Raw genomic sequence first — 127,223 nt, forward strand, 5'->3', positions numbered from 1 at the left:
GTCTTGTTTAGCGCAAATGCTCAAATCTAGCCACAGTAACTTGCGATCGCCTGGGCTTATGCTAACAGTGTCCGGCCGTAGTCGTTCCCTGGCATTGTTCTATCCCGTCTCGGACACGCCTGCCGCCGTCTCCGGCACGACTCTCTCCCTTACCTCCCGCTCTCCCGCCTCCCCCCGGCCACCCCGGTGTTCCTGTGGTCCCACAGAACAGGGGTGGGCTCCCAGGAGCACATTACGCCTGCCGATCACCGGCGAACCCGACACCACACCGGCACACCTGTGGGTCTGGTTCCCGGGCCGCCAACGACGACGGTACGGCCGGTACGACTACGGCGGTCCAACAACGGCATGGGGGAGGGTGGGGGCGGCCAACGACGGCAGGGACGTAGCCAAGGGGGTGGGGGGCGACGGGGGCCATCACCACGTTCAACAACGTTTTGTGACGATCACCAACGTTCAACAACCGCACTGCGTACAGTGGACAACCTGCGGCGGGGGGGGGGGGGGGGGGGAGGTAGTGCCGACTGCCGATGGACCTCTGCCGACGTCTGCTTCGATCGTGTTGCATTATGATTTATGCTTATAGGTAATTAAAATAATCAAAGCAGAGCAAAAAGTCGCTAAAAGGTGATAGGGTCTGATTCGGTTTGCTGTATTGTAGCGAGTCGGAACAGCAGGCTCGTAACTCGTAAGTCGTATGACGGAAAACGCAAAGCTTAGTTTCAATCCCAGCCAAGAGATGACAGGCATGCATGTACCGGTTACGCGGTAATCTAGATCACCAGCCGATAACGCAACGGGTGGCTCTGGTGAGGGATCAGGAGCCAGGGCCAATCCAAACAGGACCTGATTGGGTGACCGGCAGGCGGACGTCAGACAGCTAAAAAACAAGCGACCAGCTGGAAACCTTGCTTGCAGACCACTGGAATCTTGCACCTCGCTCAACTCTGCATACGACTATAATGGCTGTGCTCAGCCCTGCCACCAGCTCGGGAGAGCTCAAAACCGATCACTTCGATATCAGGCTAACCTAGCCAGTTAGCTCAACTCAGCTGCCCTGTCGGCTGTCCAGCTCCAATCCTCACTGAAGCTCTTATCGCAGTCAGGTCCCACCAAAACGTTTCTCAATTCGTTCAGACAGCTTGCCTATCCTATACCTACAGGAAGGCTATAGCTCTGCAAGAATATATAACGCAGTCATGCTCGGGGTAAATAATCAATTAAGCCGTTTATAAGAGTTAAGATATGCCTGAAGTCTAGTTGTAGAAAGAAAAATACCTGACTCTGAAGTTCATCAAACCTCGACCCGTTGGGTCAGAGGCTTTACAGCTTTGTTTTAAGGACGAGTTATTTAACCCTCGCCCTGGCAGGGCATTTTTCATAACACGGCCTGGCAGGGGGGGGGGGGGGTTCGATGCGACCCGCCTCCCTCGCGATTGGCTCCTATGGCACCTAGAAACACAAAATTTGGTAGGTAGGTGGGTCCCCTGGAGTTCTCGCCCCTGTGCAAATTTGGTTGCTCTAGGTCAATATTTAGGGGGGTTTTGGGGGCATAAATGTAAACATTTCGCTAAAAACAGGTCAAAGGTTTTTCGCTTATAACTTTTGATCTAGGTAATTAAGATAGAGCAAAAAGAAAAGCACCAGTGAGCTCAGCACGTCAAGGCGCGTCAAATGTATACTTTTTAGCTTGCTTAAGTGTACTTAAAGTTTTTCTTAAATTGTAAGTAAACTTAAATTAATAAATTAAGTTCAAGTTAACCAAATTGCATCATATCGCATTCGATTCGACTGATCACCAGGAGCACAATGATACCATTTTTAAGCTCTAGCGTCATTATGTGCCAAGTTATTGGCAAAAACGTCATTTGACCTCAGTTGACCTCATTTGACCTGACCCATGGATAAGTACACCAAACAAAGAAGCACCAAAGACCTGCTGTTAAGTACTGTGGTTTCAAAGCACAAAAGTGATAGAACGAAGCGGATATCTCCAGTATTTTCTGAATTTAGTATTTTCCCGTAGGCTTAACATTACGACGTAATGACCTCTAACTGACCTCAGGTCAGTGACCTCAAAAAACCCGAAATATATGTTATACAACTCGGTGAACTTAGCACATCCTGAAAGTTTGAAGGAAATCAGTCCAAAACTGTGAGTTGGGCAGGTGCAAAAAGAAAATTGAAATTTGACCATGACCTTGTACCGGTTTTTCTGACCTGGTGACCTGACCCAAGGTCACCCGGACCTGAAATTTTCAGGTCATATGTAAAAAGGTTGCCCCATAGGCTGTGCCAAATTTAGCGGCGCTGCGCGCCGCCGTTTTTACGCTATCTTCGAAAAACCTTAGGGGGGGGGGTCGCATCGACCCCCCTGCCAGGGCGAGGGTTAATACCTATGATAATAATATGAAAATACCTACGAGTTATTTTAATACCTACCTATGCCTGTAAAAATACTTTCCTACACCGAATATAAGTTATAACGTCAGCAATTGAGTGATGTGCGATGCGTGAACATTAGCAAGTGAAGTTACCTTAAGCGAATGTGTTTAACAGATACCAGGCTTTTACTTTAACGATTTGTGTTGTGAAGCGTCTAGAAACCATTTGATTTATCCATACCGATAGGTAGGTAGGCAGGCATTCGACATCAGTCCCGAAAAATGGCTCAGGCTTCAGGTATACGATCTAAAGGAATAGGATTCACAAATCATTAGGTATTCGTCTTCTTTTATGGTTAACTTGCATGTAAAAGTCGTGTGAGCTTTATATTGACATCGAAGCTCGTAATAGGTATTTACACTGAATACTGATTGCAAATAATGCAAAAGGATGATTTAACCGAAAAAAGTCAATTACATTCACAGCACCGAACACGGGACACACATGTCATGTCCACAGGCACGTAGCTAGGATTTGGCCAAGGGAGGGGCGGAGGAACCCCGGGGGCCTCCTTTCTACAGAGGGCCTCCTCCCTAAAGGGGCCTCCTTTCTACAGAGGGTCTCATGCCTACATAATTACATATACAACATAATGCAGACTTTTGTTCAGCTTTCATATGGCCAGCGCCGGCCATTCTTATAAAGAAAAGAACGGAGGGACGCTCCGTCATTTCTGAGATTAGACGGAATTTGGTTATCATAAAAGGACGAAGACGAAAGACGGAACCCGTTAAAAGAACGAAGCCAGATTGACGCTACCCCACCCAAAAGGACGCGTTTCCGTATCAAAAAGAGACAGAGTAACACTTGGTGTATTATCATATATCGTTCAAGCGCTTAGCCGTATTCCGGGCCGGCTCTGAAAGACTGAATCGGGCGGGGGCCTTTTTGGCCCCCGTCAGAACTCAAAAAGTCTGAATTGTTGTGAGCACTGTTTTGAGAGACATAGACATACTTAAAAATATTATCAAAAAAAGTAACCGTACTCTCATAACGGTTACTTTTTTTGTACGGTTACTTTTTTTGATTATATTTTTAAGACCTCAAAAAGCACGAATCGTAGCGACAAACGGCAACGGCGTTTGATAGTTGGTTGAACGACTAACAACTTTTGTAAACAACTTTTTTGGGTCAGGTCAATATTGAGGTCGCCAGAGGTCATAACAAATAACATGGCTTATAACGACCTACATAGATAGGTCAACTTCAAAATCTGACCTAGGAAGGTCACGCTGGGTACCAATCGGCGCGTCATGACGGATGACCAGGCGAACGGTTTGGTACACTAACAACTATTTAGCCCCATCATGTCGTGATTTATTGGCTAAAAACTGTTGATGACCTCACCTCACCTCAGATGATCCTTCTCGGTGCCCCTGTCAGTAAATGCCACCTGGGTGCTTACAGATCAGATAATCTGACGTAATTCAGAAAGAATTGGGTGGTTTTGACTCGTTTTCTGGAAGCAGGACACAGTTCATTATATTTTCCAATAAGCTTGTCACGATTCTGACCTGACTGACGTCTGCAAGATTGAACCTATACGGTTATCAATTTTTTATGTGTGAATGATGCCACGTTTACTTGCTGTAAGTAAAACATGGTTTCGTTAGTAAATTTTCCTAGGTCCAGGTGGTTTGCTTCATTTACGCCGTAGATGAAACAAACAATCGATGGATAGGTATATATTAATTTCCCGGTCAAATAAATTATTATGAGTTGTGCGAAGCATGGCTATGGGAATATCACCACGGTCTGATAAATGGTTTGGGTAATTGCATCCATCGTAAAAATACCAACACAGCCACAGAGGGCTTCCTCTCTACAGATTGCCTCTTATCTACAGAGGGCATCCTCTACAGAGGGCATCCTCTCTACAGAGGGCATCCTCTCTACAGAGGGCCTCCTCTCTAGTCTCTACAGGGACCTCCTCTCTACAGAGGGCTTCCTATCTATGTAGGGCCTCCTCTCTTCAGAGTCTCGTCTCTACACAGGACCTCCTCTATACCGAGGACCTCATCTCTGCAAAGGGCCTCCTCTCTTCAGAGGGTCTTCACTCTACTGAGGGCCTCCTACCTACAGAGGACCTCCTTTCTACTGAGGGAGTCCTCTACAGAGGGCCTCCTCTCTTCAGACGATCTCCTCTCTACAGAGGGCCTCCTCTCTACAGAGGGCCTCCTTTTTACAGAGTGCCTCTTTTTTACAGAGGGCCTCTTTTTACAGAGGGCCTCCTTTTTGCAGAGGGCCTCCTCTCTACAGGGGGTCTCCTCTCTAAGGGGCCTCCTCTCTACACAGGGCCTCCTACCCACAGAGGGCCTCCTCTCTACTGAGGAGTCAGAGGGGCCTTAGCGGTCACACACAGACACTAGTGGTTATTCACAGGAGATGAGAAGGGCCCTAGCTGTCACTTGTCAGGCTGGTCAGAGGGCCCTGATTGTTCTGACGTCATTTTTTAGATTCCCGGGTGAAATTCGTTCGCCTCCGACGTGATTTTGGCCAACGTGGGCCTTCGGCCCACGTTGGATTCAGGCCGAAAGGATTCAGGCCAACGTGGGCCTTCGGCCCACGTTGGCCTGAATCCTTTCGGGGGGCCTCCTGAAACCCCAAGGGAGGGGCGGGCGCCCCCTCCGCCCCCCCTTGGCTACGTCCTTGCATGTCCACGGGGTATGTCCGCTACATGCTAAGGAAACGGCGGTGACACGGTAAATGTGCTAACTTACCTATGTATAAGCTACTGTCTATCTATGTTATGCATGACAGTGACATGACCTATCTATGCAATGCATAACATGGCCTACCTAGGCACTGTAGCCTGAGGCAGTGCCTAAGTAGGTGTGACTTTTTATGCATGACATACAATGCCTTTATAAGACGTTCAACAAGCAAAGCTCTTCAAAAGAAGCTCGAAACAAAAGCGCCAGATATTCCAAGAAAAAGAGGAGCGGCCAGCGAATGCCTCCACTTTATCATCCAAAGCACCCATTGCAAAAGTCCCGGCGGCCAGGCCGTGTCTTCCGTTCACAGTGGGCCGAGCCGGCTTCAAGACGCCGCCGGGCGCCGGCCAATGGATGCGCTCGGCTGTCTCTGACCGACCAATCAGCGGTCGGCGATGATAGTAGGATGGTCTGAGACAGACAGCGCCGACGAGGCTCCTCCCTCGCGGCGGCGGCGGCTGACGGCGGCGGCTGGTGGTGGTGGCGGTCGATGTGCATTCATTCCATGCCCCAGCTCATCACTGGGTGTACTCTCGTAGGCTCTCGATTTTCGAATAGCTGAAACTGATATTGAATACTGCACAAACTTATTTCTAAGTAAAACATCGAACGATTAAAACTTATTTTAATCATTAACTATGCCAGATTTCAGATTATTTCGATCTATACGAGGTGGGAAGGTATTAAAAGTTACGATGGAGCAGAGTTGCCGGTAGTCTCATTAGTTTTCTTTCATTTAAATCCTTTTTCTCTTTTGTATATGCATGAAAGACTTGACATGCTGAAATTTGCACTAACCCGTTGGTTTCTACTTTCTGGCACCTTTATGAAACACCTGGCAGTGGCACCTTTAGGAGCTGGACTGAGGTTAGTAGGAACTGACCGCTCCTGGACCTGAGCTCTTGAATTTGCACCACTGCACTGATAGGAAGGTATGCATGCCGCTGCAACACAATTCACAGCTAGTCCCGCAATCCAGGTCATGATGGACGACCTGGAAATTGTACAGGAACGCAATGTCGCATCGGAAAGTGCAAATGAGAACAAATGGGAGGCCGGAAATGGTTGTTATTTGAATGCGCCATACTGCTGTTTGGGCTTACATAAACCAACACGATGAACGGTAAATACAAGACGATCAATATAAAGGGAGCAACTGGTTTGTAATCATACGTGGGACCGTGTTCTATCATATGTATATTATTACAAATCCCTCGACCATTCCTTACCCGTCGTCTTTCGGGGTTCTGAGACGTTAGACGTTTCCTCTTGGTGCACCTGCACCCCTCCCAGCCCCCCGCTGTGTTTCTGGGGGAGGGGGGGGGGAGGCGGCAGTTACCTGTCCCCGGGGTGGCCGCGCCGCGCCGCACCGCCGGATGGCGCCGCATTAGCCGCCTCCCTGCGCCGTAACTCGCGCAGACGCGCCGCTAATCGCCGCCGCCGCCGCTCGACGCCCGTCGTTACCGACGTTGCGCCAATTACCGCGGCGTAATGGCAGGTGCCCCCGGGTCGCCGACGCCGACGGAAGCGCCGCTGTCCGAGCAAAGTACGCCGCGGGCACGTGCCGCCGAGCTGACGAATCGCGCCCGTCACCGATGGACGGCGCTCCCGCCGGGCGGTGGACGGGTACAGATGAACCGTGTGGAACCGATATGTCCATTGTCCATTGACCCTTTACCCCCACCCCCCCACGTACACACCGCACAGCAGGCGTGCTACTTGAGGTCACTGAAAAGTTGGCTGTCACAGGAGCATATGTCGTGATGGAGTTGGTCCCTTTGCGGAAACGTAAAAAGGCGAGCGGTGCCGGCGACCCCGCAAGACCCAGTGACGTACCCAAGGGGGGGGGCCACGGGGGCCAAGGCCCCCCCTGAGCGCCGAAGGCGCTCAGGGGGCCCCTCAGGCCCCAGGATATTTTTTAAACACTGGACAAAACGTCTTTTACTCGGAAGAAAAATTGATATTAAAGTTTCATTTATGTGCCCTGGGTACCCGAGGGGCCCCTGCAGTCATCCAAAGGCCCCCAGTTTCCCGGGCCCCTGGTCGCCTAGGGGGCCTCTGGTAGCCGGGGGCCTGGTCTCATGGGGGCCCCTGATAGCCTGTGGCCCCTAGTCGCCTAGGGGCCCCTGGTCGCATGGGGGGCCTCTGGTCGCATGAGGCCCCTGATCGACTGGGGCCCCTAGTTGCCTAGGGGCCCTGATAGCCCGGGGCCTGGTCGTATGGGCCCCTGATAGTTTGTGGCCCCTAGTCGCCTAGGGGGCCCCAGTCGCATGGGGGGCCTCTGGTTGCATGATATTGAGGCCCCTGATCGCCTGGGGGTACCTAGTCGCCCAGGGGGCCCCTGGTAGCCGGAGAGCCTGGTCGCATGGGGGCCCCTGGTTGCCTGGGGCTCCCGGTCGCCCCTAGTCGCCTGGGGGACCCTGGTCGCCTTGGGCCCCTGGTAGCCTGGGATCCCCTGGTCGCCTGGGGGCCCCTGGTAGCCGGGGGCCTGGTCGCATGGGGCCCCCTGGTCGCCTGGGGGCCCCTGATCGCTTTGGGGACCTGATCGCATTGGCCCTTGGTCGCCTGGAGGGCCCTGGTCGCCTGGGGCAGTGGGGCCCCTAGTCATCTGGAGGACCTGGTCGCCTGGGAACCCCTGGTCGACTGGGGGCCCCTGGTCGTCTGAAAGTACGCTTATCACCTGATTGATCCCAAATCATCTGAGTGGCTACTGGCTACTGGATATACGAGTAAGTAGTGACTGGAGTAGGCACTCATCTGAAGGAGCCAATATCTTTCACGGTGCCGGAGATATCACAGAAAAACAAAAAGGCTAAACTGAATACCCCCAACCTTGGCCCCAAAGGCGTCATTGGCTAACACAGGGATGTGGGTCGACTTGCAATCGCATTTCCTCCTAAGTCCTATTCCTCCAATTAATACAGAGTGTCCCAGAATTACACAAACATGTATTTTCTGGCTAAAAGTACAATTGCGCTCGATTCCTAGTGAAACATATAATAGCCGCGTTTACATAGGGCTAGTTGCCAGATAGTGGAATTCCGATAACGAGACATTCATTCCCCATTATATACCTACATATCCGGAATTGGAGGATGTTCACTGTTCAGTAATTGAGGCGCTCGCTCATAAAATGCTGTGCGTTTCATGCACACTCCTCAAGCAAAAATATTTGTACTTTCCAATTATCCACATTTTCTCAAGGCTTAGACCGTTACAGAGACCGTTTTAATTGACTTTGATGAAGTTGAACGCGAGAAATCACAACCAAATGCTACATATGTCCGTGAAGTTAGCGTCAGCAACAGCAACGAATACAGCGTCGGATTCAGAATCGCTTCAAAAACTGCCATCAGGTCAATTGGGGGACGGGGAACACGAATATGACATTTATTTTGCCCTAGCTCCCTTCCTTCATCCCTTAATCGTCCCTTAAAGAACGGGGCGCGTCAAAAGTGCCCCAAGGCTTCGTCTGATCGCCAAAATAAGGGTCGCAATCGATTCCTCGGGTCAATATATAACCTCAGTCGAAGGTTCCAGACCTGTGGCTCCTATCCCTCATCCCTTAATCGTCCCTTAAAGGACGGGGCGCGTCAAAAGTGCCCCAAGGCTTCGTCTGATCGCCAAAATAAGGGTCGCAATCGATTCCTCGGGTCAATATATAACCTCAGTCGAAGGTTCCAGACCTGTGGCTCCTATCCCTCATCCCTTAATCGTCCCTTAAAGGACGGGGCGCGTCAAAAGTGCCCCAAGGCTTCGTCTGATCGCCAAAATAAGGGTCGCAATCGATTCCTCGGGTCAATATCTAACCTCAGTCGAAGGTTCCAGACCTGTGGCTCCTATCCCTCATCCCTTAATCGTCCCTTAAAGGACGGGGCGCGTCAAAAGTGCCTCAAGGCTTCGTCTGATCGCCAAAATAATGGTCGCAATCGATTCGTCGGGTCAATATCTAACCTCAGTCGAAGGTTCCAGACCTGTGGCTCCTATCCCTCATCCCTTAATCGTCCCTTAAAGGACGGGGCGCGTCAAAAGTGCCCCAAGGCTTCGTCTGATCGCCAAAATAATGGTCGCAATCGATTCCTCGGGTCAATATCTAACCTCAGTCGAAGGTTCCAGACCTGTGGCTCCTATCCCTCATCCCTTAATTGTCCCTTAAAGGACGGGGCGCGTCAAAAGTGCCCCAAGGCTTCGTCTGATCGCCAAAATGATGGTCGCAATCGATTCCTCGGGTCAATATCTAACCTCAGTCGAATGTTCCAGACCTGTGGCTCCTATCCCTCATCCCTTAATCGTCCCTTAAAGGACGGGGCGCGTCAAAAGTGCCCCAAGGCTTCGTCTGATCGCCAAAATAATGGTCGCAATCGATTCCTCGGGTCAATATCTAACCTCAGTCGAAGGTTCCAGAGCTGTGGCTCCTATCCCTCATCCCTTAATCGTCCCTTAAAGGACGGGGCGCGTCAAAAGTGCCCCAAGGCTTCGTCTGATCGCCAAAATAAGGGTCGCAATCGATTCCTCGGGTCAATATCTAACCTCAGTCGAAGGTACCAGACCTGTGGCTCCTATCCCTCATCCCTTAATCGTCCCTTAAAGGACGGGGCGCGTCAAAAGTGCCCCAAGGCTTCGTCTGATCGCCAAAATAATGGTCGCAATCGATTCCTCGGGTCAATATCTAACCTCAGTCGAATGTTCCAGACCTGTGGCTCGTATCCCTCATCCCTTAATCGTCCCTTAAAGGACGGGGCGCGTCAAAAGTGCCCCAAGGCTTCGTCTGATCGCCAAAATAAGGGTCGCAATCGATTCCTCGGGTCAATATCTAACCTCAGTCGAAGGTTCCAGAGCTGTGGCTCCTATCCCTCATCCCTTAATCGTCCCTTAAATGACGGGGCGCGTCAAAAGTGCCCCAAGGCTTCGTCTGATCGCCAAAATAAGGGTCGCAATCGATTCCTCGGGTCAATATCTAACCTCAGTCGAAGGTTCCAGACCTGTGGCTCCTATCCCTCATCCCTTAATCGTCCCTTTAAGGACGGGGCGCGTCATAAGTGCCCCAAGGCTTCGTCTGATCGCCAAAATAAGGGTCGCAATCGATTCCTCTGGTCAATATCTAACCTCAGTCGAAGGTTCCAGACCTGTGGCTCCTATCCCTCATCCCTTAATCGTCCCTTAAAGGACGGGGCGCGTCAAAAGTGCCCCAAGGCTTCGTCTGATCGCCAAAATAAGGGTCGCAATCGATTCCTCGGGTCAATATCTAACCTCAGTCGAAGGTTCCAGACCTGTGGTTCCTATCCCTCATCCCTTAATCGTCCCTTAAAGGACGGGGCGCGTCAAAAATGCCTCAAGGCTTCGTCTGATCGCCAAAATAATGGTCGCAATCGATTCCTCGGGTCAATATCTAACCTCAGTCGAAGGTTCCAGACCTGTGGCTCCTATCCCTCATCCCTTAATCGTCCCTTAAAGGACGGGGCGCGTAAAAAGTGCCCCAAGGCTTCGTCTGATCGCCAAAATAAGGGTCGCAATCGATTCCTCGGGTCAATATCTAACCTCAGTCGAAGGTTCCAGACCTGTGGCTCCTATCCCTCATCCCTTAATCGTCCCTTAAAGGACGGGGCGCGTCAAAAGTGCCCCAAGGCTTCGTCTGATCGCCAAAATAAGGATCGCAATCGATTCCTCGGGTCAATATCTAACCTCAGTCGAAGGTTCCAGACCTGTGGCTCCTATCCCTCATCCCTTAATCGTCCCTTAAAGGACGGGGCGCGTCAAAAGTGCCCCAAGGCTTCGTCTGATCGCCAAAATAAGGGTCGCAATCGATTCCTCGGGTCAATATCTAACCTCAGTCGAAGGTTCCAGAGCTGTGGCTCCTATCCCTCATCCCTTAATCGTCCCTTAAAGGACGGGGCGCGTCAAAAGTGCCCCAAGGCTTCGTCTGATCGCCAAAATAAGGGTCGCAATCGATTCCTCGGGTCAATATCTAACCTCAGTCGAATGTTCCAGACCTGTGGCTCCTATCCCTCATCCTTTAATCGTCCCTTAAAGGACGGGGCGCGTCAAAAGTGCCCCAAGGCTTCGTCTGATCGCCAAAATAAGGGTCGCAATCGATTCCTCGGGTCAATATCTAACCTCAGTCGAATGTTCCAGACCTGTGGTTCCTATCCCTCATCCCTTAATCGTCCCTTAAAGGACGGGGCGCGTCAAAAGTGCCTCAAGGCTTCGTCTGATCGCCAAAATAAGGGTCGCAATCGATTCCTCGGGTCAATATCTAACCTCAGTCGAAGGTTCCAGACCTGTGGCTCCTATCCCTCATCCCTTAATCGTCCCTTAAAGGACGGGGCGCGTCAAAAGTGCCCCAAGGCTTCGTCTGATCGCCAAAATAAGGGTCGCAATCGATTCCTCGGGTCAATATCTAACCTCAGTCGAAGGTTCCAGACCTGTGGCTCCTATCCCTCATCCCTTAATCGTCCCTTAAAGGACGGGGCGCGTCAAAAGTGCCCCAAGGCTTCGTCTGATCGCCAAAATAAGGGTCGCAATCGATTCCTCGGGTCAATATCTAACCTCAGTCGAAGGTTCCAGACCTGTGGCTCCTATCCCTCATCCTTTAATCGTCCCTTAAAGGACGGGGCGCGTCAAAAGTGCCCCAAGGCTTCGTCTGATCGCCAAAATAAGGGTCGCAATCGATTCCTCGGGTCAATATCTAACCTCAGTCGAAGGTTCCAGACCTGTGGTTCCTATCCCTCATCCCTTAATCGTCCCTTAAAGGACGGGGCGCGTCAAAAGTGCCTCAAGGCTTCGTCTGATCGCCAAAATAAGGGTCGCAATCGATTCCTCGGGTCAATATCTAACCTCAGTCGAAGGTTCCAGACCTGTGGTTCCTATCCCTCATCCCTTAATCGTCCCTTAAAGGACGGGGCGCGTCAAAAGTGCCTCAAGGCTTCGTCTGATCGCCAAAATAAGGGTCGCAATCGATTCCTCGGGTCAATATCTAACCTCAGTCGAAGGTTCCAGACCTGTGGCTCCTATCCCTCATCCCTTAATCGTCCCTTAAAGGACGGGGCGCGTCAAAAGTGCCCCAAGGCTTCGTCTGATCGCCAAAATAAGGGTCGCAATCGATTCCTCGGGTCAATATCTAACCTCAGTCGAAGGTTCCAGACCTGTGGCTCCTATCCCTCATCCTTTAATCGTCCCTTAAAGGACGGGGCGCGTCAAAAGTGCCCCAAGGCTTCGTCTGATCGCCAAAATAAGGGTCGCAATCGATTCCTCGGGTCAATATCTAACCTCAGTCGAAGGTTCCAGACCTGTGGTTCCTATCCCTCATCCCTTAATCGTCCCTTAAAGGACGGGGCGCGTCAAAAGTGCCTCAAGGCTTCGTCTGATCGCCAAAATAAGGGTCGCAATCAATTCCTCGGGTCAATATCTAACCTCAGTCGAAGGTTCCAGACCTGTGGCTCCTATCCCTCATCCCTTAATCCCTCATGGTCGCAATTCCCTCATCCCTTAAATAATGGTCGCAACCGATTGCGACCATTATTTCGGCGATCAGACGAAGCCTTGGGGCACTTTTGACGCGCCCCGTCCTTTAGGGGACGATTAAGGGATGAAGGATAGGAGCCACAGGTCTGGAACCTTCGACTGAGGTTAGATATTGACCCGAGGAATCGATTGCGACCCTTATTTTGGCGATAAGACGAAGCCTTGGGGCACTTTTGACGCGCCCCGTCCTTTAAGGGACGATTAAGGGATGAGGGATAGGAGCCACAGGTCTGGAACCTTCGACTGAGGTTAGTTATTGACCCGAGGAATCGATTGCGACCCTTATTTTGGCGATCAGACGAAGCCTTGGGGCACTTTTGACGCGCCCCGTCCTTTAGGGGACGATTCAGGGATGAGGGATAGGAGCCACAGGTCTGGAACCTTCGACTGAGGTTAGATATTGACCCGAGGAATCGATTGCGACCCTTATTTTGGCGATCAGACGAAGCCTTGGGGCACTTTTGACGCGCCCCATCCTTTAGGGGACGATTAAGGGATGAGGGATAGGAGCCACAGGTCTGGAACATTCGACTGAGGTTAGATATTGACCCGAGGAATCGATTGCGACCCTTATTTTGGCGATCAGACGAAGCCTTGGGGCACTTTTGACGCGCCCCGTCCTTTAAGGGACGATTAAGGGATGAGGGATAGGAGCCACAGGTCTGGAACCTTCGACTGAGGTTAGATATTGACCCGAGGAATCGATTGCGACCCTTATTTTGGCGATCAGACGAAGCCTTGGGGCACTTTTGACGCGCCCCGTCCTTTAAGGGACGATTAAGGGATGAGGGATAGGAGCCACAGGTCTGGAACCTTCGACTGAGGTTAGATATTGACCCGAGGAATCGATTGCGACCCTTATTTTGGCGATCAGACGAAGCCTTGGGGCACTTTTGACGCGCCCCGTCCTTTAAGGGACGATTAAGGGATGAGGGATAGGAGCCACAGGTCTGGAACCTTCGACTGAGGTTAGATATTGACCCGAGGAATCGATTGCGACCCTTATTTTGGCGATCAGACGAAGCCTTGGGGCACTTTTGACGCGCCCCGTCCTTTGAGGGACGATTAAGGGATGAGGGATAGGAGCCACAGGTCTGGAACCTTCGACTGAGGTTAGATATTGACCCGAGGAATCGATTGCGACCCTTATTTTGGCGATCAGACGAAGCCTTGGGGCACTTTTGACGCGCCCCGTCCTTTAGGGGACGATTAAGGGATGAGGGATAGGAGCCACAGGTCTGGAACCTTCGACTGAGGTTAGATATTGACCCGGGGAATCGATTGCGACCCTTATTTTGGCGATCAGACGAAGCCTTGGGGCACTTTTGACGCGCCCCGTCCTTTAAGGGACGATTAAGAGATGAGGGATAGGAGCCACAGGTCTGGAACCTTCGACTGAGGTTAGATATTGACCCGAGGAATCGATTGCGACCCTTATTTTGGCGATCAGACGAAGCCTTGGGGCACTTTTGACGCGCCCCGTCCTTTAGGGGACGATTAAGGGATGAGGGATAGGAGCCACAGGTCTGGAACCTTCGACTGAGGTCAGATATTGACCCGAGGAATCGATTGCGACCCTTATTTTGGCGATCAGACGAAGCCTTGGGGCACTTTTGACGCGCCCCGTCCTTTAAGGGACGATTAAGGGATGAGGGATAGGAGCCACAGGTCTGGAACCTTCGACTGAGGTTAGATATTGACCCGAGGAATCGATTGCGACCCTTATTTTGGCGATCAGACGAAGCCTTGGGGCACTTTTGACGCGCCCCGTCCTTTAAGGGACGATTAAGGGATGAAGGAAGGGAGCTAGGGCAAAATAAATGTCATATTCGTGTTCTCCGTCCCCCAATTGATCTGATGGCAGTTTTAGAAGCGATTCTGAATCCGACGCTGTATTCGTTGCTGTTGCTGACGCTAACTTCACGGACATATGCTACATTAGGTTGTAAAGAACTGAATTGCGTTTTCCCACACACGTGACGTTTTCTCACCTACGTCTGCAGGAGAGACCGGACCCACTATGCCCCCCCCCCCCCACCATCGAAAGGTTCTTCATGACTCTCGGGGGCCCCCGGGGAACCTGGGGGCCCTATACACTGTGGGGGGCCCCTTCGAAAGCAGGTGGCCCCCTCCTGGGCGAAATCCTGGGTACGTGCCTGGGCCAAGACCTGCCATTACCACCGAGGTATATTCAGTATTCACTGAAGATTGGGCAAAAGAAAGAATAATGAAATGTCTGAAATACGAAAAATGCTTAGACTTCTGACTTTGCATGTTACGACTTAACGGCGGCCTGGGGTAGGATTTTCTGATGATGTTTATTGACCGTGTCTGACGATGGCTGGCTGAGATTGGCTGGCGGTGACTATCTGGAGACTATCGGTGACACTCGGTGACCAGCAGTGCCTGGCGGCATGTGGCGACTGCCTGGCGGTGAGTAGCTCTGTCTGGCAGTGAGGTGACTAACTATTCCCGTGACCGGCGCTGCGGTAACCGATCTACCTGTTCTCCCGACCATCAGTGCGCAGTCACGCCCCCGGGCCGGCCGGCGGACACGGCTTGGCGCCTCCGATTACCCCGCCTGTCACCCGCACCTGACACCGCCACCTGACACCGACTGACACCGCCACCTGACACCGACTGACACCGGCGGGTGACGGCTGTGACGGACGCGTCACACCGCCCAGAGTGACGGCGCGTCACGGCCGACCTGCACCAACAGCCGGAGAGAAATCGTTAGACCTACTTACATACACCAACAGTGTAAAACACTACAGGCATACACCAACGCGGACAAGATATACAAGTGTCCAACAATGTAAAACGCCGCAAAACGACCTACACCAACAGGGAGTGTAACGCTGCAGCACGCTTCAGAGTAATGCTTTGAATCATATCAGTTCTGACTTCTGAATGCGAATAAGACGCCACGGACAACATAAAAAGAAAAAGAAAAACAGTACCTATAGGATGCCACAGACATACATCAACGGACTTATTCACTAGTCCAGGAATATAGGGAGGCTGCTAAGGGAAGTTTTAAACTTCAGAGTTCAGTTATTATTTCACACAAACAACATAAAAGTAGTGATGATTTAAATCATGCACATTGCACAAGAGCAGTAGTTAAATACCTAATGGTACAGACAATCTACCAAAACACAATCGTATCCTCCTGCAATACCAGATACCAGTCATGGACCTGCTTGAGACGTAGGCTATTAGTAAGTGTAGGTATAGGTATATAATATAATAATGTATAAGTGTATGCATGTTTGACTAAGTTTAGAATTACCAGTACATTGTTTTGGCTAATGGTCAGTATCCCGAATTACTTGCTCCGCTTTACACAGTAGGTATTGCTTCCAGAACGGCACATTTAGGGCGCTTCACAAAATAAAATGGTGAGCATGGTGGTAGCTATTCAGCCGCTGTTCTGCACGCAACCATATCCATAAGCTGCCCAGTGCCCATAGCCATAGCCATAAGCAAAGGTCAGACCTAAAAAGAATATATAATGGTCTAATAAAGTAATATGGGTAAAATAAAACAATAATATTGGTAGTTATAATACCTATTGGTATATAAACAAAAGTAAAAAACAGCCTAAAAACAGCATAGGATCGCATCAATCAGCCAATGGATAGGTACTAAATTGAAAGGAAATATAAATAGGTACATTACTGTAAAACCTTAGAAGGTAGTTAGAGAAGCCAGGCGAGAGCCAGCTCACTATGGTTGGAAACGGCCTCACGGATGGCCGGGGGTCAACGCGAAAAAATGTTTTGCCCATAACTTGTTAATGCGTAGACCGACTGCGATGAAACTTTGCATAGGTATACCAGTGTCTTTCGTGCATCATACAGTAACTCAGAAATGACGAGGTCACGTCACGTCACGCGTGTGTGACGTCATCATTGCAAGTATGCTATAAGTCGCCTATGTCTTTCGTTATGTTATCGATATCGCTAGGCATTTTGAACATGTTTTGAATACTGCTATTACTGAATGGATATTGTTGTTATGCTTTAAGGCGAGAAATATCAACGTAGTGACGCACAGTGTCTTACTATTGGTCATAAAGGGTCAAAAATTTGGAGAAAGAGTATTTATGATTTTTTTTAGCTTGGGCAAAAAAGTAAGAAATAAAATGACGATCAAATGACAAAACATGCGTCAGATTAACCCGGCAGTTGCTAGGGTATTTCCCCATCCGCCGTTTGCCGGGGGGGGGGCGTTCAACGCCCCCAGCCGATAACTCGCGAACAAATAGGCGCAGCGAAACGCACGAGGCGCGGCAAACGAAAGAAGAACGCGACGAGACGATTCACATGAATACTTTAAAGTTGAATTTCGAGGTCACAGGTCGGGTCAAGGTCAGGTCAAACACTTGAAATCGGGCTTTCAGTAGCATGGACTTTAGAACCTCGCAATCGGTGCCTCGCGTTTCGCGTTTCGATTATATCGTCATCAGTTGGTCCTAAATAAATTCAGTCATCAGTTGGTCCTAAACAATCTGTCACAACTGTCACAACTGTCACAACCCTTCATATAAGTGCTAAAAGAGTGTCAGATCAATGTAGGGGTCGGTCAAACATAGGCCACTGGCCAGGGTCAAAGTCAGGTCAATCAGGTAAGCACATAACCCCGAAAATTAAAACTGGTACCTATTCGCAGCCCATGCATGACACATGTTTTATGGGTACTTTTGGGCGTAGAACACGATGGTGACATTCATTTTATCATAAGAGTACGTGGCTGGTTGAAAAAGATCAATTTCAGAAATGCATGCATCATGGTCGTGAAGTAGTCACGAGAAATTGCACTCAAAACTTTTTTACTACCTCCTGGAGGGTTCATTTTCATCAAACCAGCAAGATAAGAGTATATTGAAAGGGTAACTCTTTGCTACCATTATGTGCATAGTAACGGTACGTGGTTGATATGAACTTATTCGCCAGCGAAGAGTATTATTACCATGCAAATATCAATATTACTCTCGCGATCCAGAACATCCCGAAAACTCTTTCCTTCTGGGTATCGTGACTCGTGTACAGATAGTCGTTTCATGCGTGGATCTTGTTTACCCTCGTGAAGATGATATTTGAAATGGAATCACTCAGCCAATCAGAAACGAGATCGGCCGTTTGCGGTTTGAAGGCCGCGCGCATCTGTCAGTTTTCGGCCGTTGGTCTCCGAGAGCGGATGTGAGCAGTGTCGGTGCCGCGCGGCGTGGCCGTTGGTGATTGTGCTTGTGTGCTGTTCATCGCCTATAGAGCCTCTGTGGACATTTTATTGTAAGTACCGATGTGCTAGAGCATTGCATGCCGTTGAGTGGTGCTAATTTGACCTGGTTAACAGGACCCCGTGCACGGCCACGTGGCCTAGGTTGTGAGTACGTACATTAATTTTGTTGTGATGCTACAAGTTTATGCATTTTGTTGGTGACTTTGAAAAAGCCTTGCACTGTAGTGATCCAGTCTCATTACCTCACGCAGACGGGCGACCACCCAGGAACGCCGTCGCTCTCTTCAAATATTGTGCGCTGTGCCTTATCCAATATAAGGGCGCTGAATGTCTTGTATTCACATTCAAAGTGCATTCAAGTTGTATCGTGGTGTTTATTTACCGCTTGTGCATTGCTGAACGCTTCGTATAAATTCGTATGCATAAGTGAAGAGTCTCACAATGTTCATGGCTGGTGTGCCCCTCGTATTGTTTGTACGGAAGCCAAATATACATTGTTGCTCTTGAAGCATGTTTTTTAGTTGGTGAGCTCCGGTTAACAGAAGCTTCGCGAAGCTTCTGAAGCAAGCGTCTGTGAGTCTGTTACCATCCTCTGGGGGGTTTACACTAAAGGAAAGAGTAAACATTACCATGTGACAAAGGGTAGGCCAGAAGAACATGCTCTCTGTATGAGGGTAAAGCACAGAGTAGATGATGCGTTACTCCCTAGAAAAGGGTTCCGTTTAAGATTTACCCTTTCAAAGAGTGTAACCCAAAAAATGTTACACTCTAGACAAGAGTAAATCAAAAGAGTTTACCATTCAGAAGATGGTAAAAAACGTCTGTGTGTCATGTTACCCCTCCCTGGCGAGTTTACTCTTCATGAAAGAGTAAAATTTACCACCTGGAAGGTGGTAAAAAGCGTCTGTGTGTCAAGCTACCATGCTATGGCGGGTTTACCCTTCAGGAAATGGTAAAAAAGTTTTCAGTGTGCCAACATTCAGTTCAAGATTTTGGAAAATGTAGAACGATGATCAAAAACCATAGATAGCCATTTGATTTGCCATGGTATTGGCAGTGTAATGGCGTTTACAGCATGTCTGTATGTCTGCTCTGTCGGTGGATATCCATATCCATACTCCAGGATATCCATACACGTTTGCACGATATCCATACTCCAGGTGCAGGGGCGAGCAGTTACTTCTTACGAGGGGTGCGGAGTCGAAGTCAGAGTCGGAGTCAGAGTCGGAGTCGGAGTCAGAGTCGCCCAGAGTCGTGGCAACGAGCCAGGAGTCGGAGTCGGAGTCGGGATCGGTCAGGAGCCCGCAGTGGAAGTCGGAGTCGGTCCGAATCGGAACAGCTCCATCACGACTCCGAAACACTGGCAGGGGTCCGGAGTCGGAGACAGAGTCGGCCGGAGTCATGGCAACGAGTCAGGAGTCGGAGTCGTAGTCGGAGTCGGATTTGGCGCCACCACGACTCCGCAAACCTGCTTCTTACCATCATTTATAAGGATAAGCGATTGCAAGACTGACGAAGCGACGGGTAGGTACGCCTCGGGAGATGAAGCTTCACGGACGATTTTGCGCACAAGTGCGCAGTCTGCTTTTACGTTCCCCTTACGCAGAATTGAACAGAGATTTATTCTGCCAAAAAGCTCAATGGAGGTCGATGGAGAACTTTTTGTATGTCCAATGAAACATAAACGTAATTTTGCAAATATTGCTGTGGTGACACTGCAAACAGAATGCAATGCCGTTCCTGATTTTGAACACGCATGGGAAAAAGAGTCACTCCACTCGATAGCCAACATAACAAGGATTATTTTGATATATAATAATCCAGTTTTACAACGTCATGGAGGTACTCCACATGCTATCACCAGCGCGGTTGTTTAAACCTTTGACGGCGCACCAAAAAAGCCACTATCAGAAACTCCCGATTCCACGTACAATAATGGAGACTAAATGCGCAACTAAATAATTTTTTTCTGCCCAATTCAAAACATTTCATCAATTTCCAACAGAATGACACCCCAAATATACATAACTTCCGAAATTGCCCACGGCCATCCGTGAGGCCGTTTCCAACCATAGTGCAGCTGTGCGACCTCAAGCACCTACTTGCTGCAATTATAGGTATGGATGTTGGCCATGTTGGGACTCTCTATGCCTCCGCTATATTTTTGTTGCAGGTGACACCCCCGCCCACCCGTGCGTCACCCATCCTCTACCTGCACTCCATGACTTATATATTGGGGCCTTTGCGTCGATGGCAATGCCGCCCCCGGATATCCTCCCCTGTGAGGTCCCATCAGGGCGTCGTGTGGGTCCGTCAGCGGACCTCCGTCACCGTCCAGCCCTGATTCGTTTGTTGCATGCCGGCCGCGGACAGAGCCGCTAATCCTTGCGCCGACATGCGGCAAATCCAGCGCTCGTCTATCAATTGTCCGCCGGCCGTATTGCCGCCGTGCCGTGCCGCGGCTCATTACACGCCTGTAGTTACAGTCGTTCCAAAGATAATAAATACAGCCGGCGGCGGCCGGCGGCCCGTCGGCCGTCGATTTGGGGTCGGTGGGTCGGCCTGGCGCGCCGCGCGGCAGGGATTGCAGCCGCCCGCGCCCACGCGCGGAAGATGGTGGCTGTCAGGAAATGAGGCTTGCGCAGGCGATCGAGCCACTCATTTTGTTAGCGTCGAGCGGGGGCTACGGTGGACACACACGATGGTAATCCAGTGCGCCATCCACGGCGCAGTGTCCGGGCATTAACCGCCCTCCTCAGGGTGGCGTGCAGGCCAGTGTGCGGCGTAATGACACGGGGAAACCGTTAAACTGCCGCCGAACAACGCCTTGGGCGCAGATACGGCACTTCCTCGGCAATTTGGCATCAGCCGACCTGATAGTACCGGTAAATGACAAATGCAACATATGTAATGCATAACTCGCTCTCAACGATAAATGCGACGCCAAAGATAAATCTTGTAAAAAAGCATAAATCGTGTAAAGAGAAAGTCGTAATATTTTACAATCTCAATGTGTTTTGTTAGTGCAAACAATGTACACGATTGAAGGGTTTCAAGCACACTGGCTCACTTAATGACCCCACGTTTAGTGGGACTGAAGGGTAGTGCGGTGATCAAAAGGTCGGGATAATCAAAAAGACAGGGTGGTAGGAGGCCGATATAACAAGGCCAGAAAAAGATACGATGCCTTGTAGCTTGAGAAGATCAGTAACAGCTCAGACAGCGATCATGTTGGCCGGATTCCCGCGGCTGTTTGAATCCGAAATAACCGTTTTCAGATCCGGGTAGCTATCCTCAATGCTCGTAGCTAAGTAGTATTCGGCAGCTCAGCTCCGCTGATCACTCGGCAGCTCCGCTCTCCGAAAGCTAAGCGATGAGTGTCTTTCGGCAGCTGAGTTCTCAGTGAGTGTCTCTCAGCTCTCAGTGTCTATTGGCAGCTCAGTTTTTGGTGAGTGTATCACGGCAGCTCAGCTCTCAATGAGTGTATCTCATTCTCGGCAGCTCAGCTCTCAATGTCTCTTGGCCCTCAGTGTCTCTCCGCAGCCAGGCTCTCAGCCTCTCAGTGAGTGTCTCTCTTCAGCTCGGCTCAGTGTTTCGGCAGCTTAGCTCTCAGTCAGTGTCTCTCAGCAACTCTGTATCTTGACAGCTCGGCTCTCAGCTCTGTGTCTCTTGGCAGCCCGGCCCGACTCTCGGTGTCTCTCGGCAGCTCAGCTCTCTGCCTCAGCAGCTCAGCGGTCCCTGATACAACCAGCCGCGCTCGGCGGTGGCTCGCCGCTCCGAAGCCTGTCGACCGATCAATACGGAGCGCCGGCCGACACGCGCTGAGGGCACCGCCACGGCGGTCGGCGCGCACAAACAAACCGGACACCGCTCGCGGCAGCAGATTAGCGCCACAGCGCTGACAACACTCGACTGGGGTGATGTCGAGCGTCGACTGACCTGCGATACAGTTGCTGGACACGGGATCGTGTGTAATATAGCGGTTTGAAAATTGTGAAGGCATCCAATAAGTGGCTTACGTGATGCTTGCTGATATAATTTACTCCCATGGATCATGTTTCACTGCACGATGCACAATGCACACATGCATATCCCCTGAATCACTCAAGTATCTGAAAATACCCAGAGACACTCACAAGTCACAACCATGCAATGATTTTGGACTTTGTTTTCTCAGGTATATACCTGCCTCCACTCTCCGTGTCTGTCGGCTCGGTTCGGTCCTTGACAAGGGGTTAGCGCTGTCAACGGAACATTTATTGCAAATTTATTGTCCTGCAGTGTCCCAGGCTCCAGCCTGTCCGTCCCGTCCTGTCCCGGTCCCGTCCTGTCCCAGTCCCGTCCTGTCCCAGTCCCGTCCTGTCCCGGTCCCGTCCTGTCCCAGTCCCGTCCTGTCCCAGTCCCGTCCTGTCCCAGTCCCGTCCTGTCCCAGTCCCGTCCTGTTACAGTCCCGTCCGGTCCCAGTCCCGTCCTGCTCTAGTCCCGTCCTGCCCTTAATGATGTCCTGTCCCAACTCTGTCCTGTTATGTTGCTGCCCCTTTTAACCGAGCAGTTCGCAAAAACATTCTATCGATACTATTCAGACGCTCAATTTAGCTACCAAAAATAAACATCAAAATAACCCGAGTTGGAAATGAAATGCATTTTTAATTAATTTGTTATTCTTAGAGCTTCACACAATCGAATGTGTGTTTTTTTTTTGCTTTTTTACCTCTGTTATTCCAGCGCACTGGCTGCAAGGTTTTCGGGCGTTCCCGTTGCCGTGCAGTGCAGGAAATGTTCCCGGCCAGCCGCCAGCCGGGTCTCCTGTGGGGTCACCTCCCCGTGTTGGGCCGAGAGGGGGGGGGGAGAGGTCACGGCGGCGTCTCAACGTCAGCCAAAACGTGCCGCGGCGGCGCCAGTGCTGGTTAGAAACGCCTCCGACACCGCAGCGGTGCGTGGCACTCGGGTCATCGGCTCGGGACGACCGCTGGAAAAAGGGACACAGACACCAGCTCTGGTAGAATGGGGGACACAGTCTCACCTGTGCAGTCCTAGTGGAATGGACGGAAGCGGCACGGTCTTCAGTACTGGTGGAATAGGGGCCTGCTCTGCTCTGCTACGAAGTCCCGTCCCGCTGGAGTGGATACACGGTCACGATTGGTTAGCATTCACCACTCAAACATCAGTACCTACACATAGTCTGATCACTGACGTCCCAGAAGGAACACTGGTAACGTGAGAAAAATTTGGCCCGAACAATCGGAGACAAGGTCACTCACTAGTTCTGATAGAATGGGCCCGACATATTTCAAATTAACAGTCTCTCAACACGCCCGTCCTGCCCCGCCCCCACCTCTTCATGCTATCCACACATTGCATCGGTAGGCATGGTGCGACCAGTGACGTCGGCAGAAAAACACACTGGTGACGTCATACGCCCGAGTGATGTCACTCTGGCGCCGACAGCGGACGTGGCCGGCTAAGAAGACATGATGAAAAGCCATCAGGAATAGGTACACAATTAATATCGTTTTTAGCGCAACAAATAGTGGCGTGAAATAAAGAACAAAGTTTACCATTTTCTGCTTTGTACTATTGTAAGCTTTTATTACGATTTCAATAAGTAGGTAGTATGAAAAAATAAAAAATATATTATATTTATATTCATTACGAGGTAAGAGTGGTGGCGATGTTCATTTGGCATGCCGCTGACCAATACCAGAATAGACACGATATTTCAGATCGTTCAACATCCCTAAAAATATCGTCCGAAGTATCGCTTACTATGTATGAGTCGTTTTCACGACGACACATTTGGTGCAGAGTATGTGCATATTTGGTGCAGATTTGGTCAAATTAGTCTCATTGTGCTTTTTAGAAGACAGAAGTTATCGGTTTGGGATGCACCGTTGCTTATACACCCGATTTTTCAAACTATCATACATTATTTTTTTTTATTAAAACACTGAAATGAATTCATGATATCAAAACAATTGCTGTAAAAGAGATTTTGTGCAGATATGGTCAAACTTGATGCATTCGTTAGATAACCTGTCGTGAAAAAGGCTATTATTTAGGTACATAGCAGTAGCGGCGGAACACCTTCAGTTAAGAAGGGGGGGGGGGCACTGCCGACGTTTGGTCCCATTCTTTCCATGCAACGCCCATATAGGGCTAATGTTAAAATGCCAAAATCAAAGGGGGGCACGGTGCCCCGGTGCCCTCCCCGTTCCGCCGCCTATGTTACATAGCATTACTAATAGCCGTTTTCACGACGGGCTTTCTGATGAATGCAACCATAGACCACTATATATAGGTATATAGTGGTCTATGATGCACCTTTTTGAGCAACTCTGCACTAAATCTCTTTAACAGCAAAAACTTCATATACCTAATTAATTTAGGCATTTCAGTGTTTTAATGAAAAATACCTATCTGAAAATTAAACAAAAAGAGGTCTAAAAACACTTGTGCAACCCAAACTGACAACTTACGCAAACGTAAGTTAAACCTAATTTGAAACGCAATAAACCTAATTTGACCAAATCTGATCTAATCTGCACCCAATCTCTCTGCATCAAATGTGTAGGTACCAGATGACCGTCGTGAAAACGGCTAGTACTTTGCTTTGTTATGTGATAAATAAATACATTACATTTAACCCTCGCCGGCACAGGCCATTTTGAGTCATTCGACGGCACAAGGGGGTTGGTAAGACCCCCCTCGCGTTTGGCCCCTGATGGAGCTAGAGCTTCGCGGAAAAACGAGCGTGTTGCCCGTCACGAGAGGAAGCCAGTGATACCCAATTTTAAGGTCCTAGGTCATCGGTTGACCTTCCAGGTCAGGTCAATGACCCCAAAAATCGGGAATATCGGGACCTGTTAGAAAGTCGTAAAGCGTGGCTGCTTAGGGGGTTTCCGGGGTGCTGATCACGATTATTGTGTTAGTTTTGATCACAGGTGATGTCGTTAAGCGTTTAGACCAGGTCGGGTCAGGTCAGGTCAGGTCAGGTCAGGTCAACCGGTAGGGGTCGTGACGGGTATTCGTAATACGTGTCAACCGCCTCTGACAGCTTCGTAACATGTTACGAAGGCACCAAAACTACTTCTTAAATGTTCAAATGGTTGCTCAATTCGAATTCAGCTCCAAAAACTAGCCTAGAAACATGTAAAACTCGAAAAAGTGAACCGAGGTCACCAAAGGTCAATGACCTGACCTGACCTTCAGGTGACCTTGACACCCACCCTAATGCATGGGAGCAGCATCAAATCACATGTTTGAACGTTTGAAACCACGAAAAGCTTGCAAACGCGCGGCTAATGCGAGCCGACATACGCCGAATCGCGATTTCGGCCAAACATGGTCACGGAAAAGAGGTCACAGGTCAAAGGTCATTTAGGTCAGGGTCATGAAATTTTCAGAGTAGGTGTAAAATTGATCAATGCGAGGGTGCTGAAAGTTTCGTCGCGATCGGCCGCTTTTTACGCGAGTTATTCGTGAAAAACCTTAAGGGGTTGCATCAACCCCCCGTGCCGGCGAGGGTTAAGAAGAGCATCAGTTCCATAATCAATGGCCGATGGTTATACGTCATCCCCAGTACATATACCGTCCCGAACGAGGAAGGAGGGGGCGAAATGGTGCAGGAAGAGGGAGAGGAAGAGGGAGAGTCAGCGTCGAGCTTCGATCTTTCTACCACGCTGGCTCTCCAGATGGCTTCCAGTTTCGAAAGGGCTTCTGTGACCGCCCCCTTCAGGTGCATGCGTCATCTGTTGATTGTCGCGGTGTTCCATCCCTGATTAGGTAGAACCAATTTCTATCAATGCCTCGGGAGCCCCTTGCAGTGCGTCTGCTACCTACGACATGCAAAAAAAAGGGGTACTGCTTGTTTCTAAATTGCTATCTATGTATAGTCATTTAAAGTGCCTTCATCTGAGATCCATGGTCTCGTAGGCTGCAACAGGATAGGTATAATAATGTGATAGCCGTGCTTGTGTCATCGATCCTGGCGCAACGGAGGCCTGTCGTTTCAGCTGAAGTGTAATTAGTGGTCCACTGACGCAAAAATGGACCGTCGGCCGGCTGCGGTACTGATTCTTCTGATGCTGAGCTGAGAGCGTATAAGGAGGCGTCAGCGGAGCTGGACAAGTCGAGTGATGTCGAGCTGCATCTAATTTCAGCTCGATATCTCATCAGCCGAAGAAGCTGCACCGAAAATCTGCCTTCATGACAGACCTAGGTTGAGACCTCTGCTGAAGATAGCTGAGGATCGTTTACTAAATTGCTGATTAACTTCTTTGCTTATGCTGAATATTAGCTGCGGTGAGCTGAGCTGTACTGAGGTTCGCTCACTTCGCTGCTGAGCTGAGCCTCCGAGCTGAGTTGCGCTGCGCTAAGCTGAACTGCTGCGCTGAGCTGTGCGGCGGCTGAGCTGAACTGCTGAGCTGAGCGGTGCAGTCCGGTGCCAGCTGGCCGCCGCTGGCGGACGGCGGCCTGTTTTTGGAATACATTCTCCCTTCATCAGGCTGTCATAACAAGACCGGGCGATGATACATGATCTTTTATCAGTTCTGGACGAGCGGAGAGATTTTCCGTCTCGATGGCCGCCGCCCTCATATCGGACGCCGAATTAGATTCCATAAATCACTCTTTGCGGTCGACTCGTCATCGCAGCCCGCCCGACGCCAATCTGGCAACACAGCCCTCCCATCTGGCAGCGCGGCAGAGATGGCGGTCCGATGTCGGGTCTCCCCCGCCGGCGTCTGGGCCATCAGTGCAGACCGCTGGTGGCTGTTTAAGGAGGCCGCCTCTCGCCGTTTGGACAGCGGTTTGGGAGGCCGGGCGCGTGGCGACGACCGCCGGCTGCACTGCCGGAGGCGGGCCGAGCGGCTCTCTCTGTTGTTGCAGTTGTGAAGCTGGTTTAGATTTCATTAGGACGGTTGGCACACAGCAAACACAGCCTCAAAGACGGCTTAGAGGTAATATATGAAAGGAATACAAGACCTCCGGGTAGGATGCTTGACTCTATTCAACTTATCTGGCATTAACCCGCGCCCCGCTGGGGGGGGGGGCAGAATCTGCCCCCCTCCCGTTTTTCGCCAATAACTTCTAAACGCGTTACGCCAGCGACGTCAAACTTTCAGTACCTTATCATACATCAATTTGACACGTTCCCTGAAATTTTGAGCGAAATCCGTCGGAAAATTTTTGAGAAATTGACGTTTTAGTGACGTCATGTTCGCCATTTTCGCCTCAAAAACGGCAAAATTTCAAACGCCGCTAACTTCTTCATTTTTAAAGGAATCAAGACGTAACAAAAAAGGTTATACGTGATTCTACTTTGTCTATCAAATGGCTATCTCGGTTTTTTGAAAATTTTGGATTTTGGCCAAAATTTTTCCAAAAAACTGACTTTTTTGGGAAAATATTTATAAAATCCAAAATTTTGAGTTTATCGAAAAAACCGGAATATATGTCAAAGAACTGGTCTATGTGCACCTACATACTAATTTTGAGAAGAATCGGTTCAAAAATGTGGGAGTTATTCAAAATTTTATGACGTCACGACACACAAATTTTTTGAAAAATGATTTTTTTGGAAGTTCTAGACCTCGTACGGAAACAAAAATAGCACCATTCGATTCGTCGTGAAAAACTGCATCGGATAGATACCTTTTTAGGCCTTAACAACCAACTTCAAAATTTGACCTCACTTGACCTGACCTTGACCTGACCTCGACCTGAAATTCATCCAGAGGTGGTCCATATCACTTATTGAGTGTGCTTATTGAATTCCATGAGTAAAATGACCCATAAGACATGTGTCGCACATGCCCTTTTCTATATTTTGTTTTTGGTGACCTGACCTGACCTGACCTGACCTGACCTTGACCTTGACCTTTGAATGACATTGTGTGCAACGAATATTGTCTTGGTAGTCTAAGAACACGTTTTGGGCAATCAGTCTCAGTCCATTCTTCGGCAACTACGGTGCAAGGCCGATACTGTAGAAACTTGCATTTTGTACCCTTGACCTGACCTTGACCTGACCTCTGACCTACTTAAGCAAAAAAATTTGGGCTCTTAAGATCCGCCTTGTTGAGAGCTTTCGATTGCCGTTTTCCCCGTCTTTCTACGACCATCGGTTCGGAAGTTAGACAGGGGGGGCAGAATCTGCCCCCCCCAGCAGGGCGCGTATGGCTGAATAGCCCAGCGGGGCGCGGGTTAATTCACTTCACCTGCCTTTACGTTTACAAATGTGCTTCTGTCTTATAGGATTTGTTGGGAACAATGCAATTATGCACAATACGAGTACCTATATGGCTTATGGAAGCACTTTGATAGTAAGAAACATACCTACCTGCCCAAAATAAAGATTGCGGCAAATGCCTGATGGCCCTGACGCTTGAGTGCAGATTTCGGGAAAGTTGCTTTGAATGGAATTAGGCAATGAATGGTGGCCGAGCTCACAATGTGACTGTATTTGCACTTAATCAAGTGGTTATTTTTGAATCTCAGTCTAAGCAAACGTGGGAGATAAATTATAAGACAGCATTGAAGGGCAAGTGGAACTTAATAATTTTATATGCATAAAAAATTATGGCAGAATTAATTCAATTTGTTTATCAAAACCAAAAAAGCTGGAAAGGGAATATGTATTTGTCGTTACTAGATTCCGCCATTGTTTCCGTTACACAATCGGCTTAGCTTTAAATGATATTTTGTTATGTGTGTTACGTGCTTAGGTATAGTTGCAAGTTGATTTAGATATTGTTGTACTTTTCGAAATAATTTTGCTTCCCCAGAGCTGCAGAGGACGGCATCTGTTACGGACATCCGTCTCCTTCCCCGGTGCCCACCCCGCGGCAGTAAGTGGCATATGTGACCAGTGTGAGTACCCCACTCTTCCTCCATCAGTCCCTCCATCAACACACCCCACCCCCAGCGTTAGTAAACACACACACAGGAGCTGCACCGACCACCACTCAATAAGCCAGCTGATCGCGACAGCGGCCAACCCGGCGCGTTGGCGGCGCTAATGACGCGGCGGTAACGCGCGCCGATCGCGGCGCGATGCGGCAGCGGTGCGCCACTGTCGCTACCGTGCGCCGTGTTTGCCTACAGGCGGCAGATGCGGCGGCCCACCGGCGATGGTGGCGCAGGAAAACAAGCTGTAAACACCGCCAGCGGACGGGCGACCGTCGCATTCTGCCATTACGGGCCGGCTTTGTATGCAAGACAGAGCGAGCCGTCAGCGGCCGGCGGCCGAATAATTAGCGAATTTATTTACCGCCGGTGTCGGCTGCCGCTGAAGAGGGACGGCGGGGAGGAGCGGGAGGGCGGGAGAGAGAGGGTTGTCAGCGGCCGGGAAACACCAGAGCGGCTCGTTTGGGCCGCACACTCTCCCAGTGAAGCGCGGTTTAAAACGCTGCGGCCAGCTGCTCTATTTCACGGCTGGATGGCAGACGGCGCGGCGACGAGCGGATCGTCTTTCCGAGTCTCTCCCAGGGAGGCGGAGGGAGGGGACTGAGTGTGGAGGTGTGGCTGGGTCACGAAGGGTCACCGGTCACCGTTCAGGGCGGGTCAGTCCACCTGTCCGCCCTATCGCCCGCCCGGTCCCTCGGGCGCCAGGGGACGCCGTCACCCCTCATTGGGCGTCAAACAGGCCCGTCAGTTGGCAGGGGCGGCGGGGGCGACGGGGGCGACGGGGGCGGCGGCGCGGCGGTTTTTGCACGGCTGTCACGGGCGGACGCCCCCACCGCCTTGAAAGAGGAGCCGTGCTCGGCTGCGGCGCGATACCGGCCAATTAGGGTGAGTCTGGTGCGGCACCGACCCCCCGCGGCGCACGCTGACCTCTGACCCCGGCCAGGTCAGAGGGCGGTCAGCCTCACACGCCGTGTGATTGTAAAACGCCGACGGTTACTGTCGAACAAATCGGTCATCGTTACTCAAAGCGCCGACGCTTTGGCGGCAAAATACTGTCGGGCGCTCTCGTTAAAGCGGTGTCCCGTTTCACAAATATTCCACAGACTTTCCCTCAGGTTTCAGTTTGCTCGTCGCCCTCTAAACGAGCGGGGAGGCGCCAGGCTGTCTGCCCCGTCTGCGCCTCCCCGCCCCTCCCTCGTCCCGTCCCCGCGGCGCACGACGCTCTGCAGACGCCCCCCGCTGGGCATCCCAGATTACATCCGCAGGGGTCACCGAGAATCACACTTCCCTTTTATCTGGCTTTTATCTTTCGTGTCGCACATCATTAGCGCCACGAGGGTCATTTCTACGCCCATTTACGCGCTATTTTCGCCCCTATGAGCGCAGCGCGGGGATGGTAAACCACGAGCGGAGCGCTCGGATGCCGGGCATATTTTCGGCGGCGCTCGCTGATCCGTCCCCAGGGAAGGTCCGTCTGTGTTCTGCGCTGCTCGGCTGTCACTGACGGGCGGCGCGCTGCTGACAAACAGCGCTGGCCGATCGGGCCCGATCTGGCCCGCTGTGTCTGCCACAGACTCAGCCAGTCTCCAGCAGGGCGAGTTCACGGTTCGGCTCACTCGCGGCTCGGAGCATCACCCGGCCATCGGGAAACATCCCAAACAGACTACGGCTGGAGGATCAGGGAGGGAGGGGAGGGATGGAGTGAGAGATCGGGAGCTGTCCGGTGCCTCGGTGTAAGAAACTGATCAAAGTATGAGGTAGTTAACCAATCAGGTGAGGAGCGACGGTCTTGGAAAGTGGTCTAATTCTGTGCAGCTACTTTTAAATTCGTGTCGTAATTTTCGATTGTCAATTAGTGATTAAAAACAAATAGTTCAGAGACAAGAACTGAACGAAGTGGGTACCTATAGTTGTTTTTCTTTTATTCTTTTCGAAGAAGCTGGCTTGGATATTATCGCAGCGGAGACATTTATGCGGCGCCACCGGCAGTAACCCTTCTCAGTGAGACCCGGCCCCCAGAGTCTCAATTTCACCGAGCGCTCCGTCCATGCATAACCATATTTAGATAGTATGACAGTTATAGGCGTCTTTCACTGACGTTTATTGTCTCTTCAGGATGAAAAATTCCGGTAATCTAATCTCTAGCAATCCCTGAGCCCAGCCGAAATCCAATTTCTGGCCGCATGTCATTTCAGGCATCATTTTTCACAGAAAAGCCGGCCGACTCTGCCCGTCGGGACCGGGGCCCGGCAGCGTCGCTGGCGGCGGCTTCTGTCGAAATCCCCCGCCGCGACCCCCGAGCCGCCGACGACGTCCCCTCCGCAACGACGTCACATGACCTGGCGTGTCGGAAAGGATGCCGGCTGTCTCCCGTGGCCAGCCCGGCTCACTTTGAACTGTTGAGTGCAATGATCAACCAAACCATGCTTGTCATCTTGCAGTCCGTTGAATAGCATTCACGGACCCTCAAAATAGCATTCTTACACGAGCAGCGAATGTTCAGCCGATATAAAATTGAAATAAACAGACCTATAAATAACGCTATTCGAGCCACATCCCACGTTACCCAATATCGCTGAACCCACGCCACGATCTCAGTCCTATCCCGGAGGTCGGGGTCGGCAAACACAGGCCGCGCCACTCGCCTCAGCGGCGCCACAATCGTCACCTCATCGACAACGACGCGACGGTGAAAGGGCACGTCGGCTTCGACAAAAGAAAAAGAATGACAGCGGGCTTATCTGGCTGCGAGGGTGCGGGTTTATCTGCGCGGCGCCGGCCGACTCAAAGACGGCTCTCCGAACGGTGACACAAGACGAATCGCAAGTGTCGCCTTAGAATGGTAATGATGTCAGGGCGGGCCGTCCGTCCGACGGCGGCGACACTCGATTACGGCGCGACAGAGTCGAATCTGGCGCAGTCAGTCGAACTCGAATCCAGCGCAGATGAGACGCAAACCGTAGTGAAAATGACACGAATGTTACGGTGCTGGGAGCGAACCTTGATGGCTTCGAATTTGACCTTCGAGTTACTTGGGACTTTGAATGACTCGGAAAAGAATTAACACCATGTAACTTGATGTATCGTGCGTGTCGATAATGTAAGGACTGTAAAGACAAAATGAATGATAAACATGCACGAACGACAGAAGATTTGTACGTATGTATGTATATGCAGTATGCATGCATCGGAAGACGTTTTCATTCTGTTGTCATGTTTTTTATGATGAATGGCAAATGCACATGGGTCAACGATATGCACATTGAGTGTCGCAAAATGTTTTAATATTGGTTTCAACTTTCAAAAATTGGATTTATAGAAACAGTAGCTGTCAACGTAATAAAAAATGAGGCAATTGAACATTGCGCTGGTTTTACATGATCCCTATTTTTAGATGTCAGGCGCAAAATGTTTCAAAATGATGAAAAAGAGCCTTCACTGAATCGGCGTGCCCATGGTTATCGTTGAATGGACGGGAAACGTTATACCGAAATATTATTGCATTTTTTATTCGATGCTCTATTCGTTACCACTCATACTTTGGTTTTTACTCACTTGGCTATTTATGTAACGTTTCCGGCTTCATCATGCAATTGCAAGTTACACTTCACAGAATCCCGGAAGCTCAGTCACAGACTAGCACTATTCACCGTCCGAGGCCCACGGACCTTAATGATCCAAACCGACCTGGACCGGAAGGCCGGGTCATGTTGCTGCCTTCAGTAACGGGCGTAACTTAGACCGGCGCGTGGCACGGCGCCAGCCTTCCTGCTCGGGGAGTCATTAACCCGGCCGACAGTCGCTTCAGGACCGTCCAAATGTCCGCCTCGTGAGAAATCACACTAGGCCAGCGAATTATTAAACTCTGCAATTTACCGTGTGCATGCGGACGAGCCTTCCTTACTGGGTATTGCTATACGCGGTGGCGGTGCGGTGTAGGTGGTCAGGCATCAGGTCAGTGTTGCAGTGCTCAGGAGACTTTTGGTTGCATAAGAATATGACATAATGTTAAATGCATACCTAATATAATGTAAAACGATTTTTTAACCATTCCTTTGTAAATTGTCATCGATTAAGGTTTGAACGAGTAACAGCCACAAGAAAATGGTATCCTCTGATTTCTTAAATCAATAATCTCTAATCAAGACTTGATTAGAGATTATTGATTTATCATAGGCGGCGGAACGATTTGAGACAAGGGGGGGGCACCATGGCTCAAGGAGCCAAACCTAGGGTACCCCCAAATCCTGTTTTCTCATCGGATTTAGGCCACTTATTTTTCGTCACAGCCCTGACACGATGATTTTTTTTTAATTTTATTTTTTACTAAACGAAAATGGCAGTTCACCCCCGTATGCAGGGGTGTAATTTTATATCTCTTTGTGGGGGCATATGCACCCACAATCCTGAATTATGTATGCCCACACAATGATGAAAATGCACCCACAAGTCTTTTACAAGGCTGCAAGCGTCCTTTCGAGAGTACGGTGCCCTTCGCATGCTCTAACGGCGTCCTCCTGATCGTCTCGCGTTCATGGATAATATAGCGTTTTTAATCACTCGGCGCCCTTCTGGGAGAATGGCGCACTTTTGACAGCACCGCGCCATTCTCATGGTCTAACGGCGCCCTCCTGACCGTCTCGCGTCCTTAGGTCTCTGTTCACCGTGCATCCCTCGACTGTTCGGCGCCCTTCTGGCCTCTCAGCGCCCCTGAACCACATATAGCGTTTTCAATCACTCGGCACCCTTTTACGAGAATGGCACCCTTTTCATGATCTCAATGCGCCCTCGTAACCATCTGGCGCCCCCACGTCCCCACCAACGTAGCACTACTGACTGTGCGGCGCCCTTCTGGCCTCTTAGCGCCCCTGGACCACATAGCGTTTTCAATCACTCGGCGCCCTCCCAAGAGAATGGCGCCCTTTTCATCGTCTCACGGCGCCCTCGTAAGTCGTAACCGTCTGGTGCATCCACATTTGGTGCCCCTCCTACTGGATGGCGCCCTCTACAGCTTTTTACGTCCTTCCGGTCAGTTTCCACTTTTAAGCGTGTATTTGCTTAGTCAGACACGTCACTTGAAGCGCCATTCGGCTAGCAATGTTATCAAATTCGGTGTTAATTTAGGCTCCCACATAAAGAATATCTATCGCGCCCCAAAACGGCCTGGCGCCGGGCGCCCCTACAGCTGGGCACCCACAATCATTTTAGGAAAATTACACCCCTGCCCGTATGTGTGGTTAACTTTAAGCTGATCCCCAAGTACCTATGTGTTTGTCTCTTCCTTATTCTCGTTTGATAAATTCCATTAATCCTACATGTAACAAATTACCAAGAAGCCATCGCATGGTACTAATCAGTGGCGAATCCCAGGGTGGAGGTCACATGGGTCATGACTTAGGGCCTGGGGTCACCACATGCCTGCCAGGAGCACCACAGGCCTGACAGCCGACAGGGGCACCACAGGCCCGCCAGGGGTACCATAGGCCTAGCAGGGGCACCACGGGCCTGTCAGTGGCACCACAGGCCTGTCAGTGGCACCACAGGCCTGTCAGGAGCACCATCGGCCTAGCAAAAGCACTACAGGTCTTCCAGGGGCACCACAGACCTGCCAGGGGCACCAGAGGCCTGCCAGGGGCACTATCGGATTCGCAGGGGAACCACCGGCCTCGCAAGGGCACCATGGGCCTGTCAAGGGCACCACAAGCCTGTCGTTGGCAATTTAGGATTGTCAGAGGCACCACAAACCTGTCAAGGGCACCTGCGTTCTAACAGGGGCACCACAAACCTGCCAAGGCCCAGGGACACCACAGGCTTAGCAAGGACACCACAGGCCTGTCAGGGCCCATGGGCACCTAAGTCATGTCAGGGCCCACCGTAGGCTTGTCAGGGGGCAGGGTAGGTAGGTACCACAGTCTTTCCAGGGGCATCAGCGGCCTAGCAGGTGCAGGGGCACCAGTCATCACATAACTAACCAAAAATAAAGAAAATAAAAAAAAACACTGAAAATAGGGCACCACCAAAATTAAGTGGCCGAAATCCGTTGAGGTTTTAATTTTGGGCATAGGTAGGGGCACCACTTCGATTCATGGCCCTCCCCTTGGAGTTTTCCCCGAATCTGCCCCTAGTACTAATAGGTACATCAAATTTAAGGGGGGGGGGCACCTTGCTATTGGTGCCCCCCTTGCAGAATTCAAGGGGGGGCACGGTGCCCCGGTGCCCCCCCCGTTCCGCCGCCTATGAATCAAGTCTCGACAAACAAACTGAGCTAACCAGCAGCCCCACGCGCAAGTGGTGACTTCCAACTCCCAGTTCCAACCCTCCAGTACCGGGCCCTCACCTTTAGCCACAGCGTCGGTCCGTCTGGGACCTCCGTCGTGTCGGTAACAGGCGTGACCCGACCCGTTCACAAATCGCGCTCGGTCCGGCCGCTCACAATACAGGCACCGTTGAGGATGAGCTACGCGAGGCGCGCCACCCTCCTCCTTCCCGGCGGCGGCGGCCGTTCTTATGGCGATAAATCAGCAGTCATGAGGCTGCGTTCAGAATCGGGAATGCCGACACTGTTCACACGCGTGGCCTCTCAACAGACAGGACGGGAGGGGAGAGACAGGGACGGAGACGGGACGAAGAGACGGAGACGGGATGGAGACGGAGACGGGATGGGACGGAGACGGGACGGAGACGGGACGGAGACGGGACGGAGACGGGACGGAGACGGGACGGAGACGGGACGGAGACGGGACGGAGACGGGACGGAGACGGGATGGAGACGGAGACGGGATGGGACGGAGACGGAGACGGGACGGAGACGGGATGGAGACGGGACGCGCAAGGCAATTTCCAAATTTCTCCTTTCAGAAGGAAGTAGGTAATCGACTTCAGCTAGATCGACCATTTCATGATATTGATACTCTCCAAAGTAGCCATCTCTGAAGTGCGGCATGTTTTTAAACTTGTCCAGAGTTATCACAGAGCTAGTTCACATCATGTATATATGTACTTTGCTTTACAGTTTTAATTCGAATTTCTGCCTCTGAGCGCATGATGGAGACACGATTGCCTTCACCAGCCTCTTGTAAACTACCCACTCTGCACCTGTTGGCGCGCGGGGTTTACGGGATACAGGCAGGGGTGGGGGCGGGGTGGGAGTGGGGTACAGGCAGGGTCACCGGACCAACAGCGGTCAGTCACCGACCGTTTAGCGGCGGTGCATTGCTCAGCGACCTCTCAGCACAGCACAGCGCCACACCAGGCTAGGCTGGCGAGTCGCCCCCTGCACAGCGCCTCTCAGCGGGCGGGCCCCATTGTCCCAATATTGTATCGCGCGCCGCGAGGAGCCTTCCTGTGCCAGCCGGCCTCCCAAAGCCGCCGGAGACATGGCTAATTGGTCTGTGGCCGGCGCGGCGGGCGGAGGTCCTACCCGGCCCGGCCCTGCCCTCCTCTCTCAGCTCGGCTCCCATCTCTGGTCGGTCGTCGGGGAGGAGTGTTTTTTGGCGGCGGGCCGACAGGAGGGGGGCCACGCCGCGGTCGCGCTCTGCACGCCCAGTTAGTGCGACAATGCTCCGCGACCAGGCTCGCCCGCCAGTCGAAACAATGGCCGCGGCCGATGGTCAGAGGTCACGGGTCTGGGGGCGCCAGAGGGCGCCGAGGAGACGATACCTCAGGTGACGATTTCATGGGAAGGTATGGTAATGGTGACAACAATTCATTGATGATGTGAATGGATGATGACCCTAGAACACAATGTCTTTGGTCTTTGGGCATGGAAACTCTCGACTCTAGATTTATGGGTATGCAATGCATCATACCAATTACCATGGATGGGTCGCATTAGGTTGTGATCTGCAGCATAACTGACGGACCGATGACTATAGTGCAAGCTTATGGCGCGGCTAAGGACAAGACACGAAGAAGAATTCAACGCAAAAAAAAAGAAGGATAAAACGACAGGATCGACAAAAATGCTCATTGAACAATTATATAAAACACCCGAAATTGATTTGAAAAAAAAAACAGGAGGAAATCACATGCGGGGCAACAAGCGGAACCAATTTACGGATTTATTTTCATTCAATTAAAAAAATCCCAGGGAAACTGTCTGAGCATATGCAGAGACGTTCCGAGCCCGCCATGCTCGTGAGGTGACCGCGACGTCACTCGTCCTTCGGCGCCACGGGAAGGAAATGACGTGGCTCCTTTGCGCAACAGATACGTCATCGGTATGCCATGTCCCGCGATCCCAGCCCTGGGGAAGGAGGTTTTGGATTGGCAAATATGGTCGACGCCACCTGCAGGCAGGTTCTCAATTTCAAAACGACCCAGCATATCATCAGAGTTGCACGACATAACTTTTGACATATCAATGCAAAGCAATTACTCGATTCGTTACGAGTTAGAGCGTTGGAAGCGTTTCAGGCTGTTGACAGAAGATTTTGTTAGGTCACAGAACGTCAGCCTTAAACGAGTTGTCGTGGAATCGACGCCGGATGTATGACGTCACATATTTACCAGCGTCTTCGTCATATGTATGTCAGAGAGGCGGTTGGTTCCGTATTTCAGCATCGTGCTCCGAGGCTTGCTGATTCCTGAACACCACCTGACGCAATACTGAATCCCAATGGCGCATGGATATGCATGTGCAAGCTGTAGTCGCTGGCTGACCTTCCATTGAAAATCTATTTCGGCATCATTGCATGTCATAAATAATAAATCCAGCTTAGAGTCTGTAGCAAACACGCCAGCTAATAGCCTAATGTGAATACTGAACTTATTGTTCCGTGCTTTGCATAATCAAGCATTCCTCACTGATTTTACATATTCATTTGCCGCAGCCGTCTACGTCGCTTCAGGCTTGAGTGACCGTTATTCCGAGCAATAGCCGTTCCACCCTTGTCTAGCAATGTCCAGCTGAGCGCCGCTCCAGGGCCATAACTCGCGCTGTCCAACCGGGCCCGGCCGCTCCGCTTCCTGAGAGGCCAGTGTAATCCCGGTTACCTTCGGGTATACACGGTATATGGGGCTGGGTGTGTTTCGGTAACCAATGCTAAACACGGTACGCGATAGGCGGCGGCGGTGGCGGAAGGGACAGATGGATGACCGGGAGGGGTTGCACTGATATGCGTGGTCGCTTGAAATAACTGCTGCCCTTGGGAAGGGAGGGCTGTGATGGGAGGTGATCCTGCCAGTGGTCATGGATAATTGTATAGTCCTAAGAAGCACTGGTGATAGCGGACTGGAGAACCATTGCAGGGCCACATGGGTCACCGCTGCCGTGACTGAGGTCAGTCGAGGACCGGGGCGCGCGTCACTCGGCCCGGGTCAGCCCTCGGTCGGCCCCGTCCCTAATTACGGGTAATGACTGGCTACCGCCGCCCCCCGGCCAAGCCCACCGCCGGACGGAGGAGCGACGTTGCACGTACGGCCCGTCGTCCTCGCCGCGTGCGTCGACCACCCATTGAGGTGTCGCCATCGACGGTCATTTGTTCCGCGCCGCGGAGGTCGGCGATAGATTGTAGCTCGCGCGCCGTCTGAAATTGGGCACCATGTCGTTTGTTGAATATTCGTGCCGGTGGTCAGTCAGGAAAATGTCTGACATGGCTTGCAGTTGCAGTAATCGACATTGAGTTTGGTGCACAATGCGGCCAGTGCGGCCGGGGTTGAACAATAGTGCGCGAAACATTGGTGGGTGGACATTGTACTGAAAGGTAAGCGTTAGTCCGCTAAATCGCTGCTATATGGTACATTGACTGCTGCGTGTTTTGCATATTGTTCCTACTCAGGCAGAGGGTAGAAATTGAATAATATCCTTCTGTCATAGCATGTTCCGCTCAAATAGGAACATAGTTATTTGATTATTTTTGGCGATTTATGGTTACTTACCTATGCTTATGAGTTATCACCCACACAGCAAATTAATGTGAAACAGTGAGCAGCGAGTGGACACTCCAAGTGAAGATCTTTCTATCTAAATTATCCGTTGTTTTCACTTTACTCGTTCTCCTCTCGACATTCCAGATCCTTTAGAGTTTCCACGGCAATTAAGTCGGTCATCCATTTGCAGGGGCGCGGGAACTACTTTCCGACTGGGGGGGCACACCATAATAGAGATTAACCTAGGGTACCCCCAAATCTAGTTTTCTCACCGGTTTTAGGCCACTTATTTTTCACCCTTCGGCTTTTTCAACAAAAAAGAAAACATTTGCAAAAAAGTGTGGTATTCCGTCTCAAAGCTGTGGGGGCACCGCCCCCACGGCCCCAGAGTTGGGGGGGGGGGGGGGCAAGCTGCCCCCACTGCCCCCCCCCCGGCTCCCGCGCCTATGTCCATTTGACATTTAACCATCCCTTCAACCCATATGTCCTCTCGTGCCGTCCCATAGGGACGCCCGGACACCTCCGCCCGTCCTGCCGCGGGCCTCTCCCCTGTCTGAGACCCACCACCTCCCCGTGGGACGCTCCGACACCTCCTGTGTCCGCGCTCCACCAATCGAGCCGTCACCACCTCCTCGGGCGCTGAATTAGGCGCGATTCACGGCCAGAATCCTATCAGATCTCTGCCGAACCGGCTGAATGCCATTTCAAAAACGCCGACAGCTCCTTCTGCGACGATCAGGCCAGTTATTGACACCACGGCCGGCGCGGCGCATTGTGGGCCCTTTTTAGCGGCGGCCGCGCCGCTCTCTGCGCCCAGGTGTCAATCACGCCGCTATCGGCATTCAGCGTGCTCTCGGCGCAGAAGCGGCCATTGTAGCGCCGGATATGCAAATATTTTTGGGTGTCGTAGATTAGGGATGCGTTTGATGGTGTCGGCGGCGCCACAAAGCGAGCGGAGCTCGGCGCGCTGTTTGGAGGTGCTGCCGTGCCGGTGTTTGCCGCGGTGATACAAAGCCCAGGTGCTAACACCACCCCCCTCGGCTGGTATCGGGGGGGGGGGGAGGGGGACAGAGGGGTGATGAGTGGCCGGCCGAGCGCACAGAAGAGCGGGGTAAGTGGGGTAATGCCGGGTAATGCCGGATGATACGGGGACGAGCGGTGGGGAGACTAGACCGAGTGGCGCCGCGGCCGCTTGGCTGAGCTACTCCCTCGGGCCCGAAGCACACTCAGCACTGAGTAGTGAGTACACAAACGCTGCCCTCCCACAAACCGAACACTCAGTGAGGATCGAACCTCACTATATCCGCCTCTTCACTCGTCTTTATTGTGCAGCTTCCCAAAACAAGCACAAACCGACTGAAAGTCTCGATCGACATGTTGACTGGATGTCAAATCCAGGATGAAGACCGCCTCTTACCGCAAACCAGGTAAAACGGCACCCGGACAGGACTGGCGTTTTACCATATTATCGTACCTTTCCACGAGCGCAGCCCCACCCCACGATGAAACTTTTCTCGACGAGACATCTCTAAAAGTCAGCTCAGCTGGTCATTGAATACATAACAAACACTCCTTCATCGCAGCACTCACGTCAGTTACATAACAAATCAATAACGGCCTTCCAGTTCACCAAAGGATGAATAGGTTATAGGGGCGCGCCCGTGCCCGTGCACGTGAGGCTAGCATAGACCAGCCAGCATCACATGGCAGCTATATGGACAACGGAAAATAGCCGATAAGAATTATTGCTTGATTTATTAATTTGCCGATCAGATAATTGTAAATCAGATCTGGTGTTTGTGTGTCTGATCGTGCGGCGGGCAGCCGGCCTCTCCCCAATTTCCATCCGAAAGCGGATGACGACCATTGGCAGGCTTCGGTCGCATGAGTGGGCAGGGGCGCGCCCAGGTCTGCATATGGGGGAAGCGGGGCGACAAAAGGCCATGTTTTTTTATAGCCGAGAAGGCAAGACCAAGAAAAGGGGGCAAAGTAGGGCTGAGGTCGATGGCATAGTCTGCTAACCGACCCGATGACGTCGCCTGACGCCGCCCCTGGAAGACCGTATATCACCGGCGGGCCGGAGCAGATGCTGCCGTGTGTTTTATCATCATCGTCTATTACCAGTCGAGCATGTGATTGGCCGCGGCCACAATGAACTGGCCGCCGCCGGAGGGGCGTTCTGCCGCCGTGTTTGTGGGCAAAGTGAGCCGTATGGCTGCGGCCGGCTGATGTCTGTATCAGTGGCGCGGGGCGGGTGACACCGCCGCCGCCGCCGCGCCGCACAATGGGTCCCTCCGCTCCTAATGGCCGGTCGGTTCACACCACATTAATGGCGAGTCGCGGCGCCGGCACAGAGCATCCGCAGCCAACTTGTCACGCGTCCGACAATGAAATCTGGGCTGGCGCCGGCGACTATCATCGATCGACTGTTCCAGCCGCCGGGTGCTCGCTCGGGTGCGGGGCTTTCATACACCCCTGCCTGTAGCGGGAGGGTATGTGTCGAGTTTGGTACTGCCCCTATCCGACACAGCGACAGCACCATCTGGGTCAGGTCAGCCACGGTCCATGGCTGGCCAGTGACCAATGGCCAACGGATCTGACGGTCTGCTTCTTTCGGATCTAAAGGCTGAAACTCAAGGCTGTGCCTCTCTCCGTCATAGGATCCTATCTGAGAAACGTCCTAGTCTGAGCCTTACATTGGAGCTCCCCTATCTGTCATAGGAGCTGCCCTTTCTGTCATAGGAGCTCCTATGTCTGGTGGAGGCCGGGGGCGGTGCACCCCGTTCATACTGCCCGTTTTACTGCCGGTGGCGGCTGGTGATGACCCAGCGGCCCGCCGGTGATGGCCCAACCGCCCGTCGGTGATGGCTCGGGGTCCGTCGGTGATGGCTCGAGGTCCGCCGGTGATGGGCCGGGGTTCTCCGATGCTCTGTTCCACTCACGGACCGACCCTTTGCGGCCGGCCGATGCGGCATTGTTCGTGTTTTACTGCCGTTCGTCGAGGAGGAGTTCTATAGCCTTGGAGGAGCCGAGCGCCACTGGAAGACGTGATCCGAGCGTCCCGAGACGACGCTTCTGTGCTCACTCTGGGGGCGTCTGGGGGCGTCTGGGGCGTCTGGGGGTGTCTGGGGGTGTCCGGGGGCGTCTGGGGGGGGGGGGGGGTGGGGGGGGGGGTCTGGCTCAGGCACGAACAGCAGGTATGAATCTAAATGGACATAAAAGTAGGTGCACACAGTTGTACTTGTTTATGTCATAGGACATCGGAGAGCCGATAGCAGTGCGATCCTTTTGCTTTTTACACTGGGCTAGTCTGCCAGAGGTTCATATTTACAGAACCGGTAGCACGTGCCAACGACACGTGCCGGCGGTATCCCAGAGATCGACTGCCCGATGTGCCCAATGTATCACGACCGATGGTCGGCATTATGATGAAACTAAGACCGCTTATCGTCGAGGGTCGCTCTAAGAAGGATAATAGCCGACGCGCACTGATTCTCAGTCTTCCTAGCGACTAGTGTGGAGTGCCAAGCACTCACCACTCCGATCAGCTCGTGTGGAGTGCCGGCACTCATCCACTCCTCCGTACGGCCGGCGTGGAGTGCCCGGTATCCCCTCGCTGATATGGAGTGCCGCTCTGGAGTGCCGGAGTAAAGAGACGCCTCCGTGGACCACCGCCAGTGTGGCAGTGCTGGAAACAATCGGACTCGGGTGGGCGCGGCTCGGCGGCCCGGTGGGCCACTGTGGCCGATTGTTTCGAGATGGGATCCCGCTGGGACGGTAGACCGCCCCCGGAGAGGGACACGTGGCCAGGGACAGGGTTAGACCGTGCTGTTTGACTAGAGTGCCTCGAGAAGGGGGAGTTATTGTGATAGGGAATTGTCAAGTGCTCTACAAGCCGAATCAAAACAACCGTTACCAAGTTAGTCCATGGTCTGTGTGCAAACATGATTTTGAAACCAAGCTCGTCTCCTCAAAAGTACCTACTCGTTAGTCGTACTCTGGCTGAAATCATTGGCCGACGTTTTCATGGGGCAAAGCAGAGAGCAATGCTAAAACCAAAAAAGTACTACCATACCAGTAAGATTGCCGTTTTTGAGGCTGCATTGGCATTGGGTGTACTCAAATGGATAATTTTATCTTTTTAAATGTTTAGCGTTTTCGTAACCAAAACATTTGAAATTGCCATAGACATAAGAAAACTGATTTTGAGAGAATCATAAGAAGTGGTTATTGATTGATTTTTGTCCTTCGTACTGTCACATATCAGTCAGAGATTTATAAATTGAAAAGGCATTTTGGGAACGCTTACAGTGCCATAGGTAAATGCATTCTTCAACATTTCGCTAAAGTTTATCAACGAGGGCCCCACCTCTCTGTCCCATATCTATCACAGAGGTATGTATGTATCATCACCTCTGTATAATCACAAACATAAGATAATTTTACCTAAATTTTTAATTCTAGTTGGGTTTCGAAGATAGCCTGCAAAATTTCTTTTTCATTGATCCACAATTCCACAGGTGCTCATAATTAACCAGTAACCTCCAGGGAAAAGGGGTGTCGTAATAACAGTCGATAATTTTTTTAATAGGAACTAATTATCCATTAATACTCAACAGTTCACAGTAAGATAGCCATGCATTTCCCAAACAAGTATAAGAAAACCTTGCAGACAAGTACAACCCACAATGCACCCCGTCCACCTGAACCCCCCCTCGTTGCGGCCTGCTCCCCTCCCCCCCCCCCCGGCTGTTTGTTGATCCGCGTTGGCGGCCTCCATCCCGCCTCTCCCGTCACCCCTCCGCTCTCTCTCTCCCCGCTCCGGCGCTCTGTCTGCGGAGGCTCCGCCGCCGAGCGGCCGCTTCCCCTCCTCCCATTATTGCTCGCTGCGGCCGCTGTCCCTGGCGACGTCACGGGAGGGGGCGGAGCCTGTCGGCCGGCCGCGTCCCATTGGTCGATGAGCTGATGCTCCGCTGACAGGGCGGATCCGCTGTCCCCGGGACGGTCTGCCGCCGCCGGCGGCCACTTGAAGGAGGTGTGGGGTGGGGACTGGCCGCCGCCGCCGCCGCCGCCGCCGCAGCCGCAGCCGAGTGAATCGCCGAGCCGACCGACCTGACCTGACCTGACCCGAGCGGGCCATGCTGGCGGCCGGAGAGGAGCTGCGCAGGATGGACACTGTCTCAGCCACCGCTGAAGGTAAGTCCGCCGTCTTCCGCTGTGGTGCTTACGTGGGGGCAGCGGTCAACAGATGTTCTTTTATTGCACGGGAGTGCATTCATATTTTTATATTTTATATGCATGCCTACATCTCACGGCTAAGGCCACCATTGGGTTTGTTTTCACAGGTAAAAATCTTTATACAGGTAGCCATTTAGTCAGTCTGGACATAATCTACATAGCGTGCCCTTATACCACTCATGTGACATGTTCACGAATGTAAATGACGTATGCCGATGTCTGGCCATAATTGCTAGGGTCCGTCGCAATATAAGGCCGTGTTGCAGCTATGCTAATCGGCGATTGCTGTCGTCTACAAAACGATAATGGGGCTGCAATTTGACTGCGCGGCTTCGACGGCGACTCGGGTGTCATTCAGTCCCAAGGCAGACCGATTCCAGTTGTGCAAACATGTTCGTGATCTTGTCATCGGCTCCATAGCTTTGAAAATTTGATGAGGAATGGTTCCCGATCCACCGAAGCAGCAATTCAGTAGTTTCCTTGATTGTTCATCTGTTATAAGGTTTCTAAGTCAGGGTTAGAGCAGGAATTGAGCTGTCACAAAATAGTGTCAACGGTGCTCCAGTGTCCCTTTATTTTGTTCGACATATTTCATTTTCATATTTGCTGCGTGATATGTTGCAATGAAGTTGCGTCATCTAAGATCAATGGATGTTTCAGTTATTCCAAACTCTTAACGCCAACATCGACATTCATTCTGGATCCAGTCTTCACTTTCTAAGCAGTTGACAGTCAACGATTCCTCCGTCATTAATCACTTCTAAACGACCGCAAATTAACTTCACTTGGCATCGGGTGGGCCTCGTGAATCAGGCCGAGCATTTAGCAGCGCTGTATCATTTGTCATTGTGGAGAAATGACGCCACTGATCGCTCAGACAGCTCGGACGGGCAGCGGCCAGCGGAACCAACCCATTTCCGACTCGTCTCGTCCGTCCATCCTTCCGTCTGTTCGTCCGTCTGTTTGCCTGTCCCGTCTTGTCCGGTACCGTCCCGTTCCGTCCGTCCGTTCGTCCCTCTCGTCTCGTCCCGTCCGTCCGTCTGTCCGTCCAGTCTCGTCCCCGTCCCGTCCCGTCCCGTCCCGTCCCGTCCCGTCCCGTCCCGTCCCGTCCCGTCCCGTCCCGTCCCGTCCCGTCCCGTCCCGTCCCGTCTCGTCTCGTCCGTCCATATCGCGCCGTGCCAGTCTCAGAAAGTCAACATCGTCTTCCGCTGGTTAACGGGTCGCAGGCGACAGCGGGGCAGACCGCCAGGTGCTGTGATTCGCTGGCCTGGGCGGTAGCTTTCTCCAAACATCCGAGTCCACACTGTCGTGGATTAGTGGATACGCTGGATGACGCGAACGGCTCTGTGGTATTGCAAAATGTCACAGCAGGTCAGGTCAGGTCAGGTGGGGAAGGTCAGTTAGGTGTGGTGCGTGTGGATGTCCTGTGGGCAGTCCGATCTCCCAGCTTCTATGTGAGTTTTGTGGTTCACGGCTGTGTCGATAGCCGTCGCAGCTGAACACTGGATCTGGCTTTCGTAACGCGTTAGGTACCAACATCTTCGAACACTTTGGCTTAAACACAGACTCTCGAGATGTCTTCATACCCATAACAAGTACAGAGTACTCACACAATTCACAAACATCCAGAGCAGGAGACACTGCGCTGACGCCAGTCACAAACTTCTGAAGACGCTGACTCGCCGCAGCACCATCACCGAGTCCACGTCCTTCGGCACTCGTCCTGATCCGGCGCCCCTCCGCTCGCCGGTAGGAATTCAAAGAAATGACGCGGGTTGTCGTAACTCGGCAGCTCGACTCACTCACTCAGTCAATTCGGCAACTCGGCTCACTCACGCAGTCAACTCGACTCACTCACTCAGTCAATTCGGCAATTAGGCTCACTCACGCAGTCAACACGGCACCCCGACTCACTCAATCATTCAATTCGGCAACTCATCCCACTAACTCGGTCAACTTGGCAGCCCGAACATATCTACTCCTTCAGCTCCTTTGGAACAGGGGAGCTCAGCTTAGACCCGGGAGCTGACCAGTGGACGCAGTCTGGATCTGGACACGACTCCAGGTGTGGACCAGTGGCTGCTAAAAGCATTTCTGCAAGCAATGCCTTCATTCCGTAAGACTCGATTTGCGAGTAGGCCTTATCAAAAACAGCCTATGATGAACTCCTTATAACTATAGATGCAAGTTTAAACATTTAGAAGCGTTAAATATAATTGATAGCAAGTTGTTAAGAGACTGAAATCTGGTTATCCACTATCAGAGGGGCTGGGCTGCCTCTTCAATTACGTTATTCGACCAGGGGTGGCTAATTGCTTGCCCCTTTGGGAACTTTTATGCATTAACGTATATTACCATACGCAACCCATACGCAGGTGCAAATTGGCTGGCTTCTTCGACTGTTTCTGCTGACACAGATAATAAAATGTTTTTTTTTTGGTGAAGTCGTAATGAGGCAGCTGCATTCAGTGCCCACTTTGCATCAAGTATATATCTATAGATGCAATTTGACTTTTTGTCAGGCCATGACGGTATGTGTACTCTGAGGGCTTCCATGGTAATGTCAATTTTGATAATTTGCACGCGCTAGTAGCAAATGATTTAATATACGAGTATCTAACTGAATTGTTATTTCACAGAACAATTTTGTAACTCGAATCTAAGCCAATGCAGACATTGCCCATTTTGTTCCTCAGTTACCTATATGTAATGAAATAATACTAACCAAAATAATATCAAGCCTTCTTAAACACGTGTGCAGCTTATTCTGTAATTATTTTCATACATTAGGCACAATAGGAAGTCGTGGCATAGTTCTCCTGAGGTTGTTCGTTTTCTACTTGCTTACGGGGTTCAGCACAAGTCTTCCTACGCATTTGAATTCTTTTGATTGATTTCTTTGATTTCTTACTACGCAACATCATGCACATCTCTGTTGATGAAAATATTGTGCCTGTAGTTGACATGTGCTCTGTTTTTAAAATAAGGATACATAGAATCCCTTTAACGTGGAAGTCCGTTTGGTTTGAGATTGAGAATTCTCATTCAAAAAGGCCTACTGATAAAAACGGCCACAGGGAATCTTCCAGTGGTGGTCCACCTCGTCGTATAATAATGAGACAATAGCCACGGGGCACGGACAATCAGACACAGTGAAGAGATATTTGTCATTTGATTAATTCTCATGGTGGCTGAGCTTCCGAGCATATTGCGCTTACTCGTATTTAATCGTGACTGCATCATTACTGATAGTCGTAACATGTCTTTTTTTTCTCATAACGCTTATTGTGGCATACCTACTCATAAGCGTTCTTGCAAAATTTCTGTCGGAAAATGCATAGTGACTGAGTGACTATACATAGATGGATTCAACATAAATATTCAACAATAATAATTCAAATATTCAACATAATAATTCAACATAAATATTCAACATCATGATTCAACAAATGCTGGATTCATTCAATTCATCATAATCAAATATCAAAATAAAAAAGGCGTTACAAAGACCGCATTGTAGTCAAATTTTCTGTTCAATGTTGGTGTTTTCAAACAGCGCCTTTATATTATAAGGTTATTTCACGAGCCATACCATAGCAGAGGAAGTTGTGCTACCGTTCGTCTGTAAAAGTCACCCGACGCCTGCGCCTTGGGACCACCGAGGAGCCTGCAGAGCTGCCTGTTTTCCGCGCACGGCGGCGCGACAGGCGACATTTACCTGTGGTGGGTGATGGCCGGGGGAGGAGGGGGGGGGGGGGGGTATTTGTGAGATGGCCCGCCGCCGCCGGTGTCACTCAGTCCCTCCCGCGGCGGCAAACATCTGCCGTCACAGCCGCGCCGCGACACGCCGCCGGCGCGTCACAGCCGTCACCTGCCGGTGACGCCTCGGCGTGACGCCGCGTGATGCCGCGTGACGCCGCGCAAGCAGACAGAGGGGTGACGACGCAGTGCGCACCGACCGCTCCCGCGAGCGGCGGAGGGAGGAGACGAGTTAATAACGCAGCAGCTTCGATTTCAGAGTAAAGATAGGAGGGTCTCGATGTCTCTTTTATGGAAACAAGGCATCCAGGTCGACTTTTATGGGGGGGGGGGAGAGGAGGAGGAGCCCGCTTTGACGTTTAAATTGTTCGACAGAAAGGGGACTTTGATGATTGTATGCTGCCGCAACTAATGCAGAGCTTGAGCTTCAAATTTTTACCTCGTTTAAAATATCGTGATTGTACTTACTAAGTACTGTGTGGAAGGGATGATAATTAGTTTAGTCTGAAATCGCTGCCAATACTTGCGCGTGCTTGCACAAAGCACATGTTTACGGTCTCAGTTCAGGGCGCATAGGTGCCGATAACGTGATTAATCTGGTTAAATTCTGGTTGAGATTCTGCTGAAATTTAAGCTAAATTGAAGCACCTCCCAATTCCGCAGCGACTTTATATATTTTATATTTTGTGACGTCATTTAGTCGATGAAGTCAAACATTTTGTCCTTTTGGTAAGCACAAGACTTGGAGACTTCGCCCTCAACTGATCGTTTGTCTGGCTGTAACATGCAGGCCAGAGTTTGCATGATCAGAGCATGACCAGAGTCTTCAGAATAGTTTCAAAGCGTGTTAGCTACACATAAGTGCCAATCGGTGCATCATGCACAACACTGTGGAACCTTTCGTTACCCCGCAATCACCGTAATAAAAATGTTCCAGCTTCGTCCCAATAATCACTGGTGAGCTATGTATTTTGGCATACTTTCAGCAATTAACTGTAGGGGAAAGTGGGGTAAGACGGTCAAGGTAGGTAAGACGGGCACCCCCTCTGCAGACCAAACCAATAGCGCTACGAGCGAGAAAAATTAGGACCAGAATAGCCTTTCCCACTACACACCGCCATTGAAGTCTGGTGAATTTGTGTTCGGTCAATAATCTTTTATTTTGATTTCTTTAAAACACTCATTTCATTGAAAACATTCATAATGTATTGTGCAAGCTTTTGTGTGCAGCACTATAGAGTTAAAAACTGGCAATCACTTGTGGCACACTCATATGCCTCCAGTGTTCATTCACCGCGGATTTGCTTTGTCTGCATCAAATTGTCCACAGAGAAAAATCGTGCTGAACTTCTGACATTGAGTTTGGGGTAAGACGGGCAACTATGAATCCGATGGGTCTGTAATGGTAAAAATATTTTTGTTGCTGTAGGAAAAAAGAAGCATTTCTGATAAGAATATGTTCGATTCCGATACTCACAGACATGTTAGCAATATTCCTTCGGCACAGTTTATTCTCGAATAATGAATGTGAAAAACGGCTCTACATGGCTTCTGAACTAGGGCCTATATACGAGTATACGCCTTCTGCACGAATCTCGTATACTGCCATTTCCGAAGCACTTGAGACCAACGAGCGACTGTATCAATGCGGCTAATCTCGGGCATTTGCTGCGAGCTGTGCTGGTCGGTGAAAGAAGCTGGCCGTCTTGCCCTACCCATGTGACCGTCTTACCCCATGGAGTGGGGTAAGATGGGTTTTTGCAAGGTTTTGCAAAAATAGCTGCAGTTTATTTGTTGAGTCAGGTCTAAGTCTCATCTTCTGGCAAATGGAAGTAAAATGTCTGTAAAAGGTTTTCACTCAGTTTCCCGTTTCTATGATGTTTCTAACCGGCCGAAAAATGGCTCCAAAGTTAAGGTGCCCGTCTTACCCCACTTTCCCCTACAGTAGAGATTAGACCTACTATAAAGTGAAATATTGCACGTTTTGGTGCCCTTCGACAGTTACTTTGAAGCGAAGTAACTAGGTCTGATTGATGGCTATCGTATTTGTAGCGCGTTGTGGGCGTGCTGAAGCGTAACTCTGCGTCACGGCATCGCTGTTAATATAAAAGGTAATATTTTTCCTCTAAATCATTGAAATACCTTCCATATATTTGAGCATAAAGACGATATAACGCGGCTACCGAATATGTTGGTGGTCGCACCGCCTCTGTCGTCGTCAATGTCAGTTATTTTTGTGCCCGTCTTTGTCATTTTCGACATCCGCATCAGGCCATGGTGATATTGCCGGGGTCAGTGTCGATTCCGATAACTTGCTCAGTGCTGTGCCAGTGCCAGTTTCAAAATGTCACTGATCTGACCAGTCAGTTATCAGTGATGACACCGGTATAGGTGTCAATATCGACGGTGTCACTGTCTGTGTCAGCGTTGCTGCCAAATGCTGCCGCACGAGCGTCAGAATGGCAGCTGTAATGTCGGCGGATGTCAGTATGTCAGGTGATGTCGAGTGTCAGACAGTGTCAAGTGTCAGACTGTTGTGTCGAACTGGTGTGTCAGACTGGTATGTCAGGCTGGTGTGTCAGATATAGCCTGGTTTCTGACTGGTGTGTCAGACTGTTGTGTCGGGCTGGTGTCGGGCTGCCTGCGGTATCAGACTGATGTGTCAGACTGTTGTGGCAGACTGGTGAGCCAGTCTGGTGTGTCAGATAGAGTCTGGTTTCTGACTGGTTTGTAAGCCAGGCTCTGGTGTCAGACTGTTGTGTCAGACTGGTATCAAGTTACCCCGCAGTGTCAGGTGAGCGTTCTGTCGCGCGCTATATGCGCCGTTGTCACCGGTCCCCACCGGGATACGTCAGCGCACCGTCTATCGATTACCACTCCGGTGCGGGTCGGGGAGCCGCGGACCGATCCCTCTCGACCGACCGTCCTCCCCTGCACCTGGGAGGTGAATACCTGACCGAGCACACACAGACATACACACAGGGACTCAGCCTCTTGACAGTGAGCTCCCTTCTGGCCGGGGTGCCACTGTGACCTCGGCTGTGACCACGGCTGTTATCTCGCTTGACCTTCGCTTTGACCTCATCTGTGACCTCAGCTGTGACCTCTGCCGACCTTCTCTGCGCTGACTGTCACAGCTCGGCTGTGTTGACGGTCAGACCTGTTGCTTATTGGCGACGAAAGCCGGACCACTGCCGAACATTGATTGGACTCAGAGTGAACGGCGTCATTAGCTGACGTCGTTCGCCCCGATCGGCTGGTGAGATGTTCTATGAACGTCGCTCCGAACAGGATACAGGTTATTCAGAGAAGTTCGTAAGTTCTGCATTCTACGGTACTCGTAGCCACCAAACCGCTGCATACAGGACAAACTTATTATGAAGGGGCGGTGGTGGCTCATCTCACAGAAATGGAGTGAGGTTAAACGGTCGTTCCTTTCACTCGAGTTCATCTGGGAATTTGTCTGAAGTTCGATATCCACAGGAGGGCGCAGTGCGCTCACTAATTCGATTAACTCTACTGAAAGCGTTGTCCTCGTACGTGTCTTTGGGAACGTGTCCGGGGTCAACTGGTGACCGGAACTGATCTCGGGGTTACAGGGGTCGCCTGTTCTTTGGCCATTTACCTTACCCGTCCCGGGTCTGTGTATAGCGCTCGAACCCACGTGGAGCCGGCTATAGGTCCGTTCCCGGCCCCTGTGACCCGAAGCTCCGCAGCTCCGGCAGCTCCTCTGAAGTCAGGCCGCAGATCGCCGCAAATTCCGCCAAGTTCGACTAAAGCTCGCCTGTGAACTAGGAAGGGGTCGGGCGGTGCAAAAGGTAAATTATGTAATGCATCGTTGCGGCTGCACCTCTGCCTACACTACTGCAAGTTCTACCGCCGTTGCTGCTGTTGCTGCTGCTGCTGATGATGCCGTTCTCTACTATTGTTCCTGCCACCGCTGGGGCTTCACCCACTGCAGCTAGCAACTACCTCTCAGCGACTGAACAGCCGGTAGCGAGGACAGACACCAATCGGCCGAGCGATACGGGCTCGCAGACAGAGCAGTGTTAGTTCGGGCATTAGCGGGCTGTCAGGCGGCGACAACTGCTATTTGACGTCACCACAGACAGACAGACAGATAGACAGGGCGCGGCGTCCGCGGTGATGGGCTGTCACATCGGCGCCAGCCGCTTGTTCTATCTGTCGCTCCGCAGCGCACTGCGAACCTCACGCGGTGAGGTGTCTCTAAGAGCCGGCGATCTCGGGAAGAGCTTCACCCGAGACGCAGCGCGCGATAGTCGGCGAGGAAATTAAACAGAAGACTCGTCGTCCTGTCAGCGGGTTCTCCGGACGAGGAGGAGGAGCAGCGGTGGCGTGACGGTGTAACGATAGTCACTGTGACGTCTTTATGGTCCGTGACGCCGCGGTCCCACGCCGCGGCTGTCCGGACCCGGCAGCTCACAGATAGCTCGTGTTTACTCTGTCTGGGAGATCCGCGAGCCTCCCTAACGCCGCGGGCACGCACACAGACACACACGTGACGCTGTGTTTTATCAGCCGCTCCCCTCGCTGTGTTCGGCGATTATCGACTCAGACACATCGTGTCCATTGAGTCCTGCTGTGGCAGTAACCCTTCCTCTGCACCGGCCGGGCCGCGGGCCGTCGTCTCGCTCGCCGGGACCTATTGAGCCGCAGGCAAACTCAATCACCGACGGGTGTCGTGTTGTCGGCCGACTCAATTGTGAGCCAGATAACCGCCATCTATCGCCCTACGTCAACTCGTAAATCTGCGCCCGGCTCGTCACCGCCGACGGCCCGAGACCAGCGCAGTATCGACGGCATCGACGGACGACGAACCGAACCGAGTCGGGGCCGACGGGGACGGCTGCTAAAAGTCTGGGATAACACTCAACAGTTTAAATCGGCAGTCAAAGTCTCGAGGGAGAAGAGGGTTGTGCTGAAAGGGTAAAATCAACTAGGCTGAAAGCGATTTATTGGTGAGGATTAGATTTCAAAACAAGATAATGTTAAACAAATGAGCTGCCGCTTGCCAGTTACGGGTTCGCAACAGTAATTGCCCAGATGCCATTGTCAAGACTCATTGCAACAGGCGCCGAATTCATACGTCGCAGCCGAGGGCCTCCATGGGCCCAAGGCCGTGATACATTCATCCTACCCTATGTAGGTATGTCGGTAGGCCGCATCAGTGCCGTTTTCAATTCGTTCTCAGGCAGAACCCTTGCCGTACACGGGCCGTGCCAGTGCTGTAACGTCCCTGCGTCTTACCCAGGCCGTTCTCAGGCCTCGCTCCGTCTCCGCCGCAGGACGGGCGTGGGACGTTTGCGGCGGGACCGCGGCGAATGCGGCTCGCCGCGCCGTGTCACCGGCGATTGTCTGCTAGACCGCGACCAACGGCGTCTTCCTGGGCGCTGCGGCCGCCGCCTGACCGGGCATTTATGACTGGCGCCGCTACTGTTTGTAAATGAGCCGACTGCGGCGGCGGAGATAACCGCTGTGTCAGCAGCGCCGTGCCGCCGCCACCCGAGCCGCCGCGCGTCCGCTCTCAGACTCTCTCCCTCCCTGCCTCCCTCCCACCCTTCTCTCTGTCTTCTCTCTGTCTTTGTCTTTGACTCTGTCTGTCTGTCTGTCTGTCTGTCTGTCTGTCTGTCTGTCTGTCTGTCTGTCTGTCTGTCTGTCTGTCTGTCTCTCTCTTCTCTCTCTCTCTCTCTCTCTCTCTCTCTCTCTCTCTCTCTCTCTCTCTCTCTCTCTCTCTCTCTCTCTCCCTCCTCCTCCTTTTTGCTATCCATCTCTCCATGCACCTTTGGGCCGTTTGACGTAAGTTGGCTTCATAATCACGTGCATCGCATGCCGCCGAAATGTTTGGTGATTTCTGCTTAGTCGACGGCACAATTTTTAACAGCAATTATCCCTACTGGAAGTTATTCGCACATGTTTGCAGGGGCGGATCCAGGAAAACTCCAAGGGGAGGGTCATGAATCGAAGTGGTGCCCCTACCTATACCCAAAATTAAAAACTCAACGGATTTCGTCCAGTTCATTTTGGTGGTGCCCCCATTTTCAGTTTTTTTCTTTTTATTTTTTATTTTTAGTCAGTATCTTAACTCTTAGCCACAACCACATTTACCAATTGTAAGCAAGTATATATGAATGTGCTATGTGCATAGATGCTATGTGTATATACCTATGTTGTGGACGCTGAGTAGTGAGTACTTACCACTTACCAGGAACGTTATCAGGTAAGCAAATCGTTGTCAGTCCGACGAACTTGACCCTGGCGTCTAAAGGGTCTGTCCTTGACACTTCAGGCTTGTCAGGGGCACCAAAGTCCTTCCAGGGACACCACAAACCTTTCAGGGGCACCTACGGCCTTGTAGGGGCGCCACAGGCCCGCCAGGGGCACCACAGGCCTGCCAGGAAGTAGGGGCACCACAGGTCTAGCAAGTATACACGACAGGCCTGTCAGGGGCACAACGGACCTGTTGGGCCCATGAGCACCCCTAGGGGCAGGGGCACCACAGTCCTTCCAGGGGCACCCCAGGCCTGTGAGGGGCACCAGCGGCCTAGCAGGGGCACCAGTCAACACAGGCCTGCCAGGGGCACCACAGACCTGCAAGGGGCACTAGAGGTCTGCCAGTAGCACCACCGACCTCGCAGGGGTAACTTGGGCCTGTCAGGGGCCAGGGGCACCACGGGCCTGTCGAGAGGCACTTCAGGCTTTTCAGGGGCACCATAGTCCTCTCCGGGCGCAGGGGTAGCAGGGGCACCAGAGGCCTGCCAGGGGCACTACAGGCCTAGCAAGGGCACCACTGGTCTATCAGGGGCACCACGAGCCTGTCATAGCCAGGCATCTCAGGCTTGTCAAGGCCCAGGGGCACCACAGGTCTGTGAGGGGCACCAGCGACCTAGCAGGGGCACCAGTCAACACAGGTCTGCCAGGGGCGCCACAGACCTGCCAGCGGCACCACAGACCTGCCAGGGGCACCAGAGGTCTGCCAGAGGCACCACCGGCCTCGCAGGGACACCTTGGGCCTGTCAGGGGCACCACGGGCCTGCCGAGGGGCACTTCAGACTTTTCAGGGGCACCAGTCCTCTCCGGGCGCAGGGGTACCAGCGGCCTAGCAAGGGCACCAGAGGCCTGCCAGGGGCACCAGCGGCCTAGCAAGGGCACCAGAGGCCTGCCAGGGGCACCACAGGCCTAACAAGGGCACCACGGGCCTGTCAGGGGCACCTCAGGCTTGTCAGGGCCCAGGGACACCACAGTCCTTCCAAGGGCACCGCAAGCCTGTCAGGGGCACCAGAGGCCTGCCAGGGGCACCACAGGCCTAGCAAGGGCACCACTGGCCTGTCAGGGGCACCTCAGGTTTGTCAGGGCCCAGGGGCACCACAGTCCTTCCAGGGGCATTACAAGCCTGTCAGGGGCACCAGAGGCCTAGCAAGGGCACCACAGGCCTGCCATGGACACCACAGGCCTGCCAGGGGCACCACCGCCCTTGCAGGGGCGCCTCAGGCCTGTCAGGGGCACCACGTGCCTACCGGGGACACTTCAGGCTTGTCAGGGGCGTTACAGTCCTGTCAGGGCCCAGGGGCACCAGGCCCGTGGTGTCCCTGCTAGGCCTGTGGTGCCCCTGGCGGTCCTGTGGTGCCCCTGTCAGGACTGTGATACCCCTGATAGGCCGGTGGTGCCCCTGGCAGGTCTTTGGGCCCCCGGGCCTCAAGGGGGGGCCATGACCCATGTGACCCCCCCCCTTGGATCCGCCCCTGCATGTTTGTGTCATTACAACCAAAAGGTGGCAATTTACACGTCCTGCCAACAAATTCCCCGCTGCTGCTAGGCGCTTGCCTCCTCAATGAGCCTCACATTTACAGTCACAAAGGCATTCAAGACAAAGTACCTGGCACGGACAATGCGGAACACGTTACACAGACCAGGAACTACCCTACGGTAATCCACAGACAACCTTAGCAACAGAAAACACCCCATAGAACAGTCAAAAAGTCAGGGGACCCTGAGGGATAGGTCATCGATCAAAGGTCATGGATTGGTCAGGAACATCATTCAAGGGTCGCAGGAGGTCCAACGAAGCGCTGTTTCATGACGCATAAAACTCAGTAGGTCGGCGACGCGACGAAGTAGGGATAGGTGGTACGGGGGACTGGTCAGTGGCAGCGGGAATCCGACTGGTTGGTGGTCAGTTGTGAAGGCATCCCCTAATGGCGCTAACGAATATCCCGAGGTCGTTGAGTCTCTGGCTCTGCAGTATTGTGCGGCGGCCATCCTCACCCTCACTCCCCGTCTGCGGCCTGGTGCCCCTCATCTGCCTCTCTGCCCCTCATCCAGCGGCCACCGTAACCGTTCTCTGTCCAATGTGTGACAGACGAGCTGCGCCGCTGATGGCTGCAGTCCCCCTTTGAGCCTCCGCCGCCGCCGTGCCGTGCCGTCATAGGTGGTCTCGAGAGGAGGTGATCACCCCCGCTGACCCCCAAACGTGACCTCCTGACCCGGCCGGACAGCGCGCTGGCCTGGGGCGGCGAGGTCAAAGTCAGGTCAAAGTCGGCGATTCGGATCCCTCCCAGAACATGTTTTGTCATAACGTGTACATACCACGAAGGTGAGAAGGTAGACTGAGTGAGATAAATGCTGACGTGTCGGACACACCTCATCGATGATGCCCACGGATCGTGTTCAGTAACATCCGCACATTGTTTCGCTCGCAGCGCCCCCAGCTTCCCAGGACTTCGTGCCGTATCGGAGATGTGTTCTGATCTCATTACTGGTCACATCCCAGCCCGTGACCGGACCTGACCACCTGTCTGACTCAGAGCGCCGTGCCGTCTGCCAGAGTCAGTCGGCGAGTCACGCCCTGACTCAGTCGCACCGGTGCAATCTCGTCTACTCTAGCCTCGCCGGCCGAGTTCGCACGCCGCTGCGACATTCCGGTCGGGCGGGCACCTCCGCGCCCGTCCGCCCGCCACCGCCGCTTCTGTTTGTCCTCACAGCGTTCGTTCCCAGAGTGCCAAAATTCGGCGGATCTATCACGGCAGCTGACACGGCGTCAGCGCCGCCCGGCTGGATTAAGCGGCTCCGCTGTGTTGTAGGAGTCCCGGATAAGCTATCTATTTCGGCGGTACGGGACCCGGTGCGCCGCCGGGCCGGTCGGACCGCCAAACATGGCTCGGTGTGGACGGTTTGCTCAGCGTAATGCCGGTAGCTGAGATCAAACCGTCAGCTAGGTCCGGCGCATAAGACTCACAGACCCAGCGACTGCAGCCCCGGCCTCCGGACAGCGGCGGTCGACCAAACAGTGCTGCCGGTCGGCTCAGGGGCGCCGGGTTCACACACGGCTCCGAGCTGAGCTGCCTCCCTCCCCTCCCTCTCTCTTGGCCTCCCGAGAGAGCCGCGGCCACAGACAGCCTGGGAACGGCCTCCGCCAGGTATGAGGAGGATATTTATGGCCCGACTGTGTACCCGCCGACCGACGTATGCAAACGCTGACCGAAATCGCAGTCCACCCATCCGACGCGCTGGGAAGACAAAACACTGGTCCGATACACCCAGCCTTCTAACGGTCTCTACGTGGGATAGCTGGCGTAGCAACCAGCGATAATCCCACAGAATCATTGATTCACATCTGTCCATCTTTCTCCTATTCCTTTCGTCTCGCGTCACGCGATCGTGCTGAAGCGAATAATCGGCTTTTCTCCGAATGCTGACCTGACACTGTCCTATTATCTGAGTGCGGACCAAGGCTCGGGATGACCCAACCTATGTAGTCTGTGTCGATCTTGGTGGATAGTGGTTCCTGCTGGAGTGAGTGAGCTCACCCAAAGTCGCAAGAACAAGGACTTTGTAATTGACTAAGGCAGGCTCGAAAAAGCCCCAGTTGGCTGAAAAGATCCCGGGTAAGGCCCGTGCTATACATTCAGATGACTCGGGTTGTGACTGTGACTAGAGAAACACAGCACCTGGCGTCCTGACGTGTCTGGGAACGCTGCGCTCCTCCGTCACGGAGTGTTGCCAAACCGAGCCGAGCTACCCGCCGAGGATGCACGCTCACGGCCCTGGGGCGTCTGCCGTGACTCAGAGGGTCCACCAGACGGTGCGCTCCCATTGTTGGCGCCGGTCGGTTCAGACGCGGTGTCGCCGACGTCCGAGAAGAGGTCGACTGTACTGGAGAGCACGTCTTGACGGTGGCTGTGACGTCACACATGTGCAGGACATCGTAAGAATCTTGGGACATCCCCATGAGTCGGAGTTGCTCGCAAAATGACCAATTGACCAGGTATTTTGACTTGAGCTTGACTTACCTACATGTTTGAACTTTGAGCCTTCGTCCTATGGCTTATTTTCATTTTAATGAAATTGTACTGTAATGAACAAGTAGTTAAATAAAACTATGGGTATACGAAAGTAACTTAGACACGCAACTTTTAGCGTGTGCCGTTCAAATTCAAAGCCTCGCCGCATGCAGCCACGGCCCCGCCCCGCCGGCCGCCGGGGCCCGTCGCCCCGTCCCGGTAACACAAACAAATGGACACGCGTCCGACCCATGGCCGCTGCCGTTAGTCGGTACCTGACGTGACAATTCGCCGCTCAACCTGCTCGCCCCGGCTCGTTAGGCGCGAGCCTCCTTTCCGTGGCCGGCAGGGATTACATGCGGGCACGCGGCTGGCGCGCCGCCCGCCGGTAGGGATTCCTAATGGCTGATGGGCCGAGGGCACGTGACGCGGGTCGCGGCGCCGGCCGCAGGGCCCAGCTCGTGTAAGTAACGACTCCGCGTGACGGCCGGCAGCCGAGGACAATGTCTTTGGTGCATGCCCGCGGGGCGTATCTGGAGCAGGTAATGAGGTTTGCAGACGGGTGGCGGCGGGCGCGTCGTGGCAGTGATTCGGCTGGCTGTGCTCTGTTGTCCGACGAAAAGACGGCAACGAGGCACAGCTGGGGGGTGGAAAAGGGTTGAGCAGAAAGGACCTAAGAAGGCTGAAGGAGAAGGATAGGAAACACGAAGTATTAATGGTAAAATAAATGTTGCAGTCTACATATACTTTGTGAGCGCTGTACGAGAATTTGACGAATAGAGGGCACATTTCTTTTAAATGCTAGTCACATCACCCAAGGTCTACAGTTCGGTTGAAACTTTCAAACTCTTACTCATTTAAATAATCCTAGCAATAGCTTACATCGCTTACGTTCTGGCTATAAACACATCAACTTGAGAGGCTAATTTTCACTGCGTCAGACCCGCATAGACTTGAACGTTGCATCATAATCAACGTTATCTTGATTCCACAGCGCAGTCGTTTGTTTGACACGCTTTCACCACCTGATAGTCCCATGTTGAACGTAGACAAATCTCTCAGCTGACTTTCCAGCACATTTCCGCTTATATGTCGCTTTTGTGTCATCCGGTTTTCCACGGACATCCGTTGAGCTATGTTTGAACGCCGGTCCATCAGTCACGCTGTGCCTCGAGAGACTCATCATATTATTATTTCGTCTCCAAATTATCTACAGGATACTGGATACCTGGCGATTACCTCGGCTCGTGCGCTGATATATTCCGACACCGATCCCCACGTCATCGATCGAGTTCCACATCTGACGTGACCCACCATGTATGTACCCTGAGGGTTCGATGTCGGCTCCAGGCCACGGTCGGAAGTCGCTCAGTCCTGCATTGCTCCAGTTATTGGTCGGTTGGTCAGCGAGGCCGGTCTGCATCATATACCCAATCGGCTTCTGATTTAGTGTCGGACAGCGGACCACCATCTGCTAGTTACGTTCGAAATGACCGCTTACCTGTCAATGATCACCACCAATTAACCGCAGCACAGTTTTACATCCAATAATTACCGCGCCTCAGGATAGGTGGTGCTTATTAGAGAAGAATATTGTCCCTCGGCGGATCAGGCTTTAATCCACGCGTGGTGCGCAGAGGAGGGCCCGTTCCAGCCCTAATGCTCCCGCCAGAGTTATCGTCCCCGTTTCTGGCCTCTTTCCCCTTCGTCGCAAATTAATTGAACATATGATCTCTGTTAATCACAGGCTTACGACATTAAAACACGCGCTGCTGACAAATCGGCGCACTGCGCCAAACATGGCGCGCCGCGCGGCAGTGCGGCGAGCAGTGGCGCGCGTGCGGCACAAGTGGCGCGGTAAATCTGGGGTGCGCCGCCGTCGACGTTGCCGCGTGACGACGCTGTATTACAGTGCTGAGCAATTAGTGGGTGAGGAGCGGGCAGCGAGGCACACGCTCCGCGATTACCGACCCTATGTCAACAGAGTGTCACGCTCCCTCGGTGTCAGGCCGGCTGACACGGGGCTGACATCCCCACCCCCTCCTCCGGCTGCGGTCGGGGACTGTCGACTCCGACAGCGCCTCGATAAACCCCTTCGCAGCGAGCGGCGCCGACCTATTGTGGCGGTCACCAGCCGCGACTTGCAGTCAATACCTCCAATAATGCAGTCACATTTCGATGATGAGCTAAGCCACCGGCGAAAAAACTCGCATGAATATTGCAAGGTTGCGCGTTTTGAGCAGCGGCCAATGCGGCCATCAATATTCGTCGCCGGGGCCCATCGGGCTGTTTCATTATCAGTAATATGAGCGGAGCGCCGTTGGGCCGACCGCCGGTGGCAATAGGCCTCACGAGTGACAATTGAGCGCATGCATTGTTGATGGGGTTAGACAGGCGCGGTGACCGAACACACTGCACGGTGGAACGGCCGGCCGGACTGACGGCCCGCCCGGTCCGGAGCTCGGCGCGCACAAACACGGCCGACCCGGCCCCACTGCGCCGCCGGAACGGACTCAATGAATCAAACCGAGCAGCGAGCGTCGTTTAATTCCGGAACGATTGGTCATTTGGCAATTGACTGCGAGTGTCGGCGGGGCGGCGATTGCACGAAGGGGCGGAGGGGATGGCAGGGTCGCAGCTGAACCGGTTATTAAAGGAGCCTCGCAGGCTGTTTTGATGGTAGCAGGGGCGTGTAGACTGATTGGAGCGGACTTCTGTATCGGCAAAGGAGGCATTTACAGTGATGTGACCGCATCAGCGATGTAAAACAATGACACTCATTTGTTTATGACCTATTTGGCCCATTTAATAAGCGGCGAGTGAAATATGTTTAGGAGCATACAAATTGCCCTTATCAATGCCTAAGCGTAAGCAGCATTGCAAAATGGAACTATAGCATCCTTTTAACCGTTGACGTATGGATATGAATAATGACAAAACATATTCCTTGGACCCTCTGACCTAACTAGCGCCCTTTGACCCGGTATTCGAGGATCTGTGACTTGACCGGCCGCTGTGTGCCCCGGTATCTCAATGCCCGTGACCTGACCTGGCACCCCGTCTCTTTCAGCTGCCGACGGCCGAGGGACTGGAGACGACTCGTGTGACCTGACCGACCTCTCTGAGGCCACCACCGACAACTACCATTCCACGGAGGAGGAGGATGGCCGAGAAATCTCCCGCACCAACGGATCGGTGAGTTTCGGGAGTGGGTTTAGAGTTTTTTTTCTGGAGTTTGTCGGGTGTTTGTAGGAAGTATGCCGGGAGTTTATCGAGAGTTTGTCGGGACTCGCTGCAATAAAAACTCCTGCAGAGCTAGGTCGACCCTGGATGTTGCAGAATCTTGAGTGGCGTTGCTTGGTAATCGCCCCCTCATATAATACTAGGATATTGGAACGCGTAAGAAGTGAATCCAATCAAATGCCTACCGCAAGATGGGTTTACACGGCTGTAAAAATAATCCATTAGCTCATTTGACAATCAACACATTGGGCATTGACATATATCCAGGAACTGGTAGCAACGCCAACGGCATTCGATATAAAAAGTCGCGATTCCAGAGAACCACTGGCGTTAACCAGCTCTGGGCAGTTTGGTTCATTCACCTTAGCCATCTACATATCCCGTAACCACTCCTACCTTGAACCCCTAACTGCAATCTTCTGCTTTTTAGCTCAAAACTCATGGATACTGATCCCATCTCCCATTTCCCGACATCTATCCACCTCTATACCTGACCTCAATGTTAACACAGTCCCGGTATCTATCCACCATCTATATATCTGTTGCGGGCCAAGTGCGAAGGCTAGTCCATTCGCGAATGGCCTAGTCCAAGTGCGATAACGCACTTGGACTAGGCCGTTTGCGAATGGACTAGTCCATGTGCGTTATTGCAGTTGGCCTAGGCCGTTTGCGAATGGACGGGCGTTTATGCTCCCAGTCCAAGTGCGAAGTCAGGCCAAGTGCGAAATATCCAGCAAAGTCACGTCAACTTGGCAAGTCATCTCAAAGTGCCCATGGAAACCGGGTCAGTGTCACCCTTACTACATCCTGAAAGTTTCATATCGATTGCTCAACAGCTGTAGCTTTGGTGCAAGTGCAAACTTTTTCGGAGGTGGCGTCACTTAACCTGGCCTGGTGACCTGACCTTAGGTCATCTGGAGTCAGCATTTTCACACAATGTGCGCAGAATATGGGAGAAAAGGTATACAAAATTTGGCTTTGCTGCGCGCCGCCGTTTTCTAGTGATCTGTGAAAACCACAGGGGGGTTGAAAGCAACCCCCCTGCAGTGCGCGTATTGTTAAATGCAATGCAACACAACAGTTTTTCGAACACTCACCGCACCGCACTCACCACACACAAGCCGCACCGTCCCGGTACACCACACCAGAGCAGAATGAATCGAGCGCCACAAACTCGACCAAGGTCAGGTCGGGTCATCAGCGGGGAGCCTGGAGCACGGTACTAATGGTCTCCGCACACCACGCGACTCTCTGCTGTTCGAAGGTCACGGGGATATTTGACCTCCCCAGATCCAGATCGGTGGCCGAAGCCTGGCCAGCGGCAACACGTTGCTATAATTTCCGCGTTGTGCAGGGTTCAGCGGAAAGTCGCATCCTGAATGGACCAGGTGTGTGGAGACCTTAACCCAGAGTTGCGCCAGCTCGCAGATCTCGGAGGGCGCGGGAGCCGGGGGGGCAGTGGGGGCAGCTTGCCCCCCCCCCAACTCTGGGGCCGTGGGGGCGGTGCCCCCACAGCTTTGAGACGGAATACCACACCTTTTTTGCAAATGTTTTCTTTTTTGTTGAAAAAGCCGAGGGGTGAAAAACATGGCCTAAAACCGGTGAGAAAACTAGATTTGGGGGTACCCTAGGTTGATCTCTATTATGGTGTGCCTCCCCAGTCGGAAAGTAGTTCCCGCGCCCCTGGCTCCGGAGAACAAACTAAACATATAGACGCAGTGGCGTCGCCACGGATTTTCGACTAGGGGATCTGGTCGGACGGTCAGTCAAAGTAATCCCCGCCAAATACTGAAAACTCCTCGGATTTAGACAATTTTATTTTGAGAATGCACCAAAATCGTTTTTAAAATATTTTATTTTATTCTTCATCGATTTTCGTGGCCAAAAGTGTGTGTGTGGGGGGGGGAGGGGGGGGGGCGTCGGACCGGCATATTTTCAAGAATGTGTGTGTGGGGGGGGGGTCCGGACCCCTCCGACCCCCCCCCCCCGTCGGCGACGCCCCTGCATCGACCAGCGGTCCCCCATTCATTCGGAATCGTACCCCAATCCGAGGATCCATGCTTCCGGCGGCTAAGTGCAACGCCACAAACCCCTCCGTTCGCAAACGGCCTAGGCCATTCGCGAATGGCCGGCCATTCGCAAACGGACTAGTCCGTTTGCAAACGGACCGCCATTCGAAAACGGCCTAGTCCATTCGCGAATGGACTAGTCCGTTCGCAAACGGACTAGCCTTCGCACTTGGCCCGTAACATATCTAACCTCTGAGGCTCCATCTCCTACATCCCATCCAGCCAATCGGCACCCTCTCTGCCCTCTCGAGTCTCGACCTCCTCTCACATCATCATGTATATGTGATTATGCGACCTCACTCTCCGGCGGAGACTCGGTCACCACTTGTGCACCTGCTCGTGACACATGACATGTTAGCTGGCTACCCGACCCGCCTGCCCCGCCCCCCTCCGAGCTCGGTGAAATGAAAACAATGCCGAGCTGATGTCACGGGGGTGACCGTACTGACGAACACTGGTATGTCAGAGTGGGGCGGTGGGTGGGGGTTCATGATGTTCTAGGAACGGGCTGTAGCCTGCATTTGATCTGTTACCCAACTATAACTGGGGTCGGAAGCGCTGATTCAGGCTCATCTACCACCAGTTGTCTGTCGTGATGGTGCATGAAGCGACGAGGTCTGTGATAATCTCTGTGAGGCCTGCTGCGACCCGGCTGACCTGTGACCTGTGCCTTGGCGCAGGTGCCGGCGCCGGCTCGCTACCTGCACCAGCTGCACCTGGCCATGACCTCGATCCCAGCCGAGCTGGAGGTGCGCGCCAGTGGCCAGGACGGCGGTGGACAGGGAGTCTGGACACGGCTGAGGGTGGAGGCCGGCCGCCGCTTCGGACCGTTCCTCGGCAACTGGACCACACAGCCGGTCCACGAACAGTTCGCCTGGGAGGTGAGTCACAAATGGCAGAGGAGTACATGCAGCGAGCCCACCTGAGTCCCCAGACTGCTGAGTTGGGTCCTCAGACTGCCGAGCTGGGTTCTCAGACTGCTAAGGCGAGCCCTCAGACTGCTGGAGCTGGGTCCTCACTCCTCAGACGGCCGGGGACACAGGGAGCCTAGCTAGAACCTGTTTCACGACACGCCGCTACCATCCGCTACCAGGCATTGGTGCTCGATTTCCATCGAAACATAAACAAAATCGCCAAAGTTATTTGCTCCGGGCGCCAAAATCTGGTAGTGGCGGAAGCTGCATGCCGTGAAATAGGGCCTTGGACAGACCATCCAGAAGAGTCTCGCTATGATGCTCGGCGGAGCTCGGCGGATCGACCGAGCTCTGGTGTGTTTCCCCGACTGTCAGTGCAGCGGGCTGGGGCCGCCCCGTCCCGGGCCGCCGGCCGAACGTCCGACCCCCACTGCAGCTAATCACTGGCGGCGGAATAGCGCCGCGCCGCCCGGCCGGCCGCGCGCCTGACGATGACACGTCGCCGATGAAAGAAATGAATTTATAAATATGTCGGCAGCAGAGGTGGCCGCCCCCACGGCGCTCCTCCGAGCGACTCGTCTCCGCTCTCTCCGCTCTCTCCCCGCTCTGTCGTCTCTCCCCGGTCCGGTCGGGGCTCGATCAAATATCTGGGTCCGTCTCGATCGGAGCCATCAGCGCCGTCGGCCCCGATGGACGCCGTCGCTGCCGACGATCGCAGCCGTCGGCGTCGACGATCGTCGGCAGGCGACAAAGTGCCGGGTGATTCGGGAGCGCGGCCGATGCCGCCGCTCGCCGACAGCAGCCAGTTTAATAAGCTATCTGCGCCAGCTGGCGAGTGATGGATCGACGCGCCTCGTGTCGACACGGATAATAAAACGGCATTCAAAGTGATATCGTGTAGAGATAGTGTGTCGGAGCATCTGGCGCCGCGGGGAGGGGAGAGGAGTGAGAAGGAGAGGGAGGGAGGAGAAGGCCAGGCAGGACCGTTCGTTACTGATGTATTGTGCGCGCGGAGGCAGACTGCTCGCCAGCCGATCTGAGAAGACTGGGAATTCCTCACGGTATTTCACCGGGAAACGTCGTTTTGTTGTGAGGAATTATAGGCTGCGCTGTGGGACACCAGAAGGAAGAAGATGGATGTTTTCATACCGTTTCTGAGCCCATGGAAGAACGCGACTGTAGTTCTCACGCGTTTGACGCTTCACGGTGTAGATCTCCGCTGTCCGTCTATAGTATCTGGCGGTATCCGAATTCTGGGATTATAACAGGCCCCATTCGCTGTCCATTTCTTGCTTGCTCGTCATGCAAAAGTGAGGCATCTGTCTCTGTTTATATATCGATTTTGATTCCGCATATTTTCCAAACGTTGAACCATCCGTTCATCAACAACCTCGAGTCTCGTGGCTCTTCCCGATTTATCCGTCAGATCATAACTCTGAGTATTGACTCTCCATCATTTATCGACTCGATCCTGAGTCTCTGACCCTCTGTCCATCAGTCACCGTCCGTTTCTCTCGACGTCTCCGTGTGCGGTGACCTGACCTCCGCCCCCTGCGACCATCACCTGTCAGTCACCGCGGTCCGAGGGGTCGACCTCACAGACGGGAGGAGGCCGGCGAGGACGGCCGACCGCCTGCCACCTCTCGTTAGCGCAGACGCGCTAATGATGCCGCCGACTCGTCGGCACGTGGTTGCAGACCGTTTAATCATCCCTGGCGTCATTACTCACACCTCAAAGGGACGTTTTGTGGCGGCTACCGCGCTGACGGACAAACCCCAAATAGACGTCCAGTCGACCGCGCGGCACCGCGGCGGCGGCAGCGGCGGCGGCGGCGGCGGCGCAGCGGAGGTAGCGGCCGGGCGGCGCAGGGGAGGGCGTGCGGCGGTAGAGTTCCTGGACACATCATCAATAATGACCCATCACCGACTGAGGTTACCGCCTCCCCTCTCGCTCTTTCCTCGGCCGCGGCGTCGGCTCCTTTGACAGGGGCGCCTTTGGTGTCCGGCGCTCACCGCTCATAAACGCCAGCCACCGCCGGCTGAGGTGACAATGGGTCGGTCGCGGCGACCGGAACCTCGGCCCAGGCCTCGGTCCCTCCTCTCCCTGCCGCACGCACCTCCGGGAGCGGTGATGCGGCTGAGGTGGAAGGTGAACGGATTACGCTGACAAAGTGGGTGGTCATCCTGGTAAGGGATGAGTAACCGAGTAGAGACCGGCTCGTATTCCACGAGGCTCAACACCGTACAGGGAGAGTCCCTATAAAAAGTAAACTGAACCTTCTGCACGCAAACGCACAGCAACTAATGCTGTACTTAAACTTATCTTCAGGTTGCTGGCAAAAAGAACATGCTGCGCCTGGTAGTGAGTTGAGGCTTTAAGACTTTCACATACAGGCCATGTTTTATGCCTGACGGGACGTAACCTGAGCTGGGTCGAACGGAGCGCAGCTGAATGGGTCAGCCGAACGCGTGAACACCTCTCCAGGTAGGCGCCGGAAACCGCTGGTAGCGAGAAGCCCCAGCGTCGGCCGGGATCGTTCACACAAAGACACCCGAGTACAATGCGCGTCCATTGATGAGATAGCCGCTCGGCTCACCCCGCTCGTCCTCCGGCGCGGCCGAGGTGACAATTTTACCACTTCATAAAATTCCGCAGCGCCGCGCCGCTCGCCAATAATGGGCGAAATATGTAAACCGCGCGGCTCGCCGCTCGGCTCATTACGAGCCACATTGTGGCGTTTTCAGGAAAACTGTTACACACGATTTACGGTCTGTCGAGCGCGCCGGCTGAAAAGATTCCCCTCAATTACGGAAGATCGCCGGCTCTGAATGATCCCTTTGAACGGCGTGGGACAGCCGGCCGGCTGGCCGTACCCCCTCGGCCCCCTTTTTGTGCCGGCGCCGCGCGGTCGAAGGGCGTACGAGACGTCATCATTAGTGGCACCTTTCAGGAGCGCGCTGCGCCGCCCGCTCAAAAGATAGAAACCATACGATTTCTGGAAATGATTTCGACGCGGGCACAAAGCGTCTGGCGGCGGCGCGCGGAGAGGAGGGGAGCTGAGAAGCGCAGACGGTGGGTCTCTGTCGCTCGGCGGGCGGTCCGGCCGGCCGACCGCTGAGTGCCCGGCGTCCGTCACACCGCCGGGGCCGACCCACTGCGCACTGTCCTCCAGCGGTGGGGCCGTGTTCCGCTCTACTGCCGCGGCGCGAACTGGCCCCATCTGACAGACCCGTGCCAAGAGGTGCGTCCGGCGCCGCCGCGGACCGCCACCCCATCCGAGACTCCCAATTACCGCGGTCGGCCGTGTTTGCTGGTGCGCGCTGAGACGCCTGGATAAATAAATACACCGCTCGGCACACTCGACAACACAGCGGGCCGCCGCCGCGCCGAGATAAGGCCAATCGCCGCCGACCACTGCCGAGATTAAGGGTAACAAAGCCACTGGAAAGGCAATAATGTCACGTTCTGTTCTGGCGAGTTTCGCCGAGTTGGCGCCCGGTTTCGTCCGTGTCACTAGCGACGGCTTCCAGCTGTGACGAACCGCTGCACCAGGTGATTAAAAGCCGCGGCGACGAGCAAAAACTGCTCGATGTGCTGTTTATTCTGCTGAAACAAGCCGACGCGGACGGTGACGGGGAAACTTCAAACGAAGCTGGCCCGGTGTTTGGTCAGCGCGCGGCCGAAAACAGCCGGCCGCTGCGCGATGGCCGACGACCTGACGTGCACGGGTTGGGGCGGCCGGCGAGGTGTGAGGACTCCACGACCCCTCCCACCAACTCGGCAGTCAATGTATCGAGTATCAACTCAACTGCCCTCATATTGCATATGCGCCATGTCTGCCCAGAACTCGCAGCGTCGGGTGTCTAGATCAGACCCAATTCGATTTCACTTTGCTGTCCTTTTTTTGTTCAAGACGCAGTTTGCTAAATGCAAGGTCAATCTCGAATCATCATAGTTGAAGTTGGCGGCTAAAAAGTAAAGCATAATGATTATGCGTCATGAATGATGCAACAACAGCCATCGCCTCTTGCAATGTCTTTATCTACTCTCATGTAATTCCCGTAGCTCGCTTAGCCCCTCGCCCTCTCCCGACCCAACCCGATGCAGCTGTCGCTCCGGCGCCCCGCGGCGGCAAATATGCCATCTCTCCCCGATCTCTGCGCGCCCCTGTCCGATCAGAATCGGCTCCCCTGTCCGATCAGAATCGTCGTGTCTCAGCACCCCGCCGGCTCCGTCAGCGGTGTTGTCTCAGCACCTCGGGTGTTCAGGAGGTCGGTGCCTTCCGATTCAGGTGCACAATGTCGGCGCCGCGGGGAGATGGAACCGGAACGATTGTGCCCCGGGCTAATCGTCGACGGGGCTGGGAGGGGCGGGGAGGGATTGACGGTCATGCCACCGGTTCCCTGCTGGGGAGGAGAGAATGACGGGAGAGGAGAGGAGAGGGAGGCCTCGTGGATGGGAATGGGAGATAACTACAAAGGCAGAAACTAGATAAGCAATATGTAATCCGAAATTTTCAGTTTGATAACTAGTTAGTTAGAGGACATTTTTGTGCAATTAAATTTGAAGAGCGTTTAAATGTCTTATGAAGATAGAACAATAATATTCTTCACAAATTCAAATACATTATTGCGAAGATTCACTTTACAGAACAGGAGCAGCTATATTTCGTTTAAAGTTTTTTAAGCTATGTTTCGCTAGAATTGGGAACAACCGTTGTAATGTGCAGCTTTCAGACCCATCTGCAGTCTGCACCTAAGCATTCTTGCTATTCCCACACCTTAGTGCTGCCGTGTCAGCTCTGATTGTTTGCTATGGTTGCTATATCAGGTGCAGCGATCGCCCTGTGCGGTGTGCGTGCGTGGCGACCATCGTCCGGCGGTAATGGCAAATCGCCTTTTAATTGCGCGCCCACCGCCGATGTCAGTATATACCAGCGGCCGGGCGTCCTCACGCTATAGGACAATGCCGCGGCGTATCACTCACAGAATACCAGCAAGCGACGGGTCCTATGTGCTGACACTCTGACACCGCCCCGGCCCTGACACTCGTCCTGACACGGTCCCGCGGGGCCCATCGGTAGGGCGTCAGCGAGGGGTGCGAAGCACCGGGGCGGGTTACGAGCCGCCAGCGCGCTGACTAATTGCCGAAATTAGCCGGTCAATGATGCGTGTCTCGCGTCGCCGCGCTGTCTGGCCCTCCGGGGATGAAGACCGATTCCCAGTGGCGCACCCCCAGGGGGTTCGGGGGAGGGGTGTCACAGGGGTCGCTACCGACCCGCCGTGGGAGCCAGCGTGGGCGAGAAAAAATTCAAACAGGTTGTTGATTGATGAGGCGTGATGCTGTCGGGGGAGATATAGCGATATAGCCAGCGGTCAGCAGGGACGCGCTGAAACAAGTGTGAGCACCGACCACCCGCTGCGTGCACTGATCACGTTTCACTAACGGCTTAGGGGAGGCGACAGAGCGTTGGAACTCGCCTTCCTTTGACCTCATTATTAGCCCAGAGCTTTTATAGCTCTACACTTATTGAGGAGACATTGCTCAGCCGAATGTGTGTAGCCTATGAAAGTGATAGCCAAAGGTAAAATTGCATTGCGAAATCGAAGCGTAAATCCCTTCTTCATCCATATTTTGATCACGAATATTTGAATTATCTTACCCACCCTCATCACATTCCAGTTTTCGGCAGCATTTTCGGTCGGTCGCCGTCGCTGTTGACGCGTGCTGTTACCACCCAATGCTCCCACCCTCAGTAGGTGTGGCCGTGTGATTGGGTGCGCGACACGGCACCGGCGCCCCATTACACTGCGTCAATAGTAGCGCGCGCCGTAATAGCCGGCCACCGTAATGGCTATCTGCGGTCCGGGCAGGTCTCGTGTCACGACCCGATCAAATATGGATGCGGCGCGAGCGGGCCGGCGCGCCGCGCGTGTCAGAGGTCACAGAGCCAATCGGCGCCCGATCGGCACCGGTCCCGCGGGAGATGTTGCCGTGTGTCCGCCGCTGCCCCCGCCCGCTGCTGCACGTTCGCTGCCCGCTGCGGCGGCCCAGGGGAGACACAGGGACGGGACCGTCCAAACTGCGCAGCGAGTCGGTAAACACGGATGAGCAGACATAGCACGGACAGATCAAGTCCTCCCTTCAACCAGATTCAATGCAGTTAATTTTATGATTCTCAGTGGAATCGGCGCTAATATTAGACACAGAGCGAAAGTTATATAAGACACCCTAACCAAAACGAAACTTATCAGATCATACCCAACAATACTTCTTGGCAGCCATCAAGACAGCCACCGTCTGAGCTGTATCCTAATAAAGGAGCTGCCTCTGCTGTTCTGTCTATCTTCTGCTTCTGTTCCTGTTGTCTTTACCGCAGGGCATGGGGCAGCCCGGCGGCGGATCACGTGTGGCCGGCGTCTGATACCTGTCGTTCAATAAGGGTCAGCGACGGCCTGGAGCGGTCGGAGGGCACAGCCGGCTGTCAGTGGCGGTACGGACACGTGTCCGCCGTGTCCCCTGGCGTGTCCACGAGCAGTTGGTGTCCGGAAGCGCAGCCGGTGTAACTGGGCCGACCGGCGGCCCGGCGCGCGCTGATGGCCCCGACACGGGCCGGCCGCCGATCCCCGTCCCTCTAACGGCGCTAACGGAAGCCGGAAAGACATCGATTCAGCGGTAATGGGCCGCTCCCGGCGGGCCGCTGGGTGGCCGGGATAATTCGATACACATTATGTGTTATTATACGACACCGAGGAATTTGGGGCCAGTAATTTGACAATGATTCATAATCGGCTTGCAGAATGGGCACGTGCAAATTTTGGATAGGACATTATCGCGTCAAGTGCCTCACATCAACACCAAGATCAATAACGCTGGGTGAAGGCTCGCAACCCTTGTAACACTGCAATGTGATTAAAATTATTTCACCGTTAATCGGACTAGTTAGTTAAGAAAGTTAGCACTTCCTTAAGATTAAACTATAACCGAAAAGCTTGAAAAAATGTTTCGCCTGTTCTTTGTCGCATTACTTGTCGCATACATTGGCTTTACATTACACCGATGTCAGCGGTTGGATCGGGCGGAAGTGGAGTTTCGAGCCGGATTGCCAGTTTCACCGGCGATAGTGACACATGTGTGACACCCGCCCAAACCCAATTTCCGCACAAGCGTGTGCTAACAACGGGCTGAGACAACTCGACGTCACTTCCCGCGGTCGGCGTCGGCGTCAACGTCGGCGTCAGAGACGTCATCGGCGGCCGTCCGGGGACAATTTGCCGCGTCACTTCCCGGCGGCGGTGGCGGCGCACCGTCTGATCTCGCAGATCACACAGACACACAGGCAGACGCGAGCTGTTCACCAATGTACACGGCCGATAGAGGCCACAGAGGCACCGCCGCCTCCGCCGCTGCGCCGCCGCCCGCGCCGCGCCGCTATTAAACAATGATCTAAGCCGGCAGTCAACAGCCCAGTGCGGTTTGCCGCTCTTCGGACTAACATCTCGGCTTCGCTGGGATACACAGATACACACAAACACGCCGACAAACACAGACAAACAGTGCGCGGCGTGCGCGGACGTCGGCCGAGGAAGATGGGAGAGCACGTGGGCTTGAGGGAGAAGGAGGGACGGAGAGTCACTTACTGGAGAGGTCAGCGAAACGCTAGACGGTATAGGAGATAGGCAATACGCAGCAGCCACCGACAAAGGGATGCAAACTCGGCAAATATTGACGCCAGACAAACAACACCGGTTCGTCAGGTCTGTGACGAACACCGCGGGATTCTGCTAAATGAAGACTCAAGGCAATCGGCACCGTTTCCTGCCGACTCACACGTCCTTGAAGAGTGTCTTCTCGAGTTCTCACTTCTCAGTATCCATGTCCTCAGCACTGATAAGTCTAACATCCGCCCTCTCATCCTCTGTCCCGTCCTGTCTTTTTTCGAGACATGGTGGTAAGTTTGAACACACCGGGCAGTGTGACCTGTCAAGTGGCTGCCTTAGCGTTGAAGCTGGCAAGGCAGACCGAGGTATGTAAACGCCGCACTACCAGACTCAGACGACCAGTTTCCCCTGTGCGCGCGCACGTGTGTGTGTCGGTGTGTATGCAGGATGATTGGACTGGTTCAAACAGCCTGGGGAGCTTTCCATTCAGTCTCGACCCTCCCCCGAGCTCGTAGCTCCGACCGCCGGCGGCCTCCGGCAGTTTGCCAGCCGGCGGCCAAGAATGAATCGGCAAAACAGTCTATGTAGACGGAACGCACCGCGAACTGCGCCGACTTGTGAGAAACCGCAGTCATGTTTGAACTGCGGTTAATGGGCCTCGGAGTGGTGCAGCTCGGGATGTTCTAAAGGCTGCAAATTCAGTTTGGTACCGTTTGATAAGTCTTGAGCTTATATCACCCGGCAGTAAAGCATTGCTGATACACGACATTCCGAGTTAGATAGTGCCCGGTTAGCCCCCGTTCATCCCTGTAATCCCTCGGTCGCGGCGTCTGCCACTCCCTGTCTGGGCTACCCGGGGTTAGGGGGATCGTCGCCTCGGCAGGAGAGCCGCCAGGGCGGGGGCGGGGGCGGGGGCGGCGGTGATTATACGCTAATCAGTGTCTGATGATGTGCACAGTGTGCAGTGGCGGCCATAAACGGCCGGCAGATGGGCTAGATAGGCGGCCGGTGGCGCCACTCGACAGATATCGCCGCCACGGCCTGACACCGTGACCGTGTGTGTGACGGCGCAGCGCCGACGATTAGCGCACGAGAGCCGCGCAAACAGATAGAGGCAGAGCTGATGGACCGCAGATGGTGGCGGCAGCGGAGCATCTGCCGTGGGCGGCGGCCGGCTGGGTCAAAGGCAAATCAGTAGCCATGCGGCTCGGGATGATCCGCGGCCATCGCAGTCACCAGCGCTGCGCTCTGTCGCCAAGAGGTCTTCAAGGGAGGTGTCTACAATGTGATCTGCCTCTAAGCCCCGAAAGTGCTTCAACCCATCGCCTGTGATAGCCGATAGCACATCGGGAGATAGCTATACAGCCAGGCTTCAGGGGATATGACACACCCGGCGGCAACTTCAAAAGCCTCATCGTGGTTTGTACTTGGCAGATTCGCTAGCCGGCCAAGACTGCGGGCTTTCCGGCGTCCGACTGGGCCGCATAAGGGCGACATTGCTTCTGCAGAATCTGTTGACACTGGTTTATGTCATCCGTTCCTGCGGCGCTGGTTATCGCGGCACGACAGGGTCCTTCTATACCTAGTCCTGTGTCTCCGCCGTGTGAACGGAAGGACGATGATGCGGACAGCTGTCTGTGTTTGTTCGGTCGCGTCGGCGTGTTCTGTTCTCAGAGGTCTGTATCACTACGCACACGAGATCGACGTCATCTCGGGATTTCTACGAAGATGTTTCCCGGATGTTCAGCCAGACGGTGAACAAGCCGGTCGGGCAAGCCGCTGCGTAAAGCAGGCATCGATTCTCTTGTGTTGATTGTGTTTTCTCTGATTGATACTACACCCTGCTCAGATATTATTGATGAGGCTGCTAAGCTGCCACCCTTCTTTTAGTGATGATTGTGACCCACTAGTGAGACGGCCAGCCCGGGTCCACCGCTGCCGCCCAGCAGAGTCTCTCACCGTCCCGTGTCTGTGACGGCGGCGGTCGCTTTGTACCGCTCCGCCGGTGCCGGTCCGGCTGGCGTTCAAATATTGACGCGCCGGCGACTCGGAGAGGCGGCCAGAGACAGCTCGCGGGCCGGCCGCGCGACGAGTTTGTCCCACTCGGCGTCCCGCTGCGCCGCCATTGCCGCCGCCAAGGATCGTCTCATTGACGCGCTGGTCGGCGGCGGCTCGTCCCCCGCGGCGTGCCCTGCGCAGCGGCGGGGGGCGCTCGGCCATTGATGATGATGTCTCGGCGTGGGCTGCCGGCGGGGACAGGGGCAGGTGTCAGCGGCGGGACACGTCCCGCCCCGGCCCGGTGCCTCGTTGGGACGGTGTTATATTGGCGGCGGTAGACAGCGAGGCGACGGCAGCTGCCGCGAACGCTGCCGGCCCGTCCCGCCGATCGGACACGCCAGTGACAGAGCCGGCATCCGGACCCGTCGGCGGACAGTCTTCCCGTGTGAATCGACGCTGATTGGCGGCGTCAAATGTTGGCGACGAGGCGCACACTGTGCTTGATTATCTTATCACCGCCTCTGTCAGATTTATTCTTCGCCAGCCTTCTGCTATCTTGAAAAGGTGCTGCTCGTCGCCGGGCGCCGGGCGGCGACAATGCGCCAAACAGAATGAATCGCCGTCACAAAGGGAGCGACCGGCGCGCGGCCCGGACCGATACAGCGCCACTGGCACGGACACAATCCCATTCAGCCGACGTGTGAAGGGAAATTCCGGTAATAGATATCGGCATTTAACGTCACCGCTCGCCGGAGGATGGATCCTTTGCACGCGCACCACCCTGGAAAATCAAGAGTGACATCTCTATCACGGCGCCAGATGCCGAAATGAAAACAAACCGTACCGCCGAGCGCGGATGGCCGCGTCCGCCACACCGCCACGCTGGCTGTTTTTAATGCATTTTGCGCCTGACATGGATTTGAATAAATTAAACCGCCTGTGGAATGATTTTGTGGTTCACCGATAAGTTTGTATTCAAAATTTTGGGTTAAGCAGATTAATCGATTAGCCTCTAGGGATCGAAGGCTTTCAATCTGAGCCAAGGACAGGCAAGAAAAAGCACTGCGCAGTGCGCATGGCATAAGTGACACATTTACATATGTAAATAAAGAAATATCCCTACTAAGGCGCACACGACGATAGCGGCTGTAGTGCACGGATCAAATCTAGTGGACACATGCAAGGCTGACCGAAAAAGCGCGATTTATTTTCATGAATTATGTTCCGTGCCGCGTGCGTCATCTTGCTTTTCCACACGTGATGAAGAGGAAACACAAACACTCGTTCAACTCTATCCGACCGGCGACCACATCCCCATAAGGGTCGCTCCCCGGCCCAGTATCAGTTCCAGACATTATTCGTCCAATGCTCATTAGGCGCTCTCAAGTGCAGCAGAGAGCCTCAGCTCTGAGGAAGCTCTCTCCAGTCTCTGAGCGCGGCGGCGGCGGTGGGGCCCGAGTGGCCTATTTGGCTGCGGTAAGCCGATTACCTGACACAATTGACACACCGTCCCCGCTGCCAGGTCCCCTATTAAACTCTTCCGCTCCGTATCAAGCCGCTCAGCCGATCCCTCCGAATCGGAGCCTCACCCCGTCGGACCCGAGCCGCCGCCGCCGCCGCCGCCGCCCCACCCTCCGTCACGTGACCGCAGCGCCGGCGTCCATTGGTCGCGGCACAAAGCGGCGTCGGCCGCGGCTCAGCTCACACAAATGATGTGCCAGCTCGCTGTCGAGCCCGTCGGCCGCCGCTCCGACCTCATCAAGACAGCAGCGCGCTGTCGGCCGCGATTATTCCGCAGAATGTCGCTCCCACTGAGCGGCGAGTTAATTGGCGACACGTGGTGTACGGATGCAGTCGGATGGAGGCTTTTCATACAGTTAATGATGTACTAAAAGCCGGCAGAGTTATTAAAGTCGAAGATCCCTTAGAGCGTCGAGTACGTCGAAAGATTCGATGCCCATTACGTAAAGAAGTTCAAAGCCTTTCACCATGTTGCGGACGCATTTTGGACTGATGAGGCTATGCGTGAACATTATTGGATGATTTTTTTTTTCACGTGACGAAACGTCTTAGATATTTGAACAATAAGAATAGTTTGGTGCAGTCATGGATACGGAATGCATTGCATCTAGGTACGTGTATTTTTGACACGTGGAGAAAAATTTACGTACCCGAACCCTTGTCACCGGGGATTGGCCGGTAAATGAGCATTAAGGGACAGGGCAGAGACATGACAGCAACTGCTGACAGAAGCTGACAGTGACCCTGCTGGTAACTTAGCTCAGCAGGTGACCGGACGGTGACCCGATGTGTGACCGGACAGTTAAAATGACCCACCGATGGCGGCAGAAGACGCGCAGGAAGAGGTGGCGTGATAAGATTTGACGAGCGGGTGCACACTTCCCGTCGTTTCTCGGGCGGCAGCGGGGGCGGGGGCGGGGGCGGCATCCGGCGCCCGTGTCGGTCGGGCCGCCGACCTGTTGACACGGTGGTTAGAGCCGACCGACACGGCCGGAGCAAACTTCCTGTCCTCTGACGGCGCCGGCACCGAGTCGACCGGACCTCAGCCGGTCCGGACTCCGGAGTCGGAGTCGGAGTCGGCTTAGGATGTAGACCTCTCGCCACCGGAATGGTCCGGTCTGGATAGGTGAGTGGGATCGGTTCTTGTTCACTTACCTACCTCCCTTCGAACCCTCGGAGCTGGTCCACTGTTACCTCCACTAGTTGGATTTCTTTTATTAAGTTTTTTTTTTTAAATTCTTTGAAGATAAGTACTTGATATATGATATTTTCACAAGGAGTTGTTTCTGCTTTATTGACACCAGCTCGTTCCAGCGCAGGTCTCAGACATCAGACAGGGCGTAGTTCAAACACAACTCACCAGGTGTCGTCCAGGTGCAGCACGGTCGGACAGGTAACTACCATGTGCTGCCACCTGTTGTCGCTGGGGTGAACTATCGGCTCGAACTGCCGGTCCCGCTTCACTGCCTCCTCTGAGCCGCGGTCCGGCGCGGTCCGCTGTGGTCCGCTTTGGTTCGCAGCGGTCCAGCGGCGCCCCCTCTTCCCCTCCCCGTCCGCTGAACACTGTCAGCTGCCGATGTGGCCCGATATGGACCCGTTATTACCTGCGCGGCACGATGATTACCGGCGAGCGCACTGACCGCGCACCGGCAGATGGTCTGTTTGTTTTATCAATGGAATCTGCCCGCCAATCCGAAATAATGGGCTTCCGACGTGATTTGCTGCGAGGTCGGACGGCTGGCGGCGTACCACGTGCCCGTGTATTGTGACCCGAATCACGGCCGAATCATGACCGGATCGCGGCGGAATCATGACCGCATCGCTATGGACTCATGACCGGTTGGCTGTTGAACACGGCCACTGTTGTATCGTAGCGAGAGAAAGCAAACTTTATTCTACGCCTATCTCGGCGTGCGTGTGCATTGTTGACAGTTTTTTTTGTATACCTATCCGATACTTTTTTCATCACATAATATCATTCAGTACCTACAGATTTGATTTGGACGCATTCGTTTCTAAAGAAGCAGGCAAGGTGTTATCAGCTTATCACTTTAGCTTCCATTCAACCTTCTAGGAGAAAAGTCGTACCTAAAGGACATATGCGCAATAATAATGCTTTATCGTCAGCTAACTTCAGAAGCCGATCGTCCAATACCTGATCAATACCATCTGCCCCTGTTGGTGTTTTCGCGATATCAGAGGAAGCCCCGGCTACCCAACTGGTTTGATTAGTGATTACAACAAGTGAGGCTTCCTAAACGCTCCTGAGTGCTCCCCATCGACGACAGGGTCTATATATGGCCTTGCGACAGGGTGCCGCCAAACACGGCGTAATCCCATATCAACATCAAAGGCGGTTCCCACGCGCAGTTAATTAGCGAGCTCCTCCCCTGAGCCGCTCGTCACAGTGTCGGCTCCGGTCGGGGGAGCCTGCCGTCCATAATAGCCACTAATGCCGACTCTCTCGCCCGCCGTGCCGCCCCACAAGTGCACTCGGTCGTTTGGCGTCACCGTCCGCCGGAGCCGGCTCACTCACTCAGGGTCTGTCGACGATCGGCGCTCCTATCGTCCGCTCCTCCGCTCTCTCCCTGCTCTCAGTGCTCTGCCGGCGCCATCAGCGACACCTCTGTCTTCCGGGGCCGATGTGGCGTGACCCGGGGTCGGAACCGGAACCGGTCCTGGGACGGAGATAAACTGCCGACCGGCCGGCCGCCGCCCGCCGTGAGCGCTACAATAGCCGCTACCACCGCCGGCCCCGTCACCACCACCGCCGCTCGGAGCACGTGCCGCCGCTGGCGGAGCTGTTTCCGGCGTGCGGTGAGGCCCGCGCGGACGGGCCATTAGTGGCGCATACGGCGCATTGTCGTTGAATTAGTCTCGGCGCGACCACAATGCGACGTCAAAGGGTTGCATCCTGTGGGCGCGCGAGGCGGCGGAGCGTGCCGGCCTCTCTTCCTGACGGTGAGGGTCAGAGGTGAGGTGCGGAGAGGAGCGCGGCGCCGGACCGTCCGGCTGGCCGACCTCAGAGCTCCAGATAATGATGCGATGTATAAGTGGCAGTCGAAGCTCAGACGAGCATACGGTGTCTGCAGTAAACAGCAAAGTGAGAGAAACTGATTTATTCGCTAAGTGAAAAACAGCATTCAGTTGCATGTTTTTCAACGTTTCAAGTTTCATTTACAAGAATGAATTAATTCGCCATTTTAAGCACCTTAGCCCTAACTGACAGCTACCTCATAATTATTCTATCAAAATTTATTCAGTTAACAAACTTAGTTGGTTTGGTATACTGCCGCAGTGCCGATGTCCGATTTCGACCGAGACCTCCAAGCATTTCCAATGCCAGGATATCGCCTGGATTAGACAGTGTCCGTCCATGGCTCACCCCCAGGATCATCATTACACATCCCCAGCTCACGGTTATCGCTAATCCATTCAGCTATTGACTCTGGCCATTATTCGGTGCTCTCAACCGTCGCGCGCATGCAACCGCGTCACTCTAGCGCGAGGGCTCAGCGCGATTTCAAACAAATCCGGCCACGAAACGCGGCTCGCGTGCCGGCCGATTTTTTCTCGGGCTGACAGTCGGCGGAGGGCCGCGGCGATCCGGCTCGCGTTTAATTATCTGCGTGGTCAGCGGCGCCGGCTCGCTTTGTGACGCCGCCATGCAACATTAATGCGGCTGGCGTGCTCGCCGGTGAGCGCCGGCGATGGTTCTGATGGAGCACAGCCTCGCTCGGCGCCGCTACATCTGTCTGCCGGCCGAGCGGACCGCACAGCCGTGATTCCAGCCGGCGTCGTTAATAATTTAGTGGCCGCGTTTGAATGGGCCGGCTGCGATTGGCGCGCCGGTTCGCTGCCGAGCTGAGGGGGAGAGGGGGAGCGGGGGAGGGGGTCCGGTGGCGGTGGTCAGAGGGGCGGCTGGTCATTGTTACTGGCGATCTCCGGCCATTGCAGCGCTGTTCAAATAGCGCCATCTCACTCTGGAACCGTTTGTCCGCAGCAGCGGGACCGGCTTGGACTGTGCATGGGGAGAGACTTACAATACAATCGATGATACCTTCTACTCCTGTTCATTGATAGCTAACACCAGAAGTTATCAACAAAAACAGGTTACAGAAAGTTAAACTCAAGCTTCTGTCTAGAATCACAAAGGCAACACGTCCTCCATTTGCTTATGCAATAAGCATAAGCATATGAAGAAGTAGTATGCAGTGCTCTAGCGAGGAACATCTTGATATATGTAGTTAGGATTTTAAAAGACCTTTTCCTCGATAATTAATTGGAAATTCAATAAAAAGTAAATATTATATTGTTTGGCAAATTTTCGAACAACAGTTCATTCTCAAGCCACATGAAACAATTGATGTGTCGGGTTTCAATTGTTTCATGTTTTCATGTCAATTGTTTCATGTGGCTTGAGAATGAACTGTTGTTCGAAAATTTGCCAAACAACATAATATTTGCTTTTTATTGAATTTCCCATTAATTATCGAGGAAAAGGTCATTTAAAATCCTAACAACATAAAGCATAAGCAATAAGCATACACTATATCGAACCATGCACGTTCTTCTGTGATCGACACATATCTGTGAATTTTATTTCTCTTTTGTTTTCGAGAGTTAGACGTTACTGATTTCACTTTAAGCTCCTCTCAAATCTCGGACATCGCGCTGTACGCCCTCCTGACCTTCTGTTATTGACGCGAAGTGCTCACGTCTCACCCATCTCGTCTCGGACATGAGATCCAATCTGGTTTTACTGTCGGTCTGACGACCCGTCTGTCCGTGGTTCAGCTTTCCTGAGAAGGCGAGCACAATGCCTCTCCGACATTCCGGTTGGTAGCAGCGGTGCTGAACTCCGCCCCGCCTCGCGTCCAGCAGTACTGGACCCCGACCCCACCCCACCGCTCTCGTCTAGTGCCGCCATTAAACCTGACGCCCCTCTCCATCCGACGGCGTCGCCTTCTTCTCCCACTCTCCCTTCGTTCCTTACTGCTCTTTACCGAACCTCTCTCCCTTCTCTTCTGCTCTGTGGTCGGTGTGCTGACCTCTCCGACACTGGGTCGCTGCCCTCTCTCCCCAGCCCTCCCACTCTGCCTCTCCCTTCGCCGGCCCGTCAGCTCTCCCCGCCAGTGATGCAGCTCGCCATCTTACCTCCCGGCCTAGCCGCAGCTCGGGGCGTCTCTCTCAGGCCGCCGAACGACAACACGGGTTATCCATTTTGTCGGAGACCATCAGTCAGACGAGCCGAGAGCAGCCGACGGCGGGGTGCGCCATTGAGTCGCCGCCGACGACGACACCGCGCCGCAATCACCGCCGCGCGCCACTAATGGCCTCAAATGGCGCATCACGCTGCGCTCGCGGCGATAGCGCCGTCGCGAGGATGGCCGCCATCTTGGCTGAGATGGTATGGTGGGAGCGGTATTGCACGGCAGGAGAGAGAGAGAGAGAGAGAGAGAGAGAGAGAGAGAGAGAGAGAGAGAGAGAGAGAGAGAGAGAGAGAGAGAGAGGGAGAGGGAGGGAGAGAGAGGCGATAAGGAGGGCAAGACAGAAGAGAAAGGAAGAAAAGGAAGGAGAAGGAAGATAGAGGAAAAAGAAGGAAGTGAGACTTTGAAGTAGAATACATGAGCGCTGGAGCGGCTTTTTTACGCGAACTTTATAACGTAAAGAACGGACTTTGAAAAGAGACTGACAAATACGGTTATATTTTACTAGCCATAATTTTACGCCTTATGCTATTTGAGCTAGCTGTATCGATTCACGCCCTTGCGCTGATAATAAATGAGGAGGAAATTAATCATGAGTTGAAACACAAAACCGAAAGGCGGAAAGAGCCTGCATATAAATCGTCCAACTAAACTTTGGGAGTGTGATCAGATACCTGGCAACTCCTAGTCGGCAGCAGCTGTGTGCGCCCACAGCGCGGACACAGTCATTGTGGCTGGACGCCCACCGCTGGGCAGTCGCCGATAGCATCACTCAATTGCCGCGCACGCCGGCCGCGAGGGTGGCGTCATTTTTGTCGGTTGGCCGGCCACAATCGGTCCGACTGTGCCGACTGCCGCGGAGCCGTTACTGCCAACAATGCCGCGAGCGCGCAGCGCGCCAACCAAATAATCATTGTATTCTGTGCGCCCGCCTTTTTGTACATAAATCACAACATTATGTCTGACATTGTGCGGTATCCATTGAAGGGGTCGCCGGCGCCGGATGCCCCTCCCCCGGCTCGGCGGACCCCTGTCGAGAAGCACGTGCTGGTTGATAGGTTAGGCCGCAGACAGCGCGTCGATTGCGCTGTTACGCCGCACACAGAAGTCGCTGATTTGATCGGTCGTGTCGGGAGCGGTTGTTTGTGCCCCATTGTCGGATACACGGGTAATAATCAGCAACAGACGCGCGGCGCCGATGAATAATGACCGTCTCTCTTTATGATAAAATATGTGGTAGGGTGCTCTGACTATATAAGACACTTAAGATAACATCAGCAACAGCCGTGTATAACATAGTCAAAACATGCGACAATCATCACTCAATCAGATAAAGAAAGTCATGCGCTTATAACATAATCCACCGTGGGGTCCCTGCAAGCATTTTAAAATAGCTAAGAAGCTTGTGTTGCTCGTTTGCCTTACCGAATATACAACATGTGGCTTACAGTCACTACACTTTCAGGTTCAATGTCAAATGCATTACCTTATATCAATAGATCACTAGCAATATGCCTCTTTCACGCCATCTCGTCCACTACGCGGACTCTTGCTAATTACTCTTGCTAGGCTGTGCCGGTAGCAACTCTGTCTTGCGGCACAGTCGGCGTCCAGGCGCCGATCGACCTGCCATCTGCCGGCCGTCGCCGAACTAACGTCTTGGGCTGCCGCCTCGCTGTGCGCGGCGCCGCCACCTCCGGAAATCGATTTCTTTTGGACGTACCGAATTTATTGGAGCGTATGACAGGGCCTCTTAGAACACTTTACTGGCGGGGAGCGCACTCAATATCTGGCGCTAGCAGGAGACGAACGGCTACACAGTGAATCTTAACGCGGCGGGGTGCCGCCGGCGGCCCGGCCCGATAGTGGCCGTTGTTCTAAAACGACGGATATACGATTCATTTTGCACTGCTGCTGTTCCGATCAGATTTTTATCGCAGAATTTCGTTCACACTATAGGAGATTTTCATATTTATTGATGATAGCCAAATGCATTATATTTATATGAGACGTGCGGGACCAACGCCTCTGTCTCACTCTCCAGCTTAGTCTTTCTATATAAAAGTGACAACTGACAACGACCGTGCGAATAAACTAACATCGGGAACTCTTCTTCCCGCAGATCGCCACTCCTGGCACGGACATGAAGAGCTACCTGGACGGCAGTGAGTTCGGTAACTGGCTGAGGTTCGTCGCGTCGGCCTCGGATCTGTCGCAGCAGAATGTGCAGCACATTCTTCTGTTCGGATCGGTGAGAAATGATATTATTTCCACGTTGTGCGAGTGCCAGAACAAGTAACGTTATTCTGTTCAAAGCAGCAAGTAAAATAAGTAGAACGCAGAACGGAAACGCTTGCTATGTGATGAAACGAATTTACAATTTTTCCTGCCTGCCATTAGCTTCTCACCAGAATGTCTGTTTAGTTAACTGACTTGGCAAAAGCATTGACGTAATTTTACCCTTTTTCAACTCCGTATAGGTATGACTTAATTGCTACCGGAGCAAAGTAAAACATTTTTTAATTCACATGTTTGACTAACCTATGTCACTGTTTCTTCAGATTTATTATGAGACTCTAGTGGACATCGAGCCTGGTACCGAGCTTCTTTTGGGAAAGAAGGTTCCCATACTCTTCAACAAACTGAATGATTCGGCCATTGATAACTCAGGTGAGCCCCATTGCTTGCGAATATTTCTGACACCGACATGGCATGGACATTACATGAATTCTCTATCATACCTAGCGTGATTCATATTCTGACTTGGCCTAAATGTAGATGACCACGAAGTGCTACTAGGTCTCAAAATCAATACTGTCGGGAGGCATTGTTTAGTGGCGCGGCACAAAAGCGAAGTCGTGTCACCGCTCGGTACTCAGACCGGTTGAATCATGACTCGACCCCTCCTCCGCGCTGTACAGCGCTGTGCCGCGGCGCCTCCCATTACCCCCGGGCGGTGAAATATGCGTCCCAGCCGGGCCGGGCCGGATCATTACGTGTGGCACCTCGGGTGGCATTAGTCGGCCGCTCAAACCGTGCATTATCAGTGTCGGCTGCCCGCTGGATGTCAGCCCCATTGTCCGGGGCGGCGGTGGTCGTCGGCCGGCCATTCCACCGTAATGTCGGCTCTGTTGTCCTGTGCCACCGTGTCGGCCGGCTGGAAAGCACAGCTTGCACCGCCAACGGACGACTGTGACGCGGCATCATTTGAGGCTGACGGCCGCGTCGTCCGCCGGCCGCCTCCTCCATCGATGCCGACGATCTGAGCGTGGGGGCGGCGCGCGCTGCACTCCGACTCACTCCATCATTGTCTATCCGGTAATGGATTTATTGTTGCCGGCTCCATTCACCGACAGATGATAACCGATTAAAATAAATCACCGCGTCGGCTGTCGCCTGTCGCGCCGGCGTCGCGACCGTCCAAGCGCCCATCATAAATCAGAGAAAATGATCTCTAGCGACGCGGGCGTGACGGTCGGAATGGTGCCGGCTGTCGCACCAAATTGGTACCTGCGGACGTGCGTCGGTCTCCGGCGGTCGGCGCTGCCGGGAGACCTCTGTGCCGGAGACAGCGACCGGTGTATGCGGCCGCGCTCAGTCGCACACCCTTTATCACTGCTCCGCGGCGCATGCAGTGATGGACAGGGGGCGGCGGGGCCCGCGGCGGCGGCCCGTTAGCACGGCGCAGGTGGCCGCCGCCGGCGCGGTCATTACGTCGCCGGCAAGCAGCCCTTTCAGGCCGGTAATCACACCACGCCTGATTCGTCATCGAACCGCGCGTCACCGCGCCCGTTTTTTGCCGCGCGCTAACTGACTCCGGCTGTGGGTCTGACTCGGCGGGGCGCGGGGCCGGGAGGTCGCACCAACAGGCCGCAGCGCGACGTGGTCTGAACGCTGACCAGATCCCCCTCCGCCGCGTCACCGGTGACTATTCACGGTGGCGTCGCTCGGGCCCGGTCCGCTCGGACGTCCGTTGCAGCCTGTTCCGGTTGGCCGGCCGGCCGGCAGCTGGGCCGTGCGTGCTCCGCTGCCGTGTAGCGCCCCGGTCGCAGCCGTCCCTCGGCGCCCTCCGCTCCGGCCCGTCCCTCTCCGGAAGTCAGGAGGAAACCAATAAAACCGGCGCGTCGGAAGCGGCCACCGACAGCTGAGCGCGCGCCCTAATCGCAATGTAATCACGGCCAATCGGCTTTTTTGGAATGTCCATGTGACTCGCATGGTCCGAGCGTCACGCGGGAAGTGTCGAAAAAGCGCGCGCGGACGCGCCGCGCGATGTCGGAAGCGGCGGGCGTGGTGGGTGCTCCGGCGACCGGGGGTGGCTTCGCGAACCGGCAGGCGGCGGAAAAGGACGCTCTTCCCTGTCGTCCGGCGGGGGTCGCCGGTCACGCCCGGTCATACTCTCGTTGGCCCCTCAACCCTCGCCCGCACATGGGGGGGGGGGGGGTGGTTGCCACCCCCCAGGTAGTCTTTCTGCTCTGCACTCAACATTTTTAAAGCTAGAAAGCTGATTTTTCGTATAGCTGCTCCTCTATCCTTTCTTGAGGTCTACTGAAAATTTCAAGTTTCTGTGATTTTCGGTTTCGGAGATATGACCTTGTTTTTCAGGTCATGTCATGACCCAAATGGCCAATTCTCAACGTCTTGCGCCTGCCATGGGCCTTGTGAGCTTTTGACACCCTGATTTCGGCCTTTTTTGCCAGTCTTACCTCCCACCTATCATGGAACATGTTGTTCGACGATGTACAGGGGTCAAGGTCAGGGTCAAGGTCAACCTAGGTCATCTAAGATAATTGCGTTTTAGGCAAGCTGAATTTACTTTTTGTGAAGTTTTTTGACTGCATTTTTGGTAAAAGCTTCTCAGATCATGATTTCATGTAATATGGACCCAAAACAATCGGTGCACACATCAGTATACACACAGACACACACAGACATACAAACACATATAATTGACCTTGACCTAACTTGACCTGAAATGACCTCAGCAGCAAAATTCTGGTCGGGTAGTGTGACAAAGAGGTTCTAGCTGGCTTGGCACCAGAAAACAGCATCGTCATCGGTATTTGATAAGCAGCGCACTTGCTATCCAACGGTGACCCAAAACAGCAACATTTTTTAGTTTGACCTGACCTGGAAGGTCAATGACTGACCTGAGAAGGTAAAACTGGATATCATTGGATTCGTCTCTTCCCAAAGAATCTTTTTGGTCTTTACCGCTAAGCTCTATCTCCAACAGGAACGAAATGGCGCGGGGGGGGGGGTGGCAACCCCCCCCCCATGTGCGTTCTAGGATGGGAAAATGGCATGTGCGGGCGAGGGTCAAGGGGCGACGCCGACGCCCAGGGAGGGCGTCCAATGCGGCGGCGCGGGCACTAATGGGCGCCGTGTTTTAGCTCGCGCCCGCCAAGTCACCGGTCCGTGTCGCGCGGTGTCGGAGCAGACGCGCCCACCGCGGTCCGTTTGCCGGTAGCCGCGAGGCGTGCCATGCGCGCGGTGCTCCCGAATCAAACCGTGACATGGACGTGACTGGCGCCACCGCGAGGATGAGTGCCGCCGGGATTTATATCACCCGACCCAGCTCGCAAAACTCAGCGGCCGTGTCGACCGCAGACGGCCCCACAGAGCGCCGACGTGACGCGTCCGCCGCCCAGTGTGACGCGTCACTCGGCCATCACGCGGCGTCACTGGCGGGCGCGCCTCTCGCGCGGCCACGTCCGCCACCGCGTAGAACACAAACACGCCTCGCCACTGACAGTCGCATAAAGAGCAGGAAGCGCCGGCACGTGCGCGCTTTGTGGCGCGGCGCGGCGAGGTGCGGCGCGCCGCGGCGCCGCCGGCTGACCGGTCACCGCCGCCGGCGACAGATGGGCCGACGGCCGGTGCCGCGCAGGAATGCGACCGGGGAGCCGTTTTTGTGGTCCCGGCCGGTGTGGGGACGCCGCCGCCGGCGAATGGGGTGACGCTGTCAGAGGAACGAGTGGCAGGAAATAGGAAGACAAGGGGGCTGTGCCCATAGACTGCGGCAGTCTAGGGACAGTGAAACTGATGGCGTCGACTTATGGGCTCTGCGATTTGCAACGTTTGCTTGAGAATGGTAGGTACAAGATAAAACAAGTAGTTTTCTTATTGTGAGTAGATATTAAACAATTGTTTTAAACCACTGGTACAGCCAAACGAGTCATACATAAGCGGTGTATTTGCTCTCCCGCAGCGTTCGGAATTTAAAGAGTTCTTATCACTTCCTCACTTCCTTGCATATAAAGAAAACCTAACTTTTATTGGAAACAGCTTTCTATGATTTGCAGTGCATAGTAACGTATAAAGAATCGAAACCGAGGACACAAAGGAAATGAGACAATATATTGGGAAGCATGACACTCCTCAGCGTCGATTAATACCTTTTTCGAATCACCATGGGGCTCTCAACATCACAATTTAGTGCCATTTGCATATTAGAATACCAAACACACAAGCGTGTGCTGGGCAACTAATTGAAACTAAACGCATGAGATGTAGAATAGTCATCACTTTTTCTACGTAAATCCCTAGAATCACATTTTTTTCGATCGATCTTCATCAGCAAAACAATCAAACAGTTACATATAGGCTGAGCTTACTTTATATGGACACTGACAACTAAGTTTCTGAGCAATAAGTGAGATAAACTAACCTTCGCCCCAGTGGGAGGGGGGGGATATGTTACCACCCTGTCACGTTTTTTGCGTGTAAATAAAAAACCGCGGCGCGTAGCGCCGCGCCGCTTGGGGTAGCTTTTGGTACATCAATTTTGGACAATGTGTGAAATTTTTGACCCCAGGTCATGTCATGTCAGGTCACCAGATCAAGTTAACTGACCAAGCCTAAAAAAAAGTTTGCAAACATGTCCAGTCTGCAGTGTTTCTCAGAAAGGTTTTAAACTTGGTGGATTGCATGATGTTATGGGCGCCTACAATTTGTTATCTCAGATTTTTTATATCCGTGACCTAAGGTCAGGTCAGTGGCGTGACCTTTCCATTACAAGTCAATGGAGAAAAATGAAAATGCCTCTAGATCCGTGTGTACGCATAGGAACAGTCCAACTATTTCAGAATCATAATGATTTGGACCACCCGTGATGACCAAGGTGTCATTTTTGCTGATAGCCTCTAGAAAGGTCATCCGAGGTTAATTGAGGCTACAAACAGTTTTTTTTTGCCAATAACTCGCGATTGGAAAGAGCTAGAACGCTGGGGATGGCCTCATTGTGTTCGTCTTGTTGAGGCGCATCGACTGATATGCAACATGACCTTTTCCGGTCAGGTCATGACCTTGACCTCACGTCAAATTTTCAAGTTGACCTTTCAAGGTCAAATTATAGTTCATTCGACGCGTCTCGGCGAGAGGAACACGATTCTGGCAACAGAAACGTCGTGGCTTTTTGTAGTCGAAAGTTATTGTCGAAAAACACTTTTCGTAAAAACAGCTATTTTTTTAGTTTTTACCCTCTGGAGGCTAAACCGTTGACCTGAGGTCAATTTTGATACTGACCTTATCAAAAGAAGAGCTCAAAAGCTATCGATTGCTTTTCATTGCGTTTTTTTAGCTACCATAGTTCCTGAGATAACGGCATGTTTTCTGAAAAATATAATGGCAATTGGCAAATTTTGACCTTTGATGACCTCTGGTGACCCCAATATTGCTCTAAGATGAAAAATGACCGAAATACTTTCAAACGTACGCATTGAGAGCAATCGACTGCTTTTTACTGCGTCTTTCTAGCCCTCTTAGTTTTTGAGTTAGAGGTGGGTGGTAACATATGCCCCCCCCCCCCCCCCACTAGGGCGAAGTTGGCTGAGACCGCCACTGGGGCGCGGGTTAATCTGTCAACGAATTGAGTCCTGTCGTCTGCGCTCATTGTTTTGGCAGGGAAAGGCGTCGTTCCCATTACAATGAAACCCTTTCTACGATAAGTTTTTAGACGAAATAACCTCTATGACATTTACAGACAAAGGCTTCTGTACCTATCATAAGCTCAGGTTTCAATCACAAAAACTGTCTCTTTGATAAATTAGTCCACGTCTATTTTTGTGCTTAATCGACCAATGATTTAATTAAACAAATGTACTTCTTTTGTCAAACGGTTCGTTATTCGTGGGACTCTTGATTCTCGTCCCCTTGGTAAAGCTGTTCTTAGGGTCTTCATTTTATCAAATTCCAATTAATTTCTAAAATACCTAAAGGTGCTATTCGCAGCATGCATAGCACCAATCATGACTACCGAGCCGCAATCGCCCTGTTTCATCTGACTGGTGCCCTGTAGTCCAAATCGCGACTCTGAACCCACAGAGAGCTCTCAGCCAATCATAGCGCGGCATTCCGAGTGGCGCCAAAAAGTGGACCCGCCGGATGACAACCCCCGCCGGTGGCGCTCCAGTACACTCTCTGACACTGCACCGGTGCACAGCGCGAGAGTCGAACGCGCTTCAAATACCCACCGTCTACTAATGACCACCGTGTTAACAACTGTGGGACAATGGTCGGAGCGCGCGGGGGCGGCGGGCCGCGGCGGGGGCGGACGGCGCGCGGGCACGTGCTCCCTGTCTGCCGGGGCCGCCGGCCACCCACACCTCTGTCAGAGACCGTACGGAATCACCTGCCCCGATGGGAGTAAATCACTGGAATCACCAAAAGGTGCGCTCACTCAATGGCGGATCGATTGTGGTAGAGAGTGGACCGGAGAGCTGACCGCTGGTACCGGCACAGCTCCTCTCTGTGAGAGTGAATCCGGCTCCTCTGCCCACTCTGCCGAGAGCGGACCATCTCAGACACCCACCGGGGATCAGGTAGGACACGGACGACGGCGCAGGTGCACAGGGAGAGAACTGTAAATAGGTGCGGACTGGGGCTGTCCGGCGTCATCTTTTTATTGAATGAAATTGATTTGTATTCAGTCTTATTAGTACAACAGCATTGAATTAGTGAGCTTGTGCAATATTAAATAGTCTCATTAGGCTGTGCAAGCTTGCACGTAAATAAATGTGATTGAATCATATGGATATAATTCCTTTTAACTCATGGCTTATGCTGATTGCTCCAATTTCTTTTCACTTTAGCTTCAGTGGGCTGATTGGTGATTAGGTATGCCTATAACTTGATTTAGGTAATGCCTATTACGTAGTCCTTTTAACCCTCGCCCATGTAGGGGGGGGGGGGTTGGTGCAACCCCCCTGAGGTTTTTCGGAAATAGTGCAAAAACAGCGGCGCGCAGCGCCGCCAAATTTTGGGTACCTTATGGGGCAAACCTTGCGCATCTTTTGATAAAGAAAATTTGACCGGGTCATGTCAGGTCACGGAGTTATGACGTCACAAAGGGAACAGCCTCCGGCCGGATTTTCACAAACTGAGTGCCAACGCCCGAGGTTTCCTGCCGGTGGTACGGATATCGGTTGATGGATCGTGATGAAAATTCCCATGCATGTTGGGGCAAGTATTGGCTATCATATGGTATAAGAAACTTGACCGGGTCAGGTCAGGTCACGGAGCTATGACGTCACAAGAGGAACAGCGTCCGGTACTATTTTTGAAAAGCGCCCGAACCACTATTTTGCTAATTCTTGTCACCTCAATGGGAATATGCAGCAATATTAGCTTCTATAGGGAGCAAATGGACCTTCCAAATCCAAAAATACAATCAGATTTCAAAAATTTAAATTTTGATTTTTCGAATTTCTGCCGCCGACTGTGACCTTGCCGACTTCCGGCGCTCCCAACGCGCCATTTTTAGAGCTAGGGAAACGAAATACATACCAAACGATAGAGAATTGATCAAGTAACACGATAGTGAAGGTTTCAAGTCGATATCTCCCACCGTTTTGCCGCAATCGCCGCGGAAAGTTGAAAAAAGTCTATTTTTCCGAAAATTTGACCTTTGACCGGTCAAAAGTAGGTCAAATGTTGACCTAGGACCAAAAAATATGCGACCAATCGCGAGATCTCGGCGAGAGCAATCCGTTTGGTCTTTTCCGCTAAGCTCTACGACGCTCCGTTTTCAAACGCCAAGGGGGGGGGGTCGCACCAACCCCCCCCCCTGCATGGGCGAAGGTGGCAGATCGCCGTTTACGGGCGAGGGTTAAGAAACTTTTTTTTAAATGTAAAGTTACCTATTTCGTTTGAGGTTCTTTGACAGATGATGCGATAATTAAAATGCGCAAGCTGGCCATCACGCTCATCATTTCACGATCAACTAGTTAGGCAGGGGATCCTACCGAACTCTTCCTTTAATTCAATTTTCTTTAAATCATTCGACAGTTAGTATTTAATGATATTGCCTAAACTGTCTGATAAAATATTCGTAATCATAAGCTGAATAGGAAGACAGACATAAGCTTAGCATTACGTGAACTTGCATGTTTAGGCGAGGAATTTTAATTCTACTACCTATTCAAACAAACTGCTGGTTCGAATACCTCCAACTATTCCTTGGCACTACATTCAAAACTGCTTCCAACTTGTAGCTACACATAACATGCTGCTATCTTATGTTATAGCTATTAGCCTCTCCATTGGCACCTAAGTAACGTTCTTTACAATTGAAGTAGTTTCATGCCTTTCGAGCACATAGGAGCAATGCCTCATTGCATTAGTCTCAGGTTGCTCATTCCACAGTGTCAAAGCTTTCGGGACACAAGTGGATGAGTTTTCACCAAATGGATCCTTACAGAAGTTCTTTTCAGTGAAGTGGTCACTCTGGATATAAACTGCCCGATGGCACTTCATAGTAGATAGTCTGGATGTGTTAAGTACTATCGCACATAAAATAAAAATACTTGTAGGCATTCTTTGATAGTACCCGGTACTCACACTATACCGTCTTCATCAAGACATAGTAAAACACCTTTCGCACTGAAATTCGAAAAGTTTCGCCATCACTTCCACCGTCGGAAAGGGTGAAGTCACGAGTTGTCTGCAAAAGTTCAAATGCTAAATATTTATTGCGAAGCAGTGCGACCATTCGCATGACATATGTAAAATATGCAAAACATCTTGACGAAGTAAGACGCTACGCACACAATCTGTTCGTTTTGGTCCTATGAAGCCTTATCGCGTGGAGGGGTGACATCGCTGCCACCGCCGTCTGCCAGTGAGACCGGGCGAGCCGAGATGGCCGGTCGTCGCCTCCGTCACCTTCTGCAGTGTCGGCGTCGACGGATCGATCCGCTCCGCCCGTCGACGTCCGTCGTCCGCAGGACACAATGAGAGCACATCATTAGAGGCCCGGCGGCGACGGCCCGTTCCCACTGGCCGCCTTTGTGGCCGGCGCAGAGCGGCGGCGGCCGATTCAACCCGGCTGGCCGCCGCGCTCATCGATTATAATTGCGCTCAAAGAAGAGTAATTGACCCATTCAAACTTTTACACTTGGCGCTGTGTGATTTCGCCCATATGTTGGCTTATGAAGCGTCGTCAAATATTAAATGGATTCGTCGGACGCCGAGTTATTAGGTGGCGAAATGATGGCCGGCAGTGGTGTTAACTGAGCACTCGGCCGGAGGGCCTCAATTGCCTGCTCGCAGGGCGCCGGTCGTGTAGGGTCAAGTGGCTCGCGGCGCAACAGCTGCCTGTGATAGCCGCTCGGCTTTGTCGGGGAGGGCGAGCGGTCGACTGCCCGGACAGACGGTAGGTGGGCTCAGAACTCAGATCGGGAGAAGAGTTGATAGATATGGGGTTGATATGGAGCTGCTTATGTCAGGGTGCAGCTCTGCAAGGGAATAGGTGAGAGCTAGCCATTTACGGATAATTTGGACTGTTGCTTCTTCCTGACCACTATGTGCAAACACTCGTTCAATTGATTTCCTTTATTTTCTTATTCAGAAACATTTAAAAACGAGGACTAAAATTATAAGTTACCAGGTGTTCATTCATATTTGGCAGCGATATTTCTTCCCTTGCATATCGCACACAGTTACTTTGCTTTATTATAGATGATTGATTCAATTCATCTCATCTCATTTGCCCATTTATTGATGTATTCATTCATTCATGCATTCATTCATTCATTCATTCATTCATAATTCATTCATTCATTCATTCAATTATTCAATCATTCATTCATTTATCGTTAAACATGAGGTAAAGTAATTCAACAACTTGGTAAGTAACGCGAATTTTTGGAAGTGGACTGTCCAACAACAGATAATGTCACGTGCCGCTTGATCAATTTTATTTGTGTTGATGACGTCACCAACCTTCGTTGCATATAAGCGCTGCGAAAATCGCGTATATCGGCTCGCCTGCCCGTCCAGTTACTTCGTACTAACGTTTCAGCAAACCCTTTAAAAACTTAGGACTTGTCTCTGGCGGTGCAGGCGGGCTTTTGCGTTGCAAAGCATTGTTCGCCAGGGTTCGATCGTTTTCGTCACGGCGCTCTTCTGTATGGTGTCGAGCTGAATTTATCCTCTTTTGAAGAAAAGTTTGGATTTTGATGCTGTGAGATAACGGTTTGAGGATCGAATCTCAGAGGTGACATGTTTTCCGCCATTTAACGTATCTGGCTTCACAGCATATAGGAAAAACTCATGCATCTGGCTATAATAGACGGAAAGTCGGACACATATTTTTCATTCATGCACATTTTTTACACATATGTACGACACAATTCCTAACACTTCTTTGAGACACCGAGCATAAGAACTTCCACCGAAACATATCACACGACAAAGAAGACCCATAATACTGACCATCTGATAGCATTTCAGCCCTGCCCTCCCATCCCGCGCCGGGCACGGTGTGCGGCCGAGGTACTCAGTCGCTGTCCGCTGAACAGTCCCTAACCTCCTCTGTTGCAGAGGGAGACAGGCCAGAGAGCGCCGACGAGAAGAGGGCAGAGCAGCAGCGACGGGAGGAGGAGCTCATCGACGAGGAGGAGGAGAAGGAAAAGTGCATCACCTGCGGCAAGACCTTCCTCACCATTTTCGAGTGAGTATCTGAAAAACACAACACATATAGGTACGGATGCGCAACACTTGCATAAAATTCATGCATAGCAATTAGCATGGATGTCGAACTAATGCAGACTGCGTTTTCCAACACCATTATCAATTTTCATGGAGCTGTGGAAGAAAAATCACGGGAAGGTAAATGCAATATGTACAATTCGTGCATATAGGATCCTATCTGAAAGTAACTCCATCATCCCTTTCTTCCTACATGTCCAGTGTCACGATTTTTTCTTTCACATAGACGTCACCTGTGGTGATTCAAAATCAGCTATCACGGATGGTAGACGTCCAACAGTCCATATTTATTGTCCAGTGCAGTCATGTCCTGACCGTGCTCCCCGGACCGAACCGGCCGATGCTATCTGGTCTAACTGTTCTGGCCGATGACTGGACCGGCGTCGTGCAGTTCCGGTCCTCTCCCCTCCCTTACGTCCCCCCGGCGTCCCCCTCGCGGTAATTACAGGTGTGATAGTTGGCACCGACGGCCGCAGACCACTCCGACGCGTTCATGGGCTGCACAGATTGTGTCGGATCAAAAAGAACTGACAGGAGCACCAGACAACGCTACGGGCTACCATATGCGCGTCGCCCACAAACGATCGGGACGTTTGAACTGACGGGCTGTCGCACATTCGAGACAGATTTTTATGCCAAGGTCTCCGCGCCAGCGAGCATATAATAGGGCGCTGATAATTGTTGGTCATGTCATTTAGTGTTGGCGCGTGCTTGCTGAAAATTGTCCCCACCACCGGCGGATGTGGAGAGCCGATCGTGCATAAATCATACGCTGCGTGAGTCGGCGGCACGGACTGTGGTGACCAGGTGGTCTATGGTTGAATGAGTGAGCGATCAACTGACCGACGAGCGGGCGGACGGACAGACGGACAGACGGACAGACGGATAGACGTACAGACGGACAGACGGACGGACGAACAGGGCAGGCGTATAAACGGACAGACGGACAGACAGACAGACGGACAGACGGACAGACGGACAGACACCGATATACAGACGGACGGACAGACAGATGGTCAGACGCGCGCGACGGACGTATACGAACAGACGGACAGACAGAGCAGACAGAGCAGACAGAGCAGACGAACAAGTGGACAAACAGACCGGGCAGTCCGGCACTGATTTAATGACCTTCACGCTGTCAGGCGGCAGCTGTCCTATGCAGTGTCATGGAGCGAGGTGCGAGCTGTCCAATGTCCATTGGTGACAGGTAGGCTGTCCTGGCGGTCAGCCGCAAGCACACTGTCCTGTTAGTTGAGATCTGATCCAGAGACAAGCTACCCGGACAACGGAAGCACCGACATGCTTACCTTTCAGTTGACAAGCACAATAGACCGGTGTCCAGCTGTCCAATGACTGCTGGTTTAGGGGTGACCGCGACCAAAGCACAGATAAATGGCGGCCATTTTCGTCCTGACGGGAGAGTGAACCAAAACACCTGGTCAAAATGTGTTGGCAGTGAATCGCAGTTTCGATAATCGAGCAAGCCAGGCAGTGAATACGCCAGGTGAATTAAAATCTGGCAGCGACCGAAATCTGGCAGCGGGAAGGCTGTATACAAGGGCAGACATGGATGTCACCTGACTCCCCTGTGTTTAGGCTGCAGTGTGTGTCTTTTTTTAGCATGTGTGTTTGTGTGTGTTTTTATGATGTGAAGGGTTTTTTATGGACCAGTATGGTCTGGAATAAAGTTTTGTCTGTCTGTCTGTCTGTCTGTCTTTCATGTGCACGTAATGTTTCGTTTTATCCAATCATGATAAAAACTGCCATTTATATTGTTATGAGATACGTATTCTCATATAAGAAGAACGATATCTGTTTATTTTCCAGTGAGTAGTAGCTAACCAATTTATTAAAGTACTTTACCCTTTCCAATGTGAGCGCCTCCAGTTCAATATCATCGTTAACTCATGGACTGTTGAATGAAACCTGTTGGCTACCAAACACGCTTCCGTGAGCCAATTTTACGGAAACATTCCACAAAACCCACGCTGCTCACGCCAGGCATTCCACTTTTGCCATTCATTGAAGAGGAGCACCTGGCGCATCCCGGCACGCCAGACGTGTTTCCGCCCAATTTGTCGGCTCTGACCTTAACCGGCCTTAGTCACGCCACCGGCGGCCGGTGTGGGGGTCATTTAGGGACCCCCTCCGACGCGGGGGTCAGTCAGCGGCCGGCGCGCATGCGCACTGAGTCCGAGCCTGTCCCGGGCCATCGATGAATGAAATACCATCAAAGGGTGTCATCGCTGGGCGGCTGGGGGCGCGGACTGGTGCGCCGGGCGGGGCCGAACAGGTGCTGGCTGTGGGGGCGTCGATGACCGGTAATTACGTCACCTCTGCCGTGGCCGCCGCCCGCCCGGACGATATATGAATGGTGGCATCCGCGCCAGACTGTTCGCAGCTGCGCTGCCGGGCGGGGCCACGGCGATCGCGCCGCGCTTCCTGCGCACGGTGACGATATTGGCGCACCACCCTCTGCCGACCGGTCAGACGGAAACGGGGCCTATGCAGCTCCTATATCACAATATAACAAACACAGTTAACACTAATAGACCAATTATAGATTAGATGCATGGCAAGTTGTGAAGACTGTACAAAAGTTAGTTACAAAAGTTGTAAGCTGACGTTAACGCTATTCTGGGCACAAAAAATGCCAATAACAATAAGTGATACTTTTATCCCACAATTTGTTCTTCTTAGTACCTATAGTTCAAGAGTTATTTCGAATGTCTGGGCTCGGTATCAAAATAATGCAGCGTTAAAAGATGGTCAAAAATATTAATCATCCCTTTGCAATAGCAATTGCAATAGCAATAATCCATGCAATAAATTCGCATGTCGTTACCATGATAATGTATACGAGTCAAATGAATGAAGTGCCGCCCTGTCGTTTGACCTAGTTTAGACAATTACACGCCATGACCGACCGTATGGTAATTCTGCGTCATCATAGCTGTTCAATGAACGGGCGGTCTAAAACGGTGGTCTGACCAGGCTCAATATCGATAAATCACACGTGCCGAGTCGTTACCGCAGCTCAGTCGCGGTCACGGGCCGGACTGGCAGCTGGGCTGACCGCAGAGTAGTCATAGCAGAGTGGCACGCACCGCCGCGCCGGCAGCGGCCAGCGGGCAGGACACGGGTCACTTCCTGCGCTGGGGCTGGAGGGGGGCGTAATCTGCACCCAAAGTGCATGACGGGTGTACAAACGTACGAATACACAGACCCATATTCATCAGTCATGCATTTGCAAGCGCAGCGGAACGGAGAAATGCATTTGACGAGCGACACCTACGGGGTCGTGCGGCAAAAACTTTCTCTGTCCGCGGGCGCCACTGCAGCGACACCTGCCGTGTGGCTCCAACACTATTGGCTCAGTCTGTGCGCCCACGCCGTGCCGCGAACACTGATCCTACACATTGTTCAGCGTTCTTGTCTTTCCGATTGTCCACCGCCACCCCGCCGCCGCCTGTGGTACTGTGTTTCCATGCATTGCTGGCTGTGTAAGCGTAATCTGCACCCAAAGTGCATGACGGGTGTACAAACGTACGAATACACAGACCCATATTCATCAGTCATGCATTTGCAAGCGCAGCGGAACGGAGAAATATAACTGATGCCCAAGGATGGCTTCGATAGTCAGCAGCGCGATTGACTAACTGTTCGACGGACAAATAGAGAGTGTCTCCCGTCCGTCTCTAGCCCAATCGCCGTGGAGAGAAGGCGGTTCCCGGGTCACCTGCCAACAAACGGTGTCAGTCACGCGCTGCGGAGAGTGACACATGACACAAACAATGTGTCAGTGAGTGATGTTTACGATGACCGGCCTAAGGTAGCGGCGTGGAATAAATACACTGCAGAGAAATTCCACCCATCCGCTGATCCAATCCAAACTGCCATTTTCCGAGGTATACATTTAGTAACTGAAAACCAAACATTAATAAGGCATCCACTTCATTTGTGTAACGCACGTAGATACGGATGGGAAGACTTACGATTAACCCAACCACGCACACGAGTATTGGCGAATGCACTGACAGGGCCGGTGACTGGTCTGTTCCATGGGTGTAGCCGGGTAGCCCTGCGTGTCTTTCTGACCTGTAGCATTTTTTGATCCATTAACTTCGTGGTGTAACCGCTGTGTCTCTCTGTCTCTGTCGACAGGTTGGACGGGCACGCCGCCTCGGTCCACCACTACCCCGCCGGCGCGTTCAAGTGCGACTACTGCTCTCAGGCGTTCGCGCTCAACGCCAACCTCATCAAACACAAGGCCGAACAGCACGGCGAGTACCGCAAGTACCCGTGCGAGAACTGCACGCGGGTGTTCCGCGACCCCAGCGCGCTGCAGAAGCACATCCGCGCTCAGCACGTGGGAGCTCGAGCTCACGCCTGTCCCGAGTGTGGCAAGACGTTCGCGACCAGTTCCGGTCTGAAGCAGCACACGCACATCCACTCCAGCGTCAAGCCGTTCCGGTGTGAGGTCTGCCAGAAGGCGTACACCCAGTTCTCCAACCTGTGCCGACACAAGCGCAACCACGTCGACTGTCGCAAGCAGATCAAGTGCGGTCGCTGCTCTCAGGTGTTTAGTCACGAGACGTCTCTGACCAAACACAAGCGGTTCTGCGACTCGGCCGCCGCGCCCCGTTTTGGATCAGCCGCTGTGGAGAAGCCGTCCGCCGGCGCGCCGCCAGGGATGACGCTGCCGCCGAACGCCAACCCTCTGATGTCGCTCTATCCGCGGCTGGGGCTGCCGTTCTGCACGCCACCGCTGCTCGCCGAGTATGGCTCTCTGGTGCCGCCGACGCCGGCCGGCCTAGCGGCGCACCCGTTCCTGCGACACCCGTTCCTGATGTCACTGCCTAAGGTGGAGCCGACGACAGCGTTTGAGGCCGGACAGCAGACGGGGACACCGGCTCCCACTCAGCAGACCACCGACAAGGAGACGGAGGGCACTGCCCCGGGCGCTGCCGCCGCCCCCGCTGCCCCCGCTCCGGCGGTGGAACAGGAGAGGAGCAGGTCACGGTCTCAGGAGCGGCCCAAGGAGCGGGCTGATCGGTCCGCTAGCCCGGAAAACTGGCCGCGGAAGGTGCCGACCCCGGCCAAGAAGGAGTCCAAAGGATTTGTCTCAATCTTAGCACACCTCAAGGACTCGGAGAAGACGTCGCGCAGTCCGTCTCCCCGCCGGGCCACGGAGACCAAGAAGCCGGGTGACCAGCCGCTGGACCTCAGCAAAAAGCCAGACGAGCTGTTCACTGGCTTCGGCGCGGCGCCGCCGGCTGAGGCCGCCGCTCCAAAGCCGGAGGAGCCGGCGGCGGCCGAGCCGGCTCCCGAACTGCCCACTCCGTTTGGCTCGCCGACCGGCTTCCCAGGTCTGTCGGGCAAGTTTCCTTTGATGGCCTACCCGCGGCCGATCCATCCTTTCATGGAGAGCATGTATGGTGGCCTGGAGAAGACGGGCTGCCTGACGCCGTACGGCGCCGGCCTGCCCGGCTCCTCACTGAGCCCCTACTCGATGCGCTACCCGTACAACCCCTACCTGAACCCGGTCCTGGCGCAACGGTCGTTCGACCTGATGAGGGCACAGATGCCGGGCCTGACTCGACCCTACCAAGACGTACTAAACGTGCACACTCAGCGAGCCAAGGATCGCTACTCGTGCAAGTTTTGCGGCAAAATCTTCCCCCGGTCGGCCAACCTGACGCGCCACCTGCGCACGCACACCGGCGAGCAGCCGTACAAGTGCAAATACTGCGAGCGCTCGTTCAGCATCTCGTCAAACCTGCAGCGTCATGTGCGTAACATTCACAACAAGGAGAAGCCGTTCCGGTGTCCGCTGTGTGACCGCTGTTTCGGCCAGCAGACCAACTTGGACCGGCACCTGAGGAAACACGAGCAGGGGGTCGCCAACCTGGGCTCAGACAGTCCCGACTCGACCCATAACGAGTCCGGCTACACGGACGAGATCCGCAACTTTGTCGACAAGGTGACCGACGGCAGCGCTACCTACAACTCGAGCGACGACGATGAAGCGCCCCCTGGCAAGCGGGCGCGCTCTGTCTCGCCGAGTCCGACCATGGTGCCGACCAGCTCTCGGCTGTCCGCCTTGGAGTCGCCCGGGGCGACCCGTCTCGCCGCCATCGACCCGTTCGACCGGTCACGTGAGTGTGTGACCTCGCCGAGCAGCTAGAGAGGTGCCCGGAGGGGCGTTCAGAGGCCAGTACACAGTCGGGCGAGCCGCGCCGCCCCGGAGAACTATCGACAGTCGAGAGCACGACATAGTCGCGTTCTAGTCTACGGCATTGTTTTGTGCGCGCGTGATGTCACCTCGAATGTGTGGGGTGTTCGGTGTCTGTACAGTGGCGCCTGTAGCGTGCTCGACGTGTGTACAGCGTGCGTTCTGCGATCGTTTGTGATGTGATATGGTGAATCCGAGCTCCGTTTGATGATTTTTGTTGCTGTTCAGTTCCTAAGAAGTGTGTTACTGAAGCCTCGCGTGGGTACCATGGCACACGCTGCTGGCTTTCACATTTAGCGAGCTTACAAAAGGCATGTCTGCGCCTCGCCCCCGTATCCGTTACCGTGTCCAGAGCACACAGATCTGGAGGATCGCCCATGTTCGCTTACGAATCTAAGTAACCATGACTGGGAGCTCTCTGGGCGCCGGTTGCCGTTAGTTTTATTCTTAGACTGTGCTGGCACACAAGCATTTCACTGCACCACATCAGCACATCGGCGCTTGCATATTTATTTTCGCACCACCCTCGCATTGCTCCAATGATCTGAGTCACCCCTGAAGCTGTGCGCCGCACCTATATCCGTGCCCGTGTTCCGCGAGCGACCCCAGTCAAGTCATCGGCCGAACAGTATTATACGGTAGATTATTTTTGCTTGTAGCGCGGAGTGTAGGTATCGATCGAGTCCATCAGCGTATTTCTGTTCTGCTGCGACCCAGAGACGACCACCTGCGCCGTGGTCCTGCGTATTGAACATATCCGTTTTCCCGTGAATGTAATGTACATTTGATTGGAATGCGTCTTAATGCGGTGAGATTTTAATATTATATCAGCAATAAACTGTTACAATAAAAATTGACGATTTTTGACAAAAGCCGTTGATCGATTTGTAGCACAGTGCATCGAATTGTAGCAATCAGGTATAAACTGAAGTGAGAAAATGATAGGAAGAGCCAGAAACGTAATTCAACAAGTGCCGTTTCTAAACACGCATCCACAAGTATGTAAGTGCATTTAAGTTAACAACAAATTAATCTGACTCACGATGCCCTCGCCGTCATAATACCGTCGCCTTGTTAGCGAACCACCTGTTTTGCACAAATAAACAGGACAATGAGTATTTGGATGGGTGCGACCTGCACGATTTTGGAACTCTCCTACGCTCGAAACCAACTTCAAGATGATATTAATTTTAGTTAAGGTAGGTAGGTACCCTCATGCTCACATAATGGTATGGTACCGCTTGGTCTAGAAACTGATGTCTGATTTGCCACCTCCAACTCTAATTTACTACAGCTACGAGTTCATTTAATTCTAACTCCAGAACAATCATGCTATTTTAGTGAATATTATAGCACCCACAGCACGTCTGGTACGGAATCTAGCCCCCAGGCGGCGAAGATCAGAACTAGCGCCATTGTAGGTGTCGCCACCACTGCACCCGCCGTCCAGGCAGTCAGCGCTGGCCACCCCGGCCCGTGACGGGCAGCCACCGTGCCGCCGCGTTCCCGTCCCGTGCCGTGCCGTGCCGTGCCGCCGTGCCGTCGGGGCCTCCCCTTGTCGCCTTGGTCCCACTGACACGACGATGAAACCGAAAGCACGGCGGAAAATTCACGTGAGCTGTTTTAGCGAAACGTGCCCCGCCCGGCCGGCGGAGCGGCGCGGCGGCTCGTGTTCGGTGCCGGCTGGCCGACCACCGCTGGCGGCCCGAGGACGGGCGGTGCGTCCCGCGCGGCGCGACACACTGGCACACTGCGGCCACGGGCTGTGATGTAATCGGCTCGGCTAGCCTTATGCAGGCGCTTAAAGGGTGAGCTATAAGTAAAAAAAAACTTGAAATTCACCAACACGTTATTTAAGACGGTTAGAGCGTAGATCAAAACTCAACAGTCTTGCAACCGTTTTTATTGGGTCGAATGTAAATGACATAAAAACGGCAAATTTAAAGCTCCTTCAAAGTGCTTTTTTCTCGGCTGAACAGCACCTGATTCGAAGACAATTACCTATCGTCGCTCAATGCTCATTACGAATACATACCTACTCATACCGCCTTTTAAACCGCGCCCCGTAGGGCTATCCGCGGACCCTACCACACGACAGCAGTTTCGGCCCCCCTAAGATCTCAAACATTTACCTGTCGAGTTTCAAAATTCAAACGGCATTCGATAGCCTCACCACGGCATTACCTTGTGACCAAATTTCATTGAGCTCAGCCCAACCGATGACGTCACAGTTCAGATGGCATTTGTGGTCGCGTTTTCACCGTTTACCGGCATTTCAAGAAATGTATTGTGAAATCGAGTAAATTGGTAAGTTACTGAAAATCCAAAAAATTGAGTTTAAAAATTTGACGTCATCATTTTTGAACAGTAAGGTATTTTTTCGCTATAACTTAGCCAAAAACTTAAGATTTTTTATATCAAAATGTGTACAATTGATGCCCGGAGGGGTTCTGAGTCTGTTGGCGATATCTGCAGCCATTTAGGAGATAGGGGAAAAGGACAAGGGGGCCGTTTCGCCCCCCCCCCCTACGGGGCGTGGGTTAAGGCTGCAGGGAAGCCTCAGTTCATTTGAGTTCAATGCATATCTTCATGCGAGTGGCAGTGGGTTACCCTCACGAGTACCACACTCGGTAATCTACAGTTGAGCTGCTCTACCTGCGTGAAAGTCTCGAGATTATTTCCACATCTATAGATTATGGCATGGGACAAGAGCATTGGGTAGCTGCTGTCTGTCTGTCTGCTGTAACCCTCAGCAGTCACAGCTCTACTCTGTGATCAGTGGTGGCTCACGTGTCATGGAACAGTGCGGTGCCACAAATAGCATCGCGGCTAGGCATTGACAAACCGCAAATGACAACTCGCGTAATGCACACAGATGATCACGTTTCTCCTCCGGATGTGCATGTCATGGCCACATGGGTGCCTAGCTCCATCGACCATGTCGTTGTTAGCAGGGTAATATCACTTCTGTGCCATAAAGCTGGACAGAAAATATGAATATTCAAGATGCACGGCCAGCCCAGAAAACTGAGGTACCAACATCAGCCCAGTCTCCGGCAGCGGAAGTGTGTGTTTTTTATTTTGGGCGATATATGTAAGCTATTATCAGACATGACTTACGTCTAGCAATTTGTCACAACAAAAAGCATCGTCTTTTTGAAAATGTGTAATTACATGCATCTGAAGTTGTACCTTTAGTCACTGGCTGAAATTTTGCAGTTTATAACGTCACATTAGCTTTTCTTTGATCCTGAGCTTGAGCTCTTGTCATAAAGCTTATCTACATGCATCACGTTTATAACTTCGTGGTCGGTCATACTCATAACTTATTACACCGTTCCAATTTTCGAACAGCATTTGCAGCATTATCAGACGTCGATGTTACTTGTAACCAAGCCATGCGTGATACAGGGCGCTTTAATTTTTTGTTGCATCAGACGTCTATTCGTGGCGTCCGGAATCGTTGCTGAGATACGTGCGTTGTCTAAGTTTTGACAAATTTCCTCGTCACGTAGGGGAGAACCAAGACCCTGGTGGCGCGTGATCACCGCCTGCGCGACGTACCATCCGTGGAAAGTCAGCAGCACACCCGCTCATTTGGTAAACTTTCACTGATGGGACCCCACCGGAGCGCTGTAACCACACCAATAGCACCACCTCAACGTATTTTTAGCGTCAAGCTGCCAGTGGCACCAGCAGCCGTCATGCGAGACCCGCACGTCCGTCATGCGAGACCCGCACGTCCGTCATGCGAGACCCGCACGTCCGATGAGCAAACTGCACGCGTCGTGATGGGCGCTCTTCATGCGTGTTTATCTCTTATGCAACGTGGCCTTTCTTCCAACAACTATTGCATATGTGGAGATGAGTCGCTGAAATTGTCGACATGCACGACATACCAAACTAGGGCGCATGGAAAAGCAGCACGACATCAGGGCTGCTTTATCTGCGTACCCGCACAGATTAGCAAGGCCCATGGCCATGGCTTGTCAATGTAATCGTGACATGGTCAGCTTCAAAGACAGTCTGTATGGGATATGTCAGTCAGTCTCTGTCCATGGTCTGTCAGTATCTGTCCGTGGTCTGTCAGTCTCTGTCCCTTGTCCATGTCAGACAGTCCTTGCTAACCTGTCAGCCAGTCTCTGTCCGCTGTCTGTCAGTCTCTGTCCGTGGTCTGTCAGCCAATCTCTGTCCATGGACTTCAGTCAGTCTCTGTCCATGGTCTGTCAGACAGTCTGTCCGTGGTCTGTCAGTCTCTGTCCCTTGTCCATGTCAGACAGTCCTTGCTAACCTGTCAGCCAGTCTCTGTCCGTGGTCTGTCAGCCTCTGTCCGTGGTCTGTCAGCCAGTCTCTGTCCATGGTCTGTCAGACAGTCTGTCCGTGGTCTGTCAGTCTCTGTCCCTTGTCCATGTCAGACAGTCCTTGCTAACCTGTCAGCCAGTCTCTGTCCGCTGTCTGTCAGTCTCTGTCCGTGGTCTGTCAGCCAATCTCTGTCCATGGACTTCAGTCAGTCTCTGTCCATGGTCTGTCAGACAGTCTGTCCGTGGTCTGTCAGTCTCTGTCCCTTGTCCATGTCAGACAGTCCTTGCTAACCTGTCAGCCAGTCTCTGTCCGTGGTCTGTCAGCCTCTGTCCGTGGTCTGTCAGCCAGTCTCTGTCCGTTGTCTGTCAGACAGTCCTTGCTAACCTGTCAGACAGTCTCTGTCCATGGGGTTCAGCCAGTCTCTGTCCGTGGTCTGTCAGTCTCTGTCCGTGGACTATCAGTCAGTCTCTGTCCGTTGTCTGTCAGTCTCTGTCCGTTGTCTGTCAGTCAGTTGTTGTCTGTCAGATAGTCTTTGCTAGCCTGTCAGAAGTCTCTGTCCGTGGTCTGTCAGTCTCTGTCCGTGGACTATCAGTCAGTCTCTGTCCGTTGTCTGTCAGTCAGTTGTTGTCTGTCAGATAGTCTTTGCTAGCCTGTCAGACAGTCTCTGTCTATGGTCTGTCAGCCAGTCTGTTCGTGGTCTGTCCGTGGTCTGTCAGCCAGTCTCCGCTGACAGCCGTCTGTCAGCACTCGATCACAGTCTGTCAGCAGTCTGTCAGCACTCTATCACAGTCTGTCAGCAGCCTGTCAGTCCTCACTGGCCGTCAGACGACTGAGCGGCGGGCGAATTGTCAGCCCTCATAAAGTGTTAACAGTCAGACGACTGGGGAGGCAGGCGGTGCCAGCCAGCCTGTTCACACTTCACTTGTGAAGCGTGCAAATTCGTGTCGAAATGTGCAAATAATTAGCAAGTTTCTTCAACCTAAATTGAAGTGGATTACTGCACTCCGTTATTCATTAAATACCAGCAGCTTAAAAATAATTACCCTTGAAGAGCATCAATCGTCTTTAATTAGTCATGTCTCAAAACTACAAACTACAAACTCAATCATGGGCGTAGGAACGTCATGAAAAGTGGGTGGGCCACCCTGTCAAGGGGCCTCCTTTTCCAGGGGCCTCCTATTTTCAGGGGCCTCCAACTTTTGCCTCATCCTGCTGGCTGCTTTCAAGTATGACCTCCAAATCTAGCTTCTGAGATCGGGCAGATGTACCCAGGGGCGTAACCGCTAAAGCGAACAGTGCGGAAAGTCCGCACCATTTTTAAAACTTCTTCCCCCTCCGATTTTTTTAGAATCTATTTGCCGCAAACGGCGCATGACCCCTGAAAACCCTTACACAAATGTCTTCGTCGTTTCCCAGGTGCCCCCATTAGCTTCATAGGCGCCCTCTTTGGTATATAAGCGCCCTATGTGCCTATAGTCATCAGAGACATCCCTATATGTCCCACACTCGCCCCGTTGTCGCATACAATGTGCGCTTATCATAGGCGTCTCTCTCTTATGGACACTTGAAGGCCATGCTCTTTTGCCATGCCGGCGCCCTTGTTTCTTATGAATGCACCCCCATGGCATTGATCAATTGCAATTTGCAGACCTCTATTGCATGTGGACGCCCATATATGTAGGCCTCAGAGGCGCCCCTCTTTCGCATTGAGGCGCCCCTATGGGCTTCATAGGCGTCCCTCTATTGCACGTAGGTGCCCTACTGTCTCAGAACCGCTCCCCTTTGGCATGCAGACGCCCATCTTTCGTACGGAGGAGCCGCTGTGGTTCTTAGAGACGGCATGGTGCTCCCAGACGCAGATGGGGCTCTCGGAGTCGACAGTGTGGGACCTTCAGTCGCTGATGGGTGCCCGCCAGATGTGGACCCTCGGAGACGCCGGTATGGGGCCCTCAGAGATGCCAGTATGTGGCCCTTAGAGACACCGGTGTGGAACCCTCAGATACTTCAGTGTGAAGCCCTTACAATTGCTGGTGTGGAGCTATGAATGCGCTGGCTTAACCCGCGCCCCACTGGGGGGGGGGGCTATTTATAGCCCCCCCTCCCGTTTTTCTGCAATAACTTCCGAACCGCTTGACGTATCGACGCCAAACTTTCAGTACCTTAGGCTGCATCAATTTGACACCTTGTGTCAAAATTTGAACTTCGTACCTACAATAGGTCGGCCGGAAATGACGTCAGAGTGACGTCATGTTCGGCCGATTTCGACGCAAAACATTGAACCACGGCAATCGCTCCCAAGAGCTCAGTTTTTAAGCTAGATCCAATTTCTTTGCATGAGAGGACTTAGAATTGACTGCGCTATCAAACTGCTATCTCGGATTTTCGACATTGTGAAAATTTCGAAAATTTATTATAATAATCTCCAAAATTTATATTTTTACATTTTTTTCAAAAAGTTTTTGATTTTTCGAAAAAAACCGGAATATATGTGATAGAACGCATTAATATGACTGACTCTAGCAAGTTTTAGCTAAATATCTTCAAAAATGGCCAAGTTTTACGCATTATTGCAAAAAATTCACAATTATTAATTTTTCAAATCAATTTTTCAGCACGTATTTGACATCGTACGCCAATATAAATAGCACCATCGTGTTCCTGAGCTCACACTGCATCCAATAGACACCTTTTTTGTTGAAAAATTTTAACTTCAAAATTTGACCTTTTTTGACCTGAAAGTGACCTAACATAAGCTAAATTCGACTCAAAATGACCTCGGATGACACAGACGACATCAAATTCGAAATCTCTGACCTAAATGGACCATAAAACATGTGTCACGTGACCGACGCATGATATAATATTTTCGTGACCTGTGATGACCTGACCTTGACCTGAAAATCAAAGTACAAGTTTGGTACCCTCAGGGTAGCTAGAGCATCTGTTCCCGAGTGTGTGATCCAAAAATGAGCCTGATCTGACTTGTAAGACGGCGGCCAGAGCCCAAAACGTGATCAAGCCAAAATGCTAATAATTTTTACTTTGACCTGACCTGTGACGTCATCGGTGACCTCGAGGTCAATGAAATTAGGTTTCCTTCGACAGTTTTTCCGGGGCTATCAGACGCCGTTTGAATTTTGACGATCGGCCCAGTAGTTTCGGAGTTAGGAGGGGGGGCTATGAATAGCCCCCCCCCCCCCCCCAGTAGGGCGTGTTATACGCAGACCCCAGTGGGGCGCGGGTTAAATTCCTCAGAGGCCGGTACATGGACATTAGAGCTCAGTGAGAGTTTGCGTGGTGCCTTCAGTGGCCTTGTGGAGCCGTTAGACATCAACATGGTGCTCTCAGGAGCCGGTGAGTCCTCAGAGTCACCGGTGTGGGGCCTTCAGAGCTCCAAGATACTGGTGTGGGGCCCTCAGAGGTGTCGGTGTGGGTCCTTCAGATGTACATATAGAGCCTTGAGATGCACAGGTGTGGTGGCCCACAGAGGCGCCGGTGTGGGGCCCCCAGAGCCACCGATATAGGGCCCTAAGAGACACTAGTATGACCCTCAAAGGCGCCGCTGTGTGGCGCTCATAACCACTGGTGTGGAGCCATCACAGGCGGGTGGAGCCGTTAGAGGCCGAAAAGGGCCCTTAGATGCCTACAAGGAGCCTTCAGAAGCCGGTGTGGCACCCTTATGGGGATAAGCGTGTCTACTTAGGAGCCCTTGAGGTGCTCTCATGAGCTCTGTAGGGCCCTACCGAGCCGAAATATGGCCACGGCCAGTTGCCGCCGCATGGCTCTTCGGACTATCATTCTCAGGAGCCTCATCTGCCTAGTTTGAATAGAAGGGCCTCTCAGACCATCAGTCTCATGGGCCTCCTCTGGCTAGTATAAATAGAAGGGCCTGTTAGACCATCAATCCTAGGGGCCTCTTCTGGTTAGTATAAATAGAAGAGCCTCTCAGACCATTAATCTCAGGGGGCCCCTGTGGACAGTATAAATAAAAGGGCCTCTCAGACCATCAGTCCCGGGGGCCTCCCTAGAAAAGTGTAAATGTGGATAGAGGGCCCCCTCAGATTCATTACGAGTGGACCTCTCTATCAGTCTCAGGGGCCTCTTGTGGCCAGTATGCATATAAGAGCCTCTCAGACCATCGGTCTCAGGGGCCTCTTCTGACTAGTGTGGATAGAGGGCCCTCCCAGACCACCGGTTTCAGGGGCCTCCAGTGGCCAGTTATATGAACAGAAGGGCCTCACAGCCATCAGCCTCGGGGGCCTCTTCTGACTGGTGTGAATATGAGGGCCTCTCATACCATCAGTCTCAGGGACCTCCTCTGCCTAGTGTGAATATAAGGGCTTCCCAGGGCATCAGTCTCAGGGGACTCTTCTGACTGGTGCCGGATTGAGGGACCTCCTAGACCGAAAGTTTTGGGGGTCTCCTGTGGCCAGTATGAATAGAAGGGCCTCTCAGTCCATCAGTATCATGGGCCTCTTCTGCCTGGTGTGATTATAAGGGCCTCTCAGGTCATCAGTCTCAGGGGCCTCCTCTGACTACAGTGTAGATGGATAGGCCTCCCAGACCATCAGTCTCAGGGGCCTCTTCTGACTATTGAGGATAGATGGGCCTCCTCTGACTAGTGAGGGTAGGGGGCCTCGGCTAGACCGCCAGTGTCAGGGGCCTATTCTGACTAGTGTGGATGGAGGGGCCTCCCAGACCAGTGTGGATATTGGGGCCTCCTCAGATCCACTAGGGCCTCTCAGGCCATCAGTCTCAGGGGCTTCGACTGATAAGTATGAACAGAGGGCCTCCTTGGATCCATCACGGCCCCTTGGAGTCCGTGCGTGGGGATTCGTGGAACTTATTTTTACCGAGTTTGTTTATTCTGGAAGGTGACGACGTCCTCTCAAATCGAGACGAGGGGCCTCGAGTAAAAAGTGGGTGGGCCAAAACACATGGTTGGCCCCCCCCACCTCGAAAAGTGGGTGGGCACTTGCCCACCTGGCCCCCCTGTTCCTACGCCTATGAACTCAATCAACTTACCTCAGATGCATCATTCTGGTGTTTTCACATTTTTACCGCTGAAATTCATTTTATATTGACATTTGAAGTAACTTTTAGGTAGGTACTGAAAACAGACACTTCACATGGTATAACTATTTGGACGAAACACAGCCACCGACTTCGACATGCCTAATTATTTAGTCTTAACATTATTAGTCACTACAAGACCATGACGGCCACTTAAACATATTCTCGCGCATTTGTCATCCGGAGTTTATAAAATCGCCGCCAATTTGTCGGCTTTTTAAGTAGGTATCTGTCCATGCTTGTGTATTTGTCTGATTGTCCACACCTAATCTCACTTGGACGCGCCTGTCCAAACTTATCCCTTCTGCCCACAGCTCTGTTCACGCCTATTTTACAGGACTTTCCACATTAATCCTCCCCTCTGTCTAGTGTCTACCCCTAATCTCATCCATTCACGCCTGTCCACACCTAATCCCACTTCTCCACACCTAATCCCACTTCTCCACACCTAATCCCACTTCTCCACACCTAATCCTGCACTTCTCCACACCTAATCCCACTTCTCCACACCTAATCTCACTTGTCTACGTCTGTCCACACCTAATCTCATCCGTCCAAGCCTGTCCACACCTGTCCACGCCTGCCCACAGCGTTCGGGCCACACCGGCCGCAGGTAAGGTGATATCACCTGTTCGAATTCTGTCTCGGAATGTTCCGAGTCGGCCGCGGACTTTTCTAAATCGTGACGCTCTCGGGTCGTGAGGAAGTTATATCTGCGGCGACTTTCCTCATCCGTTGGCTTCAGAGCCGACCAGGAAAAGAAGCAGACCGAAGATGTCGGAGACTTGGCCGCACAGCCTCCGCCTATGTGCGCGGCATGCTGCCCTGACCGTCCGCCGGTCACGCGTGAACGGGGCCGAGGCATTATCTGGCCGATCAGTGATTTTGCAGCAAATTGATTTGTTGTGCAAGGCACAGGCCACTCGTGATCGGTCCAAAATGAACGTAGAAATGTCACGAAAATTGCCTAAATAACGGTGTGCTTCATGGTGCCATGTCACCAGAAGTACCGATATAGTGGTACGTTCTATAATGTCGCAAAAACTTTCGAAATTGATAGTATCACTTAGTTTTAACATATAAAGCGGAAAATTGAGGAAAAGATTTCGTGCTTTCTTACTTGTACGTTTGGTAGCAGCCGATATGCCAATACCCTATTATCTCAGCCATGCCAATACCTTGGGAATAAGAATTTCGATGAATAATTGAATTATTTGTGACTTATTAATTCAATGTACATATATCATCTTTTAACCGTACATCATAAAAATCGAACGAATCAAGCTTCAATCTTAGGTAGGCACATCATTTGCCATTGGGCGCATGTGCTTTCTCAAATTGGGCAGATGAGGGAATCATTTGCTAAGCTCTGACCAATATATGTACTCGTATAGAGTGGATATTTTTGGTAGCATATACGTCCTAGATTCTGTACAACAGTTGCCCTCAGCTCACCAGTTGCATGTGTGTGAGTACAAACCACATACCACCCTGCCCGGGGATAATGGATCTAATAGGAAGTGACCTCGCACGATCTGGAGTTGTTTTGTAGCGGCGCTGAGATGAAGGCTGGGAGGAGGGGTCGCCTGGGGGCCGGTCGGGCGGGGGCGGGGGCGGGGGCGGCCCCCGGCCCCAGTGACCGCCGCCGGCGCCGCCCCGGCCGGCCGGTCGGGGCTCCAGTCCACAACCCCGCCGCCTCCCGTGTAATTGGATGGTGCGTCTGGGGTCAGTTTTTGTCTGCGGCGCGCCTCAGTTTTATTACGGGCAATCACGTAAACAGGCGTGCATGCTACTCGGCGCGCGCCGCATGGCTGTGCCGGTCTGACCAGATCCTGCGCGCAGGAGCATTGGTGTTGCGTATGACTTGCCTGTTTGGGTCATAAAGGCTGTTTCTATCACCAAACACTTGAGTAAAAAGAGGTGTATGGTGTTTTTTTTTTTTAAATAAAACATTGATGCTGGATATAAAAAACAATTAAGAACACTGAAAATATCTTATTTAGAACAATTGCCGTTTTCACGATGGGTCAGCTGGCGAATGCACCAAACCTGGGCAAGTCTAACCAAAGTTCCATTCCATTTTGTGCATTCATAAAAAGTGGCTCAAGAACCCAGATAATAAGCATTTCAATAAGCTATCGCACGGGTTCCCCTGCTCCCATACCTTGCTGTAAAAATATCAGCATTACCGCTTCAATCCCTAAAAAAAAACTGTTTCAGACGACGGCACGGATCCACAGTCGCCATAAAACACCGCCGGATCTGCACTGGTGCGAAAACATCGTCCGTCGCCCGTGCGACCGTCACGCGTCTGACCCGTGGGAAGATCACGTGGCACGTGCGGGACGTGTTGCACCCGTCAACGAAACGCGCCGTTAGTTCCACTGCGTGTGGCAGACACACGAAAAATGTCCTCACCGGCCCGATCCCGAGCTGTGGACGTGAGCAACGGTGGCGGTGAGCTATATGAATAGGTATGTGGAAGCTATCGTGAATAGGTATGTGGATTGTGGAAGCTATCGTGAATAGGTATGTGGATTGTGGAAGCTATCGTGAATAGGTATGTGGAAGCTATCGTGAATAGGTATGTGGAAGCTATCGTGAATAGGTATGTGGATTGTGGAAGCTATCGTGAATAGGTATGTGGAAGCTATCTTGAATAGGTATGTGGAAGCTATCGTGAATAGGTGGTCCAGCTTGCTAAATGACGCGAAATATTGATCGTATCGTACAGTGACATGACAACGTAAACTTTTTTGAGAAGTTATTCCGATGTTCACCCAATGAAAACCCCATGGATATTTCCTATCAGTCGATTTCGTGCAGCCCGATGAACCATTAAACACACAAAAATTAATATTGAAAGTCGAATATTGCACTAACCTAGCGCTAACGGTATAACAGCAATAAGACTGGGCTTACCTGCCACTATGCAACATAGATGTGAGCGCTATTCGTAAAATTTCATGGATGAATATAGACTGCCTTGGCGTAACACTGCTTTACGAGAGACCGCAAACAGTCCTGTTGAAACGCGAGTCGTAATGTGCGAATAATGTCCCAAAATATTGCAAGCCCGCCATATGTGCAACCACCCTGTGAGTATGTAGCGAGTACGGCGGGGCGTGGTTGGCCATTGGCTGTGCCGTCATCCGGAGGAGCTTTTCAGTGCTGAATCTTGGGTCTGGTGGGATTCTCTGGTCTCCCAGATCTGTGCTGCCCGTCCGGATAAAAGTCTCACAGATTTAGAGTTGTATTTCCATTCTAGAGCTGGGTTCTCACTTCTTTGAGAGTCGGAGAGCTGTGCTGGGTTGTCTGAGAACTGTGCCGATGAGTACTCAGAGGATTTGCGCTGCTGTTCCTTTTGGAGTTGTTCTGGTTCATGAGTTATGCCGTCGTTCTGGTGGGATTCTTTGAGATCTGTGCTCCGTCCTGGTGTAAGAGGAGGAGGAGGAGGGGGGGGGGGGGGGGGGTGGAGGAGGGGTGGTTTTCTGATAGCCGTAGCGCCGTTCTGGTGGGTTCTCTGAGAGCCTATAGCGCCGTTCTGGTGGGTTCTCTGAGAGTTATACCCCCATTCCGTAGAGGCACTCTGAGAGCTCTGGGGGCCGTGTGAGTGCTCCGAGTCCTCTGGGAGGTGCACGGACCAGCTCGGCGGCTCGTGGGACCGCCGGCGGGCGCGTCCAGCGGCCAGAACGGACCGCCCTCCCACGGCCCGTCCGGCCAAGGTCCGCGTGGAGGGGTCACCGGCTCGCTGTCCGCGGCCTGGTCCGACTCAGGACCACCGGCACAGTCAGTAGCGGGTCAGTAGCGGCCTTATCTCACGGCCCCGAGCCGCGCCGGCGGCCGGCACGGGCCGCGGGATCACACGGGATCGCTGAGAGCCGCCGCTAAAGGTGCCCAGAATCGGGCCGATTCGGTACAGATCTCCACCGGCCGGCCGTATCGGGGTGCCAGCGCAGGCTGAATGGTCAATGAGCACGAATACCACCAGAATGGACTGTCTGGCCTCACAGCTTATTGAAAACAGCACAAAGATGGAGAGGGAGAGCACTTCAACTCATATGTGCCGATATCTGTAAAGAAATAAAAAAGCATGCGGTGAAAGATCAGTTCACTTCGTTGATCAGTCTCTAAGAAATACTCGAAGTACACGGCTCATCAAATGGTCCATCTCAAGGTGCATGTAACAGCCCTCCTCAGCCTGCCAGATGTGCCCTCTGCTTCGATTTAGCGAGGAAAACGGCATCGAATGTTTCCCACATCGAAGCTAAAGCTTTGACATCTGAAATGGTATGTGACTCTTGAAAATATTGCACCGCTCCTCTGCCCTTTACCATAACTGAAATTACTGAGTTACTTATACGATGGGAATATCTTATGCTATGAGTAACTGTGTATCAATACAGCAAATGAGGATAATATAAGTGTTTTTCCGATGCGTATTTACGGTGACACCTTTAAAAGGCTTATCCTCGTTCCGATCGTGACCGGCGGAATGTCATTAAATAAAATCTCCAACGCCACATTCTCGAAGCATGAGTAACCGCAGAGGGGCGACATGCCACATCGATAACCCGATGACCATTACATTCTTTTGTTTGCACAACGAATTCCCACACACCTCGTCATAACACCGCTCCCCAACAGATGAGACACCGGTAAATAGAACGGTAACCGCAGACGGCGGCGGTTGGCGACTGGGTGACCGCTGTTTCCCTGACTGGTGACAAGTGGATGCGGTTCCCACACAGGTCTGGAGTGCGCCACACCGCAGGGGCTGTGTGTGCACCACACACCTCAGTGGGGTGTGGGGTGCACGGATAGCGAGGTCTTCCCATTCGGGAAGGAGTGTGATGAGTCGGATCGGCTGGGATGTTTCAATAAAGCCGCAAACTGATCGCACTCTGACATTGGAACTCAACGGAGGAAATTGGATAGATAAAATTGTAAACATTGCTGAAGCGTCATTCTGAGCACTGCTCACTTAAAATATCCCTATTACGGCAGCATGTTTATGGACTGTGGGTAAGAAGTCGGTCTCCCATGGATCAAAATACTCAGCCCGTCAGCTGCATGACGACTTAGCCGTTCCAGCCACAGCCCTTACATGGCTCGACTTCTCGGCTAATTGGCAGCTGCGTGGCAGCTACGGCGGGCGGCGGACGGGGGCAGGGACGGGGAGCCGGGGGCGGGGAGGGTGTCGCAGGGTCTCCGTCGATACCCACCGAGCGTCGATGACGGTCTCGCGTGGCCAACGACCGACAGCTTTCACTGTCGCACCATTGTGTGAACGACGCTCGCTGCAACCCGACCACCAATTAACGCACGGACGAAAGCAGCGCCACCGAAAAACTCGGCGGAGCTGGGCGGGCCGGACGGCCGAACCCGTCAGGATCGAGCGGCCATGGGTGGAATCGGACCAGTCAGGCGTCAATATAGAAAGGGTAGGTATTTACATAACAGAATTGGTAAGATAGATACGCACATTTTTCACAGGTTGGGGTTGATCCGTCAAAAAAAAAAAAACAGAGCAGCATCACTTAACAATCCATGATTCAGGTATTAGACCTAAGACAGTCGAATGAAATGATGGCACGCTCTGATTGAGATTCGTTATCGAATAAACAATAAACATGACATCGGCATAAGAGACGACTGTGAAACAAAATGGAAAATGAGAGGGAAGATCCTCACAGAGTAAATGTAGTTAGAGCTGAGAAATAAGTGCAATGGCGCAAATGCGGACGCAAAAACCAGAACGAAGGGCTCTCTCCCAGTAAAAACGAGAACAGGCCATCTCCGAACCAGTAGCCTTCAGTGTATCAACCTATGAGAAATTGTGCTACTCTCTCACACCTGAGTTGGAATAGTTTGGCCAGACAAGGTCTCTCTGTGTGGCATTATATAACGCTGTGCCGATCACCTTGCACAATGAGACGATCAATTATTTCATCGACCCAGTCTTCAGTGAGAAACTTCCCTGACACATCATATCGGCACCGTATTACGAGTAATTGCTTGAAAGCGAGGGAGCAACTATATTCCTCTTCGGTACCTCTCAATTGCCCCCTCTTTCGTGCTTGCGTGCGCGCCTGAACGCTGCGGAAATTGGCTGGCTCCAAGGGCTCTCGGCCCACGATGCCGCCGGTACGTGAGTGGTCGGTCCACACCTGGTGTGTGCACTGTGCACTGTGCAGTGTGCACCACACACGTGTTGCAGCCTCCCTCCGACAGACAGAGCATGGGGCAGCCACGGCCTCCGACCCGGGAAGCCGGCGTCATGGTGTGGTCGTTTCATAACATCGTTGACCATCGCCGGCGTCTCAGTCTGTCACGGAGGTTACGATCCGACGGCTGATGCCCTTCCTGTCTCCGCGGAAACACAGCGCCGCTGCCGGAAACGACGCAGTTTTCTCACGCTCAGAACCGCAGTGTGGAAAAGGTCGGTGCGAAGAGACTTCTACGCTGGCAAACATCGTGGACCCGCCTGTCCCATGCACATCCTAACATGTTATGTGAGGCTGTCTTAGACTGGTTCTCTTGGGACTAATTAACTTAACCTAGAAGTTGTTATATTTTTTTTGTAAGGACAGCTGAGGAATTCTACCGCCTTTTTATTATATCGTATGAAAGATATGCTAACATCTTGTCACCTCAGCATTTTCACACAACTTAACGCCTTTTCTCAAACCTAGCTCATCGGGGCTCGTTCTAGCCGCGCCTAAAGCCAACCTAGATTAAACCACCACCACCCACTGACCACTGTTACAATCAAATGTAACATCAGCGCGCCAGATACTGCAAGATCGGAATGACATTGACACGATACTGAAGTAACATCAGCACTGACAATAGGGCGACACCGACACTGACACCAGAGTGACACCGACAGCCAGGGTGAGAAAGTTACGACGCTGTCGACGCGCTGTGAAGGCGCTCATCTGGCCGTTGATGGGTTTTTAACGGCCGGCCGGCGATTGTCTGTAGCGGATGCCGACGAAGGATGTTAATGCCGAGTCTGACGGACTCGTGGGGCGCTCGACATCACAGAGCCGCCTGCTTACATCACTGCTTGATGAGCCGGGATGAGCTCAGCGGTGGAGGGATCATGTCTGGGACTTGTGGACCGTCACAGGGACCATGCGTGGGTCCACTGGAAAGCTTGTCCGTTGGACCAGCTGACAAATCACATGCAAAGGATCGATTCACCATTTTGTGTCTTCATCTGTCATCCTCTTATCATCCATCCTCCACCCTTTATCTTCCATGTTCTATCCTCTATACCCTTTTATACCCTCAACCCTTTCTTTTCTATCCTCTGTATTCTGTATCCTGCACACAGAAAAATATTAACACCGTTAGCGGTGTAATTGCACAGTACATATCTGAGCACTTGAGGAAAGTTAATTTAGTCCCTTCCCCGCTTAAATTACTCGCGCTTCCAAATGAACACCAGGAAGAAGGTAATAGAACACTGTTAGGAGGGTTGGGTGTTTTGCTACATGTAGTAAAACACCCAACCCTCCTAACAGTGTTCTATTACCTTCTTCCTGGTGTTCATTTGGAAGCGCGAGTAATTTAAGCGGGGAAGGGACTAAATTAACTTTCCTCAAGTGCTCAGATATGTACAGGGTGTCCCATAAGTTCGTTCTTACATTATGTTTGCATGTGAAACAGAGTACATTGCGTTTTGATATATTTACGACCCCTCAACGTGCTCCCCATTTAATAGGCAAACACATGAATACATGCTGCGGCATGCCAACCGGCATGTTTGGCTGCATAGCAGGCTTAAAGTTAACCCAGACTGACTTGACATGCGCCGTGAGCTCCTCGAGGCTGGAACAGCGCTACGCTTCGACGAGCCTCAATTTCAGCATAAACAACAAATTTTTATGAAATTTTGATCCAATGAGGTGCCTGGCATGTGATCTTGCCAAAAACGCCTGTCACAGTCTCCTTGCACCGCTTTTAAGCTTTGCTTGACCTGTGCACTGATGCACTGTCTTGCCTGAAGATGGGTCTACGACCTCCCGGATGCCATTCTCTCCTCTATAAATATGTTCATACTCGCGGTTCGAGTTCAGCTTGAGGGCTGAAACTCCTCCTAGATGTTCTTGGAAAAACATTCTGCTTCCCAAAACTGTTTCTGGGTTGCCACTTGCAACTTTGTCAACTCCAGAACGCCGGCTATAACCCCACAACACAGTGACCCTGTCCTTTTGCATAGAAACATAACGAGACGAAACGGAGGCCTCCTCCTTCGCCTTTATGGGGTTGTTTTCGGGTTTGGACGGGTGTTTCATCTCGAACGTGGACTAGTTAGTCCTGATGACCTGGTTGATGTCATCAGCCCTCTGTTTTGTTTAGCCTCAGGCATTACGAAACTCATGTTTGGCCATTTTTAGACGTTTTTGACTGTTGTGTGCCCTCCGGTAAGCAAAGCTTAAGTCACCTTGAGTTATGTACCCCGAAAGGACACTCTTAGACAGCTGGTAATCCATCCTGAAAAGTCTGCTTGCCAACTTTGTAACCCTTTGACCTCTTTGATGGCCACTTTGGCGCGACACAGTTTTGGCCACTTGGCTCACTCCTGAGGGCTGACTGGAAAAAGGATAAACTTGCAATGACTGACTCCCGACAAATCATCGGCGTCACTTGCTGACTGTGCGTTTAGTTAGCGATGGACATTGGCTGCAGACTGGTAGGCCTCAATCACCCTCAATCGTCGCGAATGGTCACGTGCTAACTAAATACTGAGACGTACCCGTATCGGAGACCTCTATGTTGCTGCGTTAGCCGTCTCTGTAGGAAGCGGGCTCTATAGCAAAAACTATTTTGTCTACAGAAATTAGCTACTGTGGAGCATATTTCTACCAGCCATGGCAACCACGTAAGCTCAGTTACGAACCAATTGCAGCGTGCCTTTAAGCAAGAGAGCCTAAAAATGTAAAATTTAGGTGAGAACGAACTTATGGGACACCCTGTACTGTGCAATTACACCGCTAACGGTGTCAATATTTTTCTGTGTGTGTTCCCTTTATCCTCCATCCTCTCTATCCAGATATCGCCAGCGTGACCTGTGCCTGGCTCATTAGACCATCCAAACACATACGCATCGTTAACAGATAGCTAACAGCACCCTTCCGATACCGGATAAAGCCATGACGCATAAAACCAGCCGTAAAACACGACTGGGCAGCAAGAAAGGCCGCTTCACACGGTTTCATAGCCGCCATTGGTCGGTGAGGCGAACACCTGTAGACAACGGGAGGGGCCCGGTTACTGAGGTATCAGTTTTACTTATCGGCAGCCACTGAGGTCCTCCGCCCAAAACAGACTTTCTCTTTTTTGTTATAATGCACGAACAACATTCGTCATGATGAAAGGAAGCATAAGTGACTATCTGAACTGTGATATCTTTTGTGACAAAAATGCGTTCTTATGAAATCCACAACTGAATGACATAAAAAAGCTGGTATCTTTTTTCTCAAGATAGTCGCCTGAGTCATCGTCTCAGTGTCAGCTTACCTAAAGCAAACGCAAAACTGGCCATGGTATAGCTTATGCTGGCTAACGGCGTGCTATGTAGGTAGTGCCAAATATTTTGACATGTTGTTCTTTGTCTGTGTGGGTACGTCCCTGCTCCCTAACTAAGAATATCAGACCAAACGTCGGGATCCATGTTTCACTAGAATGTCATTAAAATGTTAACACGCGCAGTGGAAGGGGGGTGCGGATTTCGCCCACCCCTCCTGTTTTTCGCCAATAACTCGCGCCGCAAGCATAATATCAATGTGAAATTTCGGCTACCTGTCCAGAATTGAATTGCAGATCTTCTCGTGCAAGAAGTAAGAAAATCGGTTCACAACTTTTCTAGTAATAGCGGCGTAAAGTCAAACATCCTGCCGCCGCGGCGGCGCGGCGGCGCGGCGGCCGGCGCTAGCCGTTACGCGCCGCCTGAATTGTAGACTGTGCCGGGGCGGGACGGTTCCGTCTTTACATCGCGCTCCTTACCGCTGATTATATTAGATTCGCGTCAAATTCGGTGAGAAGACTGAGAAATGTACGGGCAATCATATGGTCAAAGAATTTTGAAAATCGGCCGGTAACAACTTGAGTTATGAGTGTGTAAACACAAAATTGTGATTGCCGCGTTTCCCGCGTCGGCCGATGCCGCTTCAGCCGGCGACATCTTATCCTTAGCAGGCTTCTAACTGCCATATTTATTGTTGGATTATCTAGAAATTCACCATACATACTCACAAATGTTTGGTCTTTCGTATAGTGAAAGATTTAAAAAAATCGGCCGGTAACTTTTTGAGTTATCGGCGTGTAAACGCAAAAAAGTCGCTAATATGGCAGATTTGACCACATTTGACCTCATTTGACCTTGAAGATATTGACCTAGGGTCATGAAATTCACACACAACAGAGTTCCCCATCGCCCCCACCTACCCTCCAAATTTCGTCTTTCTAGCTCCAGTGGGAGCTGAGATCTTAGGGGGGGGGGCGACATCCGCCCCCCCTTCCACTGGGCGTAGTACTCGCAACCCTTCCACTGCGCGTGTTAATGTAGGAGACCTGCAATGAGTAAACGCTTTTTGAACTTCACACGCCCATCAGAAACCTTAGCGAACGGTTGTACATTACATATGCAGAATCTCGCATGCATCAATAAACTGAGCTACGAGCAGCGATCCCTGATTCATGATGCCGTAATACCATCATGTTTGCAGACTATACAGCTGGACCAAACGGTCTACGATAAACGGTCGTATGCGTTTTATCAGGGGCTCACCTGGTGCCTTCTGCCCGCGTCAAACATCCATAGTCGGATTTGATGTGACGTTAATCCTCCTTCATCACACCACATCGATACGAAATAGTGCTAGGGTCGTTGTCGCGCCCTTAAGCCCTGATTCTATCTCCATACACACAAATGGATAAAGGTTCACTTGAATTAGAGAGCGTTCGGAGCAGCTTTATTGTTTTCTGAGCCCTACATTTAAATAATCGCCGAACAATGACCAGATGACCATTCTTCATATTTAACTTCACCATCAAAAGCGGTGCAGCATGAGGTTCATTCAGCGAGAGATCTCTCTCCCACACCACTTCAAATGCAACTATTGGACCACGCCAACAACCATAAATATGCCCACCGTTTCCAGTACATGAAGGCACTTCACCAGCGCCATTGTTGCACGGTCCTGTCAGTCTAATCTTACTTCTGTTGACTGTCTGCCTAATGCATATGCTCCACTGTGCGCCGTCGCCACCTCTGAGGGGTCAGCGGCCTCCCCAGCCTCCCCTAACCAGCTGGTTCCGTGGCACCCCAATCGGCTGGGTTTCTCAGCACCCCGGCCAATCGCCGTCACCTGTAATTGTCTCCGGGCCGCCACGGCTCCGGTGCCGGCCGATGGGGCTGTCGTGCTCGGCACGGCGCCGGCTCCGGCCGGTCGTGGTCGGGATGTGCTCTGCTTGGGACACTAATCGGCGCCGCGCCGCGCCCCGGGTCAAGGCAGGCGGTGTGCCGTGGTACGGGACGGCACGCGCCGACTGACCTGCTGCCTCGTGCCGCACTCATCAGTGCCGCCCTGATGGGTCGGCTGATGGGCCGCACCCCTGCGCTGTTCCAGGGCCTCACGGTGCCGCTCCCCCAGCAGGCGGTGGACCTCTCCGGACTCTCATCTCCCTTTCCAGACCCCTCCCATAACACTCTCCCATTTATGTGCATGGCGATCCCCATCAGCATGGAATATTACCATATACAATTCGATCTGCCCTTCCATGGGAGGTCACCGAATGCCTCGATGTAGGAACAGATTTCATATTGTTTACCTTTAGACTAAATATTTAAGGAATTTAAGTGCTTGCATCTTATTCATTTTATTCAGCTGTTTGCATCGACTTCTGATATTTTGTTTCTAATTCACTCGTCAACGAGTACAATCTATGGATGTCCTTACAAAATCGACCTCGTGCGTGGGCGGCGCTGACCTGCTGAGTGCTGAGCGCCCCCCCCCCCTCTATTCTCACGGACTGAGGTGACAGCAGTCCGTGATACCATCGCTGCCCGTGCCGCCACTGCGACTGGCGAAACGCCAACAGATAGGTGCTACGGCAGTTCTGCACCGTGAGCATATCATTATCAGTCGGCCGGCGAGTGTCAGTCGGAATTCACACCCAACTCCGCCAGTTGACACTATCACGGGAGCGGCCGTGTGCACGATAGCTGTGGAAATGTGAAAGGATTGACAATGGATGCTTGTCTCTAACACGTGCCATATTGTAACCGACACCTGTCATCTGTCTTGCGAGGGTGGCATTGCTTGCCACTTTCAGGGCATGCTGGCTAGCTGATGATTAGATGTTACTTTGGTTGTTGCAAAATCAGTGCAGTAACTGTGGCAGCAAGACATTAGGTCACATAAGGCCACTTTTTGCAAAAAGACATCCATGATAAGGCCAAACATCACGACCACAAACTATCCGTGTACCTCGTCGGGTACATGTCCGTATATCCATGTGGCAATGGATGTCAACAATCACCACTGCGTATCAGTTCACGCGCCCTTTGTCTTCCTCGCTTCTAACATTCACTCATCGCTCCCATCCATCTCTCATTGCAGTGCGATGTCTTCACTGGTCACGGTTATTCCCCCAGCGGAGATAATTTCTCCGTCATCGGGGCTGCGGTGGCGGTCCCCTCCGTTTATTGCCGATCATCAATATGGCAGCCACCGTTTACCACGGGCTGCCATATCGCCGTCATTTACGGTTCCCAGCTGGCCGGTAAATCGCACCTGGTCAGGGTCAAACGCTCGGTAAACGAGACACCTCGAGGCGGGCGGGGACTCAAACAAATGGAGGTCAGAGGCAGATGATCCATAAGCCGACACAGAACGGTCAGTGATCGGTTCCGGGACTGGATATATGCGATTGTTTGTGGGGCTGTTTTGCGTCGTTTAGATGTGTCCGCCCGCAGGTTGTTATTTGTCAGTAACCGGAGAACATATACGAGTATGGGTAGATGCAACGTCGAACAAACCGACAACAAATGACCAGGCCTGGGGACACAATCAGTAGTTGACTCCTCAGTGGTTGTGGTTGTTATGGCAAAGTACACCATCAAGAGCCGGTCCCAAGGTCGACACCTGACTTGATCCTGTCACTAGGGCTGAAATTCCAGTATACATATGGGAGAGTGTCTCTGTCTATTTATAGTCCCCACGGAAATAGTGATAGGGAGGGCGTGGGATGAAGGGTCGTGAGAAATGGGACAAATAATTCGCATCAGGATGCGTGGGTTAGTCGGCGTATGACGCAAATGACTAATTTTTGCAACAAGCGAACAAAATACTTGGTACCTATATAGCGGGACTGAGTGCACGGTAAAAGACTGCGCAAATGACAGTTTACTTTACGCACATCATACAATTTGGAGCCCCTCGTTTCAGCCCACTGCCGACTGTGGCTTCTGTCAATAGCTGCTACCTATCCGTGTGATGTGTTGTGGTTAGATGTGGTTGTAAATATGTCACGAGCTCACAGCCTCAATCGCGATGGAAATGCCTCGCAAATATGAATGCCTGTCAAGAGTTTTTATTTCTATATTACGGCCTTGTATATTACAATGTGTAGATAGTGTTCTTGTTCTGTGAGGTATGGCAGTCTCCACGATTTGGTGTTATGCGCGTGTGCTCTTCTGCAGTTTCCAGGGCTCAGTGGTACGCAGCACGCATATATATGTCCAATAGATGTATGCATTCGCGACTTGCGGCTACTGAGGTGTGAAGTGGGCATCCTTATGAACAAAAATATCAACCACAAGCGTTTTTTTTTAAATAAAATGTATGACAGGAATTATTACAGAACCCCAGTGACTTACGTAAGCATTATTCCGTCTATTGTTTCCATTCGAGGCCATTTTATTGTACCTATGCTGTCCTACGCACCACGGAAGGTTACACTCTTTTTGTATATATTCACGGACAATGCAAATTGCACGTGCTCATGTTTTTAGTTTGTCAGTTAGCACTCCCGCTTAGATGAGTGCTTGCCATCAGTTTATAGCACTGCATTAAAGGGACCCTCCCACCTTAACATTAGTTTTGAGTTGAGATAGCCAAGTTTGCGGCCAGGCTCAGAAACCACCATTTATCCTGGTCGCAACCCCCGCAGCTTTATGGTGTTCAAGAAATTTCTTCCCTTTACTTGCAGGGTGGGACCAGCGTGGTCCCTATCTCTTAACCATTACGGGAGTCTGATGACGTCATCAGGCTTTCGAACGTCCGTTAAATGTTTGACTAAAACGTTTTGTAGCACGCGGTGGTATATGCTGCTTTGCGCGCAACAAATGTCGCACTTTCAAATAAAGTCGCTAGGAACAGCGGAGACCCCAAAAAGTAAACAAAAGTAAAAGTCTTATATCTTGAAAACCGGTGAATATTTTTCGATGAAATTTGGTAGATATTCGTTTTTGCTCTTTCTGAACCGAGCGACATCACTTGCATGCCAATTCATTAACTTTTTTGAAGGTGGGAGGGTCCCTTTAACCGCGATGCAGCATAGCGTCTGCACCAGAAACGTCCCAGTGATGCTGATCGCTCCTGAGTGCCATACATAACCGGCAGTGACAAATAGCGCTGTGAATCGGGTAATAAATGGGGAATAACAGGCGGGTAACAGTCGCTATCGGCAAAAGCTGAGTACCACTCGGACGTTTGCAATGTTTTATTGAGAGCAATAAAATGATTAACGAGTGAACGATTTTATCTTTCCTCGCCAACTGTACAATGTACATACATACCTTTCTTCCTTCATGAGCAGGCAAAAAAAAAAACTGAATAAGTTGTATAAATAACGACTTGTACATTTTGCCTCTTTTACTTCAATTAAAAAAAAAAAAACGTTGCTTACCATCCGGAAATAAGAGATAGCACTGATCTTGAGACGCAAATGACTGTTTCCTGCTTATTATTAACCAAAGAAAGTGGTAAGTTTATCAATTTGTAGATCCATGGAAGGTGTGGTGAATTATCACGCCTAGAAACTTGGTATGGCGCATTCTTGTCGAAGCAACTTGGGTGAGTGAGAGAAAAAATATACAAGTTATAGTTGATCAGTTACCAGATCAACGCTTTTTGCTCATTTTTACCCGGAAGGCAACCATTCCGCCTCCTCTGTGCCTAGTTGAGGACCTTCCTGTCTCGGAATACGAGCGTATGTACGCGAGATAGCCAAATGAGGAAGATCAACGTCGATTTCTATCAATATCACGCACCGGATGTGAGTTTTCTTTCAAAGATTTATCCTGCACGAGCTCGACAAAGCTGATCCATGCGATCGCATTATCAGGACATTTAATCAAACTGGTACAATGCATTAGGCGAACGATCCCCGGCCTCTGGACGTTATCATTGACGGTCGCTGAGTGCCCTGCGTTCTCTACTGCCGCCAATGGAAACTGAACGTCATGAGGCGGCTCGCAGGGCCCATCAGTTGGCTCCGCAATGTTCCGACCGTGCGCCCCAGCGGCCGCTCTGGTGTGACATATACGGTGCTCCATTGTTACCGGCAGTGTTTAACTGGCGAGCAGCCACAATCATATCTCGGGGAGAGCGGCCGGACCACGCCGCCTATTATCACCGCTGCACATCTGCCTCATCACTAATGCGTCGCCCACTCCATTCCCAGACGAATGCCCCGCAGTGCTAACCATGACTCCGTAGGCGACAAATATGACAAAAGATTACCATACCGTTGCGTCACAGGATTTGCAACGCGGTATGGGGCGTAAATGTAGCGATAAATTGCGCTGGCGTTACTGCACCGCGCCGTTGGGTGCTCTTCTCTCGGTGAAGCGCCACCCTCTATCAGGTGGGTGATCAGCCCGCGCTGGGGCCACAAAGCTGACCCGGTGGCCGTATCACCTCGGCTGCGGCGCGGTCAGCGGCGCCGTGTCGTGGGTCGCTCACGGATCCCGTATGTCAGGCATACGGATCCCGTATGTCAGGTGCAGAGGTCAGCGCCGGTGGCGGCGGCGGCCGGCTGGGCGGCAATAAACTGAGTCGGGCTCCTAATGAGTGGCTGAGCGCACCTCAGTTCCCTCCCTCCCCACTCCGACCTCAGGGCCAGCCCAGATCGCGAGCCTCGCCTCCGCATCTGTATCTGCGCCGCGGCTCTAGGCTATCTGCGCCGCGGCTCCTAAATGTCACACGGGCGACCTCGTTATTCGAGAGCTTTATTCTTCGGTCACGGTTATACTGTCCCACCTTCCCTGCCAACCCTCCCAGCTCTGTCCTACGCCCTAAGTCGGTAACTGCAACGTCTTTTATTTCAGTACTACAATTTCAGTTTCTGACCTCGGTGTACCCGATCTCATGCTTCAGAAATCACACCTTTCCATGAGAGCTCAGTTTTCTCACCTCGACATCCTAAGTTCAATCTCATGAGCTCAATCTCTGGACAACGTCTAGCCGAAGTCAGTCTCGCATCCACAACCACTCGCTCTCAGATCTCAGTAACTTCAAGTGCGATTCCATCCGCCCAACCACAGCCGCCACAGTGCAGAGAGACCACACCAGCTTACAAAGAATCAATCACCGCCTCCCGTCTTCTATCGCCTGCGATTAGCAGCGCCGGATGCGCCGCTGGCCGCCGGGCGGGGGCGGGGGCGGGGGCGGTGCGCGGTAGCCGATGGCGGCGGGAGGCTGGTCCGCCCAGAGATGGCAGATCTGCCCGCGGCCCCTGGGCAGATCAGAACCGAACGCTGCAGTGTGCTCCACCTGCCCGGTGCAGGTGTTCTGATCAGACCGAGCTCCTCGAGAGGCCGGGGTATTCTGGTGGAGGGAGGGCGGGATTCTACTGTCACCAAGGCGCATGTTCGATTCTAGGGACCGAATGGGACGAAAATCAACCACATCTTTAAGTTCCTTATGAGCGTATGATCCCTACACCATCCGTTGCTGCCGGGGGTGTTATCCTGTGCCAACTCGCAGCAGTAGTAGCACTCTTCCCGGCCGTTCCGTACCCCAGCGGGCTCGGTGGCTCTGGCGGGCGTGCCAAGCGTGCTCCCGAGTGGCCTCAGTTGGGTCGCGGCGGCACGGAGCCGATTGGAGCAGCCCGCCCCGAAGACGTTGTTAGCGCGCGCCAGCATTGCCATCGGACGGCGAAACCCAACTCATTTGCCAGTCCGTGATCGGATTCACGTTGCTTAATGGGAAATCACTGCTTGCACCATGGTCGTGTGTGACACACATTCGAATAAGGCCCAAAGAAAGCTGAGTCGTTTGCCTTTCGGTGTGGCCATTCTTCTATCACCGCCGTTGATGAGCACGCGGTCGATTTAGAACCACTATTGTCGACAACGACCAATAAATTGGCGGACACTTTTCTTCTAACAGGAAAGAGAAATTCATTTGTAGGGAACCATAACGAGTAGTTAATGCCTGCATGAAGAAGGGGTATGGATATTCATTCTCGTAATAACTTATCTAAAATATTTTAATGTCAGCTCGTAATAGCCTATCTCCTTTGTTTGGAAAAATGTACCTATCTGCAGTCTTTCTTTCCAAGGGCTCGATAAATAGTAAACTTTTGTAAGCGTTTGTAGATTTGTAATGGTAAACATCTGTACCTTAGATGGTGAACATTTGTAGATGAACTTTTGTTGTTAAAAAGCAAAGAAGTTGAACTTCTGTATTTCATTTGAAACGCTGCCTTATAGAAAACTGTCCTTCTTTGATAGTGATTCCACGCATTGATCTTTCAGTAAGCTTACATATATCGTTCTTTCTTTCTGCCGTAGTATAAAAGCACTTTAAATACATAAAGCTTTTAGTTACCATATGCGCGTTGTCTGCGCGTTGTCCTTGTATCAGACAAATGATTAATTGTTTCTGTGAGCGATTGAAATCTAGTGCAAATACGATAAATTTACACCGTCATAGTTTGGCAATTTAAGTTGGTGTCATTAAGCGCAAGTGAAAGCATTTAGGCACG

The 127,223-nt window shown here is 52.4% G+C and overlaps 1 protein-coding gene across 1 annotated transcript; it reads left to right on the forward strand.

The window, feature by feature from the left end:
* Positions 1-43,725: 43,725 nt before the first annotated feature.
* On the forward strand, positions 43,726-100,695 carry LOC122364369 (histone-lysine N-methyltransferase MECOM-like). The gene is made up of 7 exons (XM_043334676.1): positions 43,726-43,898; positions 61,068-61,192; positions 63,990-64,190; positions 82,737-82,865; positions 83,176-83,284; positions 93,434-93,563; positions 97,769-100,695. The coding sequence occupies exons 1-7, from the start codon at positions 43,841-43,843 to the stop codon at positions 99,789-99,791; spliced, it is 2,775 nt and encodes a 924-aa protein (XP_043190611.1). The 5' UTR covers positions 43,726-43,840; the 3' UTR covers positions 99,792-100,695.
* The last annotated feature ends 26,528 nt before the right edge of the window (positions 100,696-127,223 follow it).

The sequence above is a fragment of the Amphibalanus amphitrite genome, unplaced genomic scaffold (assembly GCF_019059575.1).
Source record: "Amphibalanus amphitrite isolate SeventyFive unplaced genomic scaffold, NRLGWU_Aamphi_draft 000672F_arrow, whole genome shotgun sequence".
Taxonomy (NCBI): domain Eukaryota; kingdom Metazoa; phylum Arthropoda; class Thecostraca; order Balanomorpha; family Balanidae; genus Amphibalanus; species Amphibalanus amphitrite.

Coding starts and splice junctions, on each gene's coding strand:
- LOC122364369 (XM_043334676.1), top strand. CDS start 43,841: ATGCTGGCGGCCGGAGAGGAGCTGCGCAGGATGGACACTGTCTCAGCC. Junction 61,193..63,989: donor TCTCCCGCACCAACGGATCG/GTGAGTTTCGGG, acceptor GCCTTGGCGCAG/GTGCCGGCGCCGGCTCGCTA. Junction 83,285..93,433: donor TTCGGCCATTGATAACTCAG/GTGAGCCCCATT, acceptor CCTCTGTTGCAG/AGGGAGACAGGCCAGAGAGC.